At 44.7% G+C, this 111257-nt stretch overlaps 2 protein-coding genes across 4 annotated transcripts; both read right to left on the bottom strand.

Annotated features, from left to right (window-relative positions):
* Positions 1–3919: 3919 nt before the first annotated feature.
* HKDC1 (hexokinase domain containing 1) lies at positions 3920–64261 on the bottom strand. Of its 2 annotated transcripts, XR_008391356.1 has the most exons (19): positions 63760–64261; positions 59000–59162; positions 54774–54922; positions 54553–54672; positions 50840–50935; positions 49674–49773; positions 47206–47389; positions 44477–44632; positions 43154–43387; positions 41992–42296; positions 40320–40465; positions 40106–40225; positions 36092–36187; positions 35802–35901; positions 33399–33582; positions 29222–29377; positions 22975–23208; positions 15117–16927; positions 3920–4101 (listed from the first exon to the last, which is right to left on the bottom strand). XR_008391356.1 is itself a non-coding variant. In XM_037130603.2 (18 exons), exons 1-18 carry the CDS (start codon positions 63820–63822, stop codon positions 16798–16800), a joined length of 2736 nt encoding a protein of 911 aa, XP_036986498.2. In that variant the 5' UTR covers positions 63823–64261; the 3' UTR covers positions 13928–16797. The 2 variants fall into 2 exon arrangements, 1 of the variants encoding a protein (XP_036986498.2); XM_037130603.2 differs by lacking the exon at positions 3920–4101 and having other exon boundaries at positions 13928–16927.
* Positions 64262–73221: 8960 nt separating this feature from the next.
* Positions 73222–106595, bottom strand: SUPV3L1 (Suv3 like RNA helicase). Of its 2 annotated transcripts, none has more exons than XM_037130620.2 (15): positions 106262–106595; positions 96399–96476; positions 95937–96044; positions 94639–94753; positions 93299–93467; positions 91370–91481; positions 86894–86971; positions 85513–85604; positions 84381–84561; positions 83743–83836; positions 82406–82625; positions 81133–81213; positions 77142–77318; positions 74687–74835; positions 73222–73860 (listed from the first exon to the last, which is right to left on the bottom strand). In XM_037130620.2, exons 1-15 carry the CDS (start codon positions 106536–106538, stop codon positions 73428–73430), a joined length of 2364 nt encoding a protein of 787 aa, XP_036986515.2. In that variant the 5' UTR covers positions 106539–106595; the 3' UTR covers positions 73222–73427. The 2 variants fall into 2 exon arrangements, with proteins under 2 accessions (XP_036986515.2, XP_036986516.2); XM_037130621.2 differs by having other exon boundaries at positions 73223–73860; positions 95937–96027; positions 106262–106351.
* Positions 106596–111257: the final 4662 nt, after the last annotated feature.

Here is a 111257-nt window from a genome sequence, read left to right as displayed (position 1 = left end):
TATTATTTTGTCCTCAAATATCTCCAGTTCCTAAAATAGCTGAATAATAAAAGTGAAAGGAGTGACTTATTATTCATAGCAAGCCTCTTGTCTTTTTTCTCTTTTTTCCTTTTCTTTTTCCTTCCTCCTTCCCTTCCTTCCTTCCTTCCTTCCTTTTAGGTAAAACTGATATAAAACATTATAGAGGTTTCAGTTACACAACATTATAATTTGACATTGTATATGCTACAAAGTGATCACCACTGAAAGTCTACTTACCGTCCATCACCACACAACTGACCCCTGCCCTTGTGTCCCCCACTGCCCTTTCCTGCTGCCGACCACCAACACGTTCTCTACATCTGTGCATTTGTTTCGCCTCGCTTGTTTAGATTTCACACCGAGTGAGGTCATACGGTGTTTGTCTTTCCCCATCTGACTCACTTCACTCAGCGTAATACCCTCAAGTTTCATCTGTGTTGTCACAAATGGAAAAATTTGCTTATTTTTATGGCTGAGTAGTATATATATAATTTATATATGTGTTGTGTGCACATATGTGTATACAAGGTCTGTCCACAAGGAACCCAGCCAGGAAATATGAATAACAAAGACACTTATTGAAGAAGATACAAAAAATATTATACACAGGACAATGACACCTCAGTCCCCTTCAAAGTAGGCACCTTGGGACTTCATGCAGTTCTTCCAGTTGCTGTCAGCTCACCAGTCATATTTCCTTGAATCTCATCAACAGTCTGAAATCTTTTCCCTTTCAAAGGTCATTTTAGTTTTGGGGAAAGCCAGAAGTCGCAGGACACCAAATCTGGGCTGTACGGAGGGGCTGAGTCACCTGGGTGATTTGATGTTTTGCCAAAAAAACTCTGCAGGAGACGTGATGCCTAAGCAGGTACATTGTTGTGATGAAGCTGCCAGTCACCAGTCGCCCATGGCTGCGGCCTTCTGAATCATCCAAATAGTTTCCATGGAGGAATGTTCAAAGTTAACACAAAATTTGATGCAGATTCTTTGCACTACTTGCTCAGGCATTTTGCTTGTGACAGCCACACAGTACACATGCTCACTTAACAGCATCTACTGGCCTGACTGACTAGTGCAGTGAAGTTGTCATTGTTCACACAGGCACATTCCAGTCCACTCTCCTTGGCTGCCAGGTTACATTAATGTCACATTATGCGAACTGTTCTCGTTATATTAACAATAGCTGGACTTTTTCCAGACAGACCTTGTATGTGTGTATTTTTCTTTATCCATCAGTGGGAACTTAAGTTGTTTCTGTACCTTGGCTGTTGTAAATAATACTGCAATGAACATAGGGGTGCATAGGTGCATACATCTTTTTGAATTAATGTCTTTGTATTATTTGGGTAAATACCTAGAAGTAGAATAGCTGGATTATATGGTAGTTCTTAATTTTTTTTGAGACATCTCCAAACTGTTTTCCATAGTGTTTGTACCAATTTACATTTCCACCAACAGTGTATGAGGGTTCCTTTTATCCACATCTTCTCCAACACTTATTTCTTTAAAAAAAAATTTTTTTTATATTAGCCTGTTAGAATAACAGGCATGAAGTGTTATTTCCCTGTGGTTTGATTTGCATTTTCCTAATAATCAGTGATACTGAACACATCTTTTTATGGCCCTATAGGCCATCTGCATGTCTTGCTTGGAAAAATGTCTATTCGGATCCTCTGCCCATTTTTTAATCAGATTGTTTGGGGTTTTTTTGTATATGAAATAAGACTGGTTTAGTTTCATTCTTTGCGTGTGGCTATCCAGTTTTGCCAACACCATTTATCAGTGAGACTATCCTTTCCCACTGTATGTTCTTGGCTGCCTTGTCATATATTAATTGTCTATATACTTGTGGGTTTAATTCTGGGCTCTTGACTGTGTTCTATCATCTGTGTGTCTGTTTTTATGGCAACATTATACCGTCTTGATTATTATAGCTGTAATATAGTCGGAAATCAGGAAGTACGATGCCTTCAGCTTTGTCTTTCTTCCCCAAGATTACTTTGGCTATTCAGGACCTTTTGTGCTTCTATACAAATTTTAGAATTATTTGTTCTAGTTCCATGAAAAATGCCATTGGAATTCTGATAGGCATTGCACTGAATCTGTGGATTGCTTTGGGTAGTGTGGACATTTTTAACAATATTAATTCTTCTAATCTATGAGCATGAAATAAATGTCTTTTCATATATGTGTGTCTTCTGCTATTTCTTTTGTCAATGTAGTATAATTTTCAGTGTGGTCCTTCACCTTCTTGGGTAAATTTATTCCTGGGTATTTTATTCTTTTTGATGCAATTATAAAAAAGAATATCTCTTTAATTTCTCTTTCTGATAGTTTCTTATTAGTGTATAGAAATGTTATAGATTTCTGTATTTTTGATTTTGTATCTTGCTACCTCACTGAATCCATTTAGTAGTATTAACCATTTTTCACTGTGGAATATTTAGGGGGTTTTATATATAGGTACCATCATCAGATAGAATTTTACTACTTCTGTTTCAATTTGGATTTCTTTCTTTTTTTCTTTTCTTTTCTTTTTCCTTTGCTTAAGTGGCTCAGTTGGTTGGAGCATCATTCCATACACCAAAAAGACTGTGAATTCAATTCCCAGTCAGGGCACTTGTTACCCAAGTCACAGTAGTAAAGGGGGAGAGAAGCCCTCAGGACTAGCTCAGGGCACCGAGTTTGAGTCATTCAAAGCAGCTCCGCTTTTTGGCAGCAAAGCTTTTTGACTAAGCTTTTTGCTTGGTCTAGAATTTATGTAGAAATTGGTGGCATTTCCACTGGCCACCATGGTTGCATCCTGCATGCACACCCTGCTTCATGCTGGGAGCTGGCATTGCCCTGCCCCTCCGCCACCCTGGGAGCCCATGGTCCCCTCTCTGGGACTTCCACAGATCTCTCTAGAACTGTGTCCTCAGAATCTAAAGCATCTGTGTAAACCAAGTGTTGTCCCTCCAAAAACAAGCTGGCACAGGCACCTTCTTAACACAACTTCAAAATAGATGTTTCATTTCTTGCGTAATTTACCTAACTTTAGGGATCCCGATATCCCAGTATTTTAATAATAGATATAGCCACAATTCATTTGTATTGGCTAAGGGCTGGACTCCTTGTTTGTTTCCAGCTATGCTTTCTTTGTACAGATTTAGGCTCTTTTTCAGAGAGCATGCACTCTCTAATCAATTGATTGCCCATCTTTTCCTTAAGCAACTCACTTGGAGCTAATTATAACTAGCATTTATTGAGTGCTTATTATTAGTCAGGCGCTGCTACAAATAACTCAAGGCATTAATTCACAGGAACCCCTCATAAGTACTACATCCCATTTTACAGATAAGGTAACTGATGCTCAAAGAGTTCAAGTAACTTTCCAAAGTCATATAGCTGGTAAGCAGCAAAGCTGAAATATGAATGCAGGCTGACTCCGGCTCCTGCGCCCTCAACCACTGCACTGCTCTCTCCCTCAACAGCACAGCCTCAGTTCAGCTCCAAGGTTAATACAGATGGGCGAGTGAGTACTCAGGGAAAAGACGCCTTTTACAACTTATCAAGCTGTGATGAATACCAGCACAGCATCTGCCTTTAAAAAAAAATCACACTAGCCCAGTTACTTCAAACAAGACCTAACTGGTGTGAGGTCTGGTCCAGTTATAGATCACTGTGTAACCCCGGGAAAGTGTTTGAATCTCTCTGGGCCTCATCAGTAAAGTATGTGTATTTGAGATCTAGGATCTACCCTTGGAGACTATGAGACTTGGGTATCTCTTTATTCATCATCGTATTTTACAGAGAGGGACAAGAAGTTACCTAATGCAAAGGCCAGGGAGGGTCTGGCTCAGGGAGGAGTGACACCACCATGGTGCAGCCACCCACTCACTTGCCTTGGGATGACTTGAGGCCCCTCTGCTGGCTCTTCACTTAGTCTCATTCTCATTTTTCCAAAAGGCCAACATACGCTGTCCTTGAAATCCAGCTGTAGATTCTTGGCACGGAGCAGGTGTGAGTGGGTGTCTTGGGCCTTCTCTTCTTTGGGAACAATGTCCCGAGTAATAGTTCTTTAGTTGGTTAGTTGGAGTCCTGAGAACAGAAAAGGACAAAAGATGCATTTGTCATACTATCAAGAGCCACCGAAGGACTGGAAGGGGGGAAGTCTGCACCAGCATCCCGTAAAAGGAAAGGCCTGGGCCTTAGGTTTCCAGTGAAGAGTGTGTTACTGCAGCCTTGTTGGTGGGGGTGGGCACTTGGATGCCCTTGACATTCAGATGGTGCTTTATGGTTATGGATTTCCTTGTCCCACTGGGACTTCACAGAAACCTTGCGTGTGTGGGCGGGGTAGAGGAGGAGACAGGGACGGTGACAATGGTGTAGAGGATAATGAAGATGATGATGATGATGGTGGCTCATCTCCATTGAGCCCTTGTCTTCCGGGCACTGTGCTAAGGACTGCCCATGCATGGACTCCAGAAACTTCCGAACGTCAGGAACTGGGAACCATTGGCTTATGCCCAGGGAAGCTGAAGCCCAGAGAAGCTAAGTCACGTGCTCACAGGAATGCAGCGGTAGCAGAACTGGTTTTGAATTCGGCTGTGTCTCATCCTGTGGCTTTTAGCTCTTTATTTTGAGGCCTAGAGATAGTAAGTAGCTCAGAGCTAGCAATACTAACTCCGGTTTTAAAATCTGTGCAGAAATGAAATGCCCAAGTTGGTAGAAAAAATAGAGAAGACAAACCTCTGGTTGGTACTAGACAGAGCTGGGGTAGACCTGAGCCAGAAGTCCCAGTCAACGTCCCAGGCCGCCTCCTTCCTTCCTTCCCCCTGCAGGAGGGGCTTCCCTGTAGACAAAACCCTCTTTTCTTCCACAATCCGGCAGGTGACACACCACCATTCCCCCACCTAATCTCCTCATTTTTCCAAATGTTCTTTTTTTTTTTAACTTATTTTATTGTTGTTCAATTACAGTTGTATTTTCTCCCCACCCCTCCCCTCCACCCCCCCAAACCCACCTCCCTCCCTTGCTTCCACCCTCCCCCTTGGTTTTATCCATGTGTCCTTTATAGCAGTTCCTGAAATCTTTCCCACTGTTCTTAATTCTGCCCTTTGTGGAACTTACAGCTCTGGGGGAGAAGGATCTGAATTAAGAAATCACATGAGTTAACAGTTACAAACTATGAATTGTGTGTGGTAACTATCAGGAGCCATGATGTCTAATCCTGGGGATTCATAGAAGGCTTCCTGGAGGAAGTGACTTTGGATCTGAGGCACATTGGTCTGGGTCAGAGTTTTCTTTGGAGGCCCTAAGGGACACGTGAACCTTGATAAAAGAGAAGAGAAAGCTGTGGAGAAGGAGGACAATGTGCCCCCTTACTTACTAATCTGCCCCTTCCAGATGTGGGCCTTACTGAGTGAGGGTAGGCTGGGTGGGGTCTCCGTGCTCTAGGGACTTGGTTCTCAAAGTGTGGTCACTGGCACACCAGTGGCTGCAGCATTAGCTGGGAGTTGTTATAAATGCCCAGTCTCAGGCCCTAGACCTCCTACACTGAAAGCTGGGACAGGGCAAACTGTTTGCTTTCAATAAGCCCTCCTGGCTGCTCCGTGACCTGCTGAAACTCAGAGCCATGTTCTAACAGATGCTGGCTGTCAGGGGGTTCACCCACTGAAGCATAATAGTCCTGGCTCTCTCTTACTCTCTCCTGCTCTCCACAGGGAAGGGGAACTCACAGCTGGTATTCTGAGAGAAGCCCTGATAGGGGTCTGCAGCCATAGAGAGAAATGAGACAAGTTATTTGGTGAAGTGGGGAATAAAATACAGGAATTCTAGCAGTTCAGAGATTAACTGCCCATGGCGTGAGACTCCAGGAGCTAAAAGCACATTCTCTGGGAACTGGAAAGAAGCTGGCACATCTGCGCCACCCCCGCCCCCGCCCCCGCCCCCGCCCCTGCCCCCGTCTAAGACAAGACCCTGTAGGTGGCGCCTCACCCTTCAAGGCAGCCTTTTCCATCGTTGGCTAGTTATGTCTGAGATGAAAGCTGCCTTCCTCTGACTGCCTTCCACTGGCCTTCCTTCTCTGAATTCTCACAGAGAAACCTTCCTCCTTCCCCCAACCTCCCAAGGATGACAATCCTGCTAACCTATGGTTCTTAGTGAAGAGACCCACTGACCCACCAAAGTGTGAGATGAGCCTGGACTTAGAAATATTTTTATTAAAGCAACATGACCATGATGGAAACTTCAAGTACATGTGCCCTTCAGCTGGGCCTGCTGACATGAGGGTGGCTTTGCAGCTGGGTCCACATTCCGGAGAAAGTTAAATAAAGGACACAGGATCTGATCACAACTCTGACCCAAGCCTCCGCAGCTCAGTGATATCCCTCCCATGTGGTTTGCATCAAGTCCTGCCTTTGTGATTTGGCTGATGAAGAAAAATGTTTTTTGGATTGTGTATTTAAACTGTCGATGCTTTACACAGGTATTAACTACTTCACAGCCCAGGAGCTACTTTGTTTCTGGAGAAAATAGTCCTCAGAACATGTTTGTGTCATTCTGAGGTTCCTCATCACACCCAGCCAGCTGCATGGTCACGCACACGTCCATTGAACCATTCTGCATATTGAATCCCAGCCTGCCTGCATTTGGACACTACCCAATTTCTTCTTCAGTCGAGAAAGTAAAGTTAACCCTAGACAACTGTACTCCAAAGAACACACTAATGAAAGATCCAACTCAGAGAAAACAAACTGTGGTAAAGTATAAAAGAGCAGTTTATATTCTCTTTCCAACTTGTATTCTCATGCTCTCCCAGCATCCTTTGCAACAGGAGGAAGAGGGCAGAGAGCTGGCCAGTCCATCTCAGAGACAGCCAGGCTGACGCCCAGGGAGAAACACAACACAAAGCCCCGCCTCTCTATCCAGTCATCTCACCACGCCCATCAGTGCTCCCCCAGCAGAGACACTGCTACCTGGAAATGACAACAGCCCTTGAGTCATAATAGGGAATCTGTCAACCAAAACATAATGTCAAAAGAAACTTACTATGAAATGGGGTTGTGACACTTCTTACTTGCAAGGATGGCATTTGGAGAGTCCCATCGGGAGAAAAGCTCACCCATCTGAGTCTGGATCACAGCTTCTCTATGCTCTTGATAATAATGTCAGACAAAAATGTGACCACATGCTCTTAAACAGGCTTTCCACCAGCAGAGAGAGCGCTCATCTGCCCACCATCCTGTAACAACTGGAGCCAAGCTTCTGTTTCATTTTTACCAGAAAAAAAGACTCCATCCTACCACAACAGTCATTGAATTCAAGCCTCTTCACAGAGGAAGCAAAAGACTTCCTAATCTCAAGCAAAAAAATGCCAGCTATGTACTCCCACAGGGCTCCAGTCCCCGGAGTTACAGGGCGCCAGGGCTATGACAATACCCTCCTAGCTGCTGTACAGTTCAATTCTCCTTTGTGCAAAAACTCCAGACACGGTCCAATGGTTCAGATCCAAGCCTTAATCCCAAACGGTCCACCCTGTTCTTGCCCCAGCAGCATTCTCTGACCTCACGAGCAGACTCAGAAATCTGGACACATTGGCATCTGAGGCCCAGAGACTCACCACATAGCTCTAGTTCTGTCTGAGAGGAGAAGAGAATGCCCCGTTTGCTTCAGCCAGTCATAACGTGAGCAATAAGCACTTCATGGAAGGTGTTTAGGAGCCAGAGGACATGCGGAGCAGTTCTAAGAAGATGGACATGACCTGGGATGCTGGCTAACCTGTCAGTTTCCCTGGGAAATGTCAATGTCCTTTCCTCCGTCCCCTCAGCCCTAATCCCACCCATCATATTTATTTTTGTGCGCAGTCCTGGCCCCTGTCCCTCCACCATTCACTATAAAACAAACTTTTTATCAGCACTGTGATACCTTATGAACATTATTTTATGTTTATAAGAAACAAAAAAATGACATCAAGCAGAATGTTTATCCATGACGTACTGTTAGATCAAAAAAGCTAGATACAGAATAATGTGTAGAGTTCTACTTTCATTACCAACTATATCCATGTGTCGACTGTACCATATGAAATGTCTGTTTTTTATAGGGGAAAAATGATGTTGTTTAGAGAAGAGTGACTGAAAATCTCCTCCTGCCCCTCTCTGTACATAACCTGAGATAATCCTTTCTGCTCCTTCACTAGGGGCAGGAATGTCTCGGACCCCAGAACCAGGGCCCAGGGACTCACGCCAGGGTGTAAGCCCTGCCTGGGTGAGCAGGTAAGGTCTGACTCGCCTCAGGCACCATCACCCATCCCGAGGGCTGAGAGACACCACAGCACACGAGAGAGTGCTAAAATACTCGTCTTTTCAGGGAGAGGATATATCCACCCACCCCCTGCCCCCATCCCAGGAAATAGTTGCCAAAAGAAAGCTGGTGACTTAATGCCATATAATTTAGACTATTAAAATGAAGGGGAGGGGGGGAAAAAAATTTTTTAAAAAATAAATGCTTTTATATAAAAAGTGGTGGTGGGTTTGAGCATCTTTACACAAAGAGGGGCAGTATGAGAATGGTAAAAATTTCATTCCTCAAGAAGCTATTAAATTTCTAATAAATTGGCCTCTAAATATTTAAAACAAAAATTGTTAAATATTGGGAACTGCCCTGACTGGTTTCAGGAGCTGTAAACAACCCCCCATGGCTGAGGCTGAGTGAGCAACCTTTGGACCATAAACCACTAAGGAGACAAAGCTTATCTCCCTGTCAGGGGCACCGCCTCTGCTCCTTTTACTTCACCCTGCCTGGCCCCCAATGCTTGATCAGCTAGCCAATGATGGGTAAGATTCCTCCAAGGGAGGGATGACCTAAGTCAGGCATGATCACTGGGAGCCCCCAGGGAAGGACTCAGGGGCTATAGTAAAAGAGAGTGATGGACCCTCACCCCTCGGCTTTGACATAGCCTGAGTCCTCATTCTGTCTGAAAGAAGTCTCCTAATCTCTTAGCTGCCTTACTTAATCCTGAAAAAATGACAAAGAGCGGTGCAGCCCTGGGCTGAAAAGGGTGGGTTCCCCAGGGTGATCAGGCCTAAGAAAGAATGCATAAAATCCGGTGAAACCTGCCTTGCTAAGAATGCTCTCAACTAAGTGATAAGGGTCTGAGCAGGAAATGAGTTCATTTCCCAAAGTTTTGTAGCCCTTTAGCTAACTGACCCTGACTCAGAATAAGCCTTAGTAATTCTTTGTGTGCTATCTATTGTTTGATCCTTACTGTCTGACAATGATTAATGAGCTTTACCTATATTCCTGTGCAAAATGAACCTAATAAAAGCCCAATGAGGAGAAGGCTCTGGGCCATTCTCCTTTGAGAGATCGACCACCTTTCCTCCCCAAGCAGATCATGTCTCGGTAGACTTATTCTCATTCGTGGTGGCCAGAGGTGGGGGGCCCTGTGGGCGGAGGGCCCCCCCACAGTTAGATCTATAGGAAAAATCTGACAATTTTAAGAGATTTAAACACATTTCTCTCTGTTGTTAGGCCAAACAAACAAAATCAACAAATATATGGAAGATCTGACCAGCTAGGGAACAAGTTTAATCCAATAGACATATATAGAAGTCTTTATCTAATAAAGGATACATATTCTTTTCAAGTACACATGAAATACTTATAAAACAAGCCTATAGATTTCCAAATAATAAATATAATATAGACCAGGGCCTAACAAACCATGGCCTACAGGCCAAAGCCCGCCTTTCACTTGGGTTTGTATTAAGTTTTACTAGTAGACAGCCGTATGAATCCACCTGCATACTGTCCATAGGCACTTTCATGCTATAATGAAGCAGAACATGTGGCCCACAAAACCTGAAAATATTTATTTTTCTGGCCCCTTACAGAAAAAGTTTGCCAATTCCTGATTTAGATAATATTCAATGATAAAAACACAATTATGTTAGAGGTTAATTACAAAATAATAAATTTTAAAACTTCATATTTTTGGAAGGTACAAAAGTATAAACTTAAAAGCTCTTTTAAATAGCTGAGTGAAACCAGAAATCATAATGGGAATTCAAAGTCTTTAAAACTGGTGGTTAGGATGTGAAATGTAGAAACCAATCATTGTACTCGTGGTAACAATTAGAAAACAAATGAATAAACTGACAAAATTATATATATATATTTTTAGAGACATTGGAAAACTATGAATAATACAAAGGCCAATGGAGCTAAATTTTAGAGCAGAAAGAACCTGTGCAAGTAGAGACTGGGGACTGCCTCCCTCTCAGAGGACAGTCGCTGAGACTGTCGGACTGTCAGTGTGGGGCCAGCCTGCTCTGAGACAATGAGAAGCCAGCCGCCCTGCGTGGCCACACAGGCTGCCTTGACGAAGCAGAGTCTGGAGAAGCTCAAGTGCACGGCTGGCTTCCCCCACTGGCCAGTACTCCCTCACGGGATGTTTGCTGAGTGCTGAGCAGTAAGGAGACAGGGGGCCAGAGGACATTCAGAGAGAGATTTCCTGAAATATTATTTTGTTTGGGAAAGAAGTCTGCTTGAGGGGAGGGCCTGTAAAAAACACAAGACAGGCATCACTCTCAGGATATTTGAAACTGAAGATAAGTCCATCCACCTCAGTATCAGACTGAAATGAGCCTGAAGAAATGAGTCTACTGTTTAGCTACCTCAAGGAAGAAAAGGTTGTTCTCTCCCTGGGAGAAAATATAACCTACTTCAGACTCCAGGGCTATTATATATAATGTACAAAGATAGAGAGATAGATGACAGATAGATAGTTACAGATACTAATACAGAGAAGTAGAAAAATGTGACCCATACACAAGAGAAAAAATAGACAGTAGAAAAGTCCTACAGACACTGGCTGTTGTAGCTCAGTGAATTGAGTGGGAGCCTATGAACCAAAGGATCAAGGTTTGATTCCCAGTCAGGGCACATGCTTGGGGTGCAGGCCAGTTCCCAGCAGGGGACACACTAGAGGCAACCACACATTGATATTTCTCTCCCTCTCTCCTTCCCTTCCTCTCTAAAGATAAATAAATAAAAATTACAACAACAAAAAAAGTCCTACAGGACTTCTGGGTATTTATCTAAAAGAATCATTTCTTGCTATTTATTTAATAGAATCATTTCTCTTATATAAGTTGTCTTCATCTCCATGTTCACTGCAGCATTATTGGCAATTGCCAAGACATGGAAACAACCTAAGTGTTCATCAGTGGGTGAATGGATAGAGAAGATGTGGTATCTATATACAATGGAATATTATTCTTCCACAAAAAAGAAGGAAATCCTGCCATTTGCAACATCAGGGATAGTCCTTGAAGGTGTTATGTGAAGCTAAGTAAGTCAGAGAGAGAAAGACAAAGACTGTACACTCTCAATTATATGCGGAATGTATAAAAAAGCCCCAAACCCTGAATCAGAGATACAGAAGATGGATTAGTAATTACCAGGGAGGGGAGTTAAAAAGATTAATAAAAGTAATGGAAAAGTATGTGACTAGATATAAGATCAATGATATAAATCAATTGTATTATCTTTGCATTTGCAAGCAAACAATTAGGAATGAAACATTTTTTTAAAGGGCTTCATTTATACTCACAACAAAACTATAAGCTACTTAAGAGTAAATCTAAGGAAAAAAGAGTGCAAGACCTATGCGGAAAATTACAACGCTTTTCGGAAAACCTCAGAGGAGACCTACATCAATGAAGAGATGTTCCCTAGGCAACGGCTAGAAAGAAACAGCACCTTAAAAGGGTTGCTCTCCCCACACTGATCTACACACACAGTGCAGCGTCAGTACAAGTGCCAACAGGGCATTTGTGTTTTTTGTGGAATTTAATGAGCTGGCATGTCATCAGTAGAGAAGGGACTATTTAAGAGATAGCTTGCAAAGCTATCTATATGGGGAAGAAATGAAACTGTTTCTGACTCATACCATAGATAAAAATCATCTTCACTTAAACTAAAAACAAAACGTCAAAAACAAAACTTTAAATTTTTTTTAGAAGACAATACTGTTAAAATCTTTCTGACCTTGAAAGTAAGATTCATTAAATAAGACACACAAAACAATGCTAACTTTAAAAAAAAAAGAATGAGACTCTTGACAGTATTAAATTTAGAACTATGTTAATCAAAAGCTTAAAGAAAATAAAAATACAAGCTGTAAATGATAAGATATTTGAAATACCTAAAACTGCCAATGGACTTGATCCACAACACAGGGGTGGGCAAAAATAGGTTTATAGTTGTGAGTATGCAAGGCAGAGCTTATTTGTGTAATTTATTAATTATTGTATTATTTATTTATAACTGTAGATCCAGTTTTGTTCTTCCCAGTATATAAGGAATTCCCACAAATAAAAAAAAGGGGCTCAGTTCAGTTTAAAAATAGGCAAAAGCGATAGAGAGCATTTAACAGAAGGAAAAGATTTGATCAATAAACATATGATGAGATGTTAAATCTCAGGTAAACATAAGTTAAACCATAATTACACATGATGACCCACTTATTAGAAGGTCTAAAATTAAAATGACCAGCCAATCCAGTGTTCGCAAATATGTGGAAACTCGAACATTCCTATACTGTTGATGTGAATATAAAATGGTTCAACCACTTTAAAAAACAGTTTTGCTTTTTATAAAAATTTAACCAAAAGACCTAGCTATTGTAATCCTAGGTATTAATCCAAGAGAAACAAAAGTACATGTCCATCCTAAGACTTGTATATAACACTCTTGTTGCTTAAATTGCAATAGCCCAAAACTGGAAACGACGCAAATACCTATGAATAGGTAGATGAATAAACAAATTGTGGTATATCCATGCATCAGAATATTCGACAATATAAGTAATGAACTTTTGATACTTGCAACAACATGAATGTATATCGAAATAGGTACACTAAGCCCTGGCTACTGTGGTTCAGCTGGTTGGAGCATCATCCTGAAAACTGAAAGGTCGCGGGTTTGGTTCCCAGTCAGGACACATGCCTGGGCCGTGGATTCATCCCCAGTGCTGGCATGTGTGAGAACAGTGCCTGGCCGAGTGCACAGGAAAGGCAACCAGTCACTGGATGTTTCTCTCTCCCCCTCTCTCGCTCCCTCCGCTGCCCCCTCTCTCTAAAATCAATAAGCATGTCCTTCGGTGAGGATTAAAAGAAATAGGTATACTGAGTGAAAGAAGCCACATTAAAAAAGGGAACCAACTATACGCCTCCATTTATATAAAAGTCTAGAAAATGCAAACTAAATTTTATAGAAACAGAAAGCAAATCTAATAGTTACCTGAGTGTGGGGGAAAAAATAAGAGGTAGGAAGGAGGGGTCAAAGGGTCACAAGAAAACTTTTATGGTAATGGACATGTTCAATATCTTGTTTGTGGTGATATCAGCAAAACATATCAAATTATATACTTTAAATATGTAGTTTACTCTACGTCAGGAGTAAAGTTTGCTGTTGTTTGACTCTAACAGAAAAATTCCTTTTAAAGAGAAAATCCCTCTTTTTATTCAAACACCTCAAGGGGCCTTTTTGGTTGGCAAAGTTGAGGTTTCGGGCTGACACAAGAGTGGACTGATACCATAGGAGAGTCACTTGCTCTGTAAAATAAATCAGGAGAGCCATGGCTGGTATGGCTCAGTAGATTGCATGTTAGCCTGTGGGCCTGCAAATGAAAGGTCATGGGTTCGAATCCCAGTAAGAGAACATGTCTGTGTTGCAGGCGAGGTCCTCAGTTGGGGATATGTGAGAGGTGGATGTTTCTTTCCCACACTAGTGTTTCTTTCCCTCTCTTTAAAAATAAATAAATCTTTTTTCTTTAAGCAAGATAAATTTTTAATTTGATATGGGTTGTCCAGAATTCAGAGAAGAGAAGACAAGAAAGAAGTCTCCAGAGAATGTGGGAAGAATCTGTACAACACGGGAGCCAGCAGAGTTCATGGAGAAAGATGGGCAGCGGAAAACTCTCTGGGGTGGGGATGGCCATAGAACTTCGTTACCCAATGCTCATGTTTACAGTGCTGCCTATTCTGTGAAGTAGTCCCTTCCATCACCCCCAAACCTTTGGTCAAGTCTGTTCTAAGACACTGGCGGTGAATTCATGGTGTTTTGGAGAATCAAAGAGAAAGGGACAGTTCCATGTATCAGCCAAAACAGAGAGAGAGGCAGCAGCCACAGGACTTGTGAGGGCAGCTGAGACGAGAAGCGAGCTGGAGCCAGGATTGGAGACGGCACCGGACAGTATAAGCATTCCCTTCAGGAACTGTTGGAATCCGAGGCCTTTCTGCAGAATGTGGGGTGGGGAAATGAGCCATTTTGTCTGAGAATTAAAGGAAAAGGTTACTCCAGAGAATGGCTTCTTGGGAATATCTCGTTGATCCTAGAACATGCTTTGGGAAGGGCTGCGCTAGACTGTGCTAACTACCGAAGAGGTGAGTCGATGAAAACCGGGCCACGTAGAGACTGTGGTGTGAGTGACACCCCTTGGAATTGCCTCTTGTGCTGGTGGTGCGTCTCTGCTCTCTAGACCAGTCCCCCCAAACTATTCCCAATGATGTACCTTTATTTTTATCTCTCTTTCTTTCTCATATGTAAAATATATATAATTTTTAAAGTATTTTCCACTTTCTTCCCAGCTTCATTCTGTCCCTAGCTGGACCAAAAATGAATTAATCTCTTCTACCCTAATTATCCCTCCTAGTTCACCCCAAATATGAGCTATCAGATCCCTCTTTTATTATTCAACTTCTCCCAAGTCCCCACCTTCTTCTAATAAAATATGCTTTACCAGTAGTTTCAATTGTAAAACAGCAAGAGAGGGACTGCCAAGACAGTGGGGATGGAGGGAAGTGGGTGTGAGAAATTCACTTTCCCCAACTGCCATTCATTAGCCAACTAAAGAGAGACCACTGGGAATGAGGTCTCGTTTTGCAGAGGCAGAGTCATGGAGAAAATGTAGTTCTTAAATTTATGTTCATCTCTTCTTTCTAGCCAAAGTTACAGGAAGAAAGTAACCACAGGACCAGAAAATGTAGATGAAGATGCTCTTCCCAAGAGGAAAAGTCTGTGGGGCTCCCGGGAGGATCATTTACCTTGTTGTGTGGTGTGGTGGCTGGTCTTGCCTAGGAAACTCTGAGAAGTTAGCCCTCCATCGCCCCAGGTGTTTCGGGGGTGGACCTGTCCAAGGACGGCAAGCCGCTGTCTGCCCTCTCTGCGTTCTGTTCCAGATCAAAGATTCTGTGATGCCATCAATCAGTCAGAATGTGCAAAGTTGCCTGGATACCTCAGGTCAGAGACCACAGCTGGCCATCTCACCAAACATGTGCCGAGAGACCAGGTTGTGGGAGAACGTGGCGGTGTGGCTGCCTGAACCTGGGCCAGATCACCTGTTAAGCAGAAGGCAAAGGGAGAGACCCCCAGCAGAACCAGGGGAAAGGAGAGCTGGGAGCTGGAGGTGTCTTACCAAGGAATGGGAGAACTACAGAAAGATGACAAGGGCGACAAGGTTTGGGGTTTGCTAAGACAAAAATCTGACCATGAAACATTTCCCCAGAGAGACATAACCTTAAAATACAAAAAGATAAATTTAATAAATCCTTACAAACTCTCTCCAGGGAGATATGAGCCTAAAATACAATAAAGTTCATTTTGATTAATCCAGCACCTGCACGCAGCAGTATCTGTTTACTGAATGTGTGAAAAAAAAACATTCCCCAGTGAACCTCACCCCCCGCCTGTCCCCAGTTCCAGGGGGCCCCTCTCTCACTCCTTTAGACTGTGGGATCACGCGATCGAGTCGCTGGAAGTATGCACTCAAATGAAATTTGAATAATCTGTTAGAGGTATTGTAGAAGATACTCCACATATTCCGCCGTTGGTGAGAAGGCTGGACTGGAGAGGTGCCTTCAGCAACTCTGTGCCCCTTATTCCACTAGCAGAGCATGAAGTTACCAAGCCAGCCTCCCAGGTGAAACAGTCATATCTCATGCAAAGATTCTTAGGAAGTATAATACGTTTTATTCATTTACTGGATTTCCTATACCCAACAATTCTCAAAACTAGTATCAACAACAGCAGCACAAACCACCTGTAAAATGACAAACAGGTGCCCCAAAAGACACCCCTCCCAATAACACACACATATTGAGAAAAGTCCCGCAGGGTGCCCACACTGCTCCCTGTGAGCAAGGCCAGCTTCCCGCAGGCTCCCTGGCAGTCCCGCCCTCCGCATCCTGAATATTCCAGTCTTTGGAGTCAACGTGACAAGTCAAGAACAAGTTAGATTAGATCTCCAGCTTACGCCAGAGCCCCCAGCCCTCTCGAGTGTGCATCCACAAGCAGAGGGCCCAGTCCACTACAGCAAAGGCTGAAGCACAACCACGGGAGCTCAGCCAGACGGGCCACAGGCACAGATCGCACATACGTTGCCAAGTGCAGCGGCCACAAGACCCAAAGCCCTAGAGAACTGACAGCTCAGCTCTCAACCGAGAATCTGCTGAAAGGGGATGTCTCGAGCCACATGCTTTGATTTTACAAGTCGGCTCATCCTGAGCCCAAATATACCAAATAGAGATATCATGTACTGCCCTTGAAAACGAGAAACAAAAAGCTAAGAGTACTCAAGAACTTGGGGTTCTCTTGCGGCCACCCAGAAGGTGAAGTCGGCCAGAAGCCTGCCTGTTGGTCCCAGACCCACTCATCTGCCGGAGGAAAGGTTGGTCAGAGCCCGAGGTGCCTCGGGCCGGCCAGGAGGGCTTCCTAGTTGTCCTGGGCCTACTGAAACCTCTTGGCCACGGCGGTGATCAGAGCTGCTCCCTTCCCACTGCCATCTTCCGAGAGCATGAATGTCACGTCGCACTGGGGGGCCAGGTCTTTCACGGTTTCCTGCAGGACTGTAGAAAAGCTGTAAAAATGAGAAGAGAAAACCTTCATCAGCACTGACGTATGGAATCAGCATATTAACAAATTATTTCAAATTAACTTGTTGCTTCCAGTTTGCTTCTCAAGGTCCTAGAAGACCTTACAGTTTCATAAATAGCTGTTTTAATATTATCTTTTATTGAATGATACCAATGCCAAAGAATACGCTAGATGTTTGACATACGGCATATCAAAGTGTAACAAATAGTAGTTTGAAGATAATTATTGCTATCTTTACTACATAAATAAATTGATGCTCCAAAATTAACAAACTTGTCCAAATTTACACAACTAGTCAATTTATTAAGATTTGTACCAGGCCAGTCTTTTTCCAAACCCCACATTTTTTTGTTCAAATTTTCCCCCAATTTTTAAAAAGATTTTATTTATTTATCTTTAGAGGGGAAGGGAAGGAGAGAGGGAGAGAAATATCAATATATGGTTGCCTTTTATGCGTCCCCTACTGGGGACTGGCCTGCAACCCAGGCATGTGCCCTGACTGGGAATCGAACCGCAATCCTCTGGTTCACAGGCCCGCACTCACTCCACTGAGCTACGCCAGCCAGGGCTTCCCCAAATTTTTATTTTCAAAATTTTCAAACTTAAAGAATAGTTCAAGTACCTCTATACCTTCTGCCTAGACTCAACAAAGTTAAAATTTTGCCCTGTTTTCTTTATCCATCCACCCATTTATTCATCTCTCCCTCCATTAATTTCCTCCTAAAGCATACAGCCTTAATCACAACACTTGGCCTCTCACAACTACCACTTGCGCTATTAAATCTGTTGGAATCGACATCCTGGGAGTCAGTTACCAGGCCAGTCTGTGGGATCATATATGTTTACCAAAGGCCTGGGCATCTGGGCCGAAGATCCCGGGCTCCTGAGTTACTGTAATGGTACAGGTGGTGGCCATCTCTGGGGGCCAGCACGCCAGAGCAGGTTCTGAACGCAGCTGGAACACGGGGCCAGTGGGTGACTCTGGTCAACCACTGGTGCTCCTTGGGACTCTGCTGGTTAAGTGAGAGAATGTTGGGAATGTTGCTGGAGGCACAGTAAGGGTACTTAGCCCCAAACTTCCCAGGAGGTAGGAGAAAATGGCTTGGCAGTCATTGCTCAATTAACTTTCTTCCTCCCTCCCTCCCTCCCTTCCATCCTTCAGGGTACCATTCAGTGGGTTTTAGTATATTCACAAAGTTGTGCAACCATCACCACTGTCTAATCCCGGAACACTTTTGTCATCCTAAAAAGGAAACCCATACCCATTGCTAATCATTCTCTACTCACATTGCCCCTGCAAAGCCTCCAATAGTCACCAATTTTTCTATCTCTGTAGATTTACCTATTCTGGACTTAATATAATAGAATCCTATAATATGTGGCCGCTTGTGTCTGGCCACATAACATAACGTTCTTCAAGGTTCATCAAAGTTGTAGGTGTGTCAGTACTTTATTCCTTCATATGAGCAATATCCCATTGTATGGCTATCTTTTTTACCCATCCATCAGATGATGGACATTTGGGTTGTCTCTCCTTTTGGCTATTATGAATAATGCCGCTATGAACGTCTCTAACAAGTATTTGTGTGAACATGTTTTAAATTCTTTTGAGTAAACCTAGGAATGAAATTGCTGGGTCATATGGTAAGTTTTTATTTACCTTTTTAAAAATTTTTAACTTATTTATTTAAAAATTTTTTAAGATTTACTTATCTTTAGAAGGGAAGGGAAGGAGAGAGGGAGAGAAATATCAATGTGTGGTTGCTTCTCATGCATCCCCTGCTGGGAACTGGCCTGCAACACAGGCATGTGCCCTGACAGGGAATTGAACCATGATCTTTTGGTTTGCAGGCCCATGCTCAATCCACTGAGCTACACCAGCCAGGGTTACTTATTTATTTTTTAGAAAGAGGGGAAGAGAGAGAAAAAGAGGGAAAAAAACCCGTCAATGTGCAGTTGCCTCTCATGCACCCCCCCACTGGGGACCTCACCGGCAACCCAGGCATGTAACCTGATTGGGAATCGAACCAGCGACCCTTTGGTTCGCAGGCTGGCACTCAATCCACTGAGCCATACCAGCCAGGGATGTTTATCTTTTTTAGAGATTGCCAAACTGTGTTCCCACCAGCAAGACATCAAGGCTCCATTTTTATCACATCCTGACCAACACTTGTTATTGTCAGTCTTTTTTATTATAGCCATCCTAACTGGGTGTGAAATGGTATTTCACAGTTTTGATTTGCATCTTCCTAGTGACAAATAATTCTGAGCATCTTCTCAAGTGCTTATTGGCCATTTGTAGATCTTCTTTGGAGAGATGTCATTTGTTAATCAAGTTACTTGTCTTTATCATTGAGTTGTTTTGTATTCTTTATATATTCTAAATATAAGTCCCTCATCAGATATATGATTGCAAATATTCTATTTTTTCTTTGCAACTTCTATGGTGTATAAATTTTTTTTATTTTGATCAAGTCCAATTTATCTATTTTTTATTTTGTTGCTTATGCTTTTGATGTCATATTTTAGACCGTCACCTATTTCAAAGTCACAAGAATTTATACCTATATTTTAAGAGTTTTATAGTTTTAGCTCTTAATTCAGGTCTTTGATCCATTTAAAAAAATTTTTTTTATTCATTATATCATTACAGTTGTTCTATTTCCCCCCTTCATTCCCCTCCACCCTACCCCCCCATCCTCACCATTACCCTCCCTTTAGTTTATGACCATGTGTCTCAAGTTCTTTAGATTCTATATTTCCCATACTATTCTTGCCACCCCCATCTATTTTCTGTCTACCATCTATGCTACTTATTTTCTGTACCTTCTCCCCCCTTCTCCTTCTCCCACTCCCTTGTTGCTAACCGTCCTTGGCATCTTCATTTCTATGTTTCCACTCCTGATCTATCTGTCCTTTTAGTTTGCTTTTGTTTTAGGTGTGGTTGTTAATAACTGTGAATTTGCTGTCCTTTCACTGTTCATGTTTTTTTAACTTCTTTTTCTTAGATAAGTCCCTTTAACATTTCATATAATAAGGGCTTGGTGATGATGAACTCCTTGAATTTGATCTTATCTGAGAAACACTTTATCTGCCCTTCCATTCTAAATGAAAGCTTTGCTGGATAGAGTAATCTTGGTTGTAGGTCTTTGGATTTCATGACTTGGAATACTTCTTTCCAGCCCCTTCTTGCCTGTAAGGTCTCTTTTGAGAAATCTGCTGACAGTCTGATGGGAACTCCTTTGTAGGTGACTGTCCCCTTATCTCTTGCTGCTTCTAGGATTCTCTCCTTCATTTTAATCTTGGCTAATGTAATGGTGATGTGCCTTGGTGTGTTTCTTCTTGGGTCCGACTTCTTTGGGACTCTCTGAGCTTCCTGGATTTCCCGGCAGTCTATTTCCTTTACCAGATTGGGGAAATTCTCCTTTATTATTTGTTCAAATAAGTTTTCCACTGGTGGATGTTCCTTTCCCCCTTCTGGTACCCTTATAATTCGGATGTTGGAATGTTTAAAGATGTCCTGGAGGTTCCTAAGACTCTCCTCATTTCTTTGAATTCTTGCTTCTTCACTCTTTTCTGTTTGGCCATTTTTTTCTTCCTTCTGGTCCACTCCATTGATTTGAGTCCCAGTTTCCTTTTCATCGCTATTGGTTTCCTGTGCAATTCCATTCATTTCAATTAGTTTTGCCTTCATATGTTTCTCTAATTTGTGGCTATAATCAACCAGATCTGTGAGCATCCTGATCACCAGTGTTTTAAACTGTGCATCTGAGAGTTTTGCTATTTCTTCATCACTTAGATTTATAGGCTCTGGGGCTTTGAGATCTTCTTGAGCCATTTTTGTGGTCAGGTTGCTGGGTTGTGACGCTGTATGTGGGGGCGTGGTCAGAGCGAGGAAATGGCGACCCCCTCTGCTGTTTCGCGCCACTGGGTGAGGAGCAGAGCCTTAGGTCGTTCACCAAGGCAGGGCCCTCTTTGATCCATTTTGTGTTAATTTTATACTTGATGTGAGGTTGAAGTCCAACTTCATTGTTTTCCATGTGGAAATCCAATTATTATGCCATTTGTTAAAAAGAATACTTTTTTCCCCATTGAATGGCCTTTGCATCCTTGTTGAAAATCAACTGGCCATAAATGTGCAGGTTTATTACTGGACCCTTAACTTCTATTCCAATGGTCTATATGTTTAATCTTTATGCCAGTACCATACTGTTTTGATTACTGTAACTTTAGAGTAAGTTTTTAAATAGAGAAGTATGATTTCTTCAGTTGTGTTCTACTTTGAAGATTGTTTTCACTATTCTGAATTCTTTGCATTTGCATATGAATGATAGCATCAATTTACTGATTTCTGCAAAGAAGTGTGTGGGGATTTTGATAATGGTTATGTCTGATCTGAAGATAAATTTGGGAAGTATAGCTATCTTAATATTAAGTCTTCCAATCCATTAACACAGATGTCTTTCCAAGACCTAAATAATAATAGGTCTTTAATTTCTTTTAGTGATGTACAAACGTACAAATTTTGTATTTGTTTTGTGAAATTTATTACTAAGTATTTTATTCTTTTTAATGCTGTTGTAAATAAACTTATTTTCTTAAGTTTCACTTTTTGATTATTCATTGCTAATGCATAACTGCTTTTATATATTGATTTTATTCTGAAACCCTGCTAAACTTGTTTACTAGTTCCAATAGTTTTGTGTGTGTGGATGCCTGAGGATTTTCTACATACCAAATCATGTCATCTGTGAAGAAAGATAGTTTTATTTTTGCCTTTCCAATATGGATGCCTTTTACCACCTTTTCTTGCCTAACAGAGCTGGCTAGACTTACCTATGGTTTTCCACTTGAGGTCATGCGTTTTGAGTCTGGTTCTTACAAACCTCTCCTTGAATCAAGATTTGACTGATAGACACTAATCACAAACCATGTAGAGGCAGCATTAGAAGCAGTACAATGTTGACCAGCAGTGGCGCAAGTGGGCATCCTTGTCTTGTTCCCAGTCTAAGGGAAAAGCATCCAGTCTTTTACCAGTAAATATGATGTCAGCTGTGGATTTTTCTTAGATGTTCTTTGCCAGGTTGAGGAAGTTTGCTGAGTACATTTATTCCTGCTTTGCTGAGTACTTTTCATCTTGGAAGGTGTTAGATGTTACCAAATGCTTTGTCTATACTTAGTGATATAAGCATGCGGTTTTGTTCCTCAGTCAAGTTATGGTTCAAGGGAAGGGCTTGTAGGAACCACAACAAAAATACGTGACCCCAAAGAAAAAGCAAAAGAAGATACCACTCAGTTATTTCAGACAATTAGCATCACAGGAAGGGCTAAGGAAGAAGGATTACAATAATAAGTTCATGTATATATTTCCACATGACTGAAAATTTGTATAGGCTTGTTAATAGTTTTCCTCTTCACCAAAACAAAACGTAAATCTCGAAATGAAAATAAAATGATAGCTTTCATCATTGAGATTTCTGTGATGTTCCATGCATGCTACACAAACTATTTAACTTAATCTTCATAATAATCTACGAGGCAGGTATGATATTTGTCCTCATTTAACAGGGTAAGAAACCGGCTCTAGGCCTCCCAGCTACTAAGCAGAAGAGCCATGATTCAAACTCATATTGCCTGACGGGGCTCTTAATCCTCCTGTCCACTTATTCTGAGCTAAGAAAATTATAAGCAGCTCCTACTTGACAATACTGTGTGTTTATAGTCAGTTTTCATTTCTCCCCTGAGAAGTCAATGGGAATGTGTTAATAATCAGTGCTTGTATTTACTGAGCACTGTGTGAAGCACTTCACAGGTATTAACCCCTGTAACCTTCACACAGTCCTGTGAGGCAGAGGCTACTACAGCCCACCTTTCATGATGAAAAAGCTGGGGTTCGGAGGGGAGGGCAAATATTCCCACATCGTGCTACTAGGAAGCAGAGCCACCAGGGCTCAACCCCGTCTGTCAAATTCAACCGGGACCACTCTCGCCCTCAGCACCCTCCCACCCCTGCCCTCTGCAGGCACTCACTGAGGGTGCAGTTTGTATAGGGTGCCGTCCACGCCCACAGTGATCTTCAGGTGCTCGAGCCCCTGGTCTTTCCTCCTTTTCTCCACGATGGCGGCCAAGCCCGCGCCACAGAGCTGGGCAGCCCGACGGGACACAGCTCCACACACCTCCTTCACCACGATGCTGTCCTCACACGTGCTGTCCAAGCCGAGCTGCTGCAGGATCCTCCTCACCTGGAGCAGGGCCAGCCGGTCGCTGCAGGCAAGCAGAATGAGATGTCAGGACCTGCTTTGGGTGCCCTGGAATCTGCCCCCCACGGCTCGCAGCCCCCCACCCCTAGATGTCCTGGGAAGAGAAAGAAAATGATCCAGACCATGGCTAAGTTGGAGCAGAATGCCACCCCCAGGAAATCCCATCACGCTTAAAAAAAAGTGTGAGAACCTCTTCTGTGAGCCATGTTCAAATCTATTATCTCACTAGGAGCTATTACTAGTTTCAGCAGATACATCAAGTATCCATTTCTCAGAAGAGGAATCTGAGGTTCAGAGTGCTAGAGACTTGCCCAGAGAGACTAGAGAGCAGGGATTCAAACACACGCCTTCTCACACCAGATCTAGCCAGCCTTCCCACTGAGTACCTGCTGGTACTCTGGCCCCGTTCTGCTGGCCGACTGTCCTTTGGCAACTATTCTGATTTTGTGCTTTCTCTTCCCAACTAGACTACATGCTCTTTGAGGGTAAGACTGTAGTCTCAATAGTAGCCAGTCAGGGTTGTGTACGTTCAATGGGCAAATGAATAAACAACCACACGATGTACGGTCAGCATCTAAGTAAATGGGAACCTGCTAGGCCATGCAGAGAAGTACCCATTGTGGGGACCCATTAGCCTCGACTCTACACCCTGCTTGTCTCACAGTGAACTTAGAAAGCTGACGCCCCAGCTAAATAATGGGAAGTTACAGCCTCGACTGTCTCATGTACCACTTAGGAGAAGAGCATGATCAAGAGAGAACAACTGAGAAACAAGCTCTGAGATTATATAGCAGATTCAACAGGTAAATGGGGGTGTAGCCAGGCAATAAAATACTCTGTAGACGTAAAGGATGAGTTCGTATTTCATGCTATGAAAAATGCTCATGATGTATTAAGTGAAAAAATAAATTATAAAAATACTATGTGCCATGTGACCTTAGTTTGTTTTTGTTTTTAAATAATGTTTGTCCTTGAACAACAATCATAAAAAGCAGAAGAAAATCTATTCAGATGCTTGGTAGAATTACCAGTAATTCTTATTTTCTTTCTTTTGCTTATGACTGAGCAATATTTGTATAGGAAGAAAAAAGTGGGGTTGTATTAGCATGTATAAAATTTCTTCCATAGTGTAGCTCTTCACGGTTTACCTAGTTTTTTCATATATGTTTCCTTCCTCGATCCTCAGAGCGATCCTTGGGGTTAAGCAGCAGAGCAATTGTTTTTTTTTATAAAGTGGAAATCAGGGTCCAGAGAGGTGAAGCTACCTGCCGCAGATCACACAGCACAACCGAGGTAAATGGTAGAGATGAATCTTAAGCTCAGGCTCTGGGACTGTAAACCCAGGATTCTTCCCCTGAGAATCACAGTCCCGCCCATTCAACAACATGTTCTGAAATGGGTCACAGTCAGCATAGCACCTACTGTCTCCCATTGGCACTAGATGGGGGTTATCTTCTTTTATTCCTTAAAGGCTTAAAAAAAAAAAAAAAAGCCCATAAGAATCAAAGCATCCGAAGCAGACACCTTCAGGTGCAAATATCTGTGGAGGCATACAGGTCCTGACAACTTGCTTTGTCCAGAAACAACTTTCTTTGTATTCAGAAAAGCAAGGTAAAATAAGTCGATCTGTTTATCTCTTGCACACAGGCAAGAAACTATTTCTTCTACACAAGAGGGGACCCCTCTGGTTACCAAAGGTAATGACTTTTAACTTGCACTTTTGGATCCGAGGAGTTGAAGACCAGACCAAAAAAAAAAAAAGAATGCCAAATGTTTGCTAATTAGAAACATAAAATCACCACTGCTGCTGCTGCTGCTGCTGCTGCTACTAACTCTCGCATCACCTCCTTAAACAGCAAGACCTCTGCAGTGGTCCATCCGATTTCCCTTGGTAAGTACACTGCTTTCATTTATGAAGAGTTTTCTTGCCCTGAGCAGTATGGCTCAGCTAGTTGAGCATCATCCCACAAAGAGAAAGGCCATTGGTTTGATTCCTGGTCAGGGCACATGCCTGACTTGCAGGCTCGGACCTTGAGAGACAACCCATTGATGTTTCCCTCCCTCTCTTTCTCCTTCCCTTCTCTCTCTAAAAATAGACAATTTTTTAATAGTTTTATTTGTTTTCCCAAAATGATTTTTGGCTTCTTGGCACCTGGCCATAAAGGAATGCAAACTGAGAAATGCAAAGGAATGCAAACTGAGTAAAATCCCAAACTCACAACTCCAATTACAACCAGAGCTGGTAGGAAAAGTCGTGAAACTGGCACATCTGTGCATAACTGGTGGTAGTGGGATGTGGAACTGTCTTTTTAAAAAGTGTGTTCATAGGCAAAGGCCTCTTTAACCAAATGCTTGTACTCCTCAGGCAGTTATTCATGAGATGCAAATGACTTTGTGTACAAAAACAATAATTATGGTGTTATGCAGAATGGTAGAAATCCATAAATTACAATCTAGCCATCCTGTACTAAAAAGGGGGAGTTCAGTAAATTATAGTACAGCAACCTAATGCAACATGATGCAGCCATTTAAAACAATTACACCAAAGAACTGATCTGGGGGAGTTTCTCTTTCCAGAAGCATCCCAGCAAATAAACGCAGACAGAGTGACAGCATTATCACCACTTCACAATCTCCAGTGAAATGACAGATCTAAGCAGTGAGCATCAATAACTGCTTACCTCGAGAGAGAGAGAGACAGACAGACAACGCAGTACACCTGTGAAATATTCTTGTCTGTAACTCAACACTGAATCTAACCATGTGTCTGGGTCTAACTGTAAGTTTGCAGGAAATATAAGGGACAGAAGAAAATAGTAAATGCTGTGATCATCAAAATCTTTAACACAGGAAATTCATTGGATAAAAGGATAGTTTTTTTGTCAAATACATGTGAAACAAGAGAGGGAGGAAACATCTACTGATTTAAAAAATATTTTTTAAAACATATCTACCAAATTGCCCCAGCTGGTCTGGTTCAGCTGATTGGGTCTTTTCCCACAAAGTGAAAGGTCACCGGTTTGATTCCTGGTCTGGGCATGTGCCTGGGTTGTGGGTTTGGTCCTCAGTGGTGGTCAGGGCATGTACAAGAGGCAACCAATCTCACATCATTGCTTTTCTCCCCCTCTTTCTCCCTCCCTTCCCCTCTCTAAAAATAAATAAATAACATATTTAAAAATATATCAATCAAATGTAATGTATGGACCTTATTTGGATACTGAGATAAACAAACTGTAAAAACCATTATTTTTAGGCAATTTGGAGAATGGGAACACTGATGGGACATTTTATGAGATTAAGGTTTATCATTAGCTATTTTGGGTGTGATGATGGTACTTCTTTTTTAAGGATCTATTTTAGAAAAATATTATGAAATAGTTATAGAGGAACTAACATAAAAGGTGATATTTGTTTCAAATGACTCCAGTTTGTGGGTGGGGAAGCAGGAGTATGTAAATGAACCCAGTTTGGCCATGAGTTGATCATTGTTAATGATGGGCTCATTTTCCTATTTCTTCTACTTTTAAAAAATATATATTTTATTATGCTATTATAGTTGTTCTATTTCCCCCTTCATTCCCCTCCACCTGCATACCCCTCCCCCACCATTCCCCCCCTTTAGTTTATGACCACATGTCACAAGTTCTTTAGATTCTATATTTCCCATACTATTCTTGCCCTCCCCCCTATCTATTTTCTACCTACCATCTATGCTACTTATTTTCTGTACCTTCTCCCCCCTTCTCCTTCTCCCACTCTCCTGTTGCTAACCCTCCATGTGATCTTCATTTCTATGGTTCTGCTCCTGATCTAGCTGTCCTCTTAGTTTGCTTTTGTTTTAGGTGTGGTTCTTAGTAACTGTGAGTTTGCTGTCCTTTCACTGTTCATCTTTTTTACCTTCTTTTTCTTAGGTAAGTCCCTTTAACATTTCATATAATAAGGGCTTAGTGATGATGAACACCTTGAATTTGATCTTATCTGAGAAACACTTTATTTGTCCTTCCATTCTAAATGAAAGCTTTGCTGGATAGACCAATCTTGGATGTAGGTCTTTGGATTTCATGACTTGGAATACTTCTTTCCAGCCCCTTCTTGCCTGTAAGGTCTCTTCTGAGAAATCAGCTGACAGTCTGATGGGAACTCCATTGTAGGTGACTTTCCCCTTAGCTCTTGCTGCTTCTAGGATTCTCTCCTTCATTTTAATCTTGGCTAATGTAATGATGATGTGCCTTGGTGTGTTCCTTCTTGGGTCCAACTTCTTTGGGACTCTCTGAGCTTCCTGGATTTCCTGGCAGTCTATTTCCTTTGCCAGAATGAGGAAGTTCTCTTTTATTATTTGTTCAAATAAGTTTTCCATTGGTGGCTGTTCCTCTTCCCCTTCTGGTACCCCTATAACTCGGATGTTGGAACATTTAAAGATGTCCTGGAGGTTCCTAAGCCTCTCCTCATTTTTTTGAATTCTTGTTTCTTCTTTCTTTTCTGTTTGGTCATTTTTTTCTTCCTTCTGGTCCACTCCTTTGATTTGAGTCTCAGTTTCCTTTCTATTACTATTGGTTTCCTGTGCATTTCCCTTAATTTCAAGTAGTTTAGCCTTCATATATTCCTCTAATTTGTGACTAAAATCAACCAGTTCTGTGAGCATCCTGATCAGTGTTTTGAACTGTGCATCTGAAAGTTTGGCTATTTCTTCATGGCTTAGATTTATAGGCTCTGGGGCTCTGAGTTGTTCTTGAGCCATGTTTTGATCTGTTTGTGCCTCTTATGTATGAGGAGCGAAGCCTTAGGTGTTCACCAGGGCGGGGCCACCCAGGTTGCTGGTTTGTAATGCTCTATGTGGGGGTGGGGTCAGAGAGGGACAATAATGGTCCCCTCTGCTGGTTCCCGCCACTGGGGCCTGCACGGTCTGTCTCACCGCTTGCTCCTTCACCAGTTTATCTGCGCTCAAATGTGTGGCCGAGGTCCGCCCTCAGTGGGTCCTCCCACTTCTCCACACCTGGGATCCGCCCATGGCTGCTGGCGCACTTGGGTTGCGCACCTGGCTCGGTCCAGCGGATCTTTCCTTGCCTGACCCCGCTCTGCTGCTGGCTCTGCCCCTCTTACAGGTTTAGCTGAAGGGTTCATTGTTGTCAGACTTCCGTACAGTTCAATTTTTTTGTGGTTTGGCTGCGTTTTTGTTGCTAAAACTTTGTTGTTTTTAAACTTGGTTGTGTGAGAAGGCACAGTGCTTCCACCTACGCCTCCATCTTGGTGGAAGTCCCTATTTCTTCTACTTTTGTGTATGTTTCAAACTTCTCACAACAAAAAATCAAATAAAAACCAGAATTGTAAATGAAAATTCTCATGATTAAACACTGAATAAACAGTATACAAAATAATATGCATCATGTGACTGCAATCATGAAAATATGTTAACAAATATTCAAGAACTTGAAAGGAAATATAATTCACAAAAATAAAAACAGCTGTGTACGGGTCTGTGAATCAAACAATCGTGGTTCGATTCCCAGTCAGGGTACATGCCTGGGTTGCAGGCCAGGTCCCAGCAGGGGACACATGAGAGGCAACCATACATTGATGTTTCTCTCCCTCTCTCCTTCCCCTCCAAAGATAAATAAATAAAATCTTAAAAAAAAAAACACAGCTGTATTTAGTAGTGAGCATATGGGTGATTTTTTAAATGACTTTTCCTTAGTATTATGGACCGATTTTCTTTTCAGAAACAAAAAAACATCATTTTCTGTCCTAAGCTAACTCCTGTGTAACAGTTTAGGAACCTCAGGGCGAAGGCAGGCTGCTGGCCAGCCCCCCCACGACCCCTAACCCCAACTGTGTACACACCCTCACATTGCAGTCCTGATGCAGCTGGAGTTGGGTGCAGCCCCAGGAGGCAACCCCCTGCCTCCTCTTGGCCTTTCTGCCTTGTTTTTAAATCTCAGATCTGCCTCACCCTGGCATGACAGCAGCGTGTCCAAGTCAAGGCCTCTCACACTGAGCAGGGGAATGTGATCACATGTTACCTTTCAATCTGCGACAGGAACTTGGTTTCAAAGATGCCCCTGGTCCGGAGACGCTCTGAAATCTGCCCACGGAAGAGGAGACCCTGCTTCGTCAGGTCAATCAGGATCTGCCGCACAATCTCCCCCAGGTACATCCCACTGGTCATTTTCTCATATCTGTTTGGGGAAGAGGGATAGGCTGGTAAGAGCAGGAAAATCAGCGCTGATGAATGGTCCCCAAAAGACCACAGGGTCGGGCTGTGGAAGGCATACCATTGGAATCTGTCAGCTGCCTGGCTCGGAGTGTTTCAGAGTGAGCAGCAGGCCAGAGACATGCAACGAGGTGGGGAAGGAAGCCAGGCTTCGGAGCCATGTTGACCAGGAGCCATGTCCCTGCTCTGCAACATACTAGGGCCATGACCTGAGCAAGCACTAAGGTATCATCAACAAAACAGGGCACAAAACACTGACCCCACAAGACTATTGGGAGGCAAGTATCTGACATACAGTAAGTGCTAAGCAAAAACTAGTTCCTCTCATGGCCCCAAAGCCAGTTCTCCCTGGCTTTGTATTACAAATCTGTTCTACCGGAGATTCTCATAGCCTTATACTTGGAAAAAATCTGTCCCACTAGAGATTCTGCTCCATGAGAGAATATATTTTAACTGTCTGCACACACCAGGGGAGCTCAAAAAATGTTATCTCCCTGTCCCCTTTCTGTCAGGCTATGAGCAACATGAGGGAAGGAGCCAGAGAAGGTGCTTTGTCACCAACAGGCACTGACTAGGCACTGTGCACAGGTATGTGTGACAGTTACCAAACGCAACAATGCAGGGCTGGACCCCTATGGCCGGCAAGGTCAAATGGAAACCTGAGAGTGCTGCACTTGGGTGTTTCTCTTCACTGCCCAGGCCCCAGTGTGGAACCAAGATGAAACGGGCAATTATGGCAGTAAATTCAAATGTGCTGTCCCCTTAAATTCTCGCTCCAGAAATATAAGTCTCCAGAGGGTTCAGACACAAAATGACGTCACAAGGAATCTGCCCCGTGAGAAGAGCCATGATACTTGGATGCCCCAATTCAGGACTCAAAGATAAATACATTTATCAAATTCTTTTGGGGGGGCAATCCCTGGTTTAGCTGGGCTTACTACAACTCACCTGACTTCCAGCCACAAAGACTAGAGCCAAAGGAAGCTGAGGAATCACGGGGCCTCTTCTACACAGTGTTCTCAGTGCCACGGTCACCAAGACGTTTGTGGCCCAGGCATCCCATTCCATGACATTTCCTGTCCGCTCAACTTCCTCACTTGGCTACCACCCCGCTCAACAAATCTGCATTTCTGTATTATTTTATATATTAAGACACTGAGTTTAGTTGTGACCTGAGAGTAAAACATTTACTCTCTGGTACATTACAGAAAAGGTTTGCTAGCCCCAGTTCTAAGGCACAAGCCCAGGTTAATCATCCATTCCTAGCATGATAGCTCTATCCCTACCCACTCCTTTCTCTCCTACTCAAGAAGGTGTATGGGAATGTGAGGGAAAATGTACTCTATTTTTTAAAAAGAACCATTCACTATTTTCAGTATTTTTAGTATGATTAGTAATTGGAATACACCTCACAGGTGATTGGGACCCATGCTACAACGTGACATCATGGTTGAGAATTAGGACCCCCACCTTCCCCTGTGGCCACTTCCTCACCCAAGAGCAGCAGTGGCCAGCAACCTGGCAGCCAGCTGGAAAGTCCGAGGCTTTGGACTTCTGAATTGGACCTCTCAGAAGCCCATCCTGAGAGGGCCCATGGAGTCACCATACTCCTGCCCTGTGACACCGGCCCACAGTAAATGGACATTTTGACAGTCTCTACCTCACTTCCAAAGCCACCATTAGCCCTTATGGTATCTTATGGAAATTAGAAAAAGGCAACCCAGCTTCTGGTCAAGATGGTGATGTGGACAGACATGGCTCACCTCCTCCCACAACCACATCAAAATTACAACTAAAATATAGAACAACCATCACTCAGGACCATCAGAAATCAAGCGGAATGGAAGTCTGACAACTATGGAATTGGCACCACATCCGTCCAATCTGGTAGGGCTAGTGGAATGGGCTGGCCTCACACCCGTGGATAAAAATTCAGGGATATCTCAGGAGCAAGGACTCCCAGACCCACACCAGGCCCCCAGCCCAGGATTCCAGTGGCAGGAAGATAAGTCCCTACAAGTTCTAGTTGCAAAAACCAGTGAATCAAGTGGAGACGGCTGATGGAGCACTAAGTAGTTCCTCTTGGGGAACCCACACACAGACTCATCTACTCAGACTCACTCCCTCTGACCTCCAGAACTGGGATGGCAGCTTGAAGGGCACCAGTGGCACACAGGGAAAGAGTGAAGTGTCTGCCATCAGGTCAAGCAAAGGCCATTGTCCTTTTGTTGAACCCTCCCCCTACAGAGCCAGCAGTCCAGTGCCATATCTGAGAATTTACCAACCTAGCTAACACTCTGGGACCCACCCTGGAGATCCAGTCTCTTCCCCACCCAATTTACAGGCCTACCCAAGCTGCTTTTCCATAAGAATGGCTGGTCATGTCTCCTAAATCCTATCAAACAAGCAACAGCTGGCTTCTGTGAGCCCTAGCAGCAGCCAGATTAGAGTCACAGCTTGTTTCACCTGGGAATCTCCAAGCCCATACCAAGTAGCAGCCACTTCTGATTTCTTTACAGCTCAGGCAGTAAAGCACCAGGCGAAACATAGGTGGGGACTGACCTTGGCCTGGAACACCAGGGAAACTCCAGGGCCAATGTACCCAGTGGACAGCTACAGACCACAGTGGAGCACCACCACCCTGCCCCTGCACAGCTGATCCATGGAGAATAAAGGTTGTGGTCAGCGGTTACAGACAATCCTTGCAGATGACTGGCCTGGGTAAATCCCTCAAATTGACCTGCCAACAGCAACCAAGGCTCAACTATAAGAAGAAATGGTACTCGGCCCACACAAAGGGAACACCTCAAGTAACTAAATAGGGTGATAAGGAAAGCTGTACCACTGGACCCTACAAGACACCCACTACAATAGACCATGCTACCCAGACAGGGAGTCAAAGCAGCTCTACCTAATGCATAGAAACAAATACAGGGAGGCTGCCAAAATGAGGAGACAAAGAAACATGGTCCAAATGAAAGAACAGGTCAAAACTCAAGAAAAAGCTAAACAAAATGGTGATAAGCAATTAGATGCAGAGTTCAAAACACTGTTTATAAGGATGTTCAAGAAACTTAGTGAGGACCACAGCAGCATAAAGACCCAGTCAGAAATGAAGGATACACTGATTGAAATAAAGAACAATTTAAGGAAAGCAACAGAAGAATGGATGAAGCCAAGAATCAAATCAAATATTTGGATCATAAGCAAAACACAACCATGCAGAACAACAAGAAGAAAAAATAATAATTTAAAATGAGGATAGTATAAGCAGCCTCTGGGACAACTTTAAGAGATCCAACTTTCACCTTATAGGGATGCCAGAAGGAGAAGAGAAAGAGCAAGAAATTGAAAATCTATCTGAAAAAATAGTGAAAGAAAACTTCCCTAAATTTGGTGCAGGAAATGGACATGAAAGTCCAGGAAACACAGAGAATCCCAATTACAATAGATGCAAAGAGGCCCACTCCAAGACACGTTATTAAATGGCCAAAGGTTAAGGATAAAGAGAAACTCTTAAAAGCAAGAGAGAAGAAGTTAGTGTCTGGAAGGTTGCCAGATGGGAGAGGGGGAGGGGGAGAATGGGTGAAGACGTGAGGGGATTGAGAAGTACAAGCGGGTAGTTGCAGAATAGCCGTGGGGATGTAAAGTGCAGTATGGGAGATGAAGTGGCCAATGGTGGGGGGATTGCCTGAAGGATTGGGAGGTACTGGGTGGAGGGGGACAGAGGGGAAAACCAGGACAACTGTAATAGCATAATCAATAAAATATAATTAAAAAAAGAAAAAGGCAACCCTTCTTTATATTGAAAATTTGTCATAACGTTTTGCTTTTGTTCAAATAAGACAGTATGCTGACATCTGATAGTGAATTTTAAACAGTATACCAAGCTACAGTGTCTATGATATGAAAATAGCACCCACCCCCCAGATCTGGTAAAGCTGTATATGCACGACCCGCAGAAAGGTACACGTCCACATTCTCACCTCTGTTTGCCAGGATTCAAGGACCCCTCGTCCACCTCCTTGTCATATTGGGTCCGGATGTCATCTATGCAGCCATTATCTCCAAATCCTCCCCACTCTGTGTTAATGCACATCTTCCCTTGGTCCCCTTCCACCATCTCTATGTTCCTCATCTCCTCCATGTAGCACACATTGCTGCCCGTTCCTAGAAGGAATCGTGCAGAGCCTTTAGTCTTTGGAAGACGCCACCAGGTCTTAGAGAGGCAGTGGAGTGCAGCGGACAGGAATTTAGGCTTGGAGTCAGATACAACATGGTGTGGATTCCAACTTTACCCTCATTGCTGAGTGACCTTAGACAAGTATCTCATCTTTCAGAGGTCTAGTTTCTTCATCTGTAAAGAGGAAATAATACCTGCCTTTTATGAGGTCTATCCAGAAAAAGTCCAGCCATCGTTAATATAATGAGAACAGTTTGCACAATAATGTAACCTGGCAGCCAAGGAGAGTGGACTTGAATGTGCACATGCATGAACAACAACTTCACTGTACTAGGCAGGGGGGGCAGGAGACACCTTTGAGTGAGCATGTGCACTGTGCAGCCATCACATTCCAAATGACTGAGCAAGTAGAGCAATGAATCTGCATCAAATTTTGCATGATGCCTGAACATTCCTCTATGGAAACTATTTGGGAGACTCAGAAGGCCACAGCTCTGGGCAACTGAGGACTGGCAGTTTCATCACAATAACATGCCTGCTCATGCATCAAGTCTTGTGCAGTTTTTTGGCAAAACATCAAATCACTGAGGTGACTCAGCCCCTCCACAGCCTAGATTTGGCACCCTGCAACTTCTGGCTTTTCCCAAAACTAAAATCACGTTTGAAAGGGAAAGGATTTCAGACCTTCAATAAGATTCAAGAAAATACAATGGGCAACTGATGAAAGTTGGGAGAACTGTGTGAGGTCCCAATGTGCCTACTATGAAGGGGACCGAGGCATCATTGTCCCATATACAATATATCTTATATCTTGTATCTTCTTTAATAAATGTCTCTATTTTTAATATTACATGGCTGGATAGCTTCTGGACAGACCTTGTAGATTTGTAATTTTAAAAAATGAGATGATGTTTGTAAGTTTTTTCCATGCATTAAGTATTCAGTAAATGGTGATATCATCATCATCACCATCATCACCATTGTCAAGCTACAAACACACAAAGTGAGCTTCCAACTAGTCATAGAGTTACCAGTCAGCACTGGAAGGGACCATGAGGAATCACCTAGTCTTTTTTTTTAAAGAATTTATTTATTTATTTATTTTTAGAGAGAGGGAAAGAGAGGGAGAGAAGCATCAGTCTGTGGTTGCCTCTCACATGCTCCCCACTGGGAAAACCCAGGCAGGTGCCCTGATTGGGAATTAAACAGATGACCCTCTGGTTTGTAGGCCAGAGCTCAATCCACTGAGCCACACCAACCAGAGCGAATAACCTAGTCTCGGACAAGCAAACGTTTGTCATCTATAAGCCACTCTTTTCTCCCTTGCCCATGACCTGGCTTCAGAACTGTTCCCAACACAACAGTCCAGGCAACTATTATATTTAATTAAATTAGTTCACCTCTTTTCTCTTTTAGATCTAGCCCAACTCCACCCATAGATGAGAAAATTCAAGACCAGATAGAATAAGTAACCTGCCCAAGGTCACAAAGTAGGTAGGGGTTAGAGTGAAATGAAACTTCTTACCTGGCATTGAAGACATCTGCATATACTTCCATCTTCTTGTTCTACCCACCACTCACCTCCAGGAACCCCAGACAACCAACTGAAACCACTTTTGCAGATTGTCATTACTCAACCTGTGCCTGTCAGTTGGAATGCCCTTCACCCCCATCTCCACCTGGTCAACTCCCAACCTTTTCCCCAATTCTTAATGAGAGTCATCCCCCTGGAATCCACCCTGGTCTTCAATCACTGCCAGAGTTCTCTCAAAGACCCTTAAAATGCCTGCATCAGCTCAGGCCTTTCCCTTCTTATCTCTCGAGTTTCTTCCCAACTCCTTCCCATCCGGTGCACCCTGAGAGCCAGCAAAGATCTGAGAACAGAGGATCCAGCCTCAGGCCAACATGACTCAACTTCAGTCTCCCTCCTCCCAGGATAACTGAAAATCCTCTCTTTTTATATTATTCTCTTTCTTCAACAGAAAGGATAACCTTGGCTTAGTACCCTTAATGAAGAAAATATTAGGTAAAGATTTAGCAGTTAGAAAACCTGGAATCAGAATCTTAACTTCATCTCTTCCCTGGACTAAGCCAGCTTCAGAGCCTCTGTATAATGGAAGGAAGGACCCCTGTCCCTCACTGTGTTACAAAGGAACCTCCAAGAATCAGATGGAAGTAGGCCAATGGAACATGTCTGACCACTCACCTGCAATCAGGCCAATCTCACAATTAGGATCTTCATAGCCACAGGTCATCATGGTCCCCACTGTGTCATTCACAACTGCAACTATGTCCAGGTCAAACTCCTGCAAAGGAAGCAGCTCTGCTGTAGGGAGAACATGCAAGCCCAGCAGACTCAGGAGGGGCATATCAACCCAAGGTGGGGGTTGGGTGTGAGAGACAGTGGTCAGAGTTAGAGGACTGGACATAGGATGATAGAGCAGGGACCCGGGGGAAGACGCTGGGTCAGCCATGAGCCTCAACGTCACATCGTACATTTCTCCTCTTGATGGCTTCTCTGAGCATGTCCACCATGTCTTCTCCCTCACAGTCAGTAGCCTTAAAGCCCTTGGTCCACTCAATAAGCGTTGCCTGAAAGAAAGAAGGGGAAATTCACTTGAGAAGTCGTTTTCTGGGACCACTGCACAATCTCAGCATCTAGTAGGTAGTCAGATATGTGTGCTTTTGACTGCTTGCATCTCTGCAGCCCTAACGCTAGGCCCAGAGGCATTGCAAAGGAGGATGATCAGACAGGGTCCACTGCTGAGAAAGATAATCACAGCAATCCATACTCATCAGTGGTCAACTGGTGTCCCCTGGCTATGACGACACAGAACAAAGGCCTGGATCATAGTAACCTCACTGCTAACGTAGCCAAGGACAGATTAAGATGTGATTAAAGATAAAGCTACAGAATGTTCATTAAAGCATTGTTCCACAGTAAAACACCAGAGGCATCCTATCATTCCAACAACATGGGTCTATCATCCCATACTTCAATACAGGAAATGTTGTACAGCCATAAAAACTCATGCTGTAAGAGAAGGTTAGATGTTAGAGAAAGATGTTCACCATACACTCTAAGGTGAACACACATTAAACAAGTGCAGATGGTGAATTATTCTACTACTCTTTTTAAAATAACTGTCCTTCTCTAGTGCTCTCTCACCCCCTTGGCAAAAAGTCTGAAATGGAGGGTGGATAGTTGTTTCTCTGGGTGCAAGATTATGGGTGCTTTTTAGTCTCTTCTTTGGCTGTATTTTCTAGTTTTCTTAAAATTAGCAGGTATACTTTTTTATAATACTAAGAAAAAAGTATTTTTAATTTTTAAAAGGAAGCAAAGGCTATCCTGTTAGCTGAGAGCAGCAGTTAGTTTAGCCTCAGGCTCCAGAGCCTGAGAAGGCAGGTGGTGAGGACCAATGGAGCTGTGCCGTCCAGGCCAGGAGAACTCCTGGGACAGCAGTGCTCCCAGCCCGGGGGGCTGGACGGCACCTCACCCGAGGCCCTCAACCCCAGCCTCCCCTCTTCTCTCCAAAGCCCTTGGAAAGCTGGGCTCCCTTTCTTCTTTCCTGGTGGATATTTGTAGGACATTAGAGATGTGCTCCCAACGGAAAAATCTCTTTTTAGTTGCAATTACACAAAAACAATGTTTTAAAACTCTCTTTTTTCTCCCCAGCTATCAGTGGCTTTGCTCCATTGGTTTCCCCTCCTTTTAAGCTGTGTCTTCATGAACCTGTCAGAACTTCTGGGAGTTCTGTGTCAAAACTCCCAGTGTTCTGGGTCATACGGAGCAACTGCGTCCTGGCACCCATTGATCATTCAGGACCACGGACAGCCACAGGTGGGTCCACACCCCGCCCCCGCATTGTGTGTTTAACGACAGCAGTAATACAGGAATGCATTACCACTGTAAAAAATTAAAGTCCCCTGTAACTCCCCATCCCCCCAACTAGAGACCTAGCTAGCCTCTATGATCTCTCTGATATGAATGCTTCCAGACCTCTTTCTGTTTGCATGTATTTTTAAATAAATTCATATTGCTTATGGACTACTGCAATTTGTTTTGCTCACTTAGTAATGAACCGTCTGGACCTTTCCAGGTCAATTAACACAGATCTGACATATTCCTTCACTGAGCAAAATATTCCAAAAGTATAATTACACAAAAACTTTAAAAATCCACTAAACTTAACTATAGACTAAGTGCTACTTTTACCTCCATTTTTCAAGTGAGTAAACCAAACTTGCCCAAGGTCACACAGCCCATAGCGTAGAAGGCAAGATTCAAACTGAGACGATGAGCTCCCAGGCCCACGCACACCCTTAACTCATGCACTCTGCCATCCCCCAGGTCGGGAGGTAACATATGGGAAGCTCTCAGAACGGTGTCTGACTCAGAACAAGCACTATAGTTGTGTTTGTTAAATAAAAACCAAGCAATAGATTCCTTATGATTGATACACTATAATTTATTTATTTGGTCTCTTTCCATTGACAGACCTTTGGGTTATTTCTAATTTTTCATTAGAAATTACTAAAAAGCAGCGTGGTAGTGAACAACCTCATTCGTTTCCCCTTGGGCATGTGTTTGAGAAACCGAATCTTGAGGGGTGGACCTTCTGGCTCTTAGCATTCTGGCATTTTTAATTTTGAGAACTCGGCCTTGTAACCAGATAATGCAGCCTTGTGAACCCCTCTGCCTCCGTTCTCTGAGTGAGTGACGTGGAGTGGGGCGGGCCTCGGCGCGTTGGCTTCCACAGCGTTCTCAGAGCCCTGGACAGCTCCACCCCCTTCTCATTTTGCACATCCCTATCGGATGAGCCCTGCACGCCTCAATGTCATTGTGAAATGTGAAGTAGGAGAGACATAGAGTGTAGTGCACACAATATGGATATTATTTGATTTTTTTGGGGGGGGGGGGTTGATTATATCCAGGTAGGTGTGCTGTGCACTAGAGCCAAAATATCAACAGTTCACAACCACTGGCGCCGAGAGCGTGCCCCTCGGAGCCTGGTCCCCGGCCAGTGTGCCGGTGGGACCACTCCACCGCCTCTTACGAGTGAGGCACCTCGGACGACTCACCGAACCTGTCTGGGCCTCCGTCTTTCTCCAGTACAAAACAGTGATTAAAAACTGTGTGTATATGTGCAGTGGGATGTTAGTCAGCCTTTAAAAGGAGAGAAATTCTGACACGTGCCACAACAGGGAGGAGCCCTGAGGACGTTATGCTAAGTAAAATGAGACAATTACAAAGAGGATGTGGCATGACTCCACCTGCAGCAGCCAAATCCACAGTGACAGAAGGTAGCAGGGTGGCTGCCAGAGGCTGGGCGGAGAGGCGGATGGGAAGTTACTGTCGAGTGGGCATGCAGTTTCAGTTTGGGAGGATGGAACAGTTCAGAAGATGGACAATGATGGTGGTTGTGCAACAATGCGAATGTGCTTGATATCACAAAACTCTACACTTAAAAACAATGTGTTGGCCCTGGCCAGGTAGCTCAGTTGGTTAAAACATCACCCCAATACACCAAGGTTGCAGGTTCGAGCCTCAGTCAGGATGAACCAGTGAATGCACACATAACTGGAAAAATGGATGGATGGTTCTCTCTCTCTTTCTCTTCCTTCCTGTCTCTCTCTAAAATCAATAAAATGTTTTAAAAAATAAAGTGTTAAATGTTATGTTATGCATATTTTGCCATTATCATTAAAAATGATAAAAAATATAGCAAAACAAAAACAGTGTGTAGCTCATGGAGACACCGAGTGGATTAAACAAAATCCTGACAAATCTTCGGTGCCCTTGTTATTGCTACTGTCGCGAGTGCTCTGGTCGACGCGCTGAGCAGCGTTCTCCCTGGACGCCGGCGAGCGGCATTCGGCTCCTCTGCCTTGGTTGGCAGTGAGCCTGACAGGGCCCCACACTCACCGGCTGGTGAATGGCGCTTCCACCCCAGAATTTCAAGAAAGACCTTGTGATACATGTTTCTAAATTATTATGAATAACATAGTAAAATTATTATTTTTTATGTTCTTCAATGTCAGTTAGGTAAGTGTCCAGGTAATAAATCCCTTCCGAGAATCTAGTATTTGCAAAGAAGAGCACATCTTTAGATGAGCTGGTAAGCCTTTGCTCGCCCGACGATAAAGACCCCGCAGCCCACTGTGCTCCCAGTTCACCAGGGCTGCCCAGACACTCACGCTGTCGCTGCCAAAGTGTTCCACGTGGCCTAACCTCAGCCTACCTCTCCATTATGTGATTTGATCTCTCGTTTAACGGTGGTCTCAGGTACATGTCCCTTTATTGTTTATTGCCCTTGATACTTTTGTGAATTGCAATTGAAAAAGTAGTAACAAAAAATGCAACATAATAGAAAAATTAAATAATTAAAATTCTCAATCACGTTTCCCCAGCTGCCCTGACCTAAGACCCCTCAATAACACGAACAGTGACTCAGAGGTACCTGGAGACCCCCCCAGGTGGAGGGGAAGCCCCCGGGCGGGCTGTCTCACCTTGTCGATACGCGTCTGCCCGCAGGGAAAGGAGAACGTGAAGCCCAGAGGCAGCTGGGCTCCCTTGAGGCCCATGTAGTCCAGGAAGTCGGCGATGCACTGCACGATGTGGTCAAACAGCTACAGGGAGAGAGTGGCAGTCATACCAGGCTGGCGGTGACACAGGGCGGCAGGCTGGCACCGTGGAGCACAGAACCCCCCGCCTGACTTTTACCTCCTCGCCGGTGCCCTGCATGATCTCCAGAGGGATGGCGAAGATCTTGTGGTACATGCGCACGGACCTCCGTCCACTGCGGATCTTCACCAGCAGGACCCGGAAGTTCGTGCCCCCCAGATCCAGGGCGAGGAACTTTCCTTTCTCTGCGGTGGAGAGAGCGAGGGCTCCGTCCCACCACCACGCATGGAGCAGGGACTCGTGCGGAGGCATTGGGAGGAAGAGGAGATGAAGAAGAGTGGCAGACTCAGAGCCTGCCCTCCAGGGCTCAGGGGCCAGAGGGACATGGAGGTCACCGAGCACAGTGTCAAAGGACTAGGTTCCACTTGTCTGAGGCCTGCCTGCTTCTTGGTGTCTTGTAAAGGCCACACATGATACTGATACCCAAGGAGCCCCTGAGGGTGAATCAGCCCAGGCTTCCCTGATTCCCAGGGACTCAGAAAGGTGGTTCCATCCTGTCTGTGTGGGCGAGAGGAACTGTTCATCCCCTCCCCAGGTTCCCAGACCCCATCTGACTATTAAGAAACCATATCAAGTTCACCCCTCAATACCAACCATCGCCTTTCACTTCTCCGACACTGCAGAACATCGTAGTCTGCTCTGTGAAGACTTTCACCCTGCTCTCTGCCTCACTCATTCTGCTATACCCACACTGATCATTTTGCTGTTCCTTGAATTTACCAAAGACATCACTCTTACCCCTTATCTGCTCTTTCTCGTGACACCCATCGTTAACATGGCATCATACGGTGTTTGTTTATTGTCTTGTCGGCCTGACAGAATGGGAGCTGCACCAGGGTGGGGACTGTGTTTCCTCATTGTTATATCACCAGGACTAGCGCACAGCCTGACACAAAGCAGTTGCTTAGCAAAACTTTGAGGGATAAAGGCAGGAAAATAAAAGGGAAGAAGAGATGAGTAACTGAACAGGACCCTTATCACTTTCATTTTTTTCCCCATGTAGACTCAAAGGATATTGGCTTTGTAAAAGCTCTTTTTTGGGGTGAGAGATCCAAAGTACAGCAACGTGACCTTAAGAATGCCATCTAGCCCCTCTGAGTCTGTTTTGGCATCCATGAAATAAGTCTCATTCTCTCTTTACGTAACATGCAAAGTGGTTGTGAGCATGAAGTAATATGTTCAAAAACAAACTATGGCACGAGTGTGGCTCCTGAGGTCCGAAGAGGGGAAGCGACCTGTCTACAGAACTGACCCCACTGTTTAGCAGCTCCTCGGCCAAGCACGGAGGACGGGGACAAAGATCAGAGGTCGCGGTCAGAGGCAGGAAGTGATGAGAAGGGAGAGGCAAGCCTCGGGAGAGAAGAAAGGCAGAGAAACCAGCAGGAAAACAAGCCAGACAACTCCAAGTGTCCACATGGCAGCTCTTGGGGACAGCATCTGGGTCTCTGGTTTGCCAACAAAGTAGGATACACTCCATGGTCTCAACTGCACAGACATACACACACCCCCTAACTGAACTATTCTTTCATGGCCAGTGCCTCAGAGCAACCACAGCAAAGAGATTCAGAAGGAATACTGACCTTCTATGCTACTCCCCCTCTCAACATCGTAGACTTGAATCCAAAGCTCTTAGAAAAACCTAACTGGATTTAAGGAGGTCTATGGGAATTCTGGGGGCCCTTCAGGAAAGAGAGCTGTGTGCATGGCCCACCTGTGCCATCTGGCACCCCGTAGACGTAGGTGGGCAGCATCTTGACCGTGGCCAGCAGGTGGGTGTCCCTCTTCAGCCCGTACTCGAGCTCAGCCCGCATCTTGTCCTGCACACCCACAAGTTGCTCTCGGGTCAGCTGGAACAAGGCCAGCACCTTGTCAATCTGCTTCCGCTGGGCCTGCACCCGGGAGGCCACCGCTGTCACCATGGCTGCCCCCTTACTGCTGCCACTCTCTGACAGGAGGAAGCGGACATCACAGTTCGGGACCAGTTTCCTCACCACCTTGTGCAGGCGTTTGGGGTATCTGAAAGCAAGGGTGATGGCAAAACACGTGAAGATTACAAAGGCCCAGGCCCGGCCAGAGGGAGCAGACACAGGTGGAGCAGTAGAGCGGGAGCCTGGGGAGCTCTGCTGGGCCAGGACTCACTCCTTTAGCTGCTAGATGGTGCAGGGGCAGAGCATGACTGGGGGAGGGACTGGGCAGCTGGGACAGTGGACAGGACACTCAGGAGGCTCAAAGAAGTGGCTATTTTACCACTAACATTTCAACTAATAGGGCATATCCATGCATATTACATATTATGTCCATGCAGATAATGTATTGGCCAAACATCATCTCTGTCCAAAGGGGAAGGGTTCTGTCCCCAGCTCTTTCCAGGGGCACCAACCTGACTTCCAATACCACCCATTAGCCAGAGAGGTTTTTGTACTCCCTCCTGGGAAATTCTCATTTCCACATGTTTTCCTACCAGTATCTTTCGTGGGAACTTGGCAATCTCTGTCATCCCAGTTTTTCCCCATCTATAACTGAGTGTGTTTTTCCAATCTTACTACACAGTAGGTAGTCAAAAAACAATGAGTAGATGGATGAATAGATGGATAGATGGGTGGCCAGATGGCTAAACACAGAAATGATTGGCTTTGCTAGTCAGGCAATTAGTGGCTTTTGGAGAATATTTCTCTAAGAATAATCCCCCAAGGCAACTCGGCCAGCTAGGGGGGTGCAGTCTCTGAATTCAGCCTTTCCCCTGAATTCTCAGAACCAACAGGAGATGCTTGGTTCCAGAGAAGCGGCTTAGTTTAGAAAGAACCCAGGAACTCTGTCCCGGGGAGGGAGGGGGGGGGCGTGTTTGTGGGGGCGGGGCTGCAGGCAGCACTCACTGAGGGTGTATCTTGTAGAGTGTGCCATCCACGCCCACCGTGGTCCGGAGCCGCACCAGCTTCTTATTCTCCCGGAGGCGTGTCAGGATGGCTGCAAGGGCCGCGGCGCAGAGATTGGCTGAGCGGAAGGAGACGATGGTGCAGACGTGCTGGACCGCAACGCAGTCCGCCTCTGAGGGCTCCAGGCCCAGATCCGTGAGGATCTCCCTTGTGTTGGCAAGGCCTTCTTTGTACCTGGCCAGAGGACAGGAATGAGAGGGCCGCCCTTTTCCATCCCATGGCAGACCCCTCGGAGAGCCAGCTTTCTCACCTCTCCGGTGACAAGAAACAGGCTGGCACATAGTCATGTAATAATGATAACAATATAAAAACCAGTCGTAGGAGCCACCGTTTACTGAGCACTCACTACGTCCCAGGCACTTGTTTAAGGATCTGACATGGATCAACTCAATCTTCACAACAACCCTGGGAGAAATTTTGCCATTACCATACTGCACAGAAGAGAAACCTAAGGCACAGAGAGGGTAAGTAACCTGTCCACCGTCACACAGCTAGTAAGTACAAGGGCCAGGATTTGAACTCAGGCAATTAGATTACAGAGTCCACCCTTTTAATCACCTTGTACTGTACTACCTTTTGCTGAAACTCAGTCCCTGTCAAGTTCTGCACAAATACAGACTCTGGGAGTCAGATGCCATTTCACTGAGCTCAGAATCTAAACTGATTACAAAGTTCAAGGCAATGCTGCAGTTTCTAAGCTGGAGGAAGAGGACCCTGAGTTGACTAGGGCCAGACCCCATTGCAGGGACCTGTGTATGAGGCCTCAGATCACCAAAGCCAAAGCCAGCCCCCAAGAGGACCAGGTAGAGAAGGCTCTTGCTGTAGCAAGCATTCTTAACTTGAGTTCCATGTGTGGGCTTTAATGGGTCCAAAGATGCCCTGATATCATAAGCAAAACTGTGTGCAAATATACATTTTGGTCCAGAACCTGAGTCAGATTCTCAAAGGGGTCTGTGACCCTAAAAATTTTATAAATCACCATTTTGGGGAGGCAGAAGGCAACAAAACCTGAAGAGGGTGCAGACCTCCATCAGCAGAACCCCAGGCTGATGAGACCAGCAGCAAGAAGTCGCATCCGAGTCATGGCAGGCATTGCTAACCCTCCTCAAGCTGTGACCAGGTCTAAAACCAGCCCGGTGAAGAAGGAAGATCTGGTTGCTTCTCTGGGCCCACAATCGCCATGGCGAGAACGCCAGGCCTTGGCTGCCCGCCCGGAACTAGCCCCTCTGGAGCAAGGTGGGAGGGACCAAACCAGCAGCTTACTTCTCCATGGCTGCCACATGCCGGGTCTCAATCGCACCCTTGGTGTGCAGGCTGGAGGATTTCTTGCCACCGAACAGGAGGCCCGCCTTGGTCATCTTCAGCAAGATGAGCCTGACGAGTTCGCCTAGGTACAGGCCGCTGATCATCTTCTCAAACCTGCAATTTGGTGAACAGATCATGGCGGAAACACCTTTGGTTACGCAGCATCCTTTCCCAAAGCCAGGAGCATGAGTGGTGGGAGGGCCGTGCCTTGGGTCAGGAGCCCTCTGGCCCCGTCCCAGCTTGGGGTGCCCTCTCCTCACCTGAAAAAGAGGGAGGATGAAACCAGAGGTTTCCTGCTCACAAAGTGCTGGACTGCAAGAATCTATAACTCGGTCACCCCGGCCATGGGGGTGTCACCCTCATGTTAGGCATTAGGAATCTCAACTTTAGAGACGCAGGTACTCTCCCAATTATGGCATGACAAATCCAAATTTCAGATGCTTCCAACTCCTACACCAAGCTTCTGTCCAAGAGAGAAGGACGCTGCATCTGTGAGGTGGCCTTGGACGGTCCCAGGAGGTTCCATGAAAATGTGGGTGGAAGGTCCCTACACTTGGACTCTGGTCTGCACCCGCCAAGCAGTTACTGATTATTTCCCAGATAAACTATTAAGTATGTTTTGATTCTCCAAATATAACAAGATAGAAAAACCAAGCAAACCTGTTTCCTAACCAACTTTATCAATTTCATTATTAAAAATCTTAGGACATAGCAGAAGCAAAAGACAAAATAGATCCAGACTGGATTTGGGGGAGTGGAAATTATCTGAAGTGAAATGGGGACAGCAGGGTGACAAAGTCCAAAACGAATGGGCAGCCCTTCCTCGGGCCGCGGCCGCGCTGCACCACCGGTGAAGCTCTGGGTGTGTGCTGGGGAGCAGGCGCGTCCGAAGCAGAAACGCGCCTCCCACATCGGCAGGTCTGTGTTTAAATATGTTCTCGGAGGTACTTAAACTTTTTATTCACCAAGATTTCTTGGGAAAATGGTTGATCCCAGGGCTGGGGCCGGGAAAACACACGGAGGACCTGGAGCATCTGACTGGGCCAGAAAAAAAGGAGTGATGGGAACTCGTCAAGAGGATGCAGGGACCAGCTTAAGGGGGATCCCACTGGCCAAATCTAAAAAAAAATTGATTTAAAAAAAATGGGAAGAAATTATAACCCATAAAATAAAAAAAACCCTCCATGAATCCATATCAGTTTAAAGAGATAAATGGAGAGGATGAGGGGCCTCTTCCTTACAGCAGAATAACAACAAACCGACAGAGGAAATGCAGGACTTAGAAATCCATCAGCGGGTGCCAAAATGAGAAGATGGGAGTTTAATGAGAAACAGGATACGCACATCATCTCACGGCATCTCTTCACCAGATACTCATCCATTGTGGAGGGAATAACAGCGCCCTCACGGTGGGGACACCTGTCGCACATCCCTCTAACCAAGCAATTCGAATCGCAGCCCTGGTAACGGGACAAGCACGGGCCTCCGGATTCAAGGCACCGAGGGACACGCACACACCACCTGTGGGATATTCCTGCCGAAAACTCACAACCTGAATCTAGTCGTGAAGAAACATCAGACAAACCCAAGTCGAGGGGGCATTCTGTAAAATGAGCAGCTTCGGATGCTTCAGGGTCATGACAAACAAAGAGACACCCGGAAGAGTTCAAGGTTAAAGGAGGCTAAAGAGACGTGGCAGCAAATTGCAGTGCGTGACCCCGGACTGGACCGAGGGCCAGCACAACTGTTTCCTTTTTCAGAAAGGACAGTGGTGGGTCAGCGGGTGAACTTTGAATAAGGTCTGTAAAATAGATCCCAGATTATGTGTTAACTCCCTAACTTTGATAATTATACTTTGGTTATGTAAGACAAAGTACTCATTTTCAGGTAATACGCTCTGATGTATTAAGGAGTGAAGGGATATTATGTATGCAACGTAGTCTCAAATGGTTCAGAAAAATAATTTTATGCACATATGTGTATTTTATAGGTATATAACCATATACAAACAGAGCGAGAAAGAATGTTACTATTTAGGAAATCTGAAAGAACAGGAATTTTGTATGATTTTCTTAACTTTTCTTTAAGTCTGAAGTTGTTTTTTTTTTTAATTTTTAGTGTTTTTCCAGTCAGCACTTAAGGAGCTGGAATAATGTGTGAGACACTGTGTAGCAAGGAAAGGCAGGCGGCGTGTGGAGCTGCCCTCGGGAGTGAGAGCACAGCACGCAGACAGCCCTGAGCAGGACCCTCAGTAGTTCCCCTGCAGGCGATTGTGGGGTCAGGGCTGAGAAGGCGCCCAGGAGACAGGAGGCTGGGAAGGAGTCCCGCCGGGTGCTGGGTGGTCAGGCCTCCGGCTGCACTGGTTTGTTCTGTGGCCACTTGTACAAATGCACCAAGAGGGCAAGACCCACGTCATCTGGTTCATAGCTGTATCTCCCCTGCCTCACACACACACATGCTTCAAAAACATGGACTGAATTAGAATCCGGTTATAATCAAAGCAAAATCACTCCATTTCCTTGGCTTCATTTCCTCATCTGCTCGTGAAACTAAAATACAAACCTTGCCTCATACGCTCACTGTGATGGAAAACTGGTTGCAACTAAAAAGCCCCCCAGGTATAATTCGTCCCGAGTGACGGGTACTTCCTGGTGCTGATGTCCGGGTTACAGCACAAGGGCACTCACAGTTGCTTCCCTGGGTTGAGAGAGCCGAGGTCGAGATCGCGGTCAAACTCAGTGCGGATGTCTTCCAGGGCCCCGTCGTCCCCGAAGGCCCCCCACTCGGTGTTGATGCACATCCTCCCCTCGTCGCCCTCCACCAGGTCAATGTGGCTCATGTCCTCCATGTAACACGCGTTGGTGCCAGTGCCTGAACAAGGGATGGGAGAGAAGATGCGAAGATGGAAGGGCTCCGGGCTGGACAAAGGCAGGGAGAACCCTTCGCTGCCCGAGAGTTCCCTGAATACAGCACGGAGTGCTTCGGATCCACTGCCGGGCTGGTTCTCACTGAGGGAGGCAGCAGCTGCGGCGAGGCCAGGAGTTCATGTGAATAAAGCTGACGTGTGAAGTCTACACTTCTCGGGCTGCCAGTGGTTTGCTGTCATGAATTAAGTTGATTGTGAGGAAGTCCCTACTGAATATGTATGAGAGCTGACAAAGCACATTTACAGAGGAGGATGAGTTAACCTAATCTTCTTTTTTTTTTAAATTACCAACCCACAGTAATTTTTTAAATCCTTTTCCTAAGCCACTTCATCTCTTCTCTATTTGATAGTAAAGATACTCTTTATTCATGAACTGCCACAAATTGCTCCTAGCATAAACTATATCCTTATCTTTGACAGTGATTAGCTGCCACATACGAAAGCAAATTTTCATTATTCCAACACAAAGTCAGTCCCAGGAAATGCCTAGAACATTTGAGTACCAGGGAGTGACCACAGATGGGCACTGTCTGTTTGGCACCTACTGGGATGACGGAGGTGTTCTATAATCAAATAGTGGTGATGGTTACAAAACTGTAAATTTACTAAAATTTACTGAATTGTACACCTAAGATGAGAAAATCTGTGTGCCTCAGTAAAGCTGTTTCTTAAAAAAATTTAAGTGTCTTCCCCTGGCTGAAACCCTGGGCTGAGAATTTTATTTATTTATTTTTAGAGAGGGGAAGGGAGGGAGAATGAGAGGGAGAGAAACATCAATGTGTGGTTGCCTCTCACATGCCCCATAATGGGGACCTGGCCCACAACCCAGGCATGTGCCCTGACTGGGAGTCAAACTGCAACCCTTTGGTTTGCAGGCTGGTGCTCAATCCACTGAGCCACACCAGCCAGGGCTGGGCTGAGGATTTTAAAGCCATGAGAAATGAGAAATAAGAAATGCAGAGAGACAAACGTAATACACTATGTGGGAAAAGCTTTCTCGGGAAAGTATGGACACGGCTTAGGCATGGCACACACGTAACCCTGTGTTGAGCTACCGTGCGTAGTCACTAGGACAGACACAGAGGGCAGTGGCTGGGTGCCGGGCCTGGCAAGTGCTGGTCCTATTCTGAGGCTCCAGAAACTGGAAGGCAGATCAAGCCCCTGACGTATAAAGATCCTGCCCTTCGGGAAAGTCGGGCTGAGCAAGAAAAAACAATCCAGAAAATGTTTCCCAACAGCGGTAAAGGAATGAGCAGGTGGAAGGGGATACACAAGAACAGCCTTTAAATCGACCCACTAGGCTTTGATTGCCCCCCACGCTGCCTTCTCTCGGACCCCTCCCCTCCCAGCTCAGGGACCACCCACTGGGTGCCTGCACTGCACTGCCACCTCCTGGTACAGGCCACCACCACGTCTCGCCCACACAGTGCAGTCTTCTCTTGGCCAATCACCTTGCTTCCACTATTGGCCCAAATAGCCAGTTCTCCACACAGCAGCCAAAATGAGCTTTTTCAAAATGCACGCCCCATTTGTCCATCCCCCACCCAGTGCCCTCCGGTGCCTTCCTGGCTCCCTTGGGGTAGAAGCCAAAGATCCTACAGTGAGTGTGTCTGCGACCTATGCAATCTGTCCAGTCCCATCCCCTCTCTCTAACCTGAGCACCGGGCTGTTCTCAGCCCTGGCTCACTCCGACTCAGACCCCACTCAGCCCTTCAGGGCTCCTTGAGCACCGCACTCATTCTCACTGCAGAGAACAGAGGCTTCCTCTTTCCTTGGACACAGACTGGCCTCTCCATCTCCACTCTGCTCCCTCCTCCTCATCGCTGAGGTCCCTGCTCAAACGGACCCCTCCGAGGGGGGTTGCACTCACTCTCCATCACTGCACCCTGCTCTCTTTTCTTTATCACAGTCGGCACCACCTGAAACCGTCTTATTTATTTAGGCCTTGTTTGCCTTCCACCCACCTCCCCACTGAAAGCTCCAGGAGCACAGGAGCCTTTGAGTGTTAACTCACCACTGAGAACCCAATGCAGAGACAGGGCCTGACATTCGATGGGCACCCAGGAAATACTTGTTGAACGAATGGATGGATATGTGCACTGGGTTTTCATGTTCTCCTAAGTAGGAAGCCCCAGTACCCTTCCCACAGAATTTACTCGGCGTTTGCTGAAACTAAACCCTAAGCCAGCCCCATTCCCCCATCTCCGAAAAGCAAGTCAAACTGAGTACCAATGATGACACCAACTTCACAGAAGGGATCATCATAGGCACACGTCATCATGGTTCCCACGGTGTCGTTGACCAAGGCCAGGATATCCACATCGAGGTCCTGTTGGAACACAAGCCCCAGAAGGCATCAGTGGGCAGGAAGGGGGTGTTATCCCTTCATCCTTCCCCACAGAAAACTGGAAAGCAGTGAACCAAGCCTTCGTCACGGTTCAGGGGTCTAGGTGAGTTGAAAGAGCGGTTGCAGAGGGGACCCATGCTCCTCCTGCTCTGTGGCTGAAGGCCTCCGTGCAATGGTAATGTGAGGGGCAGCCCATGGGGCTCCAGCCCTCGTCTGAGGGACCCTGAGGAAAGCATGTTTATCCAGGAAGCAAAGGTGTTTCCAGGAGAAGACACTGAAGTCCTCACTGTGGGGTCACCTCAGGCAGCGTCAGCCAAGTCCTCTCCATGGGCAGCACCATGGGCTTCCTGCCTGGGTTTCCCTTCTGCCAAGACAACCTGGTTATTGCGCTACTGTTCCCCGGGGCTTGGGGGAGCATTTTAAAGTAAAGTGAAAACTGTAAGAGAGAGACACAGACTACCAAAGAATACGATCGATCTTGATCGATCGCAGCTTTAAAGAGGGAAAGAACTAGGAGGGGGTACATCAAAACAGTCCTCTCGCTGTCAGGGTAGCAACTAATCCAGGTTTATTTGTGTACTCTTCAACTAGCAAGGAGCATGTTTTGCCTTTGGGTTATTATAAAGTTTATTAAACAAATACAAATACTCAACGAATAGAGAGTGGAAGTGCAATCGAGAACCAGACTGGAAAGAACGTGATCTTTTAAACCTCGGGAGAGGTGGGGGTTGGAGCATTGCACACAGCAGGGGTCTGACCAAGACAAGCGCCCGCGCCCCCCCTCCCCACCCGCCGAGGCAGCTGGGGAGGCCCTAGCAGAGTGCCGCCCACCTTTCAGCAGTAACAGGAACAAGCTCCACATACCAATGCTCACCAGTGGGTTTATCCAAATAGCCACATCTGTACCACGTGAGACCTTCCCTGAGATCAGCTCCTTTTCCGGTCCTCCCCGCGCCGCACCCCCGCACCCCCGCACGAGTTAGACCCCGCCCCCAAGGAACAGGGGCGGGGACTGGCAGACCACCCCTGTCTGATGCGAACTCCTCACCTGGTGACTTTTCAAGGCTTTGTTTAGACAGCCCACTACATCTGTGCCCTGAACTCCCCGGGCCTTGAACTTCTTGGTCCAGGAAAGCAGGACACCCTGGGGGAAGAATTCAGAGGCAGTCTAAACAAAGAGGGCACTCAGTTCTGAAAATGCGCTGCAAGAATTTTATGTTTAAAGTGCACCCCCCCTCTTTGAGCTGAATCACCCCAATTCTTTCAATATCTCTTCAGAGGCCTTTTCTATTAATTTAAGCATCTTTATTATTCTCTTCTGAACAGTTTGAAATGTTACATGTAGTGGCAGAAAGAATAATTGATAAAGAGTCAGGACACCCGGAATCACAAGACGTCGCACAGCCGTTGAACCTCTCTAACGCCCCGTTCACTCATCTGTGGAATGGAAACGCCGCTTCCCCGCCCCCGTCACAGGAACGGTCTGATGGAAGCACCTGGTGTGTGGTAGATGCGTATCCGTGTGCAGAACATATGGTTTGCCAGGTCCACAGAACACAACTAACATGGTATTACCTTGTAGAACTCCCTCGGGAACTTAATTTCAACTACAGAAATGGCTCTCAATTTGCATTATCAGATATTTGCTTAAAATCGGTGTTTCGCAAGAGTTGCATGTCTAAACTAGCAAATAATCAGAATTTTTCAGACCGGACGAGGCCTTGGAGACTTAGGGTTCTAGAAGGACACACAGTCAAGAGTAGCTGAGCCCAAACTCACAGACATCCTGACCACATCTTCCCAATCCCATCTGTTTATGGGTAATGATGCTGAGATTCAGAGAGGAAGGAAATCTGTCTGGTCCCAAAGGGAGTGAAGGGCAGAGATCAATTGGAATGCAGGCCTCTGACTCCCAGCTTGCGACCAGGCTTTCCCCCTGCACCATAGCACCACCTAGTGGCCACTCTCCCTAACTTCTGCCTTCACAGGCTGTGGTAACGCCCCTGCTTCGTCTGAGACATGGTGGGGTGGCCTTCCCACCAAAAAGGTGCCAGGGACAACATGTGACCTGTTGGGGGTAGGATATTTAGAGGCGTAAGAAACAAATGCCTGTGATGTACTGTGATGAAAAAGAGCAGTATCTACCACTGTATTTTTTAAAACTATATATACAGCACAACATCATCTAATATGAACATGAAAACCCAATGCTAGTAGTGGGTATCTCTGAAGGTGGGGATTACGGGTGACTTCTACTTTCTTCCTTAAACCTTTCCATTTCTGTCTCCCTCTCCCTCTCTCTTTTTGTTTTCCTATCTTGAATAAATATTACCATTTTATCATTAGAAACACATACACACAGAAAAATTTCTCTTCAACTGAGACTTTTCTGTTCTCTCATGAAAAAAACAACAAAACAAAGACAAAACAAACAAAGTGACACCCTTTTTTCATTTCCATGGCCTTCCCTTCTTTGACCATGTTTTAGTTTCACGAAGAAGACCCCTTGGCCAGACCTCTTCATGAAGGCTTCCCCTCCCTCCCTCCTCCCGCACTTACTTGGCCCATGGGACCACCTTGTCCAAGAGCCTGGGAGTGAGCTTCACTAAATCTCCACCCGCCGCTCGAGCGAGGCTAACCAGCCACGCCCACACTCGGTTAACTGTCATTCATTCATCCCCTGTGTCTAAAGCTTTTCTTCCTCACTTTCGACTTCACTGAGAGGCAGTTTAAGAGGAAACTGTATAAATTACAAGTAATTCAACTAGACTTTGGTGACTAAAAGCATTTCCCACTTCCTTGATATAACCCAGCACCCTTCCGAGTTCAAATGTTCCTTGAAAATCCTCAGTGGAATACGGCACAAAATGGGCCGGATGCTTTCGGGCACCTGCTGGCACTGAAACAAAGTCCCAGGGCCGTGTCTTTCTGAAAAGGCAATTTGATCAGGGGCGTGCGAGCTTGGGTGGCATCACTTAACTGTGTGGCCTTGGGCAAGTCTTTAACCTCTCTGAGCTACAATCTTTCTCAAATATAGAGTATCAGCATAGTGTAAGACACTGTGTTAAAATCCGAAGTGCATTATTATCATTATTAGATGCTGTGGGTATTTGACTTAGATAAATGCCAAAATCCTGGATGGACAAACCATACATTCACCCCTAGTTATTAAGAAAATATGCAAGTTTGGTTCTCAAAGTCAAACTGACTCCCACAGAGCTCGAGAATTTTCTTCCTTCTCTGTGGGATCTCCGGAGCTCGAATAAGAGGTGTCGCACTGCTGGGTGAGTCCCACCTCTGGGCCTGATTCCTGACTCCGCCTCCCGCTTCCTCCACTGACTGCAGGGACTCTGCTCTTCCAGCCAGAAAGAGAAGACACTTCAGAGCAAAGCTTCCCCCGCCTCTTCCTACATTCCCTGAAAACTTCCTCTACTGTTTTTCCCGAATCCATTCTTTATAAAATAATGAAAAAGTAAAGTTCAGTCCATCCCCTGTATGGATAGATGATGGTAAATTATCATTCAATGCAATCAAGTAAATGATTGATTACACCCTTCGATTGTCAGATAGTTATGATAGTTATCAGAAACCTAGGAAACACAGGACGTTGTGATCGAGACCCGGGGGTGGAGAGGAAGAACGATGTAGAACAGTGCCTGCCCTTCCGAGGCATCTGTTGAATCGAGGACAATCATCCTTGTCCTCAGTGACCACGGACACACCAGGCGCAGTGCTGAGCATTGTGGGTGTTTGGTCTGAGGTTTACCCTGACACAGCAAGTTTTACAGATAGGAAAACAAGGGGCTCCAAGAGTTAAGTGACTTCCCAGGGCACACAACCTTCCTGAACAATGATTCAAAGCCAGGTCCGCGGGAGTTGAAAACCCATTCCCTGCCCACTCTCTGATACCCATAAGTCAGCAGTATCACACACATCCCAAGGCGGTCCACGCTACCAAGGTCGTCCATGGCGTGGCTGTCAGCTGGGTGTCGTGACCAGCTGAGTGTCGTGTTCGTGAGCTCCCGCCCCAGACAAGAGTGACCCAGGAAGGCCTGCCCCTTGACCATAACCCCCTGGTCTCAGAAAGTTTATTCTCCTTTTATATGGACCTTTATTTATTTTCACAGATTTACATAAAATTGGGTTTGACATCTCCCTGTTTACAAATTGAAGGTCCGAGACACACAGAGATGAACTTCCTGAGCCCTTGGCTGGCTAGTGGCACGGCTGAGCCTATGTCCCCGGTGTGGCGTCTGCTCAGCAACACTGTCCCTCCAGTGACCCCACCGCCATCCTCTCCCTTAGAGCTCGTGTAGAGGTGAGGCTCCCCGCGCCTTCCCTCTCCGGTCCTAGTCAGCTGTCTGTCGTCCCCAAGAACAGCAGCATCCCGATCACGAGGTTGCTAGAAATGCAAACCTGAGGCCCCACAGATTAAGACACCCCAGCAGGGCCCAGCAACCCACGTCTAACGAGCCCTCCAGGAAATTCTGATGCCTCCCGGGTCTGAGACCCACTGAGCGAAGGGGTGAGATCCACACCTCCCCCCACCCCAGGGCTGTGCCCACGTGCAGCATGCAATCCAGGCAGCCACGTTAACCAGCTCTCTGCCTCCCATTTCCACGTCATTGTTTACAAGAAGAAAAACAAAGACGGCAAGGAAAGTCCTGCTGATCCCTCCGGTTCCAGCCTGACTCCCACACGTTCTCCAGCCCCAAACTCCGAATTCTGCACCGCTTTCTCCTTCCCCATCCCCAGCCTTACCTCTTCCAGTTTGGTCTGTCTGCAGGGAAAAGAAAAGGTTAGGCCGAGGGGCAATTTCTTATGCTTCAGCCCTTTGGTCTTCATGAAATCTGCCAGACAGTCAGCTACATATTCAAACAGCTGCAGAGAGGAGAGAGCACAGGACACTAGACTGAAGCCTGGCCACTCATACACGCAAGCCGAGGCCTTCCCTCTGTGCCACAGAGCCCCTGCCCTGGTACCTCTGAGCCGTTCCCTCGGGTGATTTCGTTGGGCATTGGGTAGAACTGACTCTCCAACTGGACGTTTTGTTTCCCATCTTCAGAGACTTGTACCTTTGAGACTCGAAACTTAGATCCTCCAAGATCCAGGGAAAGAAACTCCCCATTTTCTATTTAAAAACAAATGAAATACAGTTATCATTTATTGAAGGTCTGCTATCCGGCAAGATCTACACAAGAAGTTGGACGTGTAAGAAACGTCACAGGTCTCCCAACCACCCCCCAGAGCGAGGCATCCTTTTGCACACTTCCTGAGACTCCAGAGGTGCAGCCATTGATCTGAGTCCTCCTGGGAAGGGCAGAACTGGGGTGTGGGCCACATCTCTCACAGCCCTGCCCACTGAGCTGGGCTGCAGGGAATACCTGCATTCCTATGGAGAAGGCAAATGCAAACTTGATAGGAGATGGGCCTTGGGGGGTGGGGCCGATTCTAGCATTACCAGGCCACAACTGGGACAGAGAGCTGCTGCTCCAAGCACGGGGGATGCAGATACGGTGTGGAGGAAAGGGAGCGGGCAGCGCAGGGAGGAGAAGCCGGCCCCATGCCAGCCCCTGTCTCATGGGCAGAGGGGAAACACTCCAGGACAGAAGGGAGACGGGGGCTGGAGGCAGGGACCAAACGATAGCCCTTAAGGGGTCAAGTATGCTCAGTATTTGGGGCCAGAGTCACTTCAAAATGAGTAAATGTACCACCACCAAGCCAAGCACAAGACAGATGCTATTGATAAAGAGAAATGATGCACGTGTTGAGGCAAGGCGGCCCACCCTAATGACTTCAGCTCAGGACCCGGACAGCGTTCCTTCCCGGGACCCCTGCCACAGCCTTCAGCGTCAGCCACGGATCTGGGATGAGAACCTAGGTGTGCAAACCCTTGAACCAGCAAGCCTTTCTAAAGAATTGTCTGTGCCCGAAAGTGGCTACGTGTACCGAGCAGGAGTCATCATATATGCCGAAGGCACAGAGAAGTGAAACACCATGCCCACCAATCCCAGCACCCCAGGGGTCTTGTTCTGTACCATGGGACCCCAGACACCGATGCATGGATCTAAGGGGCCTGCTGGCCATTCAGATTCCCATCCTGTGAAATAAAACACAGAGGGAGCCCTGGCCCCAGCTCGTGTGGCTCAGTGGATTGAGGGCCAGCCTGTGAACCAAAGGATTGCTGGTTCTATTCCCAGTCAGGGCACATGCCTGGGTTGCAGGCCAGGTCCCCAGTAGGGGGCACGTGACAGGCAACCACACATTGATGTTTCTCTCCCTCTCTTTCTCCCTCCCTTGCTCTCTCTAAAATAAATAAATAAAATCTTAAAAATCAACAAGCTCAAGGGCCCGTTCCCCCCCACACACACACACTGCTGGCCAGTGGACCACTGTTAGAGTAGCAAAGGTTTAGAGCCTTCATTTAGAGACCCAGCCAGCTGGACCTTTTGTTTCTGTTTTGTTTCTCTGGAAAATGAGATTTTCACCTCCCCAGATCATCCCCCAGAGGAGCCTGACGGAGCCATTTATTATTCAGGAGGGAATCCAAAAACCTGAGCAATCTGATTAGCACTCATCGTGTACCGAGTGAAAGCTGCTTTCTCAGACGTTACCTCCTCACGTTGGAAGTAGGGTAGAACACACAGTCCATGTACAAATTTACTGAGCACGACTCTGTGCCACGTAGCTGGCCAGGAGCAAAGATGAAAGACTGTGGGTTCCATCATCAGAAATACAGACAAGTCAGTCAGTCAGTTCCACACAGTCGGGCAAGTACTCTGATGGTGGGATGCCAGGGAGCAGCATCTAAATCAGGGCAGGAGTGGACAGCCCGGCGGGGGCGACACAGAGCCCAGTGCTGAAGGATGGGAGGGCAGCCAGACGGGAGCCGAGGTCCCAGGGAGAGGAAACTGTGCGAAGAAATGAGCTCACGCTGGGCCGAGGGGGGCATGACTGGGCTTTTGAGGAAGGAGGGAGGTGTGATTGAAACGAGGCAGGATTTAGAAAAGCCACCCCATTTCCAAGGAGCCCGGGCTTTACCCAGAAGGCGAGGGTGAGCCACAGGAAGATTTTAAGTAAGAGAGCGCCAAGATCTGGCTGAGACTTTGGGAAAACACCTCTGGCACCAACCAGGATAGACTAAGGGATTTGAATAAAAGAGGTTCTCGCGCTGTGTCCAGATGGGAAATGGTGTGTGAGACCTGGTACAGTGTCAGCATGGACTCATCCATTCTCCCGCCACTGGTGCCACTATCACTACCCAGTCACCACGCCCCACTCGGGACTCAAGATGCTACATCCTGGAAACCACGTGGCTTAATCTCTTCTGTGACTCTGACCCCAGAGGAAAGACTCATGGACCTTGGTGGGGGGTGGGGGGGTGAGGACCTGCCCAGAAGAAGTGGGACCATCAGGGGCTTTACAGTCATTATAAAATTATTAGGACCTCCCATCATAAAGACGTAATGTATAGAATGGGGACTATAGTTAACGGTACTGTGTTGCACATTTGAAAGTTGCTAAGAGAGTAGATCTTAAAAGCTCTCATCACAAGAAAAATGAGATGTGCACCTGTGTGATGATGGACACATGCTGCACCTGCTGAGGTGGTCATATCACAATATACACAAATATTGAAGGATTGTGTTATATGCTGAAACTATATGTTAATTATAACTAAAAAATAAATTAAAGGATAATAACTTTTTTAACTGACCTCCCAAGAGGGTGAGGTTTTCTTGACAATCCACCTACTGCGGGTGAAGCTCCTGTGACTACGTGACACCCGGGTTTCCTCCCCCTCAGCCGCTGTCGGGGCCTGGGCATCCGCTCCTCCCCAGTCCCTGGTGCAGTTTCTCCCAAAGGCGCACGGTGACTGCGTGTGTGGACCGTGGAGATTCCAAATCTCCAGGGGGACAGGCCTGGGACACTGCATGTTTAGGAATCTCCCCAGGTGAGTCTTAGCTCACACAAGTCTGGGCCCCGGTGCAGGCCCTGGGGCTCCCCCCTCAAGGCTCACCCTGTGCCCCAGGAGGCTGAGGGCTCTACCTGGAGGAAGAGACCATGAAGAGAGGTAGCTGGTGTCGGGCCTTCCAAACCAGGTGATGGGCACCTCCCTCAGGACTGGTAGAGGAGGGACCGCTGGTAACGGCACTTCAAAGGCACTTTGTAAGAATAGTCAGGTGCCGCTCCCTGGCTGAAACACGGGGAGGCAACTAGGGCTCAGAGAGTTACGCCCCCATCAGGCAGGCTCGGACGAAAGGGGCGGGAACTACAGCACGGTTACTAATCATGAAGTTACACCACCAGCTCGCGAGAGTTACTGAGGACTTGGGACATTTTGGAGACTTTAAAACAATCCTGCCACATAACCTCGTCTGGCCCCAGTGGCCTACAAGTTGGTAGCACGAACTGACCACAGCCCTTGTACGGATGAGGACAGGAGCGCAGGGGTCCTGGGACTTGCCAAGGCCTCTGTGCCTGGATCCCGCTGCAACAGGACCCCTGGTAAGAGTTATTTAAGATTTATTGTGTGAAGAGGAGGCGGTGAAGAAAGCAGGAGGTGTCGCCTGGCCTGAGGAGGCCCAGTTTCCCAAACTTGGACAGTTTTACTTCCAAACCTTCCCTGAGGCAGGCAGGGCCAGGAAGGCACGTCCGCCCAGCAGCCTCCAGAACATCAAAGGCCACTTTCTGATGCTTCCGGGGACACACCTCCACGGGGAGGAGCCGCCGCCACACAGGAAGCCAGGACTTTGCCCGGGTGCCTCCCCACACACACACCCCATGACTCAGGCACTTCCTCCCAACTGCTGGCTGACCCGCCAAGGACCACAGTGTCCTCAGCGCCCTCAGAGCAGTGTCAGGAGCCGGGCCAGACTTCAAAGCGGGACTGTCTCTCTCCAAAGCTCATGTTCCTCCAGGGCTCAAGCACTACCCACCCTACACACCCACCTGCCGGCAAGGGAACAGGTCTTTCTCACCCCAGTTCCCAGGTGCCTCTCAAACTGCAGAGCCAAACTGCTTTGACCCAGGCCGTGTTCCAAAGGGGCTCAGAACGTGGCCAATCTAATCAAAGGACCCTGAGAGCCCCTCAGACATCAATCCCTGCTCCTTCAAGAGCCCCAGAGCCGCTGCTGGAGCCTGGTTGGATCCCTGGGACCCCGATGCTGGGGAAAGCCCCGGGCAGCCAGCCCCCAGCCCCACTCACCGGAGCCGTCTGGAATGGCCCTGACGAAGGTGGGCAGCATCTTCACTGAGGCCGTGGGGTTGCTGTCCTTCCCCAGGCCCCTCTGCATTTCAGCCTGGAACCGAGTCATGATGTCCAAAAGGGTCTCATCGGAGAGCCGCATGTGGTACAGGAACCTGTCCACCTGGAAACACACCAGGGTGACTGGGGTTGCCCACTGGACATCCCCGCTCCATGATGAAGCTGCATGGGGACGATCGTGTGATGCGGATTCCTGGAGGTCCCTTGCCTGACCCCTCATTAAGCTGGGGACAAGGGAGATGGGAGAACGGAGTGGAATCGAAGAGGTGAGATTTATTCCTCCAAAGGGCAAGATCTGAGGAACAAAGAATTCCCCCATTTTTCTGATGGGACAGTGGAGGGGCAAAAACTAAGAAAGAGCCGGGTTTCTAAATCCCAGTTCAGAGCTCTCACCATCGTCCCATCACCTCTCCACCAGGGCAGACTAGCTACAGCCAGAACCTTGAATTCCCAAGCAGACGCTTCCTTTCATCCAATGATGACAATACACATCTGAACATGTTTCCCTTTGTTTATGGGCTGCTAGGAAAGCTCAGAGCCAAAATCAGTTTTCAATCACAATCTCTAAACTCTAATCTTGTACATCTCCATTTTGTTTTTAATTGAGGTTATTCTAATTAGAATGAAGTTTAACTCCTAAAGCCAGCCCCAATTGCTATTGGAAATGAGTAGATGCCACTCGAGTAACCAGGAAACTGGGTCACAGGACCCCTTGACGTAGGGAAGTTATAAAAATTGCTATGGCTCTCCCCAGTCCACTTGAAGGTTATAGTGTCACACGAAGAATGGAAGAAAGCTTCTTCCTCCACGCTAATCATTTGGTGGGGGTGGCCTGGATTCCCAGGGCTCACTGGGACAGATTATTACCTGGGGCCAGAAAAGAGACAATAGCATAGGTGCCCTGTGTATCCAGCCCTGCTTTGTACTGAGTGACCTGTCTATCCATCCAGGTTGCAAGACTTGACCCCAGCATGTTTCTGGATGAACTGTCTCCCACGCTTTTACCAAAGGCTAAGAACATGCACTGCGGGCTACAAGTGCTCTCATGTGTGTCCCCCCGCTGGAAATCCGTGATATCCCTTTGAGGCAGCCAGGTAGGGCAACGTGATTGCCCCTAATTGAAAGATAAGGGCTCCAAAGTTCAGGCCACTGAGCAGCACTCGGACAGCCACTGGTAAGTGGCAGCGCTGGGACTACAATGCAGTCTCCCAAGTCCTTGCCATGTGGCCTGCTTTTGCTTCACAGTTCCGTGCAGGACCCACAAGCCCAACAGACAAATTAAACCAAAAGTGCAGGGGCCGCATGACCTTCGTTACAGGACAGGTGCCCAGCCATCGGCCAGGCCCAGAGGGCAGGCATGCCGGCTCAGCTGGGGCCAACACGGACACCCAAGCCAGAGAAAGAGCCCATAGCTCCAAGAACTCGGGCACCAAAGAGAAGCCAGAAAACCGTTAGAGAGCCATTAACAAAACAGGACAATTGGGTTTTCAGCGTGTTTGAGAAAATAGGCTGGAACCAGGTCATGTTTCATTAAGGACTTCCTATCACCATGAGTCTGTTTATGACTAATTGGTTGGCACTGCCATGCACACAGAAAACCAACAAAAGAGATGTGACCCAAGTAATTGGGGCTTGGGAAAGGTGAGATGTGCTACACAAGAATGAAGATTGCTCTCTTCATCACCCAAGGCCCCTCACACAGAGCCCCTCCACCTATTGCTCATTTCCACTCAGCCCTGGAGAACCTCCCTGAGCATCCGCATAACGTCACCCCTGCTGTGTGTAATGGTTTTGAGCCCATTCACGTCAATTTGGAGCCTCAGTTAAACCGTCATTTGGGACTTTGGGTTACTGCACCTGCTATTTCAGTAATTCGAGTTAGGACAGAAAGAATGAATGTCAACTTAGAAATAGTTTATTATCTATTCTTTGTACCTTCCACAGCACCGGGTACAGAGCTAGAAGGGAAGGATGGAACGCAGACTGGGGGAAACCCTGTAGTATAAACCCAAATAGGTGACTCTCGGGCCCGTGGAACCAGGCACACATGTCATGGGCACCAAGGCGGGTGCTTGAGTTGCAGAAACCAAGCCCGCTTTTGGAGCAACTCACAAACCACACCTGGGATGTCTTATATACAAAAGAGGCAGCAAGCAGCGCATTTACTGTAGGAAGAACAAACTAAAACATCAGCACGGAGCTTGCAGAACAGCAGGAGTAGGAGCTGCAAAAGACTTCAGTGCTCGCCTAATCCAAAGGTCCTATTCTTGTGAATCAAGCCATAAAAAGGCTCAACTCTGACCTGGTGGTGTCACTTCTGGGAAGCTGTCCTTAGGCAATAAGCCAAAAGGTGCCCAACATTAAATATAGACCAATATTTATGACAGCAATTTTAAACTGTTAAGAAAAAATGTTTCTGAAAGTAGCCAGTGCAACAAAAGGGAAAAGTTAAGTTATGGCATACCAAACTTGATGGGATATTAGGATGGAAGATGTTACGGTAATTATAAAGAAATGGGGAAATGCATGTAAGTGGTAACAATAAGTGAAGGGCACAGGTTCGGAACTGTATGTCCCATGTAACTGCAAACACGCACACCAGGAGAGAAGGAAGGCAAATCTGACTGGGCTGTGAGGGGGTGGGATGAAAGGGAACATTTCCACTCCTCGGAATGTTGACTTTCTAAACCGTAAAAAGGACACTGTGAAAACCTCACTAGTCCTTCTCTTATGAGTGAACAATCTGCAGGTCAGTGACCAGTTCCAGCCCAATGTCATCCATAGGTCAAATACTATCAATATATTGAACTGGAAGGCAAGTTGTCAGGGCAATTTCTTTCTTCCCTCCCTCCCTTCCTTCCTTTCTTCTTTCCTTCCCTCCTTTATGTTTTACTTCATTTTTGTTTTAATACTGGCATAGAGAATTTTTAAAAAATAGTTCCAGGGCCTGAACAGTAACCCAAGCAGGCGAGTTCAGCTCAGGCTCTCGGCAGTTCTAGAGGAGGAAGCACAGGCCGGAGGAGGGACTGGCCCAGGAGGCAGAAAGCGCCTGCGCCTTCCGACCAGGTGTGTTTTCACCACCTGGAGTGAACAGGCAAGTTCTCAGACCCTGTGACTCACCCCACCAGCTCCTAAATCAGCCTCCTGACCGCGCCCAGTACCCGCGGAGCCCCTCGCTCCAGGTGGCTACAAAGCATTCTTGACTATCCCTACGCCGCTCACTCTCACCAGCTTTCTTGCCTGCCACAGGGAGAGGAATGGTCAATGGCAGACCTTGACAAAGGCTGGCCCTGCCGCCAGGAGAACCTGGCACAGATCCATGATGGCTGCGTTTCCAGTCAAGGGGCCTCCAGAGCCTGCACCCGGGCTGGTGGACAAACACGTCTGCCGGGTTCTAGGAGGTAACAGAGGATTAGCCGGCACAGGGGCCCAAGGAAAGGAAACCGATTTGCAGGAGCACAGGTGCCGAGGCTCCAAAGACTCCCCCGGGGGCTGGAGACGCTGTGCAGGTGCCTCCCTTACTAAGCAGCTGACACCAGAAAGCGGGCCTTAAGCAGTGTCGTTGAGCACGTTTCCAGCTCCTGAGGAAGCTAGAAAGGACTTCGTGAATCTAATCAACAAATGAAAATTAAGACAGGTTACACCTGATGGATTTTTCTTCAAGATTTGCTGTAACCTCCAACCCAACTCTCTAATGAACAGGATTTGGTGAGTTTATCCCACCAAACACAAGAGCTATGAGACCAGCTTCCTCTGTCTGAGAGGCCCAAAGGCATCAAGACACAGGAGCAGGAGGCAGCGACGGCTGTTACCTCCCCCAGCACCACCTTACACACCTGGGTGACCTTGGCCACGCCCACCCTCAGGGAGGGCTGTCTGGAGCTGTGTGGCTAGAGGGGCTCCAGTGGCAGGCCGAGTGGTTGGTTCCAGCTGGCCAGGAGAGTGCCCACGGCCCCGGTGGAGCCTGCGCAACTCCGAACCAGCCACCCTGGAGTGAATCTGGCAGGTAGCTTTCTTGGACGAAGTGGCAAAATAACACCACCTTTAATAGCACACAGCACGTACAGAGAAGTGTTTCGATTATCTCACATTAAAACTCAAGTTCCTCTCGGTGCCGTATTTGTATTTTCAAGCACGTGAAAAATCATGTAAATTACAAGTTCTCAACATTTCTTTCAAAATGACTCTCCTTTTTTTTACCTTTTCCCCTCAAACATTCCCCACATTAAACAGTGTACTCGGTTTCCAAAGACTTCTCCTCATCCCCTTCCCATCTGCTATCTGCCAGAAGTTCTGAGTGAAACTCAGGGCTCAGGACAGTATGTAGCGTCCAGCTATGGGAGATTTACTTCCTCTTCCCCCTCTGAGCTTTTGACTGGTCCAGCGCAGCCCTGTATGTTTTTTTTTTTATTGATTGATTTTTAGAGAGAGAAAGCGGGAGAGAGGAGGGAGTCAGAGAGAGGGTAACATTAATTTATTGTTCCATTTATTTACACATTTATTGGCTGCTTCCTGTGTGTGCCCTGACCAGAGGTCAAACCCGCAACCCTTGCATAGCGGGACAACATTCTAACCAATTGAAGTATCTGGCCAGGGCACCTGTATATTTTGTAATAAGCTCTCTTAAATCCTTGTGGATGTAGGCGTTTGTCAATGAAAAGTGAACCAGACATCGCTCAGCCTCCTGAGTCCTTCCTTACCTTTTTGATCTGATCCTCCTTCAGCTTCGTGAAGTAAAATGCCATCAAGTGCACTGCAAACATTTTCCCCAAGTTTGGGTTCTCCTCAGTCAGTCAGAGAGAGATCTGTGCAGTGTGGATTCCCGCCTCTGGAGTACTGCCCACTTGCAGTTCAGGCTGGAGGCCTCTGGGGAACTCAGTGCTAGAGGTTAAATACTTCCAGGCTGCTGAGTTCAATGATTAAACTTCGCCCCCTCACTGGTCCCTCCCTCCAGCACACTCGATTGTCTAATAGGAGGCTCAGGATGGCAGCTGAGGGCTGGTGACGGGAGGCAGGGGATCCGGTGCTGGACTCTCCGAGACTGGTGTCTCAAAATCTCATTGCTAAGCCACACTCTCAGGCCAGGGCTCCCCCAAGCCCACTCAGCCGAGGAAAATCTTCTGAGAAGTTGGGTGTTAAACACCGACTTTCAACCAGCTCGGCTGCCCTGCCAATATCCACTCTCAGGCTTTTTTCCCCTTGACTCCTTCTCTCCTCAACCCAGCAGTGTAGCCGACTGGCTCCCCTCTCCGCTGCAGCACTATCTTAATGAGGACTAAACGTTGCCCTGAGTCCAGGGGAGTTCAAGAGCATGGGAACAAATCCCTTCATTTGTCACAGATCAGATCTCTCGGCCAATAGTCCATGGTAATGGGAAATAATCAATTAAGGTTTATCTGCTCACAATGGTGAGCCCGAAAATCTTTATTTGGAAGGTAGTGACCCAGAAAAAAAACAGGCAAGAGAAAGAATGAATTGAAATCACCAGTATTCACTGGCAAGCTGCTGCTGGAGAGAAACGTGGAAGTTACAGATGGGAGACGTCTCATGCCACTGCGCTGTCTGTTGTTCCCGCCCCGTGCTCTCACACTGGCTGAGAGAAAGACCCAGAAAGGGGCGGCTGTGTGCGCTTAATAGACCTCGAGTTCTTCCCCCATCATCGGTCAGGTAACGAAATCAGTAACAATAACGGCAGGGTTAACAGCGGCTAACTTGGATGGAGCACTTACCAGCCCCACTTTTTTAGATGAGGAAACCGAGGCCCAGAAAGGCTAAGTGACTTACTGAGAATCTCAAAGCTGGGCAATGGTACGGCGAGGACTCAGACCCAGGAGTTCAATACCAGGGCTCAGCTCTTAACTAATGCAGGATCCGGCACAAACAACGCCCCTGTTTTCTTACAAAATCATAAGCATGTAATTCTTTCTGGAACATAACAACATCACATTCAAGCACACTGTATGACATTTTAGGTGAAATGTTCAAACTGAATCTATAAATTATCACATCCATGTCATTACCCTACCAACAAGCAGGCCTTACTTCCACCGGAACCTGTACATAATGTCGCCTCTGTTCTTTCTCTTGAAAATAAATGCTCCGTTGATAACCAAGCAGCGGCAGCACTCTGCTGGGTTATTATCAAGAATTCCAACTACTCGGAAACTAAATGCAGACATCTCACTTCAACAGGGTCTTCCCAGTGGAGGAAAAAAGGCCAGTGAAGGGATTCTTGACCACACTTCCCAAATACTAATAAAATGCTTCGTAAAATTAGCGACTGACCAGAGGTTAATGAAGACCAGCCGGTGCCTCCGCCCACTCCCACACCACAACTCCTCTTCAAATATAAGGGAAGAGAAGAAAGAGGTTTTCCTGGTCAACTGGGCAGCCTCAACTTTGTTTGCTTTTCTACTGCATAAGCTCATTAATCAGAATAATCGCAACTCATTGCCTGGTAGGAGAACCTTCAACACTGTCTCTCGAAATGCTACTGATTCTCCAATCAGTCCACTGTGTGGATGAGCTCCTGGAAGTCCAGTGTTAAGTCTGTGGCGATGATTAAAATTACTTGATACTTTTCTAGGTTGATATCTGAGAAATAAATATCAGTCAGTGTCTCCCAGACTGAGAAACCCAACCCTTTTCCGTCTGCTTAACCCTCAGACTCTGAAGCCTTTTAGCTCCTTTTCCTTGGCAACTACAAGAGCAGACTAAGGTCAACCTTCGTTTGTTGTAACTCTCTGGTTCCCAAATTCGTGGAATTATCTGTATTCTGAAACAGGCACTCTGTGCTGGAGCCTATGCAGGCTGAGCAAAACATACCGATAATGGTACTCGCCTTAATTCCACCATTTAGACAGTAACCTCTGTGGAGCAGTGTGGCGCCAACTGCCGCTGATTGATTCAGCACAGGGATACAGGTCACTGTGGCCAGCGGACAAAAGGACACAGAGCCGCGGCCAAAGGCCTCCTCAATCGCACGGAAAGGCAGCCTTGGGAATCTTCACCAGGCAAAAAACACCAGAGAATTTCCATCTGCTCCATCATTCTGCTTTTTTTCTCTAAGCGGATCAGCATCTTCCTTACATAGGTCTGCGCTGGTCTACTAAGTCGGGAAGCTTATGATCACGAAGAGCGACCACTTGTGGAGTCACCTCACTCAGCCGCCTCACTTTATGGAACAAAGACAAAAAACACTCAATTATTTTACCATTTCTTGTCTGATTATTTCAGTCCAACCCTTGGAATTTTTCACCCATTTTACAGCTCTATGTAGCTGTTCAAGGACATCAAGGGGTGAGCATATCTTAGATTTTGCTCAGGAATAACTACTTTTTGGCTGGCACTGCCCAGTGACATTTCAGCTCAAGCGTATTACCCATCTGCCCCAAATCTTCCACGTAGGAAGGAAAATGCTCTCACCACTACGCACATCCGTGTCCACCCAGCTCTCCCTTCGGCAAGGCCTAACGAAAACACAGTACTTGCTTTCCTTCAAGTAGTGAGCACAGGGAGAGGATCAGATGTCCGTATCATTTACCTATTTAGTAAGCACTTGTATAGTGTCCACTAGGTGTTCTACAATATCAATTCCCACTATCATTCTCTTCATGTTACAGGTGGGGAGACTAAGGCACAGAGCCCAACTGGAACCCGGTAGAATCGGTATGCCTACATGGGTGGTGTAGCTCCAGAGTCCACGTGCAATCACCGTGCTACACTGGCTCTCACTGACCTGGAAGCAAAGCACCGGGGAAACATCAGCCTAAGCTGGGACACTCAGCCCAAAGTGGTTCTGCCCTCACCAAGGAAGAAAGCTCCAAGTTCACATCTGCAAAGGGTTCACAGCCACCTCAGTGGTCGCTGAGAAAGAGTGATAAAAGAGGTCACATAAAGGAAGCTGTGTGGTCCACCATGGGCATGCTAAAGGCATCTCTTTAAGCCTTCACCTGGCTAGGGACCCCTTATTAAAACTGCTATTTCAACTCATTCCAGGATGTGAGGGTGATCTGGCTGCAACATGTCACCCCAGTGATCACTAGGGTGGATTTGGCTGATCTGGCTGGCTAGGCGGATGTCCCCTTTCTCCCTGACCGATCCATGGTCATCCCTCCCGAAGCTGCACACTCTGTTGAAGAGGACGACCTTCCCAACTAGAGGAGAGGGCTGGTCTTCAGTCAAGGGTATGTGGGTAGCTGCGCTCCCCTGACAGAACCTCCAAACAAGCTCTCAACTCATTCCATTTGGCCCGTCAGGGTAAGAAAACGCATGCAGCCCTTTCAGTGTGTTCAGTAAAACATAACCATAAACCATTAGAAGCTACCAGTTCCACGTACTGGAAATATACGAACAGTTAGGACTTTTATGATTATTCTCTTCCTGTTACTAAAGAAAATACAGCTTCAGTTCTGTCCCATATTCTTTGTAATGACAAGTCCAAACTTAAGTGGTCCATAATATGAATCAGTCTGGCCTGCTGGTATTCCACTTGCTGCAAAAGGCTGAGAAAGACAGCGTCAGAACACACACTTCCCTCAAAGAAATCAGGGTAGAAACATCCAAATCCTGCCAGGAGTGACGGTTTCCGTGGTGTCGCCATGGGAGGAACACAAATGAAGCAGAAATGTTAACCTCAGCAAGTTTCAAAAGAATACTGCTGATCATTTTTTATAGGTCCACTCCTGACCCAAGAGAAGACAGGAAATACTCATGCGGAAATCAACTGTACATAATTATTTTCCTTATCTCTACTGTATTGCACATTAAGAGCTGTACTGGCAAAACACAGATCAAGGAAAGGCAAGCCATACAAGGAAATGTGGCTTTAAAATTTTTTCAGAGTGATTATAACAACTGTACAAAATAGCAAACTTCTAAAAACAAACGAGACTTCTAGTTAAAAGAGGCATAAACCCACCAAGACAAAGTAAACAGTGACAGATATGAGATCTTAACATAATTTTGGAAGACAGAAAACAGAGAATGGCTAAGCAGAGGAAACACTGAAACCCAAGTGCCCTCAGAGAGTGATTCCACTGAAACGAGCAATGCTATCTGTAACTCTAGAAGGCTCAGGAATTGGAGGCCCCAGTGCCTCTGAAAAGTGGAAGGCAACACAGAACTGAAAACAGGAGGTTGGTTAAAAAGTCTAAATAAAAAAGCAGTTAGGCCCCAGGTGTGCCCCTCCACCTAGAGCAATGAGTGACCACCAACACCTTCTGCCCCCTACACACAGGAAAGAGACTGTTTATTCTCTGGAGAGACAACCCAACAGCCTCTGGACTCGGGACTGCTAGGCACCCTGGGAAGTGGGAGCGAACACAAGACTGTAAATAGAGCCACAAAGTGAAAACCTCAAGCTGAGCACCGAGTCCCCAAACCACTCTTTCCCTTCGGCTTCTACCGGCACACACCCATCTGTACAAATCCCTTTCCACCCTCCCTCCCTCCCTCCCTCCCTCGGCTGAGCCGGGGATCCTTTTCCCTCTGGTGAAACTAAATGGCCTAGAGGAAAATTGAAACACCAGATATGAAAAAAGGCAAAATTACAGAAACTGAACAGACTGGTGGTTGCCAGGGGTTTGGGGAAGGGGGGAAGGCTGAGTATGTGAAGCACAGGGGAGTGCAGGGCAGGGAAACCAGTCTGTGTGACGCTGTAACGATGAATACACGGCACATTTGTCAAAACCCACAGAACTTTACAGCACGAATGATGAATTTTAATGTACGTGAATTTAAAACATACTACTTAGGAGATCAAGGATGTAATACAGACCAACAAAAGAACCTAACTGTATTTTTAAGAGTATGAAATAGCCTCACTGAAGAGGATGGGAAGATGCTGACCTAACCTTGGACATGAGTGGAGTCAGCAAGACTACAGGCAAAAGGAACTACACGGAGCACTGTACCCTGGCTGATAAAGCTGTTTCCCCAGGAGATGGCTTTACAAATCTGCAACCACTATACATGCATACAGGAACTGAACGATTAAGTGAATGGAGGGTGGATGGTAGGAGGCAGGCTTTTCCCTGTTTGAGTGGGAAGTTACATACAAGCAAGGGGAAAGGCTAGAATGATCTACATTACTGGATTAGAACTGAGAACATCAGTGTAAACTCGTGTTTAGCTTAGTATGAAGATGTATCTATACATATATTATAAATACACATTTGCAGATATGTATATATGCATAGATTAATACATTCACATACATACATTTCCTTGCTGTCAGCTGAGAAACCTTAGAGGCAGTGACACCCAGTAGCAGTAAGCACATCTAATGCCCAGACCTTGGTTTCTAACATCACTCTTTAAAAAAGCCGGGGGAGGGTTGCTATTGGAGAAACAGCAGATTCTAGAGCTGGGACAGGGCACATATACAAGATGACCTTGAAGTGTCTTGTAGTGCCAGAGAGTGAGGAAATGCTAAAACAAATAAAAAAATTTTAAAAACATTTTACAGAAACTAGTTGGTTTTGAGCATTTAAGTTCAGCAGCTAAAAAGAAATACTATACTGTATACTGGGGTTGTCTTTTATAACAATACAAGATATTACTTGTTGAGTTGGTAAGGGGAGAAGAGCCTTAGCCTAGGAAAACAAGCAAGGTAAGCTAAAAAGTTTAAAGATCAAGACAAGATTTAGAGTTCAAAGAATATGTGAAAATACATGAGTTCTGATATTACTAAAAATTAACAGGAGGCAGAATTGATAATTCAGCTGAAAATCATTTATGTCAAGTTAGACTGTAACTAAGCAAAAAGCCATAATACCTGAACCAGGTGGCAATAAAATTAAATTACTGTGCAGAGACCAAGTCACGAGAGGTTTTATTCCATCACGTCAAGGGAGAGACTCTTCAACGGCTGACAGCACCTACTTCACCAAGAGCGGAGGGCGGGCAGCTGCAAGAACACCAGCAGCTCACCAGCATCAGCCAGCTCCGTACCTTCCCTCCCTCAATGCTACACTCCCTTTTATTCTTCTAAACTCAATGACTCTTTCTTTACAAAGGTGTTTCTGGATCTCTTCTCCGATGTAGACACTACCCTGTTTATTGTTACTCCTCTTATTTTCCAATGAAGAAATGAGCTACCAGATAACAATAATGAAGTCTATGAAACTAAAACTATGATAAACAAAAATTTCACAGGTTGGAAGACAAAGTTACAGAAATTGCCTAGAAAGTAGCATTAAAGTCACGGGCATAATAATGTCTTAATACTGACTTAACAGCAAAAAGGAATTAATAGCTATACCGCAAGGGAAGTGCAGAAATGGGGTGGCCTAAGAAAGCTAAACCCTCACTCGGTACAACAGGAAATCGATAGCTAAGGCCTTCAAGTGATGACCCGGGAGGTAATAGGAGATGCGCATTACAGTAGATGAGGTGCGTACTAGAGAAAATAGGAAGAGCTGGAAGTGCTCGTCTCTGGTTTTCAAAGAGGTGCATATATTCCTTTCACAAAAATCAGTATTTGAAAAATGACAAGCTTATTTGGCTTATGTATATAGAGATAAATTAATGTGCAGAAGTGTGGGTCATGGGAGAGTTCTCACTTAAAAGTGAGCTTTGTTGTGGTTTAATATTTCCGAATTTTTTAAATGTGACAATCCCCTTCTTAAATTGGTAAAATGTGTATACTAAATATTGTTAAGGTGGCATTTTTATTAAAAAAATATTTCAACTTGATTACAGGTGCCTGGGAAACGATGTGTTCCGGCGAGGCCTGATCTAGTTCCCTGCACTGCACAGGCAAGTCAAAGGTGGCTCAGAGCAGTGCTGGGTTACAAGCCCTTCCCGAGCCTCCATTAAGCAGCAGGGGCTTTGCATGGGGGTGGGGTGGGTACGGGACCCATTATATTGAATCTGTGGATAGATTCTTAGAGTATAGACTTAAAGGACCAAGTTCACATTCACCTCCTCTACCAAAATATGCCAAAAGTAGCTTCATAAAGTCAGTCTCCAAACTTGACCCTACTTTTTTTTTCCTTCGGCGTTTTTTTTGCCCATAAAGACAGCCATTGTTTATCATCTCTGTGTGCACTATGTTAAGGGACAGCTTTTAGATAATAGTGACAACTCAGAAGCATGTTTATAAATACTGCTCTCTGTTCAAGCTTATATGTTATAGCTTTGAAATAGAACAGTAAAATAACCTGTTTATCATTTGCTTATCTTTTAGCAAACCACAACTTTTTATTACATTCCAACAGGTTTGTTTTGAATTGGACAAAGAATGACTGCATCTAATTATAGACACCAGTTCTGAGCCATGAGACTTTGGTGACTTGCAATGACAGTGTTGCATGTTTGTGATTCACAATAGGCATTTTCTAAAAGACCCAATTTCATTTTGTAGAATTACACTTGTCCACAAATACAACGTGCACAACACTGTTAAGTCATTGGTTACTATTCCTGACTAGTTACACACTAACCACATCTTATTCAATTAGCCAAGTCTGTACCTATGGAATTGAGGTCAGCATCCAGGTCTCAGTTCATGCCCCAAGTTGAGGTTCAGCTGAATCCACAATAATCCAAAGAAGGCTTCAAACCCTGTTAGAAAACTCCAAAAAAGTTCAGTTTTAAAAAGGCTGAGAGCAGTACCTTAGTGAAACACGCCTGGGACTCAGCTAGCCCAGCCCTCGAAGAGTTAACGGCAGGTCCAGCTCGCTGCTGAGACCAAGTTGTTTTCCGAGTGACCTTGCAAGCCCTCTGCAGAGCCACTCCAACCGATTTTTCCTTTTTCATTTCATCCGACTTCATTTTTCTGTGGTCTGTCAAACCAGAGTTCTCCCTCCCCCCAAAAAAGGAAAAGTAAAAGGTGAACTATCACTATTCATACTTTGTTTCAGTGTTCCAGCAGCCCGTACTTTACAGCATCACCCACCTCCACTCCTCGTATCTGAGACTTCACTAACATTGAACTAGACAAAGATTGCAAGTATCTTAAGTGTCTTCTGTGACTTGCCAATTCTGGCCCCCAAGGTGGAAAAAGTGGGAGAATTAACCCTGTAAGTAATGTGCCTCATCACTTAAATACAGTAAGACCAAATCCATTATCCTGTTCATTTATGGGTATTTCTTGAGACCATCTGGACAAGAATGGACCAGGTCTGCCATGGTATAAATCACGAAGGCTAATTCTAGAAGCCAAAGTAGTCCAATGAAGAATATCTAGTGAAATATGCCCTTGTGGGCATTGCGCTACTGTTTACTCACAAGCCAAGGGAGGAATGTAGCCAGTGCCACCCGTTCAGCCCTTATTGCCACAAAGGCAAAGGTCAGAAGAATAAAGATTACTATCTCAATTAAATAAAACATCTGAACTCAAAACTACCAAAGAAAAAGACAAAAAGAGATGACTAGCTTGGCAAACTGGCTGTTCCTTGACCCAATTTCAACTAAATCAGTTTAATCCCTAGTCTTAAGTCAACCTGTTTACCAGTTGCTCAAGAAATTAGTGTTCTTAGAATGACTTCAGAGGTCAATTCACAGGCCAGAATGAATCAAACCTTCAGGTTCATTTGCAAAACACTTCCTGTCTATCAGGCACTGTGCTAGACGGCACCTCATCGCATCTGACCAACTCCAAGTAGGCACTACCATTCATCTTCAGACGCAGAGATCAATCCCCAGAGAGCACAGGGCACTGAGCTGGTAGTGATGAGAAGCCAAACTCATGTCTGTCCAGCTCCGAAGCCTATGCCCTTAAACTCCTTGCAGCTGTATCTCTAAACAGGGCTGAAAACTTTGGTGGACAGGTAGAGGCCACCACGCACCAGACCGACCTGTGGACATGGGAAGACCCACTCTATCTAAAACAGCCCACTGCTACCACTTGTCATCCTCTCCCCTTACTCTACTTTAGCCTAGCAGTTACCTCTGAAATCACACCCATTCATTTAACAGATGTACTTATCCTATAATCTAGGCAGTGAACATACAGCAGTGAACTAGACAGACAACAATCTCTACCCTCACACTTCTGACATCATTTATTTAACTTATTCCTCTATGTCTCCATATCAAAAGCTCTATATAATATGTCTGGCTTACTGCATATTTCCAGCACCTACAACAGCCTTCTGGTAAGTGGGTACAACAGACAGCAATTTTTCTGTCAGACAATTTCAGCCATGACATCCTCAGCAACGGTGTAGAAAACTGGCCACACAACTCACCAAACCGATTTTATTACCACACGCAGTTCCTTATAGTGCATTGTCTTAGGGCTGTACTACAGTGGCCATTATATAAACCTTTAAATAAAATCTTTAAGCAGTAAATACAGGTGAGGGGGGGAAAAAAGGATTTTAAAATAGATTTTTATTTGAAAAATAAAAATTAAATAACACTAATCCGAATCAGGTCCCTTCTTTCTTCTTGACCCTTTGGAGTAAGCCCCAGATTCTGTTCTTTCCTTGCTGCGCTCAGTCCGGTGCGTCAGCCACTCTTTCTCCAGCTGCTTCAGCATGTCCGCAGTGAGGAGCCCCTGCTGCACCAGCCTGGAAGCCAGGGACTTCTCTGCCGCACCAGGACCCGGTGGCTCGGCAGCTCTACCCCCTGAAGTTTTGGCCATGCGAGTCCTTCTCGCTTGGCTCTTTAATGGTCCTTGCAAACGAGGATGGCTCTCTGCTGACAAGTTCTCCAAGTTCAACAGCTTTTGTGTCTCTGAAGTTTTAATCAGTTTGGTGATGTTGTGTACCCCATCCTGGATAATGCCATCCAGCTCTTTCTGGAGGTCTCGAACAAGGCTGGCATCTGGAAACATATCTATAAACCGATAGCTGGGAAAAAGACATATATTATAGCAACAGCTCTTATCACAGTTAATCTCAATGATAGAACTACATCGTGACACTGATTAATTCCAAATGTTTTGTTTTTGCAAAATGTGCCCAATGTCTTTGCTCAACTTTTATGTCTGCCCCAATACACCTAAGCAAGACATCATTATGAGGATGGGTCGTCACTCTACCTTAAGTGACTCCAATACGCTCCCCTCAGTGGGACAGGCCTGCCAACTGAGAATCACTGACCTAGAGCAGTACAGCAGGTCCTCAAATAACACCACTTTGTCGGACACTGTTCCACTGTAACACTGATGAGCTGCCCTAGGAACTTAACTCCTGTTTGTGTCGACTAGCCTATGGTAAAACTGGTTTTGTTATATATCCTTTCTCTTAAACTGAAAGTTGCAGACCCTATCAGTGATGTTAACTGAGGATTTGAATTGCACCTCTCAAATGTTAATGTGTAAATGAATCACATGGGGATCTTGTTAAAATGCAGAATTTGAGTAAGTCTGATATTCTGTTTCTAACAAGCTTCCAGGTGACGGCAATGCTTTTGGTCCTCGGACCTCCTTCTGAGTATCAAGGGTCTAACGGACCTCCTCACCTGCCTGTCTTCACTGGAATCAACACAGACACCTTAAGTCATTTTTGGATGGGGATAAACCAGGCTCAACTGCCTTTATAGACAATAAACATAATATAGAGCACCTTCGAAATACGTGCCTAATTAAAAAGAACAAAATACCATTAATAAAAACCCGTGGTTTGCCCTATTACTTAGAAAAATGAGAGCACACAGAGGAAAAAAAATCAATACCTTAGCCACAGGTAAAGATCCAAGACATCATGAACAGCTTCCAGATCCATGAGGTCTTTAATATTCTTAGGTGGAAGTAATGGCCATTTAATGTATCGGCGTAACCACACAAAGGTCAAGGGCTCGTTCCTGCTATACTGCCTGGCAAACTGAGAGAAACAGAAAAAAGAGCTGAGTGAAAGAATCAGAATTCACTCAAGTCTGTGACTAAAACAAAAAAAAAAAAAAGAAAGAAAGCAAGCACAACAAAATGTTAATGTGATTCTGTTTTGATAGGCAGGCTTGTTTCTTTCCTTCTTTATACTTTCCTGTATTTTAAAGAACATTTAATATTTTATAAAGGTACATTTTTTTAAAGGTTGGGGAATGACTTTCTTCTTTTTACAAAACCACAGGCCTCAGAGGCCATCGATGGGATTGAGCTCTTTTAAAGATCCGCGGTAACAGAGAGCAGGGAAAAAATCTCTAGATTTCACATTCTAATCTTTAAACAAAACACATAAGCAACCATTAAACTGTCCTTAATCCTTAGGAAGATGCTTCCGCTTCATCAGAATAATTCAAAGAATGGTGTAAGGGGGTCAGGGCTCAAGCCCCATCCAGGTCGGTGTGCAGCACCTAAGACTTTGTTCCAGTAACTTCAACCTTATGCTAGCTCGCTGTCTACCAAATGCCAGTTCTACGAAACATATAACACACACACACACACATAAAAATATACATTTTTGAGAGTATGTTTATTAAAGCTGGGAACAGTGAAACAAGGAAGGGCTTAGGATAGAAAAAGCAACAAAGGGGACCTTGGAGACAGGTTCAGGGGCTTGGCCTGGACAGGGGCTCTGCTGCCCATTGCTTCCCTGGTGGCAAATCTCGTGGCAAGCCTTCAAGTTTAAGGGATGCATGACTGAGAAGGGGGAGGAGAAGGGGAAGGAAAAGGTATGGGTGTGCTTCTGGGAGGGGGAGCACATGTAAGAAACGTATTTTCTAGGCCCCGGCTGGTGTGGTTCAGTGGATTGAGTGTTGGCCTGCGAACTGGAGGGTCACTGGTTCCATTCTCAGTGCGTTCTTGGGTTGTGGGCCAGGCCCCCAGTTGAGAAGGGGCAGGAGGCAACCACACATTGATGTTCTTCCCTCTCTCTTTTTCCCTCCCTTCCCCTCTCTCTAGAAATAAATAGGTAAAATCTGAAAAAAAGAAAGAAACATATTTTCTAGATAAATACCTGGACATGGAAGAGCTCTAAGACTTAGTAAGGGAAAAAGAAAGTGGCAAGGTGCAGAATAAGTCATCATAGCATTTATGGAAAAACACACCCACCAAACAAAACTAGAATTTCCACATGAACCAGTATATCTAGGTAGAAAAATGCAACCGAAAAAGTCTGCAAGGGCACGCACATGCTGGTAACAGTTACGTCACAGGACTAAACCCGGGTAGCCTAACTTATCCTATCTGTAATGTTTTCATTTTCTGCAGAGAAAGTATTTATATGTTATTTATGTAATTTTAAAATAAATTTAGAAAGAGTGGATAAAAACTGAGCTAACATACAGAACATTAAGGTCTATACAAGACAAGGCAGCAAAAAGACAACTAGAGTCAGAAAGCGATTCAAAGCGGAGACCGTGGGTCTGGTGTGGGGGTGAGGGCGCTCCAAGCAGAGCAGCAAGGACAGCAAGGGTGCGGAGGAGAGAGGACACAGCTGCCACTTCGTTCCCTGGGCCCTCTGTTCTGGCGAATCCTGTGCTCTCCCCAAAAGTCAGCTATTTGTAGCCTTACTCAAATGAGTTAAAAGAAAAGGGATCAGGCCCTGACCAGGTGGTCCAGTTGGCTGGAGCATTGTCCTGTGCACCAAAAACTTGTGGGTTCAATCCCTGGTCGGGGCGTGTACGGGAGGCAACCAATCGATGTTCCTCTCTCACACTGATGTTTCTCTCTTGCTCTCCAAGATCGATAAACATATCCTCAGATAAGGATTTAAAAAAAAAAATCAACTACCTCTGTGCTAAAAAAAGAAAAGGGACTGTAACCCTGATTGACACCAAACTCATACAAGACAGCAATCCCTGGCTCAGTGCCTTATGGTTAAGAAAACAAATTATTATTGCCACTACTAAACCCCCAGTCACCCTCCCCTCCAAAAATACTACCAACACACCATTAAGAAAAAAAGTGTAGCATTAGTCAAGGACCCCCACTTCCCTTGAAAAAAACCTGTATTTATTTTTGTCTTAGCTTCTTCACAAAAGCTACCATATAAGCCCAAATACAAAGCAAGGGTTGTCCTTCCCCCCAAAGATCACTTGTATAAAAAAGGGAATCACTTTCTATTCAAGTCTTACACAGTATCTCATATTAAAGGATATTCCCCAATTGTTTTATTCGGAGTAACAAAGCACTGTTTGGGAAAAAATACCTCAACCTTAAACTCAAAATATGCTAAAGATAAAGGCTTACCTGTAACAGTGAAGAGCAGACAAAAGGCTGCTTCTTGTTGATGGGGGCTGTGCAGAAAACATACCTCACTCGGAGACTTAGAGGGATATGCTGGATCAACTCTGCAGAAAATTTAAAGTCATCCATATTGCAGACAAAATAATGCCCATCGACTTGCGAAAAGTCTACAAAAATATCCTGGGGGGGAGGGGGAAGATAGATTAAATTATTGGACTGCCTAATTGGACATGAATAATGTACTCAAATCTACAAAAGGCCATCTTTTTTAAAAAATGTTTTATTAATTATGCTATTGCAGTTGTCCCATTTTCCCCCTATATTCCCCTCCGCTCTGCACACCCCCTCCCACCCATGTTCCCCTGCTTTAGTTCATGTCCATGGGTCATACATATAAGTTCTTTGGCTTCGACATTTTCTGTACTATTCTTAACCTCCTCTGTCTACCAACTTACAATTTATGCAACTTACTCTCTGTACCTTTTCCCTCTCTCTCCCCCTCCCCTGTTGATAACCCTCCATGTGGTGTCCATTTCTGTGATTCTGTTACTGTTCTAGTTGTTTTCTTAATTTCTTCCTGTTTTTGGTTTAGGTCCTGCTGTTAATAACTGTGAGTTTGTTGTCATTTTACTGTTCATATTTTTTATCTTCTTTTTCTCAGATAAGTCCCTTTAACATTTCATATAAGGGTTTGGTGATGATGAACTCCTTGAACTTGACCTTATCTGGCAAGTACTTTATGTGCCCTTCCATTCTAAATGAAAGCTTTGCTGGATGGAGTAATCTCAGACGTAGGTCCCCTTTCATGACTTGGAATACTTCTTTCCAGCCCCTTCTTGCCTGTAAGGTTTCTTTTGAGAAATCAGCTGACAATCTTATGGGAACTCCTTTGTAGGTAACTCTCTCCTTTTCTCTTAATGCTTTTAAGATTTTCTCCTTATCTTTAATCTTGGGTAATTTAATTATGATGTGCCTTGGTGTGTTCCTCCTTGGGTCCAACTTCTTTGGGACTCTCGGAGCTTCCTGGAAGTCTATTTCCTTTGCCAGATTGGGGGTGTTCTCCTTCATTATTTGTTCAAATAAGTTTTCAATTTCTTGCTCTTCCTCTTCTGACATCCCTGTGATTCAGCCATTGGGACGTTTAAAGATGTCCTGGAGGTTCCTAAGCCTCTCCTCATTGTTTTGAATTCTTGTTTCTTCATTCCATTGTGATTGAATGTTTCTTCCTTCTGATCCACACCATTGCTTTGAGTACCGGTTTCCTTCCAATCACTGTTCATTCCCTGTGCATTTTCCTTTAGTTTACTTAGCATAGCCTTCATTTTTGCATCTAATTTGCAACCATATTCAACCAATTCTGTGAGCATCCTGATTATCGGTGTTTTGAAGTGTGCATCTGATGGGTTGGTTTATCTCTTTGTCACTTAGTTATATTTTTTCTGGAGCTTTAATCTGTTCTTCTGTTTGCACCATTTTTTTGTCTTGACGCACCTGTTACATGGTGAGGGGTGCAGCCTTAGGTGTTCACCAGGCAGGGCAACCCACGTCACTGGGTTGTAACACTGTATGTGGGGAGGGGTCCGAAAGGGAACAATGGTGCTTGCTCAGCTCTCTGCCGGCTTTCAGTCACTTCCCCTGCTACCCATATGCAAATCCGGCCCTTCTGGTGCTGATTCCCAGGTGGGTGGGTTTTGTATACGTTCTAGGACCCTGTGGGTCTCTCCAATGAACTCTCCTGTGCGGCTGGGAGTCTCTCCCACTGCTGCGTCAACCCTCACTGGTGTTTTCAATCAGAGGTTTGAGGCTTCATTTCCTTGCACTGAACTCTGGGTTGTGCGGACTGTCTCATTCCTAGTTGTTCCTCCTGATTTATCTGCATACAAATGTAGAACCACCAGGTCTGCGACCTGCTACCTCTTGTGGTCTGCCAGCTGCTGCCTTGCCCACCAGCCGCCGCCTTGCTGCCAGTCCTCTCTACACCGGCTGCTCATCTCCACCCCTCCTACCAGTCTGGAGGGATGTTTCTTCTTTAACTCCTTGGTTGTCAGGCTTCCATACAGTTCGATTTTCTGTCAGCCCCTGGCTGTTTTTTGTTTTTAAATTTGTTGACCTTCTTCTGGTTGTGTGAGGAGGCACAGTGTGTCTACCTACGCCTCCATCTTGGCTGGAAGTACAAAAGGCCATCTTTTTCACTCATAACAGACTTCTAGAAAGGTCTGCTTTATTCGTTGCCTCCTCAGCCTAAAATACTCAGACAAAAGTCCCAGAAGATTTCAAAAGTTTTCACTTTCGATGTAAACTTCATAAATAGCAGCTTCACAGAAACAGACTATACATTCATGGCCACGAGGTTAACAAGTAATTACCTGACATATCAACATTTTATTTATGTTTTCATTTTTTAACTTTTTAAATTCTTATTTTTTTATTTATTTGATAATTTTTATGAATTTCTTTCAGCAAAAACTGATGACAATTGCAAGACAGCAAAAGCTCAAGTGCTCCAATTTTTTATTTTTCAATTACAGTTGACAACCAATGTTGTATTAGTTGCAGGTGTTCGACCCAGTGATTAGAGATTTATGTAACTTGTGAAGCGATCACCCTAACAAATCTAGTTCCCATCTGACAGTACTCAGTTACTGTGACATTACTGACTGTGCGCTATGCCGCACTGTACATCCCCGTGACCGTAACCACCAATTCCTACCTCCTAATCCCTTCATCTTTATCCTCCATGACCCCAAATCCCCTCCCATCGGGCAACCGTCAAAATGTTCTCTGTGTCTGTAAGTCTGTTTCTGTTCTGCTTGTTCATTTATTTTGTTCATTAGACTCCATATACAAGTGAAATCATATGGCATTTGTCTCTCTCTGTCTGACCTAATTCACTCAGCACGACACCCTCTAGGTCCATCCATGTTGTTGCCGATGGCAAGCGTTCATGGCTTTTTTATGGCTGAGTCACATTTCACTGCATATACACACCAGTCACCTATCGACGAACACTTAGAATCAAAGGACAGATAAAGATCTTCCCAGACAAGAAAAAGCTAAAAGAGGACATTAATACCAAACCAGGACTACAAGAAATGTTGAAGGATCAAGAAGAAGAAAAAAAAGAGGAGGAAAAGTGGAAGAAGTGGAGGAGGAAGAGGAAAGAAAAATATACAAATAATAAAATGGCAATAAATACATACATATCTATCAACAATTACTTTAAATGCCAGTGGGTTAAACATTCCAATCAAAAGACACACGGTGGCTGGATGGGTAAGAAAACAAGACCTTTACACATATGCTGTCTACAAGAGACTCACTTCAGATCAAAAGACACACAGACTGAAAGTAAAGGGATGGAAAGAGGTATTTCATACAAATGGAAACAAACAACAAGCTAGGGCCCTAGCTAGCGTGGTTCAGCGGACTGAGCACTGGGCTGCAAAGCAAAGGGTTGCCAGTTCAATTCCCAGTCAGGGCACATGCCTGGGTCATGGTCTGGTCTCCAGTTGGGGGCGTACAAGAAGCAACCACACATTGTTGTGTCTCTCCCTCTCTCTTTGCTTTCCCCTCTCTAAAAATAAATAAATAGCCCTGGCTGGTGTAGCTTAGTGGATTGAGCCCGGGCCTTAGAATCAAAGGATCGCAGTTCAATTCCCAGTCAGGGCACATGCCTGAGTTGCAGGCCAGTTCCCAGCAGGGGACACACGAGAGGCAACCATACATTGATATTTCTCTCTCTCCTTCCCTTCTCCTCTAAAGTTAAATAAATAAAATCTTTAAAAACTAAAAAAAAAGCTGGGGTAGCAATACCAGACAAATAGACTTTAAGACAAAGGCAAGAAAGGAGCCAGTAATTCCACTTTAAGGTATTTATCTGAAGAAACCCAAAACACCAAGTTGAAAAAACAAGTGCATCCACATATTCATTACAGCATTGTTTACCAATGTCAACAGTTCTAGAAAAGAGATTTAAGAGCAGTTTTCTACTTACAATGAGATTTGAAAGTGTTGTATCAGGAAGATGGTAGGCAAACATTTCAATCTGTTCAGCAGTTGGATGAAGACCAGCTGCCTTTAGTAAAAGAAAAAAAAAAACAACCATAAGCTCATTTTTTAAAAAAGAATAAGTTTTGCTAAGTTATTTCAAGATAAAGCCCTACATAAGAACTTAAGTAAAATACTGAAAAGCATCATCATTTTCCCATTTATTACCAATTAGGAAATCATTTACTAATGATTTAGTAAAACCAACCAATTACATCCACTGAGTAATTAGTCAATCTTTTACTCACATTCTAGTTATATTTCTAAAATCTATGACAATCTGATAAAAGTACCAAAATGCTTTCCAGGCTTTCAGTTCTCTTTACTGAATAAAACATAACAAGGAAAAACCAACTGCTTTGACCAGGACATTAAAACTGACATACACACACACACACACATAAATACGTGAGAAAACGTCTGAAGTGGAGGTCGGTTATCTCTGTAAGTGTACGCTGCACTGTTAAGAAATGCCTACAGGTAAGTATAAGCTGGAAAACGAAAGAAAGGGAACGGGAAAGAGGAAAGGAGAGAGGTCGGAGTCATGGTCGGAAGAACATGAGCACCAGAAACGAGGGACACAGGAGGGAAATGGGGCGCCATTACCTAGTGCACTCTTAACAAAAGCTACAGAAATTATTCCACCCTCAGCTTTGCTCCAGGAAGTTTTCCTTGCGCTATCTCATTTACATTCCCCTTTACCTAGGGTCACTGAAAAAGGCGAAGAGCCACATTTAGTACATTTTCCAGGCAACTCTAAATTTAAAAGTTAGTTTGTCTGAAATTTGTACACTTCTGCCTCATTAACTAAACTAACCAAAATTTAACCTTGTCCTTACCGGCTCCGAGTTGTACTGTTTAGCGCTGCTGGTGTCCCGCATACAAGCTTCTGGCAACCTTTCAGTCTGCTTACGTGGCTGCGTGCCCACCAGAAGCAACTGAGCCCTTATCCCCACCCGCCACTAAACTGTAGGAAGAACTAATGGAAAATCGGGTTCACTAAACTTGCTCACTCTGGATCTTTCACTTCCACACCATTCTGGACCAGAGGATCCCTATTTCTCTCCAAAGCAATAAAGGAGGGCTTTCTTGACATAATTTGCATGGCACAAAATTTTTATTTTGTTTGTTTGCAGGTGTCTGAGGCAAGAGTATAGAAGAAGGGTGAAGAAAGGAATGACTGTTCTCCAAAGAGAAATAATTAACATGTTACACTTTACCCTTATAGGGTCCACAGGCCTGTTCAAAATTTCCTTTAACAAACGGAGGTCTTCTCGATTCATCGTTGTCACCTCTCCTTCTTTATATTTTGAACTGAATCGGCCAGCTCTGCCAGAAATCTGCAAGGCTTGAGAAGTGGTGATTGGTTCTAGTTCTCTTTCTCCCTTTTCATTGATACTGGGCTTTATAAGGGAATAAAAAATAATTCTTCTTATGCTCCTGAAATAGAAATAAAGGTGATCTCATAGATGACAAACTCTCCATCATTTGGGTCACTACAGAAGCGCTCACTCAATTCTAGTTTAGGCCTATTTGCAATTCTTCCCCATTTTCAAAATAAGGAAAAAGCTGGTTGGTTATTCTTTGTCTTCCCTTTAGGAGTTTTCAACGACCATGTAAATTTACTAAAATTCATCAACTTATACTTTTACAATAGGTGAACTGTAAATAGCATGTAAATTATACTTCAATGAGGCTATAGAAAATAACTTTTTAACAAATACATCACATAAAGTGTTCTCAGGCTGCTTTTCAAAGTTGACCGCAACTGCCCTGGCCAGTGTGGCTCAGCTGGTTGGAGTATCAGCCCATAAACCGAAAGGTTTCCGGTTCACATGCCTAGGCTGCAGGTCGGGGCACACATGGGAGGCAACCGGTCAATGTTTCTCTCTCAGTATCGGTGATTCTCTCCCTCTCTCTCCCTCCTTTCCTCTCTCTAAATGTTCTCAGGTGAGGATTAAAAAAAGAGTTAGCTGCTATCAAAGCTTTGGATATATTTTTTAAACATTTTATCTTTTTATTTTTAGAGAGGGGAAAAGGGGGAGAGAAATACAAGTGGATAGTTGCCTCTTGTGTGCCTCCTACTGGGGACCTGGCTTGCAACCCAGGCATGTGCCCTGACTGGGAATCGAACAGGCAACCCTTTGGTTCACAGGCCCGTGCTCAAGCCACTGAGCCATACCAGCTGGGGCTGGATAGTTTGATTCATTCCCAGAGAGAAACTGTTAGGCTTAGTACTGTTACCCCCACAGATAACAGCTAGCCCTATGTGCATAGTAGGCCCTCACACAAGTTATTGACTGAAAAACTAAAAGTAAGGTAATGTAACAGGACAGCAGTCTAAGAGGGAGCAGCATCCAAAGTCCTAGTGCTATGTGGTATTTTCTTTTTCCTTCCTCAACACCTAGGTGTAAGCAAGATACGTCACAGATCCATATGCAAATCCCCATCTCCTAAATCAAAGTCTCTGGTCACTCTAACACCAATTAGAAAAAAATTTTTTAACTGCCATGGAACCCACTGAATGTATGTAATTATTAAAAACAAAATCACTTACAGATTAAGTCCCATGCCAATGGCATCCGTAGCAACCAGGATTTTGCACGGATCCTCAGGATCATTAAACTTTTTTGCTTGAGCAAGCTTGGTCCCTAAAACAAGAAGTTCATGTTCAATCAGTGTTCTCAATCTTTTACTGGCTCACACTAAGTATATCTTGGAAATCCTCAGCTTCTACTTTCCATTTTTATGGATAAAACTCTTATTGTTTCAAACTTATTCCTTAATACCCTCCAAGAGCCACTTATCCTTTATTTCTGTTAACTACCCCCACGTACAGCAACACAATCCCACACCAGCTTTGTCACTGCTGAGGACAAGTAACAGACTTCAGGACTACGGTCTGAAGAATATTACCAAGCTCATATTTTAATGACATTTCTGTAAGAAAACCATCAGCTCAACATTTAAAATGTCATCTAATAATAGCAGCAAATAGTAAGTGCTAGAAATAATTGAAATATTTCTATCCCTACCAAGATGAACTAGAGAAACATTTTTTATATGACCTATAACAAATTACTGATATATCAAACATCTTAATTCAATGTCTTTTACTGTGTTTTCGGTACATATCTCAACATGAATGGCAAAAATAAGACTTCATATTCTGTCACGATGAAAGCCAGTAATTACCAGGTGGGAGACTGCCATATATAACCGCTGATTCCAATCCCCGAATTTCAATCTGGCGACTCACAGAATAAATATCATTCTTGCTGAAACAGACGATGCAGTCCCCAGGCCGAAGGTTGTCTAAAGACTCTAGTGCCTGATCCAGCACACAGATGGGGGTGAGCCTCTTGTAGTTTCGAACCTTTAATATTAAAAGACATGATGTTGTGAAGTAACACACCTAACTCAACTTCAACTTACAGACATCCGAGAGCAGTTAAAAACTAACAAGTTCCAATGTTTTTCAAGGGGAAATATAGAAACACATTTATTTTAATATTACAATAAAATTACCATCAGTCCTCAATGCTAACTCTAAATTAATAAAGTGTTAAACAATGTTCCATAAATTTTCAAAGCACTTTCATATACATTTGATTTTCATAGCAACTTAGTTAAGAAGGGTTCTTAACTATTCCATTTTATAGAAGAGTAAAATATAGAGCCCAATAAAAGATCAAATGTGAAGAGATTTTTTTCCAGTTCTAGCCTTATATGGTTTCCCTAAGAACACAAAGCTAATAATAGCAAAGCCGAGACTAAAACCCAGAATATCTTATTACATTCCACTACCTCTCCCTGAAAGCTGAGCACAAAACTGAAGTAATGGATCAATTTTTAAATATTTCTTCACCTTACTACAGAACTCAGGTAAAGAAAATAAAAGATTAAAAAAAACCCAGTTACTTCCTACTCTAGGAATTTTGGAAAGGGATATAAACTATCTCTAGCAATTAGATATATATATCAAAAGCCTCAGTGAGACTTCAAAAACCACAAACTTCTGCTGAGCCTTCCAACATTGCTGATGTATTTAATTCTAAAGAGACCTGCTGAAACTCCAGAAGGTTTTGTCAAGAGAATACAAAGAACCTCCTGTACTCTGGAAGACTTACGGTGTGATGGCCACTCGGTCAGAAGTTCAAATCATGAGGTTCAACCAAATACGTACGACCCTGTCGACTATGAGGAAATGAAGCTTTCCTTGTAGTTAAGACCCGACTTTGCCACTACCTGGGGCCTATGAAGCCACTGTCTGGGTGCTCTGGGTGACCCGAATGCCACGGTGAGGACAAAACACAGAGTCTAGTACCTCCACTTCCTCCCCAGTCACGTACAAAAGCTCAGTAACCAGGTCAATAGCAGCAGCTTCTCCACACAAATGGACCTCTTCGGCACAGAGTCCTGTTGAATGCAAAACCACAATTTTTAAAACTTTAAAGAAATAAAATTAAATAACCAACACTTTATATAGCAAAAATATTTAAGTTTGTCACCTACTGCCTTACAACTTCACTAAATGTTTTTATAAATATTATCTCTGATTTGAACCTCAACAAACTCCATTTTTATACATCTCAAGGATTTTAAATGGATTTGGCCAAGGTTTTGAGTCTACTAGAAGGTGATGCCAGCCAGGACTAGGGCCTGGCATATCATCCTTAGTGCCCAACATTAGTCCCATACTTGTGTTTTTCAAATTAGCCTCCATGGAATCACTGAGGTGCCTCAGAGGCTGGGGGCTGAAGGGTAGAAGGAACCCCATGCTCCTTACCCCTTAGCAAATCTATTTTCATCTATTTTACATTAAAGCTTCAATGAATACTCTTTGAAGAAAGAGCACAGCTGTTTGTTTTTGAATCTGAAAACACCTGCCCTACAACATTCTGATAAAACATTTGCTCCAATATCAAAGAGTAGAAACATTTATTCATGTCCATGGACTTCAAGAATTCCATTTCCAGGGGGCTATCCTAAAGAAATAATAAAATAAAAATTAAAAAAGCTATGGCCAGAAAGATTTTTACTGCAGCATTATTAATAATAGGGGAAAATGTTAACTCTGTGGGAAAAATTATACAACTCTTCAATGGAGAATATACAATATTATGATGTGGTACAAAAAAAAATGTCTGAAACAGCCCTGGCTGGTGTGGCTCAGTTGACTGAGTGCAAGCCTGAGAACCAAAAGGCGCTGGTTCAATTCCCAGTCAGAGCACATGCCTGGGTTGCAGGCCAGGTCCCCAGTTGGGGGGGGTATGTGAGACGCAACCTACTGATGTATTTATTGCACATCAATGTTTCTTCCCCCTCATTCTGCCTCTTTTCCTCTAAAAAAGTAAACAAACAAATTCTTTAAAAAATACTTGAAACAACATAACTGAAAAACCAAGATACAAAATTATATAGTCACAAAAGTGGCACAAAACACCAAAATCTTAAGAGTGATTGTTGTAAATATGATGAGATTTGAACATTTTAACTTTAATTAAATGGTTATGCTAATTTTATAGTAGGAAAAATGAAATTCCCATTATTTAAGTAATATTTGAAAAATAAAACTAACACTTAGCTGACTTAATTGCTGATTTGTGTCAAAAAGAAAGAATCCACCTGGCCCTACGTGGCAATGGCAAACAGGTAAACGCCTCTCAGTTGCAAAGCACAGGTTTTATAGCATCAGGACCACCCACCTAGAAGTGCTCTGGTCCAGGCCCATCCTCTGGCGGGGTCTTTAATCATTTGAATTTCATCAATCACGGCCACTTCATCTTAAAATAAAAAGTTATCATGAGCACTATGAGCTACTTAAATAACATGATAAACATATCACAACACCCAAACTCAAGCTTTCATCATCACTGATCATTAAGTGTTTTACTATTTCCTTTAATCCTCCCAACAAACGTAAGAGTGAAATCATCACCATCTGCATTTTACAGAATGAACTGAGGCCCAGAGAAGTCAAGTCACTGGCCCAAAAGCGCAGTAAGTGCAATGTAGTGTAAGATCAAAGGAATGGAACTCAAGCCGGGGCCATCTAGCTCCACGGTCCAGACTCGTAACCACTCTTCCTCACCACCTCCCAAACAAGGCAGGGTCATTTGTTCTACTTTCTGCCATCTCAGAGGCAGCCTGGAGGATCTGCCTAATAAGAACTACTGTATTTTGGTGTGTGTAATGTGCACTCTGTTGCTTAAAATTTTGAGGGAAAAATAAGGATGAACACTATGTATGGGTAGTACTAATTCTGTATCTATGTAAATGTTTTTAATTCTTTTATTTATGTTTATGGGTTAAAAGTGTAACTCTAGAAAGCAGTAATGGTATCCACATGAAAAATACCCTGGAAAACAAAAATAGGCTTTGTTTCTAAATATAAATAAATAAATAAAACATTAAAACGAAAGATTTTTTTCCTGAGTTTATGCCAAAACCATGGGTGTGCAGTATACACGGCAAAATGCGGTCATACACCTACGCAGCAGTAAAAGAAAGCCGTATCCATGCTCCCAGGAACCAGGAGCAGACAGCCTTGCAGTAAAGCAAGCAGCTCCACCGCAGGCACCCAGACTGCAAGGAGCGGAGAGTCCGGCGGGGAGTGTGACTCCCTGAGCTCCCGCTGTGCTCCCTCTGACAGCTTTAAGCACGTCACTGTGGCAAAAATTAGTGCCTCATTTTATTTTCCAATGCCAAAATGCTCCCAACCATATTTTCTTTAAGTCATATAAATTATATTTTAATTTTCTTCCCCAAACACCAAGGAATAAAGAGCATATTGAAATGTTTTAAAATGTAATATGCCCACAATGACACTTAGAAAACAAAGTTAATTTTACACTGAAAAACCACTAGATTAAAAATTGCTTACTGCATCTGGGACACACAAACAAGATTAGAAAAGGAGGAACAGGAGAGGGGATTTTGATTTATAAACCTCTGTGCTGTCTGAATTTTTACCATGTACTACTTTTATAATGAAGTAATTTTTAAAAAAACTATCCACTTACTCAGAAAGTTGATATTAAAATTTAAAAAGCACACTACTAAATAGTACATAATGTGCTCTAATACATAATAGCACATAACATATAATCCCTATTTTATAATATACACACCCACAATGGATATATAATGCAAACACAAACAGAAAAATATCTGGAAAATATACACAAGGTTACACTTGTTGATTCTGAATGGATGGGATTGGGAGATTATGTACTTTTTCTTCTCTTTGTATTTATTTCTATGTTTTTTTATAAGAAGATGTAATTGCTTATATAATAAGAAAAAGTTAATTTTCATTTTAAATATTTTCAAAATTTCTTAAACAGTTTACTGCAGTACTATATATAATAATGAAAGACTTTTACAACTTGAATATCCTTTAATGGAGGAATGTATAATTTCAGTTGTAAAATGGGATATTATATAGCACAGAGGAGGAACTGAACAGTCTGGCATCGGAGTGAGAGCTGGGGCAGAGCAGTTTCCCCCTAGACAGAAGGGCTGGCAGAGGCCATTGTTCCTTTTCTGAGCCCTCCGCACACAGAGCCGGCAGGTGGGCACCGTATCTGAGACCCCATCAACCTGATAACCCAACCCGGTAATTCCCTGAGACAACTGCCCCACTCAACTTACAGGCCCACCCAAGCCCTTTCCAGTGGCTTTTCCATACAAATGGCCTCTCTCTGCTCATGTTTCAGACTTTCTAATCTCTCATACAAGCAGCATCTGGCCTCTGCATACCCTGAACCTCTCACTAAGTGGCCCCAGCCTGGCACTAGGGGCAACTGGGCTTGGCTTGCAGCTTGGCCTCTCCTGGGTACTTCCAAGCCCAGCACTAGTAGCAGCTAGTTGCATATAGCTCTGTAGCTCGTGCTGGGCAGCCCCAGGCAGGGCACAGGCAGTGGCTGACCTTGTAGCTCCTGGGAGTCCCCAGAGCCAGTGTACCTGGTAGACAGCTTCAGACCATACCAGATTACAACCCTAGCACCTCCGTGAGCAACATACTCAAGAGGCAAACTCAGTGAGCACCAAAGCCCACTGAAGCAAGTCCTGCACCATGGGATTGGTTCCTGCATAGCAGCTCCTCCGCTGCAGTTGGAGCCAGTCCTCGCGGTCAATAAGCTTGGGGGTCAATACCTCCCAGTGGTGCCAACAGCAATCAAGGCTCAACAACAACAGGGGAGTGCAGTCAGCCCACACAGGGCAGACGGAGAGGGTCCAGATGGGGTGACTGTGGAGGCTGCGCCACTGGGCCCTACAGGACATCTACTGCATAAGGCCACTCTACCAAGTCCAGATGACACAGGAGCCCTACCTAACACACAGAAACAAACATAAGGAAGTAGCCGAAATGCAGAGGCAAAGAAATAGGTCCCAATGAAAAAATAGGAGATATCTCCAGAAAAAGAGCTAAATGACAGGGAAGCAAGCAAACCAGATACAGGGTTCAAAACATTGGTTATAAGGATGCTCAAGAAACTCAGTGAGAACTTCCACAGAACAAAAAAGGACATAGAAACCATAAAAAAAAAACAGTCAGAAATGAAGGATACAGTTAACTGAAGCAAAGAATTTGAGGGAATCAACAGCAGAGCAGATGAAGCAAAGAATAAAATCAGTAATCTGGAACACACGGAAACAGAAAATACCAATCAGAACAGCAAAAAAAAAAGAATCCAAAAAAATGAGGCTAGTGTAAGGAGCCTCTGAGAAAACTTCAAGTGTACCAACATTCACATCATGAGAAAAGGCAAGAAATTGAAAACCTATTTGAAAAAATAATACGGAAAACCACTCTAACCTGGTGAAGGAAATAGACACACAAGTCCAGGAAGCACAGAGAGTCCTAAACAAGATGAACCCAAAAAAGCCCACACTAAAGACACATCATACTTAAAATGCCAAAGGTTAATTAAAGATAGACTCTTAAAAACAGCAAGAGCAAAGCAGTTACCTACAAGGAAATTCCTGTAAGACTGTTAGCTGATTTCTCAAAAGAAACTACACACAAGAAGGAACTGGCAATAAGTATTCAAAGTGATGAAAAGCAAGAGCCTACAACCAAAATTACTCTACCCAGCAAAGCTATCATTTAGAATGGAAGGATGGAAAAAGAGCTTCCCACACAAGAAAAAGCTAAAGGAGTTCATCACCACCAAACCAATATTATATGAAATGTTAAAGGGTCTTCCTTAGGAGCAGGAGGAAGAAAAAACATATCAAAAATATAAATAATAGCCCTGGCTGGTGTAGCTCAGTGAATTGAGCCCGGGCCTGTGAACCACATGACTGCGGTTTGATTCCCAGTCAGGGCACATGCCTGGGTTGAAGGCCAGTTCCCAGCAGGGGACTCACAAGAGGCAACCATACACTGATATTTCTCTCTTTCTCTCCTTCCCTTCCCCTCTAAATATAAATAAAATCTTTTTTAAAAAATTGAAAAAATATATATAAATAATAAACAACCATAAAAAAGAATGAAATCTTACAATTAGCAACAGCATGGATGGACCTAGAGGGCATTATAAGTGACATAAGTCAGTCGGAGAAAGAATACCATATGACTTCATTTATATGTGGAATCTAAAGAATGATATAAATAAATAAACAAAACAGAAACAAACTCATAGGTACAAGGAACATACAACTGGCAGAGGGGAGGGGGGCTAAGGGACTGGGTGAAAAAAGGTGAAGGGACTGAGAAGTACAGATTGGCAGTTACAAAACAGTCATGGGGATGTAAAGAAAATATAGTCAATAACAGTGTAATAACTATGTATGGCGCCATTTGGGTACTGGACATATTAGGGGGAATTCTTTGTAAAGTATATGATTGTCTAACCACTATGCTGTACCCCTGAAAGTATTATAAAATAATATCGAAAAAAAGAGAGGGGGAAAGAATTGAACTGAGGATTGGTACACAAAGGTAACTTCATACCCGTTAACATATCTTTTAAGGGAAAAAGGGAGAGAATATTCAAAAGCAAACATGACAGAAAGTTCTGGGCATTTATTAGTGGTAGTAGATAATGATTATTTCTTGTACACTTCCCTTCTTTGTCTCAATTTAAAATTTTTTTCACAAAAAGCATTTCATATGTTGATCAATATCTTAAAGTAAAACACACTAAAAGTCTTTAAAAATGGCGAGCACATACAAGGAGTGGTAACACTGCACATCTCAACAGTGCAGGCAACGTGGGCGGCCTGCTTCCCATCCGGACCCACGGTCACCCGCTCTTCGCCCGTCACCAGGTCACAGGGCACACCCTAGGGTGACAAAACACAAACAAAAACCTGGAATTATTTCCACCTTGAAAACAATAGCAAAAAGTAGTTTGGGATGTTTAACAGAATATTCTCCATTATAATCAAGTTTATTTGTCTAATAGCTAAAACAAAATATTCTCAATCCTTTAAAAAAATTTTTCATAAAAAATAAAAGCTATTCTCTTACAAAACAACTTGGAAACACCTCAAGACAGCTAAATTCTCAGGTAACAAAAGCATGAGAAATCACAGCAGCTTCACTTTTTCACTTTGTATGTTTCTGTACTATTTCAGTTTATTTAAGGAAACATGAGACGTCTCTATATTCAAGAATATTACAAATAAAATACAAGAATGTGAAGTCTTCCTAATATAATTCCCCCATGCTATGGTGTATCAGAGTGATCAACCACCTTGGCTCGCCCAGGACTGAGGGTTCCCAAGGATGGAAAACGTCTGGTGCTAAATCTGGGGAACTGGCCTCCAGGGACCTGAAACCAATCATGAGTAAGCGTCAGACACGTCCAAACTGAAAGACAGGTTACAACACAGCGGACAGTCTTCCAAAATGTAAAGGCTATGGGACAAGGAAGACGAGGAAATTGCCTCAGACTAAGGGGAACCAGAGACGAGACAAAGAAGTGTGAGAGCCCGGACAGAATCCAGGGTGGGGGCAGTCGGGGAAGGAGTGAGAGGGGAGTGTTGCTATCGTTACTGAGCAACTGGCAAAACTGGAATACAGACTATGGATCAAATAATAACAGTCTATCAATATTAAATGTCCTGCTTTAGATATCCTGCGGCTTTCCTGTAAAAGAAAATCTTTGTTCTAAGAGATTCTAAGAAGCAGTTCTAAGAGAAAGTATTTTTAAAGTATTTATGGATAAAGAGGCAATTGTGTATGAAAATTACACAAATTATTCAAAACAAAAAAAGAGATGGTACGTTACCTACCAACACTGGTTAATCTTACGTTATAGTCATAATAAAACACAAACCAAATATTAGCCCCGTTATAAAAACCAACGTGCCCTGGCTGGTGTTCCTTAGTGGATTGAGTGCCAGCCTGCGAACCAAAGGGTCGACCGTTTGATTCCCAGTCATGGCACATGCCTGGGTTGCCGGCCAAGTCCCTGGTTGGGGGCTCACAAAAGGCAACCGCACACTGATATTTCTCTCCCTTTCGTTCTGTCTCCCTTCCTCTTTCTCTAAAAATAAGTAAATAAAATCTTTAAAGAAAAAACAAAACAAAACCAATGCCTTGGACCACAGGGCATTCAGTCCTTTTCAGGTTTGAAATGGTGGCCTCCGTCTTTATCATTAGTTCTAATTGATGACATCAGAGTTCTAACCTAAAGGTAAATTAAACATCTTAACAGAATAGTGGTTGTAACTCTGAGGAGTCAAAGGAGGAGGTTCAGAGACTTTCAACTATATCAATATTTTATTTCTTAAAAAAAAACAAGTATGGCATTACAATCCACAGAAACCGGATGGTGGGGTCAGGTTATCAGTGTTACTCCCCGCCTACCTCCGTTACGTGAACTGCATTCATTTTAACACACACATTTTTTTCACATTTCAGTATCTCTGAAATCAGGATACATCTTAAAACAAATGATGGCATGTCAGAGTTCAGTTGGCAGCACTTTTTCAGTTGGCACATCTTACAGCGGACGGCTGATCAGGTGCACAGAAATATGGCAATTTTGGTTACCAGAGGGTATACTGTACATGCACTCCACCCTCCCTCTTCATTCTTACCCTCCCCCCGCATACAAAATTAACAAGGAGCAAATATTTGGTAACACACTGACATCGGCATTGCTCTTTTCGAAGATCTCGTGAGCCAGTAATTTCAGAGGGCCACAGTACACTCCAGATTTTGCTGACAAGTACTTCTGGATTGCATGATACGTCTTCCCGCTGTTTGTGGGGCCTGAATGGAATATTATCTTCCGCTGAATGGCTCTGGCTTCGGGGTACCTAAAAGATGAGACAGCTTAATCTTACTGATTTCAAATCTACCTTGGCAAAGTTTGCAATTAAAAATGTTCCAATGCAACATCCTCTAAACATTCTCACATTTAAAGATAACATCTTTAAAAAACTTAAATGACAAGTTTCATATCCACACTAAAATGACGACTTTCCAAGAATGACATTTACTAACTAGAGAACAGAAAAATCAAAATGTAATTTAATTTCCCAGATATTTTTGCCATTGTACAAATCCTTTTTCCTCAGTAGTTACTTCAAATAAGTTTAAACTACTACTAGCTGCATAAATATGTTCACATCATTTCCACGGCTCTAAACGCATGACTTGTAAGCAAATATTCCCATTCATTCCCATGAATGTCAACATGTACAATGTTATGACTGAGTCCTCTGCCTCTGGCCATGGTGTGTGGTACTGGACTTGCCCTCCCACCACAGACAAGCACAAAACTGGACAAAATATACGCAGCAGCTGCTTGGGGACAGGAACAACAGGCCATGCAGGACTACGGGCCCTGGGAGAAGGGAACGCTTCAGCTAAGCCATAATACACCCCGCAGGGCACAGGGAGGGGGAACCCAAGCCAAGTACAATAGTCCCACTGAGCTGAGCAGCAGAGATCAAGTTCAGAGTTGCTGAAGCAACTGAAATTTAAAAGACGGAGTGTGGAAGAAAGGGTGCAGTGGAGGGGGAGCCTTGAAGTCTGTGTGGGAGTTCCATGTGGGTCCTTGGCCAAGGGCTGGGCTGAACACGTGCAGAGCCCAGCAGAGAACAGACCCTTGCTAAGGGTCTGAGCAGAAAGTCTCAGTGAGGTGGCAAAGTGCCGGGAGATACTGGAGTTTAGTCCTGGTGGTTGTGACGGAGTTAACACCCAGGCATGCGGCTGACACACAGAAAGGTACACGTGAATTGTAAGGACACCTTAAAGTAAGCTACTATAGCTCTGTAATAGTAAAACCTAAAACCGAGCTGGATTAGGATAAAGAGAAGACACCGGTTAATTGCCTGCCAGAATTAACTGCCTCTTTCTAGGGAAAAAGAAACAATCCAGACTCCTTATGATTTATCATCCAACATACGATAAAAAATCATCATCATCATCACTCTCCCAAGATTAGAAACCAAAAGGTTCAAATCCAGAAATGAAGGAACTGACCAATTAGGTGGTATTCTTAAGTCACTGATTTTACGCAGATCGTCCTTGCACTCCAACACAGGAAATATCTGCTTTGCGTGTCTCAAGAAAAATGGAAATAAATCATCCACGTGAGCTGGAAAATAAAACACTAATTAACAGGCGCAATCTACACATTATCCATAAGTACGCTTGGTAAAACCTTTTTTTCTTAATGAGCTAAGTTTGGGGGACAATGCCAGGATAAAAAGAAAAACTCTGGAGCAAGAAACTCTGCCCTCTTCTGAGATCCTGCGTTCTGTTACATGTTCCTCTATTTTCACTTGTATTTTCTAGAAAAACGGAAAAATGGCTGCCAACTACCATGTCTACTCTTCCAAAGCAAGCAGGAAAAGATCAGTATTGGAGAAAGAAGTTACATTTAAAAAAATAACCTAGCCCTGGCTGGTGTAGCTCAGTGGATTGAGTGCGGGCCTGCGAACCAGACAATTGCAGTTCAATTCCCAGTCAGGGCACATGCCTGGGTTGCAGGCCAGTTCCCTGCAGGCCAATTCCCAGCAAGGGACGCATGAAAGGCAACCGTACATTGATGTTTCTCTCCCTTTCTCCTTCCCTTCTCCTCTAAAGATAACTAAATAAAATCTTACAAAAAAAATAACCTAGAAACATACACTAGAGAAAAGGCCTGTGGTAACTGCAGTGAAACGCAGGCGCGAACATTTGTAAATCACTGGGCACTGAGACAAAACACAACTGCACTGATTCCTCAGCAAGAAGCCCCACCCCCTCGTGGCTCGGAGGAGGGTGGGGCCTCGGCCCACTCCTCTCCGTGCACAGGTTCCACTCCGGCCTGGCACAGGTCAACATCTGATTACCAAACAGATTTAAATATATAACCAAAGCCAAGCTGCCTATGGGGACAAAATAATGATGCTCTTACTCTTTTTTCTTTTATGTCAAGAACTCTGTCCTGATATGAAGAAGTCACTGGCAGAAACAGCTGGAATCTGCAGTGCATTAACTCCACCTCGTGTGAGAGTTCATGTCACTGTGACTATTAACACACAGTGAAGAGCAGGTGGCTGACAGAGCCAATCTACCTCCGGTCTAAGACATATGGGTAACTGAATAATTAGCACGGGGACCCCGTATAAAAGCAAAAGGACCTGGACAGCCTCCTAGGCCAGCACTGAATTATTTATGAAGAATGTGAACAAGGCCTATTCTAAACAAAGAAGCCCTGACTAGGGAAATAAGCTCGAAGCAAGGGAGGAAACAGTATGTTCAGCGGGACCTGCACAACCCCCACACACACTTGCCTGCGCCGAAGCAGATGTCATTCAGAACGATGTGCACGTCCACGTCCAGCGAGTGCGACTGCATGATGTAGTTTCGGAAGCTCACGAAGGCCTGGTGGAAGAGGCGGGCTGTGGGGGACGCAGAGTCAGAACGGGGGGCTGAGTTCTCACTTCACTTCTCATTTTTAGAAGTGTATACAGACAACACACCTAATTAATCGAAGCATTTTTTTAAAATTTATCAGATCTGGACTAGACTGAAATCCCAGCACAACACAGAGGAAAACTAACACACAGCTCCTGTGCTGTACGTCTGCCTCACCAGGTAGATCTTGTCAATCTCCTGCTCAGACACAAGTGAAGGTCAGGGACACCATCCAGGTCACAAAGTGTCCTTGTGTCCAGGCCATGCAAGGTGTACACTGACAAATCTGTAACCTAGACAGTAATAAAATATCTCTAATGGAATGTTATCAGCATTACCATCAAGTCCATAATCGGCACCCAGTTTCTGAATTTCTTTCCTCTTGTAAAACTTGTCTAAGATCTTCTTTACTTCATCTGGAAGAAAGATAACAAAATTTACCATGTGTTGAGTCCTCGTTTTCCAAATAGAGAAAAAAGCGAATGAGACTCGAAGTCACAGCACTCAAGGCAGCACTACTGATGAGCACTGGGAAAACTTAGCTGTACCTGGTCACAAGCTGTTTGTGATTCAGCCGTGGGATGGGGCGCCTAGGAAAACGATCACCTTGAGCAGCACACTGCTCCTGTTGCAATGCAGAGGAACCAGCAAGAAGCTACCGGATTAGACACTGTCTCCAGCTTTTAGATAACCATGGTCCGTTCTGTCTACTTACCATGATCAACAGCTAACAGTGAGCAGCTAAACGGTTTCTAGAAAGACAACCAAAACTGCAAGGACCAGACCATTACACTTTTATGCCACTAACTAAAGAAGCCAGGGATGATCTTTAGTTTGAAGAACATGATTTTAGGGAGAACAGACTACACTTATTTTGTTCTAGATGGCACAACTAAAGTCAGTGGGAAGGGAGGGAAGCAGATCTCAGTGGAATTTATACAAGAGCTTCCCGAACAATTAGAACAATGAAAGGGGGCGGCCTCACAACGATGCCAGCTCCTTGCCGCAGGTAGCACTCAAACAAGGCTTAAATGACTGTTTCAAAGACAATGGCAGAGAAATGACTGTACTGCAGGAGAGGGTGAATTAGAGGCCTGCTGAGGGAGCATGTCACTGTGAATCAGTATTTTACAAAATACTTTACATTAATCAAGCTGAGATTGCGCTGCCATGAAACATGTTAAAATATTGCTGCATTATTCTGTGCAGATAAACATGTCACTGATCCAGGCACACACGCTGCATTCCTGGGAATGTGGGAGGAGTCAGACAGACATAAGCAGGGCAAGGAGCACGGGCCAGGCAGGAAATATCACGAGTGGAAAGCGCCGGGTGCCTGCCAAGGGGCAAACCTGAGAAAACAGCCGGGCCCGGTGGCTCAGTTGGGAGGAGCACTGTCCCATATGCCAAATAAACTGTGGGTTCAATCCCTGCTGGGCTGTGTAAGGGAGGCAACTAATCAGTGTTTCTCTCTCCTCCCCCCTTCTCTCTATAATCAGTAAACACACCCACAGATGGGGATTTAAAATAAAAACACAAAACCTGGGAAAAGAAGGACCCTGGCCCCAGGGTGACCCTTCCTTCAGTTGGTCATGTGGCTCAAACCCTTTCTTGACCTATCCTCCCCAGCACGTCACTGGTCTTTCCGTAGACCCCCTTGGAAGAGGAATGGGGGCTGTAGAGTGGCCCCATGGGACTCCCATGAGGGGGGGGCCTTGCAGGACCACTCCCTTCAGCACTAACCCCTAGGGAGCATCTAGGCCTCAGCTGTGTTTATGCTCCAGGCCCAGAAAAGCAGCAAAACCAGGCAAGCCAACTCAGGGCTGACCTCAGGACCAGCCGCACTGATTAATGACCTCCTGCCCTGGCACTGACCAATCAGTGGAGACCATGACCCTGAAGGAACACACCTGGAAAGCTCATGAATATTCTACTGTATCCTCCCCTGTGACCACCCCTAAAACCCCCACCCTTAAAAGCCCTAGGACAGAGGACCCAGTAAGGTTCTCACTACCCCGCCTCCCCCCACCCCTACCCCAGGCGCATTTTCCTCGCCCTTCTCTCTCAACTCCAAGGGCCCTTCTTTTGCCTCTGCAGCTTGTTTCCTGAGCCCATTTTTTCTACAGCCCACTTCTTCTACCTCTGTGACTTTCTAAGTAAACTTTCTCTTACAGTCTGAGTCTTGCTTCTGAATTCTTTCTTAGCCAGAGCTCAAGTGAAGAGGCTGCAGAACCAAGTTCCGGCGTGTCCCCGCCAGTCTCACACCTGGTGCCCTTTGGCTGCCAACAGAAAGGCAGGCCAAAACGGAAGACCTAGTCTTTGCCCGTGATCCACAGAAAGGGCAGGGAGCCTACAGTCCTACCTCCCAGCTGCGTTTTCACACAGCCACAAAACACCCAATGCTCGCTGAAGAGATTAAGCCTGAATAAATCACCCACTAACAAAAATCTGCAAAATGAGGCAATTTCAAAATGGCTGGTTTAGCCACTATATTTGCCCACTAAATGTGATACACACATATTCTTTATCACAGGCTGTTATCCTGACATTTCTGGGTTTCTTTTACTTTGTACCCAGAGTGGGTGAGGCAGGATAGAAAGTTGGGGAAAGATCCAGACAAGCAGCGTGAGGAAAGACAGGCCAACACCGTCTCACCAGAGCCCCCACCGCTGGGCAGGGTCAAAGGGAAATAATTAAGGACAGGATCCCTGTGGTGTGGCGAGGCCCCCTCCTATCAGAACGTGGCACCACAAAGCCTGGTGCCGCGTCCCCCACCACAGCCCCTCCGCCCTTGGAAACACATAAAATCCCCAGAACTAGATGACCACGCGCTCAACTCACGCTCCCGTTGAACGCATATGTTTTGCTTGTTCCACAGTAGAGCCCATGCCCCGGCCTCTTTCCAGGGCGCAACCTGGAGGTTGCCTGACACGCTGAAGGTCCTGGACTCTGTGGGACAGAGCCAGTCCCCAGTGCCAAAGCGTCCCTAACAGGGGCAAGAGTTTCTTGGCAGCAATAGTGGAAAACAGTGACAAATAAAAGACTGGAATAAAGCACAAGCAATTTCTTGAGGAAATTCTGCTGACCTATAAACTCAATCTAAACATCAAATTTATTTAGAATTAATCCATTTCCTGTAACGAACACTCTGGTGTTATGCAAAAACGATACTTTACTCAACATAAAATGCTTAAAAAACATGAGGTTTCTCTTGCTAAGTGGAAGAAACTAGTCAGGAAAGACCACACATTGTATTACACGAGCTGGACAACAGAAACCGTGGGTCGGTGTGCCTGGGCCGAGGGCAGCGGGGTGAGGGGGAGGCAGTGACGGCTGCTGGGCAGGAGATCTCTCCCGGAGGTAAAGATGTTCTAAAATTAAATTATGGTGAGAGCTGCAGCACCCCGCAAACATACCACTTAATTATACACTTCACGGATGAACTTCATGGTATGTAAGTATCTTAAAGCTGTTTTTAAAAATGAGTATTACCCACACAAAAATGTAAGGGCTCTCTGTATCAATACTTTATTTTATTGAAAAGGATTTTCCAAAATCTGCTATCAGTTTTTAAAAGATAATTACAAAACATTAACAATGGAAATAGCACTGAAAAAATGTGAATCTACTACAGAAGCATATGGAAACAGTTTTGTTTTTCATAAAAATTAAGCTTTAATTGTTTCATTGTTCTTAACAGAATGACCCGATTTTTTTTTCTTCTCATTAAAATTAACAGTGATTAAAGCAGACGGTCTCTGGATTTCAGCCACAGCAGAAATGCCAGTCACAACTTTTAATGAGGTAACAGAGGTGTTACCTCCAGCTACGCGCAATGACAGCCTGAGATTTAACGTGGCTACGTTGGGATTCAAACCTGCACTTGCTGAAATTAAAAGAACCACTAAATCTCTAAACCAGCTGCATTGGGGTTTAAATGATTGAGAATGTTCAAGACAGTCCATCGGAGTAAGTTCTCTTTTAAAATGTAAGTGTACTGCCAAGAGTCTTTAAGCAAAACTAATGGTCCACTTTTACTCCACTTACATCCTGAAGAAGAAAGTAGCTATTTGCTCTACATCTAGTACTGCTCAAACCTTATGACCGTGTAGATGTTTGTTAAAATGTCTCAGTTCACTTGTTGCACTGTTCTCATCAGTAATTAACTAGAAGCCCATCTCAATACACAGTCACTTGTGGATTGGAGAAGTAGACTGGAACATATACAATTCAACCTCTTCGTGACAGAATTAAAAAGACTAAAGCCACACTGGTAACACAGGTGGAAAGAGGTTACTGGAACAGGTCAGAAAGCCTCTAGGGTCCAAAAAAGAAAGGCAGAATCAATCTTGAAGACACTGTATCAAAGACAAGGGAGCAGTGGCATGATTTCCCACCCCCTTAATATTACACCTAGTTTTACTACCCCAGTTATAGCATTAAAGGGATGAGAAGTCCACCTCTTTAACACGGACACGAAGGCACTGAAACTGTGGCTGTTCTGCCTGGGGAGCAGCCTTCTCTCGGTCCCACTGCCTCACTGGTAAACTTTTCCACTTAAAAAAGAAATGTTCGCTTTCCCTGCTTTGGTCATCAATCCAAATGGAGACTACAGCCAAGAAATCAAGAGAAGGCAGACAAGACACTCAGAAGGGCAGTAATAAAAGAATTCAGGAAGATCACCAAGAACAAAAATGTTTCATTACAGACCAAGGCTAAGATCATCCACACCCTCGTATTCCCAACTACTATGTACTGATGTGAAAGTTGGATGGCAAAGAAGGCTGACAGGAAACAAAAATTAATTCATTTGAAATTTGGTGTTGAAAGTGAGCTCTATGAACATCCTGGACCACTAGGAAGATAAGCAAATCGAGCCTGAAACATCAGTGGTGACAAAAATGACAAAACGGAAGCTGTCTTACTTCGGGTGCACCATGAAAAGGCAGGTTCTTTGGAAATGACAATAGTGCTGGGAAAATAAACAGCAGTGGAAGAGGAGGAAGACCTAACATGAGATGGGCTGACTTCACCAAAGCAGCCTCAGGCATGAACTGACAGGAGCTGAGTAGGGCTGCTGTGAACAGAACCGGGCGGACATCACTCATTCAGAGTCACCAGCAATCAGAGACGACTCAGCAGCGCATCACACGTTAATATTGGTGTTGTTGAAGCAAAAAAGAAGAAAAAATATTTTAAACTACAAAAAGATACTTGTGTCATTGAATATTACAGTACACAGAGTATGGTTCTAGTAGTGGTAGGAATTCATGCTGAACCTTTCATATCATCACAAAGGGAGTTATAAATCGTAGTAGCTTTGCTGAAACTGCCACTTTTGCAGCAGACAGCTGCATTAGGCCAAACGCCTCTGACCTTTCTGCATCTTGCTCAGGGGATGGAATGACAGCAGCATGAAGACTGAGGACCCTTAGCTATTCCCTACACCCCCCGGTGTCTGTCCTGGTAAACTCGCATCAAATGATAGTAACTTCAGTAGGCTCTTTCATAAGGTTCCCCTTGCAGCTAACAGCATGACTCACCCAGGAAGCTAAATGAACTCAAGTCAGAAAAGTGTCATCTAACAGCCTATACAGGGTCTGTCTCCATAACCTTGACCCCCTCCCTTAGCATTACACCCTGATTCTGCGCTTCACAGGTGCAATGTCAGAACATATCAGTCCAGCTGTTTTGACAAGGAAGCTTCCCCAAAACTTCCAGTTCGCCCCCCCATGGTTGTGTGAGAGGCTTCAACCCTCTTGCGCAGGAGCAAGGTCCAATCTGCATCCGCCCCCTACCAGTACTAGAATCTATGAGGAAGTGACTACAACCTGCCTCCATTAATCCGATCCCTTCCGCGGGAGTCACAACTGCTGATCACATCCACCATAAACATTATTTGTTGCTGCCACCTGTAAACACGCCAGTGATCAATCAAAAATCAGATCCCGCTCCGGTAGTACCTCTGTCCCTGCAGCCAGCCAGGGCTCACCAGGCTGACCTTGGTGCCTGGGTGCTGCCTTCCTCCTTCACTGCTCCACTCGAGGGCTACTTTGCCACGGAATCAGTTACCTGTAACTCACTGCTGGAACTTCTAAACACTTAAAAATTCATAAGACTGTCCAAAAAACTTAAAAACCTTGCTCTGGCACAGACAGCAGATTATGAGTGGAAATATATTTGAGGGATTTTATACCAGCTATTAACAGCTTAAAGAGAGAGAGACTTGGTGGGGGGACTGTATTTATAAAATAACCTAAAAATACATAATTTTGTTAAACCCTCACATCAACCTATATTATGTAGGTCAGGGAGGTTATTTAGGGTCCTAGGGGAATAGTTTTCCCAGTTTCCATACATCAGATTCTACTCCAGGCTGACAGCCAAAAACTTTTTAAAAAATATTTTATTTATTTATTTATTTTTAGAGAGAGGGAAGGGAAGGAGAAACAGAGGGAAAGAAACATCAATGTGCGGTTGCCCCTCATGCGCCCCCTACTGGGGGCCTGGCCCACAACCCAGGCATGTGCCCTGACTGGGAATCCAACCAGTGATCCTTTGGTTCGCTGGTTCACAGGCCCGTGCTCAACCCACTGAGCTACACCAGCCAGGGTCAAAAACTTTTAATTCCCTTTTTAATATAGTAAATGTTTAGTACAAATAATACTACTGTACATTTACTCATCCCTTTACACTTTTCAAAGTGCTTTGCCAAACATTTCATGGTAATTTTTACAATCTAGAGATGTAAGCGGAAAAATATTTTAAGAATTTATTTGTTTTATTTTTTAGAGAGAAGGAAGGGAGGAAGAAAGAGGAGAGAAACATCAGTGTGTGGTTGCCTCTCGCTAACCCTAACCCCTCACTGGGGACCTGGCCCAAAACCCAGGCATGTGCTCTGACTGGGAATTGAACTGGAAACCCCTTGGTTTGCAGGCCAGTGCTCAATCCATGAGCCACACCAAACAAGGCAAAGTATTCTTATTTTACAAACTAGGAAATGCAGAAAAGGTAAGTAAATTGTAAACCAGTATCACACAAATATGCACAATCTGTCTATTTAGAGTCAGTCAATCTATATCTGCATGGCTAAATGTGTCACAACCAACCAGGAAATGTGTGTGTGTGTGTGTGTGTGTGTGTGTGTGCGCGCGCGCGCGCGCACTTATCACCTACTGTGTGACTAGCACAGCGCTTGGCACACAGCAGACATTCACTAAGTATTTGTTGGGGATAAAGGCAGTGTCTCCCTCCTAAGGGTTGTCAGGAAGGTTAAATGAGTCACAAGTTTAGAATGGTATCTGCCTAGCAAACACTCGATGTAAGCCATTGCTTTCTTAAAAAAAAAAAGAAAGAATCACAGGGATATTCTAGGCAGAGAAAGTAAAAGGCCCTGGAACAAAACTACACAGTTTATCGATATGGCTAAAACAAGGAGAGGGGTGCGCAATGAAGCTGGGGAGGTACTCAGGCCAGATCAGGCAGGGCCTTACAGTCCGTACCAGCGATTGAGAACCATTTTACATTGAAGACAATAGAAACACATTAAACAATTCTTTGCAGGGAACAATATGGTTAGATATTTTAAAAAAGAACTTCTTGACTGCAGGTAAAGAAAGGATTGGAGATCAAAGGTGTTCGCAGAGACACATAAAGGCTATTTCAACAGTCCCACCAAAAGACAGAACTGGGTTATTTAGGGTAGCTTGGTTGCGGTGGAGAAGGAGGGAAGTGAATTAATTCAATACATATTTATGATGTAAAATTAACAAAACTTATCAACTGTACTTTCTGATTGTTTGATGCAGGCGGTGAGGTATGGGAAGAACTAAGACTACCAGGTTTTTTACTGGAGCACCTGGAGCAGAAGCAAGTGGAGGAGAAGGTAAGTTGTCTTGGCCACGTGAAGGTCAAGTGCATGTAAGAAATCCAAGTGGAAACACCTCGTAGAAAACTAGAAATACAGGTCCAGAGAGAATGAGAGGGGTCCAGGCTAAAGAGAAAGGTCTAAAGGAACACCGACTTGAGAAGAAAGGAGAAAGAATGAGCTTCCCTAGGGAGAGCACAGAATAGGATGGCAAGGCACCGAAGGACAGTCTCAGAGCCACCAACGTTTGGGGTCAAGAGCAGGCAACTGATTGAGAAGCGACAGCTTCTTGTCTCAATCTCCACGTGAAAATCTGACAGCTTACTCGTGTGCCCACATAGAACTGCAGTATTTCATTGTTCTCTGCAGCCCCTTTTGCAATGTGAAAAAATCATTCTAGTAAGGTCAACATCTGAGTCAACCCTGGCCAAAGGAAATGAAAACCACCCAGCGTGCACCGTCTCAAGGAGGTACGCACGGATTCTCCACCAGAAGAAAGCCTGGTGGCGACAGTCTGTCTTCATTCTGTCTTCTCACTGGAAGGGTCAAAGACTTTTACACTTCTGGGTAAACTGGAATAGTTACACAAAATAAGTACTTTTCTGCATTTAAATCTAATAAATTCACCTCACACAAATAATTTATTTCTTAAAAAATACTAAAAGTGGGAAAATGTTTTTTTAAAAAATAAGTTTAGAGTTTCAGTTTTACAAGGTGAAAACGTCCTGGAGATGTGTTTCACGGCATTGCAAATATACTCACAACATCATTTAACTGTACCCTAAAAAATGGTTATGATGGTAAATTTTGATTTTTTGTCACAATTTAAAAATAAATAATAGTAACACAATAAATATTTACATTATTAAAAGTACCAAGGTAACGTAGCCCCCAATTCCAAGTTAAATAAAAGGGCTTAACAGTGTGGCTTGGAAGGACTAATTAAAGAGTAACACATACTGTAAGACACCCATTACATTTTTAGTGAAAATATTGTATTCCTGTCCTGAAAAACAAGGTCTGACCCACAGCATGCTGCACTCTCTATTCTAAAGCTACAACCCAGGCTGGCGGTGGCTCAGTGGATTGAACAATGGACTGAGAAGCAAAGGGTCGCTGTTTCAATTCCCATCAGAGCACACGCCTGGGTTGAGGGCCAGGTCTCCTGTTGGGGGCCCGAGAGAGGCAACCACACATTGATGTTTCTCTCCCTCTCTTTCTCCCTCTAAAACAAAACAAATAAAATCTTTTAAAAGTAAACAAATAAAGCTACAGCCCTAGCTGGTGTGGCTCAGTGTACGGAGCACCAGTCTGCGAACCAGGGGGTTGCAGGTTCGAATGCCAGATCAGGACTGACTTGATGTGCCTGGGTTGCGGCCTGGTCCCCAGTGCAGGGCGTGTGAAAGGCAACCACATATCGATGTTTCCCTTTCTCTTCTCCCTCCCTTCTCCTCTGTCTGAAAAAAAATAATAAATCTTTGGGGGAAAAAAGCTACAATAGGAGGCAGAATGTTGCTTGTTGAAGCAAAATGCAAGAGAGTTCCTGGAGAGCGGGTGCTCTGTGAAGCCAGAGCATCCCCCCATTCTCCCAGAGCCTCATCTGGTTGGAGCAAACTGCCTCACCTTCCCAATCACCCAGCTCTATAATCTAAAACTCCCCTCGTAAATAAGTACACGCCTCTCTGTCAAATCCACCCACTTACTTTCCTGGACAACGCCTACTATCTCTAGCTGATGCTAAGCGGTTCCTCTCTCTCTGGAGCCCGGATGATCGTGAAGACGACCACCTCGGGAAAGGACACCCAGTTCATCTTCAGTTGGTTATCCGTATGTCCTTCCTCCCCATTACACTCGTAACGTTTTGGGACGAGAGAGATCTGGATCTGAGTCTGGTTCCTCTTGGCAACCATCACACAGCCCAGCGCAGGGTCTGGTTTGCGTCAGTGCCCGGTCAATGACAAAGAATACTGACAGAAGTCCTCTGGCTTTCATTACCCCACTCCCCTGTCCCTTTTCAGAGGCAGTAATTCTGGGAAGCGAGGGAGGAACAAAGGAAAAAAGTCTGTCCTCCGACTAACGACTCAAAAAAGGTGAATCGCCCCATCATTAGAGGGTTTAAACCATTGAGAAAAGAGTGAAACCGAAAAGACCACTTCTGCGCCGGCATACTAAAGGATCAACTGGACACAGTCCCAAGCCTTCAGGGGCTCACAAACTGCTAGGGAGGCAAATTATGTTGGAGGGGACCTCAGGTCTCCAGGGGGAGGGCGTGCAGCTTCCTCGCGGCCGCGCAGCGGGCACCACCCCACAGCCCCCGCTAGCTCCAACACTCACTCTTATCCAGGGGACGGGTGAGCTCGGCCCCAACGTCGCCATCTGCGCTGGGGCCTTGAGGTTTCACAGTCAGGGGCACAAACAAGGACGTGTCCGGGGCTTTGGAACCTCCAGATGAAGAGGAGGAGGAGGCGGAGGCAACGGCGGGAACGCGCCCCAGAGCTACTGGAAAGGGCCCCACGTGGGCACGAAAAGCAGAGCAGACGGCTGCCCGGTGGCCAGCGTGGCGCCCCGCCGGGAGCCGAGCCCACAGCAGGGCACACCGGGAGAAGGACATCTAGACCGCAGGCCCCAAAAGAGACTGGCTCGAGCAGCACGGGAACACAGCGGCGGACATGACGCGCACCAGCTGCGCCTATTCTCCGGAAAGGCCCGGACCGAGCGGAGGAGGCGCCCAGGAAAATGCCCTGTCAAAAAGAAAAAGTGCCTGCCATAAGGTTGCTGAAAAGGAGGAAGAACAGATTAGCAATGAAAAGATAGGTTCTTGTTATCTCTTTTAATTTAGATATTGGGGCCAGCTGTCTCTAAGATAACAAACAAAAACCCAGAAAATAATCAGGCACCTTTGGGAGTGTCACAGATGTGAGAAGGGGCCTGCAAAGTGGGTCACGTGAAGCAAGCTGGCCTGGTCAGTGGGCGCCGGTTCAGAAGCACGTGGGCAGCCGCACGTGAGTAGTGCTGGGGTAAGTTAGTGGAGTAGCAGTGTCCTCCTGTGTGCGTGGTTTGCCCATTGGGACGGTGAAAACATTTCCCCAAAGGTTTCTTGAAGTGTTAACTTTCTTTTTCTGATAGCGTAGTATTAAAGAACATAACTTGATCTGCTCTATAGCAGCGTTGCCAAGGTATTTCATTGGCCTCCAGTTTCTAAGGTAACCTGCTTCTAGGGCACGTGTGTAAGTACTTACCTCCATGTGATCAGTTTGTGTACTTCATTCAAGGAGCCGGTATGTCACAACCTCACGGCAAAATATGCCCTCTGCACACGGCCAACGTTTAGTTTCATTTGCACTGGTTGGATACTGTCATATGAGGTTGCAACGTTTAATACGTTCAAAATAATGCTGTTAGATTTTTCACCTCTCCTTAAAACATCAAGTTCTTGCAGCTTGAAGGAATGCGTCATGTAATAAGTAATAGTGTCAAATGGGATTGCAATAATATTCAATAATTTGCTATGTGCCTTTGATTCACAATACTTTTTAAATTTTTTTATTCTTTTCATTACCATTTAATTTCCTTATACTCCTCCCCACAGCATAGTTTTTAAACATCAAAGATAAAGTAATTTTATTACATTTGGGCCTGTATATTGGGTGGGCTAAAAGGTCCGTTTAGTTTTTTCCATAAAAGATACATGTTGCATTTTCACCAACAACTTAATTGATTTGGATATTTTGAGTATGTCAGCTATCTCCTGCTCTTGGCTTCTAGTGGGTAGAGGTCAGGTTGCTGGGAAACATCTTCCAAAGCATAAGACAGCCCCACAGCAAACGATTATTTGGCCAAAGTGTTAATAGTACTAAGAAACTTTGCAAACCTCTTTCAACACTCTTGGTAAGTCACAGCCCCTTCTCCATATGCTGCACAAATCATTTTTTGTGTTTCAGTTGCATTTTTATCTTCCTTAAAATAGTAAAGCATGACACATTGAGAATATCTTCCATCTTCAATAATAAAATGGTTGCACAAAAATTCGCCAATTTTGGTTTAAGTTTTTTTAAAACACTAATATGACAGCTGTCACAATACAATCTAACAAAATTGTTTCAAATTATGTTAAAGACAACTAAGCATTACTAGAGCCATTGTACAGAAAGAAACTAAGTGAACTTTTTGGCCAACCAAAATTTTGCTAAGGCACACCTTTAATTTTATAATCACTAGGAAAATTAGGTTCATCCATTTATTCAGATATTGAGTGTGTATGATAAGCACACAGTGTACCAAACGAAACAGGCTCAGCCCTCGAGAGGCTTAAAATCCACCCTGGGCCATCTGGCTTAGTTGAGTAAACTGAAAGATGGCTTTGATTCTCAGGGCACATGCCTGCGTTATGGGTTCAGTGGTCAGTGTTTCTTACCGCAGTGATTGTTGCTCTCCCTCCCTTCCCATCCCTCTCCCCCCGCCCTTTTTTTAAGAGGCTTAAAATTCATTGAATTTACCTCTTTTAAAAGTGTATTAAACACAGTCCTGGAGGTGTGCACAGCGTGCCTTGGTGTTTACACAGCAAACAGGCATCGCTTTGACTTGGAGATGGTGTCAAGCCAGAGTGGCCAGGAGAGCCTTACTAGAAGTTAGCTGGAGTGCAGGAAGGAGGGAGGTGCTGAAGGTGTTTTGTAATACAGAATTTAAACTATCCTGGAGTGGGCACTGTGAGATTTTACATAGGGGAGTGACATAAGAATTATGTTCATAATTAGGCACCAAGCCTAAAAAAGGATGAATTATACATATTTAATGATGCATTTTCTTACTATGGCTTCATCTGGTTTGAAACTTAAAATATGTTGCATTGTAATCCATGCTAGTATAAACCTTTGGAGATTTCCTTTACATACTATGTTGAACAGATTCAACTGAACATAAGAGGAACATAATTAAATATAAGACCACAGACTCACATGGTTATTAAAATTGAGTATTCCAACTTCTTGAATCATACTGAATGATTCCAGAATATATGCCATCGTGGTATAAAAGTTTTGAGAAAGTATTTGAGTTACTGAAATCCCCTATCTTCTTAAAAGCAGAGCCTCCAAAAAGAACTCAATTGTTACAAATCTCAGGGAGCAACCAGGAAACTCCCTGCCAGACAGAAGTCCACATCATGCTTAAATAGGCTTTGTCACAAAACTGTTACATCTACCATCTGTTCTCCTAAGAACCCATATATTTTTCCTAAAAGTCATTTGCTTTTCCCTATGTGCCCTTTCTCCCCCCAATTCCCCTATTAAGTCATTTGTAAGTGTCCTTCACCCCCTTCCCCTATCAGTGAAATGATATTTAAGCCCCCAATTCTAACCACCTGTTTTAAGTCACATTTTGTGAATTCCCGTACACTCAACTAAATCTGTTTTTTCTCTTGCTGATCTCTTTCGTCAGTTTAATAAGCAGGCCCCCAAACATAGAAGAGATAGAGAAAAAGGCTTTCTTCCCCAACAATTCAAAACAATGAAAATTCTTCACTAGTGAGAAAAAAATACTTAAATGGTATCAACCTTTTGGTATCTCTGAGCCACATGGAAGAAGAGTAGTCGTGGGCCACACATTAAATACACAAACACTAACGAAAACTGATGAGCAAAGAAAAGGTTTTAAGTAAACTTACGATTTTGTGTTGGGCCGCATTCATAGCCATCCTGCGCCACAGGTTGGACACCCCTGAATGGCTCTCAACCCTACGTAACTTTTTTCAGCGCTTATGCCCAACCCCTGAAATTCTAATTTTATTGGTCTGGGTAGGACCTGGCATAGTTATTTTCAAAAACTGCCAAAGTGGTTTAAATACGCAGCCAGGATTGAGAACCACTAGATTAGATATTGTACCCTATAAAGATATTTCTTTACCAGTTCACTTAAGATAAATTGGCCAACTTTTTGCTCAGTTCACCAAATAGTACATTTAAATTATTATTTTTCAAACTGGTTATGCAACAAAGCCTCAAGCAAGGTGAATAAGCATCCTATTTTTGACAGTGTTTTAAGCCACCTAATTAAAAGCATTGTATAGCTATTAAAATGGAAACTGACAATATTTATAAAAGTTGTCACAATTATACCTCCCTGAACTGTTGAGCAATCCTGACCACCCTGATAAAGCTGACAATGAGAAGAGATTGGAGAATAGGATTATTTTTGTGTTGGCAATCAGACAGACATGGGCAGGGCAAAACAAGGATACTCCAGGTGCAGGTCACCAGGGCAGAAAGCCCCAGGTGCCTAGTATCTGGCAAAACTGGGACAGGAAGGAACTCACCCCCAGGGTAATCTTTCCTCCCCTATCATATTGCTGACCATGCAGTTTGGATTCCTGCCCGAACCACAACCTTTCATATTTCTGATTATGTGGTTTGGACCCTCCTCTGTCCTTCTCCTCCCTTGGTATGTTGCTAGTCATGCAGTAGACCCTGTTGGAGGAGGAACGGGCTAAAAAATGACCCTGTGGGACTCCCATGCAGGCCCTTGCAGGACCACTCCCTTAAGCATTAACCCCTAAGGATAACATTGAGGCTTCATTTGTTTCAGCTACAGGCCTAGAAAAGCGGCAACACCAGACAAGCCATGCCATGATTAACATCAGGACAAGATGCACTGATGACTGTCCCCCCTGGTACCAATCAGTACAGACCATGACCCTGAATGGACACACCTGGAAAACTGGTGAATATTCCATTGGGCTCTTCCCCTGAATCCTCCAAATAAATACTTTCAAGATTGAGGATCTAGAGGGGGCTCTCTTGGGCCTTTCCCTGCCTTCCCTAAGGTGCATTTTTCTCACCTTTTTCTCCTAAGCTCCAAGGGCCCTTCTTTTGCGTAACTTGTTTTCTGAGCATTTCTTTTACCTCTAACTGTGGCTTTCTAGTAAACTTTCTTTTATAGTTCAACTCTTAGCTCTAAATTCTTAGCCAGAAATCAAGTACTGAGGTTGGTGAACCAAGGTCCAGTCTGACCCCAGCAGTCCAACACCTGGTGCTACTTTAATCATTAAAATAGCAAGCTTAGTGTGTTTCAGACTGTTTATTGCATTACAGTTGTCCAGATTTTTCCCTTTGCCCTCCTCTGTCACCCACTCCCACTCCCAGTCAGTCCCCACACTGTTGTCCATGTCCATGGTTCTTTGACTAGTCCTTTCCCCTTCTTTCCATCATCCTCCTTCCCTCTCTCTCTGGCCACTGTCAGTTTGTTCCACGTTTCCGTATCTCTGGTTCTATTTTGCCTGTTATTTTGTTCATCAGATTCCTCTTGTGAAAGCATATGGTGTTTGTCTTTCACTGAG

Source organism: Artibeus jamaicensis, unplaced genomic scaffold (assembly GCF_021234435.1).
Source record: "Artibeus jamaicensis isolate MK-2021 breed Jamaican fruit bat unplaced genomic scaffold, CSHL_Jam_final contig_332, whole genome shotgun sequence".
Lineage (NCBI taxonomy): Eukaryota > Metazoa > Chordata > Mammalia > Chiroptera > Phyllostomidae > Artibeus > Artibeus jamaicensis.
Note: the sequence above shows the minus strand (reverse complement) of the source record. Positions and strands in the feature narration are given on the sequence as shown.

What these genes read in the sequence shown, in the direction of transcription:
- HKDC1 (XM_037130603.2), bottom strand. Translation starts at nt 63,822, where the DNA reads ATGTTTGCAGTGCACTTGATGGCATTTTACTTCACGAAGCTGAAGGAG. An exon ending in CCCGAGGGAACGGCTCAGAG is followed by an intron (nt 54,673 to 54,773) that starts GTACCAGGGCAG and finishes TCCTCTCTGCAG; the next exon opens with CTGTTTGAATATGTAGCTGA. An exon ending in CTATACAAACTGCACCCTCA is followed by an intron (nt 16,928 to 22,974) that starts GTGAGTGCCTGC and finishes TCATTTTTACAG; the next exon opens with CTTTTCTACAGTCCTGCAGG.
- SUPV3L1 (XM_037130620.2), bottom strand. Translation starts at nt 106,538, where the DNA reads ATGTCCTTCTCCCGGTGTGCCCTGCTGTGGGCTCGGCTCCCGGCGGGG. An exon ending in TGACATCTGCTTCGGCGCAG is followed by an intron (nt 94,754 to 95,936) that starts GCAAGTGTGTGT and finishes TTTATTTTCCAG; the next exon opens with CTCACGTGGATGATTTATTT. An exon ending in GATCTTTACCTGTGGCTAAG is followed by an intron (nt 73,861 to 74,686) that starts GTATTGATTTTT and finishes TCTTTTTCCCAG; the next exon opens with CTATCGGTTTATAGATATGT.